Source organism: Helicoverpa zea, chromosome 15 (genome assembly GCF_022581195.2).
Source record: "Helicoverpa zea isolate HzStark_Cry1AcR chromosome 15, ilHelZeax1.1, whole genome shotgun sequence".
Lineage (NCBI taxonomy): Eukaryota > Metazoa > Arthropoda > Insecta > Lepidoptera > Noctuidae > Helicoverpa > Helicoverpa zea.
The window spans coordinates 7,240,646-7,384,824 of NC_061466.1; the positions used below are offsets into that span (position 1 = coordinate 7,240,646).

Below are 144,179 nucleotides of genomic sequence, written 5' to 3' on the forward strand. Positions count from 1 at the left end.
GATTTTTTGCTGATTTGTTATACGATTTCGTGACGCCAAGCATGGTGCCGCGCCACTAATAATATAAGAAACCTTATCAAGGCTATTTTGGAGGCTTAATTTGAGGAATAATTAGACTCAATCATTCTCCAAAAGAGTTGAAAAACGACCCGAAAAACATATTCGAATTATCTTAGTACGCACAGAAGTTGTTGTGCATTAAATATGTGCTTCTGAAGAATATCATATGGCTACGTTTATAATGAATTTTATAACTACGTATTGATTTCAGTTTTCTAAGAATATTATTGATTTTAACCGTCATTTAACAAATGGCCGTTTCGTTGCACCTCTGAAAGAGCAAAAGTTATGATTTATAATAAATCCTGCCAGAGTTTTTGATTCTGCTGTTGTTGATTTTGTTGTGACACTTCTTTTTCAGCAACATGAATTCTTATGTATTAATTTTGGCTTTTTGGACATTTGATTTATGTGGTCCAGAATTAAATAATCCTATCACAATCCGGTTATGTTTTCTATTTACAGCAGATCTTGAAAACAATTGCAATTAATAATATATTCGCGCTAATGTTCATCGATTGCCTTCGTCAAATCGTATTATTTGCAGGAACAATAATACAATTTAAACTTAACCTGACGTTGTTGAATGTGCGCTTACAATGTAGTTAGTCATCGATGCGCGTTTAACGTCTATGGAAAAGTAATGGTCGCTAATGCTGTTCAATAGTCTTACATCGGCTGTGACGCGGCCCCTGACGATGAGCGGGAACAGAGTGCCTAGTGCGAGTTTTGCAAGTTAATTTTTTCGATGCGAAGATTATTATACCATTGAATCACATAGCACTTATCTTAGAATTGTGTATTTAATAAAGACTGGCATCAGTACTTGGTCGTATTACACTTGAGCTCACTTTTGCGAGTGTAATCATTATTAACCGGTAAAATGAAAGAAGAAGTAAATCATGTGACGTAGCATACGACTCTTTATTTCAATAGACTTATAATTACGTATCGAGTTGCGAATGCTGTCAAAACTCGGAATCAGCACTCTGCTCGGCCACGCTATGTAAATGTTGTTAAACTATGTTTACATGGTACTATATTCCTTAGCGATGACCTAAAACCTCAGCCGCTGGGATTACCGGTGTGTGCTATAAGTAAAATTAGTTTAGAGCTAGACTCCCCGAGGAATGTTTGAAAGGTCAATGTTGGACACAGTTTTCTGAATATTATAGAAAACGGATAACAACATACGATTTTAAAAAGTCTAAATACATTTAAAAGATCTAATTTTAAGTGATAAATTAAGCTTGGTTCTGATATCCCGAGTTGGAGGAACCAGATAAAGTCAGATCCATGCCATTGTATTCTATTGTTTCTCCCCGCAAGGGCCATTCCTTTTTGAAGTTCTGCCAACGGAACATAACTCGAATGCCTATTATAAATCTCTTAGTTACTTTAGCTCGTTTTAATAAACCACTCATATTGTAAAGCTCTCAAGTGTCACCTGTGAAGTGTTATGAAGAGAATTTGTGGAAAAATACTTCGGGTAGTAGGCCGTTTTAAATGCCTTAATGATTTTTGTACTGGATTGTTGTTATTTTTCTGATGGTTGTTGTTTTATTACAGTGGATTTATTTATCATTATCGTCATTACCAAATAAGAGCATCTTTACTCATAACATGCAAAAGTATGTTACGTTTCCCTTTGCCTGAACTAAACTTTTGAAAGCTTCGCCACCTGCGGTAATTTCACATCTTCAGAACCCGTTGAACATTTACAAGCTCTTCTTTTTTTCGGTCTATGTTTATCTTCCAGGTGAATATTTGACATGAGTAGACCATGCCTGTCTTCTAGATTGCTTGTGTAGCAATCTCGATCGTAGATTGTTTTTACCCGACTGCTAAGAAAGGTTATGTTATTTACTTTTCAGTAAATGTCTTGAATATAACGTAGACATAATTACTTTCCTTTGTTTATCCTGAAATCGGTCTGTTTTTGTTCAGTATTGGGCTACTATTGTAACAAACGAGTAGATTTGGACGTATAGTCCCACAGCGCTACAATTTCATCTCCTTCTAAACGACTATTTAGTATTTCAGGATCAAATTCTCAATCGATTCAGGATCCGAGGATCACTTATCAATTGCTCTGGTTTTCGCATTGCGGCTTATCTCAATGTGCTATGAGATCTCATAATTATTTTATTTTCTTGGTGTTTCCAATTGTGATAAACTGGCGTAACTAAAACATACCAGGACTTTCCACAAATTAGTTAGAGATAATTTCAGTATGTTCGTAGCAATCAGTTTTATTAGGAGTAAACACTGAGAGGAGACGGCAACACCGGGGCGGCGGCATAATCAGTATCGGTGCGGGATGCGCGCGCCGAGCACTCGGCGCTAGTGTGTGCGGCACACGAGTCTCGGCCCTGCGACGGGTCAGAGCGCGCGTGCGGGCGCGTGTCGCGAGCGGCGAGTGGCGTGCGGCGTGTCGCGGGTCCGGAGCGGGCCAGCCGGCGGGGTGGCCGCGCGGAGCGGCGCCCGACATGGGGCGGCGGTAGCGGCGCGGATGTGCGCGCGCTCCGAGGCCGTGGAGCTGGAGGTGCTGGGCGCGGAGGGCGGCGAGCCGCGCGTGCCGCCGCGCCCGCTGCGCCTGTCCCTCCTCGAGCTGCTGGGCAAGCTGGTGCGCCGCGACCAGCCCGCCCCGTCGCATCGCCGCGCTAGGCACAATCATCGTTTTCGTACTTTCGTCTCTTGTGGTCGGTACCTGCCTACGAACCTATTGATTTGTTGCTGACATTAAGATCGTACTGATAGGAAATCTCTTATTGAATTTTATTTTGTTCGGATTGACGCCGGTGAAGTTCTGCGTCATCGTGTATTGTACGTGCCTGCGACGCCGATGGCGTTTGCGTAACGGCTTGCTATATTCTACACAGACGCTGGCGTAGCCGACATGTTTTCGTTTTGGCTGGCTGTGAATGGCTGAGCGGCTTCCCCCGAATTGATGATGAGTATATTTCAGAAATAGAGAAGATGTGAATAGTGGACAAGGTCGGTGTCGGTGTCGGCGCGCCCCCGTACGGTCAACGGCCGGGGCGAGACGGCGCTTCAGCGCTTCGTGTATGACCCCGCGGTCTTGTTATCGATTACTCGCTAATGTTTCACTTCACTAAATTTAATTAGGATGCAATTTTATTTGCCAATATTAGAACTTCCGTATACAAAAGAAGAAAGAAGACTAAATTCTCATGTTAATCAATACTTGGATAGCGAAACTACCTGTTTGCTCATTTAACGAGGCTTTATTTTATAACGCGTGCAACTCTAACTCTTACGCACGTAATTAGATTATCGTCCATTGTGTTGAAGAATTGTTTCGGATACTGAGTATATTATTTACTTCACAGTTGTTATTGAATAGAAAGGACTATTTCCATTATCCTTATCTTTGTTACTTGCATTAGCCGTACTTATTTTCAAATCACAATCTTTTATATTTCTTGTAACACTCCTTCGTATATTCATTTACTACACCTATCATGCAAAATATACAGGATGAAGTTAAATGCATTTCTAATGTTTTTTTTTCTGTGAATCTGTCTATGATCTGGTATCGGTAGAGTTGTCACAAATTTAATAGATTGCATTTCTTCAGTGAACCCATGAAATCGGCAATGATATCATAAACATATCTATGAATCATTGAATATACAATGTCGATTTGCATAACATTGAGCCCTAGACAAACTATGATTCGATGAAGGCCAGTTGGGTCAATGACATCACTAGATTGAGGTAGTTAAATCTGGAGGATACCAGTGCACTGTAATCACTAGGATCATGTACTCGTTGTAGGCGAAGTAACAGCTGAAAATTATCATGAGTCATTTGTTTGAAATTCTTTTTCAAGGCATTCCGTTGCCTATTGTTACACTGTCATCAAGTCAGATCCATGTTTAATGAAAATCCCTGTACATCAGTAATTTCGGTGTCTTCTCGTGTGAATTGTTTACCCATTAGGTCTTTTGCTTCTTGTAACGCAGTCTCGTGACAGATTTTTGGATCGCTTTTGAATTCAGAGATGATGTGGAATCTTCTCTCCTCTTCCTCTTTTAGTGTTTCTTCATTCCTGAAGGTTGGTCGTCAGTATTTTGTATTCCTCTCTATCCATGGCCAGCCGGAACAGCTGCTCAATGGAGGCGACGCTTGTCCACTCCCGTGTCATCTTTTCTCTTACCAAGAAAAATGTGATTCATCAAACTCGCATGAAATCACCATATACCTACATATGTAAACAAATAGTAAAACACAAGAAACAATGTTGTTTATCTTTTTCTTCTTTGCTGTAAAATTACTTATCTGTGAAACGTTCTCATGATCTATGTTTTTTCATGTAAGTGACATTTCTTCACCGAGACGAGAGTGGGTGTAAAGTAATATAATTTATTTTCACCTAGTCCTTCAACTTGGTGGTTCTGTCCTTGGTCTATTTTAATTAAAATATATATGAAAACATTCTAACATGAGAATATTTAAGGCTGAATCTAGAGAATTTCTTCAAAAATTTAATAATTGGTTGGGATATGCTAATGTAGGTTTCGTCTATTTCAGTACACGTCTGTAAATAAACGTCCATTTACGGCAATGCTTCGGTCAAATATTTTCAGGTATTCTATACTTACTTATATATTAGTAACAATCTTTTGTCTCGAAAACATATCTGATGAAATTATGGCAAGGTCTTTAGCTCGTGGTAAACTTGACACGAAACATCGCAGTCGCGGTTTTGTCTTGCTTTGTAATGTAATTCTGTAAGGGTGTGTGGAGAGGATGCCCCTGAAAATGTTATTAGTCGTAAACTGGGAGGAGATCGATCGCCGTCCCCTCGGCGCCCAACGTCGAGACGCACTCGTAACCACTACCACGACGAACAGATCAACAGCTCTATGTAGATGTTCCTACATCCGCTATAGGAACTGTCAATATACAGAAACGTTCAACTCCCATAATGAAGTTATTGCTCTGGAAGTTATTTTATAGCTCTATAGACCTTACATCCTTTGACAAATAGATTTTATATGAAACAGGAACATGATCAACTGTTAATTAGAAGTCGGTGAAGCGGGAAATTAATTCAGTCTCGTTCTTAAGAGGCCATCAAATTATTCTCGCCATTTATCGCGTTTTAGAATGTTTTGTTTTCGACAAGCAAGATTGAAACTGTGTGTGGGTGTTTCCTTTGTGCTTTTATTGGGCATTACTTGAAGTGGTTCAAAACATTTATTCCGAGTCAAGAGAACGTGATCATTTTAGTCAAACTGTCCCTTGATACAATTACAGAGAGTATTCAGTAGTTCAGCTGTAGCATTTAAAGTAGTCTTCATGAATAGGCGGGTAAGTAATTATCCTTGTGTCAGACGACGGGGCACGTTCTTTTTACAGATGCGTGGCTGCTATTTGTTCCGCCTCTCTCGTATATAATTGTTTTATTTATGAAAGGGTATCCGATGTGCATTAAACTTTATGGTTCTCTAATTCAAGTACTTATGAATATTAGGTCATCTGCTTTGTATCGCAGCAGACTGAAAAGAAAGAAGTATGTTCATGTCCGTTCAGTATTTTTAGCGGTATTTAAATCCTACTTAAAATATCTTTTCATTCATCGACGTTGGTGAAAGTGTCTGTTCGAGAGCTTGTTTTAGTCAAGTTTGATACATTTTAATTATTTTCTGCGTTTTATTTTACATGTAGCAAAAGCAGTACAAACAATTTGGACTTCTTGCATAGACTACGTATTGTAATGTATTGACATAATTTTATCCATCTTAAATGATATGACGGATTTAATTCAAATACCAACAATGCATAGGATTTCCCATGTTATCAAAACTACGTCATTATCTTTCGTCTTAACTTCAATCAAGGTATTAAGATGATTGTTATTTTCAGTTTTCCCAAAGAAAAATCAACTGTAAGATTACCAGTCAAGTAAAATTTTAGTCAATATTATTAATAGCAAGATTCAGTTGTATTCAGTGTTATATTTTCATATCCATAGGATAATAAGTATAACATTTTTGAACTGTTTGGAATTGACGATAACAACTCGTCTATTGTGGCGCTGGCTATGCCCAATAATAAAGTACTAACGATAACGTTCTCGCCCTATTAGAATTACAGAAGCTCTTATAAAAACAATATTAGATAGATGGGAGTCTTTTTGTGGTGCTCACTGAAGAATTCTACCGAAGTATATTAACTTCATCGACAGATTATGGTAAGATGGATCACGATAAAAACGATATCACGCTAAAATACACACCAATTTAGGGATGTAGGCTAAAATATCCATCCATCATATTATCGTAATAGTGCCTTTGCGAACCTCCCTGTAATTTCTCACACGCAGTCCTTTGTGACAATTCAATTTAATGAGGATATGCTTGCAGACATTGTTTGTACGCCCATTGAGGGACAAATAAGCAAGTTCGTTTACATTCGTGCAAACAAAAGAATTCCCTGATGTCCTTCAAGATAACTAATACTGGATATATTATGTATGAGAAATCCTCTACTGTGTAAACTTAGAAACATGTTACTGTGTAATCTAGGACAATGACGTATGAGTGACAAATAGAAACAATCGTTCAGTATTTAACCAGTGTTTATATAGATTATGCCAATTCAATTACATTCATAGTTTGCAAGTAGGTTTGTGAGAACTGAGTCTAAGTGGTATTGTTTATTGTTACAGAGAATGAACGGAGAATCAAAGCGAACAACAGGGAATACAACGCGCAGTTCCGTTACGCCGTAAGTTGTTGCATATTATATTATCATAAGTTGTTTACAAAGCTTTATTATCCTTTAAAGTTCAGTTTCAACCCTTCTGAATGACATTATAACCAATGAGTCTAAAGAAAAGTGATCAGCAGGTTTATTTTACGCTACGGTCTAATTATCACTAATGATTTTTAAATTCCCTTCGTTTTCAGAGTTGGGTAAAACACAACAATATAATTTATTTCATCTATCTAATTTATAAGTGTTATAAATTGCATTTTATCCTTGTACCTACGTTGAATTTTGGATTGGTAAGCTTCCGCTTGAAATTAATCATTTGCAAGATTTCACTAAATCCGTTTAGACTAATGATAGTCTTCACGTAATCCGTTGAAACCATTTGCTTTTAATAAATTAAGGAGAAAAAAGTGGAATTCAATCCGAGACTTTTATAAGCCGGTGTGACAAAGTAGAGTACGTTTCCAACCAGTAATGAGAGTACCTACATTGGAAACAGGAAATATAATTTGGATATAACCTCCACAATACGCTGTGCCTATGCGTCATACTGAGCGCATATTCCGCAAATGACGTAAACAAAGATTTCGCGGTGTCTAATGCCTGTCTAATTAAGTGTAGGCCGGGATGTGTGAATAACATGAAATCATACTCTGATAACACGTAATTGCTAATTTTATCATTTGAATGAAGAGCAATCAGTCTCTACGGTCGGTCGTCAGCTCAATTCAGGCATTATAGCTATTTCGATCTTATTTACGTTTCCCTTTTGCTACAAAGTTTATTTGTTTTATATGGAAATTAGAAGAATTGGAACGAACAGTCCTGTAGGAAAGAACTAAAATAGTTTTATTAAATCTTGGTTATTTGCAAAACCACTGATTCAGAATTTCCTTATTGGGACCAATTACCAACAAACATTTTTTTGTTTCAGAGCAATTTCATCAAAACATCGAAGTATTCGATCATAACGTTCCTGCCGCTGAATCTGTTGGAGCAGTTCCAGCGGCTAGCGAACTTCTACTTCTTGTGCCTGCTGGTGCTGCAGCTGATCCCGGCCATCTCCTCGCTGACGCCCATCACCACTGCGATACCACTCATTGGCGTACTCGCGCTCACTGCCGTCAAAGACGCATACGACGACTTTGTAAGTCCACTCTCATATCGTAGCTATTGGACATTTCAGCAAGCAATAAACGAAGAATAACACTTACCAAAACGTAGCGACCACCAATAAAGTTCTAATGGAACCGCATCGACGATCTGTACGACAATTTGGGATACATTATCACTTACCACTTATTGAATTGCCAGTAGGTCGTAGACAGTTTATAGCACCTATTAGGCGTCAAAGGATATTAAATATCAAACGCGTATCATTTTAATAGGTCATCGAAACATATAGGGATTCGCCAAATTAGGTACGATAACCTACGAAGATATTATTTGTGGACTCAATATCTGTGTCAAAGTTATTAATATTCCAGATATTCGCACTAACGTACCTGACGGTTTAATAGTCAATAGTCGTAGCAAATGACACACATAAACAACCTCGGAGCAAACATCTGGTAGGCTAGCTAGGACCCGATGCGGTACCGCGACGCTGCGTATTTGGCTCGCTCAAATTATTTCACGGATATGTACTGAATGTCATTTATCGTATTTTTTATTATTTTCATTTGTTTTAACTTTTTGTTGAACTGGGCTACTACTAAAGACCTGTTCTCTGTAATATCCATTTGTAGTTGTAGTAGGTGTATAATTGAGCTGTAAACAGACTTAATTGACATTGAAATAAGATTAGTCACTGTTTCCCACTTTCTTCCAAATTACCGTGAAGATCTGAAAATTTGCCAAAAGTTTAACAAAAACTATTATATTCCAATTTCGTTATATATTATAGCGATGAATTATCTTTCTTGAAGTCGTTTAATTAAGTAAAAGAAGCAATTAAGATAAGATCTCTATCCCTTACCAGAACTTTAATAAATGAGACGAATGGGAGCGTTTAATTAGTGTTCTAGCTATGCTTGTTAGTTTAATAACCAGGTACTTTACCTAAGAAACAATCATCAGGAAGTATGACTGTTGTAGTGTTAATGAGTGTATGTGCCGAACGTAGGAGTAATCAAACGATCAAACGGGCATTTTGCACACGTGCTGTCCTTGTCTACGAACGTTGTTGCTAATGCTCAGTGACCCATTATGTCATCTATTGTAGATCAAGGACACAGACGTAATTAGTGATCCGTGGCAAAGTTTGCATTATGTGAAGAGATCGTTTGATTTCATTTGTGATACAAGTGGTTCTTTACGATCTCTATTCATCTACACTCAAGGTAATAATTTTTGCCTTGGTAATCAATTTTTATTGATGTCACGACATTATTATAGTTCAATGACGTATCCGTATTGAAGTTATTTTCTTTTTCTTATTTTTTATGAGCGGCGTACTGAAGTGACAGCTGACCCAGAAGTAAATAAATAGGGCTGAACCTCGTTAAGGAAAAGTTGGTAACTTAAGTTACTAACTATCAAGTATACTTTTAAAATCGACTAACTCCGTGATGAAATAGTTTGCTCGGTAACTTTAGAACTATGAGTCGTCCGTATTACGCGTAACTTTGATTCTTTAATCTACTTTAAAACTCAGATTTTCTAAAAAGAGGGTTGGTTTGATTGTGAATTATTAACAAGACGTGTATACATGAAGCACGGGTGTGGCCTTCGCATATTATCATGACCTTCTCTATGAATAGGCCCCTCTATATTCTTTGTAGTTTTTCCCACCAATGCGAGCAAATAAACCTTTTAATGGACGAAGTTAAGAGCTCTGACACAGTTTATATCTCCGGTCTGTAGAAATACGCACTTCCGAGACACTTTCGCTTCTAATTAAATAAACTACGAATACGAAATTGTAGGTAATAATGTGAACAATATAATGGACTTTTCGTGTTTTGTCCTAGTCGACACAGTCTCTATTTTGGTCACTCCACTGGCCTATTTCTCCTAGTTTTAGCTATGTCTGAATTTTAATACTGTAACACGCAGTGCCTTTTTATAGCCTGAATCGTGTTCATGTTTATCGATTAAAGTCTAGGCCGAAGAAGCATTAAGCGAGCAAAATCTTAAAGCTTCTGATCGCTCATTGTATAATAGACAAGATCGCTCCAGTTTCTTTTTTTCTTGTAAAGAGTGGATTTATCGTTTGTATTGCGATTAGATCAGTCGTTTCCTGAGGCCCAAGGTACTGCAGATATATGCTGGGGGACCATATCTTGTTTCTGAATACAAACACACCTTAGTTTATGCCTTTTATGGTCTCTACTAAGTACTTTTCAAGGATCGATTTATGGAGCAGATTATCTTTTTCTTTAACGGATTTGTCTGTTCAAAATGTATTTGCTTTACTGGCCTTATGGACATAGCTGATAGAACTACTTATCGGCATTGTGTATTATTCTTTTACATCAGGGAATTACTTAATTGTAAGTCCCATTTAGCATTCCAATAAAAAGAAAAACATTTTACATAAGATTCTTTTATTTCCAGCAACGTCATCAGAACGATTCGCAAGTAAACCACCGGCGTGCTAAAACACTTCGCAATGGCAAGCTTGTGGAGGAGAAGTGGGCGTCTGTTCAGGTGGGAGACGTCATCCGGCTGGAGAACGACCAGTTCGTCGCGGCGGACATTTTGCTCCTCAGCAGCTCGGAGCCCAACGGTCTCTGTTACATAGAGACTGCCGAGTTAGATGGGTCAGTACTATTGAATGCTCCTATACGTCCTTTGCTCTTAAAACTTCGTATGTGTAGGGAACATCGAGAATAGTACTGCAGGTCTAGAATTCTGATCACACACAATGGATAGTTGATTTTTGACACTTATGCGAATACCTACTACTACTTTTGTAGGGTAGCTGTTTGTAGCTAAAATTTCAAGACGACTAACACCTTAATCTGCCTGTGACCTGGATGCTGTAAAGGATTCGAAACGTCGGGATTAAATAACATTAATATAACTGCGATACAATGGGCAGTGTCATAATTTTGGTTTTATTTTTGAACAGATTTTGACAGGTATTGATTCTTGAATTCATGGGTTCTGTTTCTTTTTTTTTTGCAGGGAGACGAATTTAAAATGTCGTCAGTGCCTTTTAGAGACGGCCGCAATGGGGCAGGACGACGCACAACTGGGCGCTTTCGACGGTGAGATCGTCTGCGAAACGCCCAACAATCTACTTAATAAGTTTGATGGTAAGTTATTGCTCATTATACATTTTAGTAGAAGGCTCTTAAAACATAACCGTTCCATCGCCAAGCCTCGGTCTCAATTAAAATCATTTTAATTTATAATCACTTCCCTAAAATATTAAATCTATTTTTAGCGTAATGACTATGTTCCATCTGTGTTATCCCTATTGTTTGACATAAATAAATAAATTTATCCTCAGCGATTTAATTAACCATCAAAACATACTAGTAAGAAGGTCGCAAGAAGGAAAGTATTGCTTCCATAAACAATTCCAATCTGCCGCTTTCAATTAGTTAGTGTTTTTGCTGATTACTGTTTCGCTATATTTGCGAAATTGTCTGCGGAATCCGCGCGCCATTGCAGCGCTGTCGCGATTAAGTAACGCTACAGAAATCGCTTGTTAATACCTAAATGTTTATGCGCTTACGGTAGCACTTTATCATGCTGATGGATGCAAGCTAAATCGAGCACTTTAACGTATGAATCACGGGCTTGGGTTGCTCTCAGCCATTAACACAGTTAACGGAAATTATCTACATAATCATCTTGTAATTTTTTCCTCTACTTATCTTCATTTGTAACAAATTATTTGTTTTGTAATACATAATTGTTTTTTTTTTCTTGCACGTAACGTAAGGCGTTAGTTACTTGGAAGTCATTTCAATCGAGAATTGTTATTCGTTTACTATTATTTTAACAAGTTTACCGTGCATGTAGACTTAAATAAAAAAGGAAAGGTCAATTTGGGAACTTTAATTAAGTAAATGGTGACCTTTTATGAGTAAGGCAATCATCTTTATTGCTTTTCGATAAATATAGCCTTTTGTAATCTAATAATAATAACGCTATGTTCACGAATCATATTGCACAGACAAATTATATAAATAAAAAAATGTCCTGTTGATTTTATAAATTATAATGGATAATCCAGGGCTTAGACTGCTTTATGTTCCAAAGAGACGAACCAGCAACACAAATGAAATAATAGATAATTGTTACGTATGTCACGATTAGAGGTTAATTTAATTAAACGATTAAGCAATCTGATTAAGGCTTTAAGGGTATCACCAAACAATCGATTAGGTTAAGCCTAATACATAATATTATAGTAATAGAAACAGGTATACTCGGTTGACTTAACAAAGCTCCGCTCGCTTGCTCCGTCGCTCACCAGTTTAATCGTGACGTCATAGACGGGGACGTTAGATGTAAAACAACATAGTTATAGAGGGTCGCACAATGCTAGCCCGTGTTTGCATTCGTCAAATAAAAATGATTTGTTTGCTGGTGAACGAGTTGACGACTGGATCAAAGCTTCTAAATATACAATCTTGTAATATGATTTATAAAATCCGCCTGACGCGTTCTGACATGGAAGTTTACCAACTATAGTAATAAAGCAATGCCTGGGTAGGTAGTTATCGTGCCTTTCAAAGAATGTTTAAGTTGCATTGACAATACCCAAAAAAAATCCATACATTATCGCAGCATCAATCGACCATATCGCCGTCAGCAATAACACATACTAAGTGGTGAAAGGCGGGCGTTTTGGAGTCTTTGTATATTTTTTTGACGTTCAAAAAGTGCTGTTTTTCAGCCTAGCAACATCAAATAACTTTGATTTTACTCTAGTTTATTCACATATGTACTTTCTTGTTCCCAGGTACGCTAAGCTGGCGCAACCAGCATTTCTCCCTGGACAACGACAAGATCCTGCTCCGAGGCTGCGTACTCCGCAATACGCAGTGGTGCTATGGCGTTGTCGTGTTCGCCGGGAAGGACACCAAGCTCATGCAGAACTCCGGCAAGACCAAATTCAAGCGCACCAGCATAGATAGGCTACTTAATTTTCTTATTATAGGGGTAAGTCTGATATATTCATAATTTTTCAAGTACGTGCCAGGGCTAGAAAATGCTGGGACTTGGGACTTTTCGAGGGCCAGTCCCAGGTTCTTCATCGAGCAGGTGATGAAGTACCTGGGACTCGTCCTTGATAGCCTGTGGAACCTCGTCGAGCATGTCCGAGGGTTGAGCCCCAAACTGGAGAATGTAGGTGCGGGCTTCAAGCGGCTCCTGCCCAACCTGGGGGTTTTTGTAAACAATATACCAACTTTTTGAAAATGGGGATACTCGAATAAATCTTGCGTTTAAATTAACTGTGATTTCCGTAGTTGTTCGATTTTTCGCTTTTATCGTAATCCCAATTTGAACCGCTGCACGAGTTCTTAATTTTTTCCCATTTAAGTAATTCGTAGTCTTCAAAAAAAATGACATCTACTTAGGTAGGTATGTCAAAAAACATATTAAAAAGTATTTTACTTAGCAATACACTCACACTTATTACTTACTGCTTGTTTGTAACTTTATTGTGTTTCCACAGATAGTATTCTTCCTGCTGTCGATGTGCGTGTTCTGCACGGTGGCGTGCGGGGTGTGGGAGTGGCTGGTGGGGCGCTACTTCCAGGCGTTCCTGCCGTGGGACACGCTGGTGCCGGCCGAGCCCACGTGGGGCGCGCTCGTCATCGCGCTGCTCGTCTTCTTCTCCTACGCCATCGTCATGAACACTGTCGTGCCTATATCGCTCTATGTCTCTGTTGAGGTACGTCCCTGCGCAAAAAAAGGTTTATCTGTGGAACTTAAAATATTATTATTTTAAAACTGTAATATTACTACTTCTTCTTTTTCACCACCGCTCCAGGCAGACTGGCAGACATAGCCTAAAGCGCTAAGTCGTACATAGTGGAAAAAGTGTAAATAAAAATATAGTAAAGTGTAAAACAAACAAAAACTAATGACCAAAGATTATCTATTTGTAATATATATTATGCTATATACCTAAATCCTATTACGTCAATTAGGTGAAAAATATATCAGACAAAATTGCGGTTTATAATTGGTAACTCCATAAAATACGTCATTATACAACGATAATTTGATTAATCACGGGAATGTGAATATTAAAAAGGTATAACCATTTATACTTCAAAAATTTCCACACTGATTACTCATTCATTAAGGAGTGATTAGTTGCAAATAATAAATACCACTTGATGCCGTGAATTGCATGATTAATCTAACTGGTATTCTTATCGGTTCTAATAACGACAAATCACGTAGATATTTACTATCCATACTATGATATTGTATAATGTACTGACAACTTCTTGTTCTAGGTAATAAGGTTTGCCCAAAGTTTCCTTATAAACTGGGATGAGAAAATGTATTACGAAAAGACTGGGACAGCGGCAAAGGCGCGGACGACCACATTGAATGAGGAACTCGGTCAGTATTTCATATTAGACCTAATTTGGCGAATAATAACTTTTCAAGTACGTAGGATAATTATATTGTGATTTATTTTCTTTCCAGGCCAGATCCAGTACATATTCTCAGACAAAACGGGTACTCTCACACAGAACATAATGACGTTCAACAAGTGCTCGATAGCAGGCGTCTGCTATGGAGACGTCGTCGATGAAACCACCGGTGAAACCATAGAGCTCGCCGAGGTACGTCATGTACGTTCAGTTCCATACCGCCACCGAACAAGTACCATTTTCCAATATATTCAACAGCACATGCCATAGACTAGACCATAAACACGATATGCATGTAGGTTGATGCAGTCTTATAAAGCACTTGAAGGGACGCTCACGTCCACAAGTTCACATCTTTGATTTTGCATGTGTTTGACTTGATTTCCTCATAAAGAAAGTATTTTGAAGTTATCACGTTTGGTACTGTAAATGATGGAATTTGTCCTCGTTCGCTCACGCTTTCGGGCCATGTGAAGTGTTTGAATTTTTTTGTCATGTCATGATATTTGTGTTCGTTTTACAGTTAGTTTGTGGATCATAATACCACCTGAGTATCATGTTTGTGTAATTAATATATTCACTACACGGATGAAGTTTTCACTCGAGCATCACTAGATACCTAGAATTTGGTTTGAGTTTTTTTTTGCATGGTCACACACCACATTAGTGGCATAAGAACATGCCTGGACAGTAAAAACACATGAATTGGGGACATGGGTCATGTTTAGTTCAATTCGTACTGAATCACTTCGATAAAATGATGGTCATTATAAGCATGATAGATAGACATGAAGCCTAGGTTTAACTGAATAAAAAAAAGTGTAACGGTTTAATCATACAATATTTACATAGATATGTACAACACAAAAAAAAAACTATCCTAGTAAAACAATAAAAAAAAAACACTATGTCTAAAAAGCGTCAAAAAATTCATCCCCATCGAAACTTTCGGCCTTCCAACGAGGCAATGCTGCCAGCCTCTTGAGTACGCTCCCAGTTGACAGTGATGGGAATGAATTTTTTGACGCTTTTTAAATATAGCGTTTTTTTATTGTTTTACTAAAAAAATGTTGAACGTCTATAGCCTGGCAAGTTGCAATGTTACGTTCCCATGGCGACCACGGACGACGCACGTGCGTTCGCTGTGCATTCACTTGACTCCAATGTCAGTCGTGTACCGGCTACCGTACAGTTGACGATAACGTCCGTCGCCACCCTACTTAGACCATTTCTATGCTATAGATGTTCAACTGTTAAAGTGGAAGAGAAAGAGAGAACTGTAGTCATGATAGGAGTTAGGCTATGTCAGTGAGGTCGGGTTCGGTAGCTGAGTGTTGCGTGTCCGACAGCCGGCGCGCGGGACGGGCGCGGCGCGGGCGCGGGGCGCGGCGCGCGCGCGGCTGCTGGAGCTGGAGCAGGACGCGGGCCGCAGCACGCCCGGCGCGCGCCGCCCGCGCGTACGCACCACCGTAACCACGCTGCCCCGCTTGCAATACCTAGCGAACATAGGCATCCGCGTCATAGTCGAACGAGTTCCGCGCGGCACACACACGCTTCAAAAAAATGTTGACGTAGTCTTAAAAAAGTACCGGATTTAGTGCAGTTAGAAGACACTGGAACAAAGTTGAAGTTCTTAACTTAGTGCTAATTCCGGTAATTTTTAAAACCATATTTAAGATGAGGTGGCCAGTGTCCAAAAATAAGACAGCACTCGGTTAACTAAAATCGTGTGAAAATTAAATAGGTTGGCGTGCGGAACAAATGATTCAACCAACGGGTTATAAAAAAGCGATCATTTCAGAAAACTCGCCCTGCTTGTTTTCAGTTACGTTAAATGTGCGCTATCAACATTATGTTCGCTTTTTATGGATATGACTTGTATTACATATCTTCGAATCGATGTTTTCTCAGTTTGGCTCGTATTGAGAGCGGGCAGCGCAACTATCTAGCGCCTGTGTTTCCGTGCATATGATCTGTATGACCTTCTCAACCTCCCCTATCGTATCTCTGGAATGTTTCGAGCTAACCCACACCAGTGATGCAGCCAGTCTCCCAGTGAGACTCGCTCCGCACTAGTCTACAACTAAGCCCTATGACCTATTTCAACTACTAAACGAAAATATTACTATTCTATTCTATATTTGTAGCTTATTTAATGACCTGACAAAATTAACCAAAATATAAAATAAAAATATTTATTTACAAAATAATTTTCGTATAAAATGATTTTTTATGAATGAAACATACACACACAACCAAATGTAACACAGTTCAACAGTAACAACAATAACGTGACCATTTCATAATTATAACAATATGTACTAAGTGGTGTCTGCCAATACGGTAACTGACAGAAATCATACATACACACACACATAGGTATTTCCTTCTCTTTTGGGATATTTCTACTGGGCCCTATCTAATGTTTCCCACACACTATCCGCTAATGTATAAATGTAACCAATGGTATCAATGTTTCATGTCTGCATGTTCGCTTTGCATCGTGTGTTTCTTGTTACAAGCTTTAACAATATTAACAGCAATAATATAGCAACAAATCTACGAAAAATCATTTTAAAAAATCATTTAATAAAATTGATTAATATGATAAATGTTTATTTTTGATAATATGGGAAAGGCAACACAGAAAATTAACTGGCAATACTTTCATAATAATTTCAGTGCTAAAAACTTGTCCCTTTGTAATTGGAACTAACATTAACGCCACAAAACTTTACTTTGCTCATTTTCCAATCGATGTTTCTTTAGCAATTAGCCTATTTAGAGTTAGCCTAAACATCTTCCTTTGTTGCGAAACATTATTCTACAAAGCCATTTCTGCCGTTGCTTCTCCCATTTGCAAACGTAGATTTGTTGCGATGATCCGAACTTTTTAGTTCTGACATAGTTGTTTATGAATACAACAGAGTTCTGAACCGTTGGACTTTTCGTTCAACCCTGAGTACGAGCCGGAGTTCAAGTTCTTCGATGGCACGCTGCTGGACGCGGTCAAGAGGGGCGATAAGAACGTGCATGATTTCTTTCGTCTGCTAGCACTGTGTCATACGGTCATGCCCGATCAGAAGAATGGTCGGCTAGAATACCAGGTGAGGTTTTCATTAACTCATTTTTGGATACTCTACACATGTTTCAATTTTCGATCCTCCTAGGGGCTTCATACTGCATTCAAATCTTGATATATTGTTTCGCGGAATGAACGCTAAATATTTTCTCAAACATTTACCGTCTTACCACAAAAACTTTTTAACGTCAGTTTAAGACTTGTCTAAAAAAATGTCAAATTATGACGTTGACATATGGTTCATTTTGGAGCCACATTTTTTTTAGACAAGTGTAAAACAGTGGTTAAAGTTTTTGTAGTAAGGCCATTAATGTTATGAATTTCCGCAAACTAACGCCTGTTTCCATTAGCTAAGCTTTTTCTCCAGGGCGTTTATGACTTTACGTAATTCAATATATTGTTGTTTTAGGCGCAATCGCCCGACGAGTCCGCGCTGGTATCCGCAGCCAGAAATTTTGGTTTCGTGTTCAGAGAACGCTCGCCTAATAGTATTACAATAGAAGTAATGGGTAAAACAGAGGTTTGTACACATTTAAAAAAGGATTATTTAATTTATTTTAATTTTAATAATTTTATTAATAGTAGTCTTTTGTTTCAGGTGTATGAATTGTTATGTATATTAGATTTTAATAATGTTAGGAAAAGAATGTCCGTGATATTGAGGAAGGATGGTGAAATTAGGTTATATACAAAAGGTGCTGATAATGTAATATATGACAGATTAAAAAGTGGTAACCAAACAGAAGTGAAGTCTAAGACGCAGGAACATTTAAATGTGAGTTTATTTTGAGCTGTTTTGTGTTAAATTTATTCAAGAAATCAGAGACATAACCTTATATAAACGAAGGAGACATCGGTATTTGACAAACCCGGCAAAAGAAGTTCTACAGGACTTTTCCAGACGACCGTCACAGCGTAAGCGGTAAAGCGAGAGCAACGCTCGTTCAGTCGCTTTGAAAACCCACTAGAAATGTCAATTACGGGAAGTCATGTCACATTTTACGTTGGGGGTTGGAGGGGGCTGGCGTTGACCTACCTACACTATAAAACTAGAACTGTTTTTGATCAAAATTATTTTTTCTCAAGTAAATTTCTTGATGTGTATTATAAACTACATTTGTTAACAGAAATTCGCCGGCGAAGGTCTCCGGACGCTGGCGCTAGCGTGGCGGCCGCTGGAGGAGCGCTACTTCTCGGAGTGGAAGCGTCGCCACCAGGCCGCCGCGCTAGCGCTGCACGACCGCGACGAACAGCTCGACGCCATCTACGAGGAGATCGAGACTGACCTGCTGCTCATGGGTACGTACACTGTGACGTCACGCAGCGCCGCCACCAGGCCGCCGCGCTAGCGCTGCACGACCGCGACGAACAGCTCGACGCCATCTACGAGGAGATCGAGACTGACCTGCTGCTCATGGGTACGTACACTGTGACGTCACGCAGCGCCGCCACCAGGCCGCCGCGCTAGCGCTGCACGACCGCGACGAACAGCTCGACGCCATCTACGAGGAGATCGAGACTGACCTGCTGCTCATGGGTACGTACACTGTGACGTCACGCAGCGCCGCCACCAGGCCGCCGCGCTAGCGCTGCACGACCGCGACGAACAGCTCGACGCCATCTACGAGGAGATCGAGACTGACCTGCTGCTCATGGGTACGTACACTGTGACGTCACGCAGCGCCGCCACCAGGCCGCCGCGCTAGCGCTGCACGACCGCGACGAACAGCTCGACGCCATCTACGAGGAGATCGAGACTGACCTGCTGCTCATGGGTACGTACACTGTGACGTCACGCAGCGCCGCCACCAGGCCGCCGCGCTAGCGCTGCACGACCGCGACGAACAGCTCGACGCCATCTACGAGGAGATCGAGACTGACCTGCTGCTCATGGGTACGTACACTGTGACGTCACGCAGCGCCGCCACCAGGCCGCCGCGCTAGCGCTGCACGACCGCGACGAACAGCTCGACGCCATCTACGAGGAGATCGAGACTGACCTGCTGCTCATGGGTACGTACACTGTCTTTACTGAACAGGTACAGTAAATGTAGTACTACAGCCTGGTGAATTCGTACAAAACACGCCCATGGTCTAAGCGGGATGACTGACTCCCGGCAGATGCCTCCCGTCCCGCGCCCACGTGTCACGTTACTCGTTGCCAGGCTATAGAAACAAAAGACAATCTTTCTAATGAGATTTACGGTATTGTATAGCTCAAAACATACAGATGTGTTGTGTTGTAAATGAATGAGCTTCATTGTATTTTTATTTTTTACAGGAGTGACAGCAATCGAAGACAAATTACAAGACGGTGTACCAGAAACTATAGCGAATCTCAGTATGGCCGGCATTAAAGTGTGGGTCTTAACGGGTGATAAACAAGGTACAATTTACCTCCACATTTTTATTAAATTTTAAAGGAAATTGTTAATTAGGTTAATGTAATTGGTATTTTTTGTTTTAGAAACAGCAATAAACATCGGCTACTCGTGCCAATTGCTAACGGATGATATGGCGGAGGTGTTCGTGATCGACGGAGTATCATACGACGACGTAGATCGACAGCTCGCCAAGTGTAGGGACAGCATAAGAGTTGTCAACACATTTTTACCTCATGGTAAGACTTATTAATCCTCTTTTCTATTGTACAATTTTTTACTCTAAATCAGATAGGCCATTCAAAGTGACACGACTTTTCTGATTTCGCATTGTGTTATTATTTTTACCTCTGAGGAATCTGTTAGTATTGACTCAACCTCTTTCGTCGCTGGAACAAGCTATATGCTCATTTTTGCCTCTAAACAGTGTATTCAAAAGTCGAGAAAGCGTCAACTCTCATATTGATATTATTATGTACAGCATTTAAAGTCTCTAGATTAACCAATGTGCATCCGTGAAAAATGTAAACAACAACTACGTACATTCAGGTCCAGCGGAGGCGAGTTCGTCGGAAGGCGGGCGGGCGGCGGGCGCGGCGAACGGCGGCGTGTCCCGCGCGTCGCCGGGCCGCGCCAACGTCAAGCTCAACGCGCCCGCCGTCTCCGTCGTCACATTTAGGTGGGAACATAACACTCACACAGCACACAGGTAGAGAGACAAAGACACACCTTGTATACATCACCGCTACCCTACCACGCAGTGTTTGTGCCTTACCGTCTGTCACCGCCACTCTGTCTACTCATTTTTTAATTATATGGGGTCGATTTTTTGTTTGACAAGTGTAAGCGTATAATTTCACAACAAAACACAATAACGGGGAAATTTTAATGAATATTCAATAAACTTTTTATGAAATGTTTAAATTGTAAATAACTTAAAAAATGATTGTTTATCATAAAATAACAAGTACATATTTATCTACTTGATGCCTTCTGTGTAATAACAGCCGGGCCGGGGTAATGAAAACATTAATGGGCTTTAATTGTATTCGTGTGAGTGCCGCGCTTTCATTAGTAAAGTGTCAATGTCGATACTCCCTATGTGTGTGGCTTAAGCTAAACAAAACATGTAATACATATCGCATTAAATGTTCATGTGTTGTCTAAATTTACTACCAGTAATGTAAAAATTCAATTTTTGTAAATTAATAAATTAACTGATTAATCTGCTTATAACAATTCTGATCGTTTAATCGATATTTTGTAATTAAATCGATATAACCAATGTGTGTCACTTCCCTACTAACATAGTTGTAGTACTGTCCACACACTTTTCCGTTTGTACACCAAGCCCGAGTGCTCTTTCTCTCTCTAACCTGTACCGATCTTTTAATCCGACACCTATAGAAGACCTGTAGATATCACATAGCTAATGTAGTTGACTTTAATCACATTTGTTGCCATTGATATTGAATTAAGTACATTCAACATAGTATATGAACAACATATACTATGTTTATAAATTCACATGACCATACATTCAATTATGCAATATTTGAAAGAAATGATATAAAATATCAATTTCGATATATTTGATAAAAAGTAGATACAAGAAGTTGATATCCTTTTCGAAAAATTGATCAGTGGCAACGAATGTTCTTTATAATAAAAGGAGTGATTCAGTATGTATGTTGTGTCTGCGATGTGGATTGTTCACGTTGTGTGTGCATTCATGTCAGCTTTGTTATTTTAAGGACCCAGAACGCAGTGATTTATCGATAGAAACAAATGTAGTATGGACTTTTTTCTCTTTAAGTTAATGAAAATATAAAACAAGATCTTGTGTACTGGATCCTTAAATTGTAAATTGTTATTTCGATGTGTCATAAATATTTTGTGTACTCGATATATTCGTACTGTTAAAGTATCTATTTTAGCTGAAAAATATTAAATTCGGTATTTTTTGTTACCGTTCCCCTAAACTTGTTATAACGCCAATAGATGTTAGCGAAGATGTTTAGGGGCTGCATCATCTAACTATGACGAAAACCCGACCAATCTCATTTATCCAATAAGAGGTAATTTCACCGCTAGTGACGGTTAGGTTATCCTTATAATTAAAAGGTGCATTTCCCCCAGATATCTTCCCTAAAAAATTGTACCAAAGATTTCTTCAAAATAACGTCTGAGTGCACAATTTGCGTCGCAATGGTGTAGCTATCTCGGTACACTGTAGTAATCAGCGTGTTACAGCAACGAGTACGTGTCGGGCGGCGCGTACGCGGACGCTCACGACCACGCGGATGACTCCAACGGCTTCGCCATCGTCATCAACGGACACTCGCTCGTACACTGCCTGCATCCTAAGCTGGAGGAGAAGTTAGTGTTTTGTTTTATTTTTGTGTATGTGTCCAGTTTTAGTGGTTACTTAGACAAGTCTTTGATATTTAGGAGTCATTCAGGAATTTATCTGACAGATCAACTATAACTTTTGGTTCTACAAATATATTGCAAGCAGCCTTTTTCTGGAATAGCTATCAGATAATTAATTGACACATTCGGTAACCAGTGAAACGGCCTTAAAATTGTGTTTAAAAAATAAAAATGTATACACTCTAGCAGTGACAATATTTAAAAATTGATTTTCATTAAAGTAAATCTTTAATGAAATCTGAAATCTGAATGAAATGAAAAATTAAATCTTTTTTGGTTTTCATTAAAGTAAATCTGTAATGAAAATCAATTTTTAATTTAAAAAACGAAGACAGATTCAGTTCATTTATAAAAATCTTTAAGGCACTTGAAGATTGTTTTTTCATAAGATGTGATTATCACCAAAGTCTTGAGAAACCAGCAAAAAATATCTAATAGAAAAGAAAACCTGCTTTGTATAACACATCTTTCCATTATGTCCAGGTTTTTAGACGTAGTGATACAGTGTCGGTCAGTAATCTGCTGCCGCGTGACACCGCTGCAGAAGGCGATGGTGGTCGAGCTCATCAAGAAGAGCCGGAAAGCCGTCACGCTCGCCATCGGAGACGGCGCCAATGATGTCTCTATGATCAAAGGTACTACACAATCATTTTTGAGCACGATATAAATGTAATAAAAATAAAAAATATCAAATGCTCTATGTAGGAGTTGCTCAATCACTTTTATCTAAATTGAATACTTATTTGACTCATTGAAAGACACCTAAAGTATGGTCAAGACTACCGTATGGAATAGTCTGAGCACCTCTGTACCAAACCTAAAGCATCAACTCATTTCTTTAAATGCGAGCAATATTTTCACACATTACATACTGCAAACATTTTCTGTGTTTAAAACAAAAGATTCTTTTTTTGATCATTTAAGCCCAGCATTATCAAAATCTTGATGACGATATTATCCCTTATCGGGAACATTGGATTCGCGGAAAAATTTTCCACTCTTTTCGATCATTCAGCAGCAAGTTTGACAGAGACCATCCGTAGGCACCCTTCTCCTCAACTGAACATTAACAACTAAATGTTTTTTTTTTTTTAATATTCCAGCGGCCCACATAGGCGTGGGTATCTCAGGCCAGGAAGGCATGCAAGCGGTGCTCGCGTCCGACTACTCGATAGCGCAGTTCCGATTCCTGCAGCGCCTGCTACTGGTGCACGGTCGCTGGTCCTACTACAGGATGTGCAAGTTCCTGCGATACTTCTTCTATAAGAACTTCGCTTTTACCGTCTGTCACTTCTGGTTCGCGTTCTTTTGTGGATTCAGTGCGCAGGTTGGTAGCATATATTTATTTTTTAATAAATTTCGGTATCGTTTATGGGGAAAAGTAGGGGTTACTGTCAGTATTCACCAAGAGTAAGCAATTCTAAAGGACAGGTTTTGGTTCATAATAAGGATTTTTTATGTACTAAAGACGGCTGGCAGGAGCTGGATGCGAGAAGCCGAAAATAGATCTCAGTGGCGTGCACTTGGAGAGGCCTATGTCCAGCAGTGGACTGCGATAGGCTGATGATGATGATGATGATGATGATGATGATGATGATGTACTAAAGACGAATCAGTATGCTGAAATAAATTCCAATATTGTACAAAAATCTTTGATAACATTATTGTTGAATATTTTTTTTAAGAAACCGCTTTCTGAGCTACCATCTTAAGTATATCATCGACACCTATGACCGATTAAAATTTGAAGGAAAACATCTCAAGAAAAACCTCGTCGTGATTAACGCTCAATATCATCCTTGTGAGAGGAAGCCTGTGCTCAGCAGTGAAACTTAAAAAAATGCTGATGGTGATGAGGGACCTTCGCAGCTCCTTATACAAATCACCAACAATAACTCACTACGTAACGTCCACAGACGGTGTTCGACGAGATGTTCATCTCCGTATACAACCTGTTCTACACATCGCTGCCGGTGCTGGCACTGGGCGTCTTCGAGCAGGACGTGGCGGACGCGACGTCGCTGCAGTTCCCCAAGCTGTACGCGCCCGGACACACCAGCCAGCTCTTCAACAAGACCGAGTTCATCAAGTCCACGCTGCACGGCTGTTTTACCTCGCTCGTGCTCTTTCTCATACCTTATGGTGAGTAAATTAACTTAATCTATTAATGTTTATATAAATTAAAAACCGGCCAATTGCGAGTCGGACTCACGCGCAAAGGTTTCCGTACCAAATCACGTTTATTCCATGAAAACCTTAAATGTGTTGGTCTTGAGAAACAGCCTTTCAATAGGGTCCCGTTTTTCCCGTTAAGTACGGAACCATTTCATTAGTTAACACCACCCTTAGTGCGTGCAAGACGTGCCTCTTGAAAGTCGTTATTGTAACTCAGCAAATTGGTTCCAAAATAAATCTTGTGAGTGAATAAGAAACAGATTCGTGTGTAATTCTTTCTGCCCAAAAAATTCTGACGTTTAGATTGTGTTCAACTTGGCACAACATACAAAAACAAAAGTAGCATTGTCTTTTTTTATTTCGTAGCTACTAGGTAGTTGTTAAAATTAAGCAAGAATTTACGATCTTTTTACTTCTTATTGCAGGTACTTACAAAGACGGCCTGGCGCCCGATGGCAAGATTTTATCAGATCACATGTTATTAGGAAGTGTAGTAGCAACAATATTAATTATAGACAATACAACACAGGTAAGTGCATATTTATATTCGAATTTTAACTCCTGACTCCATAAGAGGGGTGTTATTATTAAATCTTGTAAACTTCACCGGTAATTACATGTTTGAGCCGTTTGGGGTTAGAACCATGGCGCCCAAGTGCCCAAACTTCGAGAAACCAGCAAGCGCTTAGTGGAGTCCACTCGTGACCAAAGGGCTGGCACTTACTTCGATCAAAGAATATACCTGACCCGGCTAGCCTTTTGGGCACGATCCCCAATGACAGCGGATGAGTTTTTTACCAGAGCTACGCACTCTGTAAGGACACTGTGTGACGTCGCAAGTAAATCAGGGTTGCGGGAATGTCCTCACTGCTCCTGACGGTAGATTCGCCACATATATGATACTAGCTTCTGCCAGCGGTTTCACCCGCATCCCGTGGGAACTACTTCCCGTACCGGGATAAAAAGTAGCCTATAGCCTTCCTCGATAAATGGGCTATCTAACACTGAAAGAAATTTTTAAATCGGACCAGTAGTTCCGGATTAGCGCGTTCAAACAAACAAACAAACAAACAAACTCTTCAGCTTTATAATATTAGTAATAGATACTACAAAATGAATGAGTTGCATTAATACCATAATAATTATTTCAGATAGCCTTGGACACGACGTACTGGACGGTGTTCAACCATATAACGATATGGGGCTCTCTGGTGTCGTACTTCGTGTTGGATTACTTCTACAACTACGCGATCGGCGGGCCGTACGTGGGCTCCCTGACCGTGGCGCTGACGCAGGCCACGTTCTGGTTCACGGCCGTGCTGACCATGATCATCCTCATGGTGCCCGTGGTGTCGTGGCGCCTCGCCTGCTCCGTCACGCGGCCCACGCTGGCGGAGCGGCTCCGCGCGCGGCAGCGCTGGCGGGCGGCCGCGCCGGCCCCGCGCACACCGTCCGCGCGGAGGGCCCGCCGGTCCGTGCGGTCGGGCTACGCCTTCGCGCACCAGGAGGGCTTCGGGCGCCTCATCACGTCGGGCAAGATCATGCGGCGCATCCCGCACGCCGACGCGGCGCTGTCGGCGCTGGCGTCGCTGCCGGGCAAGTTCCACGCGCGGCCGCCGTCGCCGCCCGCGTCGCCGGCCGAGCCGCGGGCGCCGACGCAGAACTTGGCCACGGTGGACTTATGAGTGGCGCCGGCGCCTCGCGCGCCCCACATTGTGATAACGTCGGTAGAGTTAAACTTCGTATTGTCCTACTATTGCCTATATTGAATTATATTTGTTGATCGAGATTATATATTGATAGATATTTATCGCGGCCCGCGCCGCGTCGCGCGGGCGGCGCTGAGCCGTTGTTTTGTACTCGTGTCGTTTCGTTCGTTGAGTTAGTCGGTCGGAGTCCGGCCGCCCGGGCCCGGGAAATGTGCATTTAGACGAGCCGTCGATATCGCCGGCAGTGAAAACGCGACATGGATGGACTTTTATGTTTTCAAATTGTTATGTTAGTGCCAAAGGAGAATATCAAAAGTAAACAGCAATTGAACTTTCTACAAATATATAATGTCATTATGTCTTAATAATTCGAAAACAATGTACCTACTATATTAACTTTGCCATAATCTAATTGAAACCCGGCGATGTTACTGTATTGCCGCCTATTTAATTGTTATGAGAATGTCAGTTCTGATTGTTATGTACTTAGGACATCTTACATAAAGTATTAATTTAATTAAAAAGATGATATGAACCTACGTAATGTATGTAAATCATTTAAAATATTTAAAACATGTAGCGTTTTAACTGCATGTGAATATTATGATCAACATTTGCTTTGGAATCAGTTTTTTAATAAAAAAAATAATAATTCTTAATATACTCTTTTTATTTCCACCTACCCCTTACTTATTTCAAGGAAATGTGAAAATGGAGATAAGCCTTTTAATTACACTTTTTTTTTACTACCCCTGGGTCATTTCTGAAGTCTGAGAAGATTTGCTTGTGTAATGTCAGTGTGGTAAGAAATAACGAGAATCTCAATAATGGATGATCAGTAATCCACTATTACATACCATAGATTAGCTGATTAGTAGTATGGAAAGACAATGCCCTCTTCAGAGAGGTAATATAATAAAGAGGAAACACGTTTTGTTTGTTTTGATTACTTTTATCGCTTTACCATTTTTGATTAACCACAAGTCCTTGAAAGAAAACCGATTCCTGTCTAGGATGATTCGCGAGGCTATTGAGTGATATATCAGAGGACTGCATAAGAGAGTACATAAGGGGAGTACATGAGAGAGTTCATAAGAGGAGTACATAAGGGTGCGTCCACATCTGGCGAATGCGCAGCACGCACGTATAGAGCGCGCGAGTGGCGCGCGATCTGCGCGCAATCAGTTCTCGCCCTTACAGTTCCGTATATTGGCTCAGTACTGTCGAAGATGGCAGACGTTGCGCGCCGCCTGCGCGCCGCTCGCGTGCGGCGCTTAGGTCGCGCGCGAGTTGCGCGCGGGCGGCGCAGAAGCGGCGCACGAATGCACGCGCGCAGCTCGCGGACAGCTCGCGATCGGCTCGCGTGCTGCGCATTCGCCAGATGTGGACGCACCCTAAGAGAGTTCATAACTCAGACCAATCGCAAACCAATCAAATGTCGTTGGAATACGATTGGTCTTATATTAGTAGCAGAATGCCCGAAATGGTTAAAACTGCTAAAACTGCTGCTGCGCCCCTGCTTTTTATTAAAAGTAAGCAATCGATCAGGGGCCCGATTCTCCTAAGTTAATAATGTCAAAATCGAATCGCAATATGATCGCAATAGCAGTTTTAACCATATCGGGCACTCTGCTACTAATAAAGGACCAATCGTATTCCAACGACATTCGATTGGTTTGCGATTGGTCAGCTATTTTGGTGATTTTGGTCTACTCTATACGGTAGTTTGCTCTACAATAATATTGCAATCGTAAATCATTTGCAGTCAAAATGATTCATTATTGAATGCCGGAAAAGGATAAAAACGTTTATTTCAAAGAAAAAATAGCGGAACGCCACATACGTTTCAATCGTAATCGAGTCGGGATTGGATCGCAGTCGAACGTGAATCGTATGTTGCTTAAGTAAAATTAGGAGAATCGGGCCCCAGTTGTTTTAAAACATTGTCGGTTAATTTGACCCTAAGCGGTCGATCCAAACCAAACCGCCAATCAGCAAACTATAATAATCATACATTCAGTGTTAACAGGCCCAAACATGCATGAAGTATTGTTCAAATACAACGAATTGTTGATTTAGGGATGATTTATATTAGGCCGGGCCGTGTCCGGGCTTTTACGAAATTCTAAAGACGAGCGTCGTTTGTGGCCCGGACGGGCCACGGATCATGCACAGTGTAATATAAACTGCTTCATACAAAATATATGTCACGTTTCACATCCGTGCCCCGTACGAGCCACGTACACGGCATGCCCCGGACACGGCCCGGCCTAATATAAATCATCTCTAATAGTGCCGGATTAGCCATGTAGCAGGAGTAGCAAATACTGTGAAACGATGTTAAATTAGTTAGGCGAGATACCAATAAATACCTATGCAGTTAGTTACAGATCGACTTAATTAAGCGTGTGAAAAGTAGGATAGGATAATTAAATTGTTTTTTATTAAAACACAAAAAAAATGGATGAACGAGGAAGGCTCAAAATGTTTTCCCTTTCAAAAAGGGTAGTATTTAAACGCAAATCAAAAAATATCCTTTTTCTATGCAATAAGATTCCGAATTCCCATCAAAATTACTGATTGCACAGCAAAATATTCAACTCAAAATATCACTAAACACACTACAATTTATTTTCGCAGCGTACAGCGATTTTTCCTAAAGCAAAAGCTTTTTCATCAATGCACAGCTAATAATCTTAATGCACATTATACATGTTAACTCTTTTTCTTTTAAATATAGCTTCTATTTTTATATTATTTACAGCAGTTTTTCAGAATGAAACAGCATTTTATTTGTCTCAGTCATCTTATTATTTATTAATTACGGCATAATAAGACCAGCAAAAAAATATAAAATTAAATACAAAATTGTAATTTATTGAATTATTAAAGCGCGTCTTGCTTTCGCGGGGCGTACACGTTTCCTTTTTTGCCCTAATAATAATAGGCAACATTTTTAGCTTCTGCAGCTGGCGCCACGTACTTGAGTCGGATCGCAAGTCCGATGATATGCTTGCATATACATACTATAGTTCTTTAAAAAAATAGGGCTGGTGCATTGTCAGTCATTGTCAGTATTTCCTTTTGGCATACATTTCTTATAAGTAGTCATTAAAAGGCTACTACTATAATATCATATTTCAGAATGTTTATAGTCAGAATCATCTTTTGGCATAGTTTTGGAATTTTTATTTTCCTGTAAGAAGCATGCAAACAAGCCTGAAGCATGAAAGCAGGCATGCAGCATGTAACCAGGCATGCAACATGGAAGTAAGCATGCAACATGCAGCAAGCATCACTTCTGTCACGGCTCCGGCGCTTCGTGGCTCCGGCGGTCAAATGCGAGCTTATCGTCGCAGATGATTTTCACGCTCACCACCGCAGCTTCGGCTTACTGGCCGGCCGAGCCGGCCAGCCTCAACCGCGTTGGCGAGCGTTAAAATTACCTGCTCCTCAGCTCGCAGGCCGCCTCGCCCCTCCGCGCCTACGCGGTTTTGAATTGCACTCTAGGGGTAGGGCAGACAAGACTACGTGGAGTCGGTTTTGCAGCGATTTGTTTTCGTTACTAGCTTCAATTTTTAATACAATATTTTTTAATTGAACTCTATCTTACTCACTCGCGCCACTCTGCACTCCAGTGACGAAAAAGCGCGCGAAGCCGCGAACCTTTTTCAGTTAATTTGTTCTGTTTTTAGAAATAATGCAATGTGACAGGATTTTTTTGTTATAATAATCATTTAATTTGTCGAGCATGGCTTCTTGAAAATTAAGACAAATATGATGAACAGGTTTTGTTGTACTTACTGGTTAATATGCGACTGGGATAGTTATTTTGCTATGAAATATGGAAAATTTGCTGTGCAGTCAGTATTAATGCTATGTATGTAGTATTTTTGTACAAGAATAAATTTAAGTGTATTGCATTATAATAAAAAAAGCAATGTCATATTGATGTATAATTTCGAATTATCTGCAGTTTGAGTGTTGTTAAACATTTAGTTTATTTGTAGTGAACTAAGTTATTTGATGTAAAAAAGAATATAAATGATGAGTATTAATTGATAGGCGATTATTTATTTGATATGCAATTTATAATATCCCTTTCAAAAATTGTAGCTCTAGCTGACACGGAATGTCAAAAATTCATTTTTTTCTTTTACTCGTAGTTAGGTTGCTGAAAACTTTACTACGCAATTTTTTTCATTTTTAAACTGCAATAGTATCAAAGCTACCCGCTTCGGTGGTCAAAATTATGCCTAAATCAAACCTAACTTAACCTTGTGACTGTGAATCGTAGGTCCAAGTCCCTGTAGGGGTAGGGCTACCATCCGTCCGGGTTTCCCCGGATCGGTTCTAATTTGGAAGCAGTCCGGGGGCCGTCTGGGCGAGGTTTCAAGAACTGTCCTTGGAAAACCCGGACACTTTTCATGTAAGGAAGCACCTCATTGACTTTTAGTATATGGTGTTTTGTTAAAAAAAATGGGATTTACGCCAAATGTCTGGGTTTTTTTAAATGTTTGTCCGGGTTTGGCGAAATTCGAAATGGCAGCCCTATGTATGGGGCCCCTGGGGCCAATGGTCATGAAGGCCTGCACTATTCTGCGCAGCTAGCCATTCTGCGCAGACCATAGACGGCGATGTCCCACAGATTCGTCTGCGGATATCGCCCAATTTCAGGGGCGGCTTCTGCCCTGGACGGATCCTCGCCCTAAGACCTAATTGCAAAAGTCCTCGCGTCGCTATATTGGCGGCGTGAGGAAGAGGGTGCAGGGGGCTCAAGGTCACTGCAGATGCGCTGCGCCGCAAATATGCTGTCTCGCTCAGATTAATGGTATTTATGCACCACCCCCCTCCAAAATTCTAGGTATTCATTAATCTGAGCTATCTCCTGAAAGTAAAGCGCAAGCGCTAAGAGTTAAAATCAATGTCAATGTCATGTTTGTAAATATTGATTTTTCATCTGACAGTTAGTATTGACCGCGTTTCGTTGAGGTTAAAGCGCAGGAAGGTGCTTTATTTTCTGCTTTGGATGAAATCATAATTAAAAATGAGTGAATTTTATCATATTGTTCCTTGGTTCAATAGTGACGAGTGGCAGAGAGTGTACATTGGTATAACATCAGATGCTGATTCCAGCAAAGAAGAGGCTCTAAAACTTTTACTCGTGTGGAAAGCCAGATGCCCGTCTCTCCCGTCCGGCATAGAGTCAACTCTGAGTTTACTGCAAGTTCATGTTCAGGATTCAAAGAATTCTCATGATGTGGCCAATGATCAACTAATGCGTCTTGCGTATTCATCAGCAGTCATGCGATTTGTTAACCACATGCTGGACACCGAAACAGCTAAAGGGACAAGCTTATATCAAGCAGCTAAAACCTTAGGGGTTCCTGACTGGATTGTGGATTTACGACATGATACTGCTCACAGTAATATACTTCCACCTTTAACATTGTTACGAGAAGCATGTTCTATCAGTCTGAAATGGCTGCAAACTAATTATTGGGACAATCACAAGCAGTACATCCAGGACTATGTGTGTGGACAAAATAATGTCAACATTCCTGATGCATATAAAATTCAAGCACTGATTAATTTTTGCATTTCATTGGGAATATGCACAAATTCAAAAGTGAAGATCAAAAATTTATCTGAAATACCAAACTTGACTATGCGAGAATCAATTATTAATGATGCAAAAGATTTGCTAGGCGAACACCTTGATCTATCTAACCTGAAAACGGTGTCTATTGCATCGCTTATAAACATCCTAAACACGCATGGTAAAAAGCTTTTAAAGTTCAAGGATGCAAGCGAAATTGTTAATGAGGCTTTGCTTGGAGATGATGGACTATTTCTCTCAAGGGAACTTCTATATTTCTTCAGTGCAACAGACTTTAAATTTAAAAACAGATTGTACCCTGGTTACGTTCAATGTTTTGAACTCCTGCTCACATTCCTTCACACAAATGATTTGTTGTTGAACTTTATATTGGCTCTTATAAAGTTAACATATAGTCCGGAAACATCACGTTTTAAAGCAAGACTCGCTTCAATGTGGCTTTCTGAAATTTTAAGAGCCTTGAAAATATCACATAATGTGGCACAGAAGACAAAAAAGTATGTACAGCTATAGTAAATATATTTATTTCACTTAACATGATATGACATCTGATTATAATTATTATGCAATTACATATTTGATGTATTCTATTATTTTTTTGCAATAAGTCTGCATATCAGGATTGTTAACTGCAGATAGAGAAATGCTGCCTGTCTGACAACAAATACATGGCCAACAGGCTGATTGAATGTAAATGATTTTGTTGCAGTCAATGACCTAAAGATTACAGATCCAGATCATTCTAACTACTACTAAGTGTTTTGAATATTTACTTGTACATGATTCTGTCACACCTATAGTTATCGGCACGGATATTGAGCTCTCGGCGGAAGAGTTGGGATCGCTTTGCACATACATAGGATATTGGGAATGGTTGTAAGCTGCCTAGTAAAAATGTTTTTTTTTTTTTTTTCACACATTTCACATCTGCCATTGGTTATTCAGCCATAATCAGATTTTCTGACTTGATTTGTGTTTCGGGAGATATTTCAGTACATATACTCCTACAATTGTCATAATGTTCTACCCTCTAGCTAGGGTCTCCACCAACCTAACGTCCGTCTAACCAGGTCCCTGGCCAATTGGTTTGTATGCTTTTGGAGCCTCTCTTTGTATTTTGTTGAATATTTATTTACAACCTCTTTAATGGTTGGCATATTTAGGTACTCATGTATTTCCACATTTTTTGTGAACCATGGTGCATTTGATATTGCTCTTAGAACATTATTCTGGAATCTTTGTAATATTTTAAGATTTGAGTTACTAGCAGATCCCCAGAGCTGGATCCCATAAGACCATATGGGTTTTATGATGCATTTATAGACTAATAGTTTATTGAATAGAGTTAGCGGTGATCGCGGCCAATTAACCAGTACAGACGTTTGAAGTTGAGATCTGCTTCTTTCCTTTTGGCTTTTATGTGATTCGCCCATGTGAGCCTTCGATCTCAATGTAACCCAAGGTATCTTACACAGTTTTCTTTAGGTATTTGTTCGCCTCTTAGTGTTACAGTTGGGCATTCTCCTCTACGTATTTAGAGACGCTTGGTTTGATTCTCCACTTTTCAAGCCACCCGTCTATTTCATGCAGATGGGTTTGCAGCATTTCTGCTGCCACAGTAGGGTCATTGTGACTTGCTAAGCAGGCAGTGTCATCCGCATATGTTGCTGTTACTACATTCTCACTACAAGGTACGTCAGCTGTATTTATTGAGTATAGGACAGGACCAAGCACGGAGCCTTGGGGTACAGAGGCTCTGATGTCATATAGCTTAGTGATCTCATCACCTAGTTTGACTTGAAATTTTCTACCCAGCAGGTATGATTTCAGTACCATGTAGTAAGAGTTTGGTAATAGAGTTTTAAGCTTATATAGTAGTCCTTCGTGCCAGACTCTATCAAATGCTTGCTGAATATCTAGAAAAACTGCAGCACAGTATTCTTTTTGCTCGAGAGACTGCCTTATTTTGTTCACCACACGATGCACCTGCTCAACCGTGGAGTGTTGTTCCCGGAATCCAAACCGTGGTGGTTGGGGATTATAGCTTTTTCTTCTAGTATTGGCTTAAGTCTGCTAAGTAACATTTTCTCAAAGAGTTTGGATATTATTGGAAGAAGGCTAATTGGTCTGTACGAGCTGGGTTCCGTGTGTACCTTTCCAGGTCTGGGTATCATGCATATCTGGGACAGTTTCCATAATTTGGGAAAGTAATGCACTCTCATGATGGCATTAAATAACATGGTCAGAAAGACGATGTGTTTTTTGGTAGTTGTTTCAGAACCTCACTAGTGATCAAGTCGAAGCCAGGGGCTTTTTTGTTACCTAGGGATCTTATGGATTTCTGCACCTCTCTCGGTGTCATAAGTTTTATTGGTGGAGATAGTTGTTGGCCACTCTCCAGAAAGGAATTCACCTCCCGGTCAAAGTCAGGCATTCTAGATACATTTGGTTGGAATACTTGATAAAGATGTTGTGCAAAAAGTTCAGCCTTTTCCTTAGTGTCTCTAACCCATGTTCCCGACTGTGATCTTAATGGTGGAGCTGGTTGTTGTGGCCTCTTAGATTTCTTTGTGATTTTCCACAGAGTGTAGTCGTTGCACCTCCTTGCAGTGATGATAGTTTCTGTTGGAAGGTACGGTTTTCAATTTCATTTATCAATTCCTTAAGATCTCTAGCTGCCTTGTTGTACCGTCTTCTATCTTCTGGGTGTCTACTCAATTGCCAGACCCTTCTCAGCCTTCTTTTTTTGGCCAGTGTATTTCGTATTTGTAGTGGGATGTTTGGACCTTTGTTTGTTGTTGTCAGATAAGGTGTACTACGCCAAGCTGCTTCTTGTATTAAGTTGGTTATATAAAATGTTGCTTCATCTATATCAGTGTCAGTTTTCAATTTAACTTTCATTTCTGTGTTGTTCTCTAGGTACTCTGCGAAGGCTGCCCAATCGGTTTTGTGGTTATATAGGGTTGATTGTGGTTCTCTGTAAATTATGGTTTTACTAAATGTGCCTACAATTGGTGTGTGGTCTGAAGTTGTATCCAAACAGCTTTCAATGTCAAGATAATTGTCTGTAAATCCTTTAACAATGAAGAAATCTAGTAGATCAGGGAGCTTGTTTGTGTCTGTTGGCCAATAGGTTGGTTCGCCAGTAGAAAGGGCTGTTATCTTTAGTGTCCATACACTTCTTCAGTTCTCTTCCTCTTGTGGTGGTGAGTCGTGACCCCCAGTGGGTGTGTTTGCTATTCCAGTCACCTCCACAAATATATCTACTTCTAAGGTCTTCAAAGTATTTTTTAAATGTTTCCTCTTTTATCGAAAATCTGGGTGGGCAGTAGACAGCACTTACATTAACAGTTCCATCTCGGTTTTCAATTGTAATGGTGATCGCTTGGAGGTAGTCTTCCCTGACATGACTATGGGTGTTATGTTTAATGTTTTGTTTAATTAGTATGGCTGTACCACCATGACAGGTACCATCTGGATGATTAGTGTGATACACTGCGTAACCATCAAGTTTGAATGCTTTTCTGTCATTCAGATGGGTTTCAGAGATAAGCATAATGTCAATTTTATTTACCTCAAGTATAACTTTTAGTTCATTCTTAACGGGTGTTAACCCATTTGCATTCCATGCTCCAATTCTCATTGAGATCATTATTTCTTACTGATTAATGTGGTCATAAGGTTTATTAGTGTGCCCATTTGTTGGATTAATAAATCAATTTTTTGTGTTTGTTTGATGACTATTTCTAGTAGGATGTTTTCATTTTTAATATGGGTGTGGCTGTCGGGTTGAAGTGACTGTGCTGTATGGAGTAGTGAGGTCTCTTTTACTTGCTCATTTCTCCCTTTGGAATACTCTTTTGTTTCTCCTTTTAGTGCCTCCCGATAGGTTTTACTCGGAGAGGTGGTTTTTGGACCCTCTACTAGAGGCATCCATTTATCAATGTCCAATGTGGGTATGTTTGATTGTTTTTGCTCGGTTTTACTATTTTCATTCCTATATTTGCTAAGTGTTTTTCTAGCATAGATTTCACGGTAGACCTGACACCCTTTGTAGTTTGCAGGGTGGCTTCCTTGACAAAGAGCACATGTTGCCGGGAAGTTATTATCTTTTGTACAGGTTGTTGTGTTATGAGGTCCGCCACATTTTACACACCTAAAGGGTCTCATGCAATAATTCTTGGTGTGGCCATATTGCTAACAACGTGTACATTGTGCAATAGTCTTGTTTTTTTTGGGATCTTCGATTCTTACTTTTTGGTGGTATATGTATTCTATTGATTTAATGAGTGGAAGGTTTTCATTTGGTTCTATATTTAAAAGAATACATTGTATGGTTCCTTTGTGTTTTTCTTGCGGGCATTAACAATCTCACCTTTAACTCTATTACTGGTAGCTTCAATGGCTTCTACAATTGCTTTGTAACTTTTGACACCTGTCATCTTTTCTTGTAAAGGTATGTCCTATCAGTCCCTTGTTTCTAATGTGTTCTATGAGAATCTTGTAAGTTTCTACCGATTTCGAGGAAATGCTTAGTTTTTTTTTGATATTATTCTGTTTGAGTAGTCCTCTTTTCTTACTGCCTCATTGATGAAGTCAGTCAGTTTGACATCCACAATACCATATAGGATAATTGGGGGTGGCTTAGATACTTTCTTGGGTTTGGTTAGTCCTGTGGAGTTCTGATCACCTTTCTCTCCTAGGTCTTCAGTGAGTAGGGAGAAGCTATTGCTGGTTTCTAATGTTGCAGTGTCGACCTCTTGCGGCCGGTTTTTGTTAAACAATTGTTGTCTCTCTGCATTTCGTTTTTGAAGTTTGTGGGTAGTTTTGTGAAGCTCTGGGGAACAGTTTCTTTTTTTATTTGTACCTGGAACTTTTTGCCAAGGGACCTGATCAGGGATATTAGGTATTTCGCTGTCAAAACACAAGTTAATAGGCTGGTTTGTGGTAGGGGTTTCCAGGCGTGACATGCTTATTTCGTTGCAGGAGTTCGGATTTACATTGTTTATATCCTGGTTTGAAGTTGCTCTATGAATGTCTCCAGTCGAGTTGCTTCTAGTACGACTGACTGTATTGAACATTCCTTTGTGGAACACTTGTTGGACAAGTTGTTTGTTTGCATGTTCTGTTTTACACAATTCACGCATTTGTTGCACATTTGTGTCTTTGTTTGCCATTTTACCGTATTTAATATGATGAGTAAAAATGTGAATTTAAATTATAAGTGGTATTTTGATAATGCATATATAATCTAATGTCTAATCACAAGAGTGTTGTGAAACATTGTGTTATTTGTTTATTATTATTAATTCAAATATTTTTATATTTCCAGAATGGCTTTTGACAAAATACCAAAGAGGAAAGATTTGATACAGCTGTATGAACATTGGTACCCGGGCAGTCACATAAAGAATGTCCTTGTTTTGGATCTTCTAAAACCTGTTCCTGAAGAACTGCAAGATTTAAAATTCATTCAACCAATCCTATCTCAATATAATACGCATCTGTCGTTTTTCGTGGCAAATCTTCTAGATTTACTTGTGCCAAAACTTAACTTTTTTGCGGCAAAGAGAATTTGCTTGATAGCAAGATTGATAGCATCTCCAGATAAGTTCCCTTTCCCTCCATCTTCAACTATTTACACAGCTGACGATGTGCAAGGTGAATATATTGATATATGCGAACAATATGGGAGACGTGTGGTTACTGTGGTGCCTAAAATCAGAGAACCACCAGCGAAATTCGTAAATTTCATATGGAACGAAGCTTCTGATGAACATGACTGGTCTACATGCCCTATTGGAAAGGTACCTTGGCAACCAAATGATGTTGGTGTGCAAGCTAATATAAAATAAATGGAGAATGGACGAAAAGCACCTAAAGCTGTGCTTAATAGTCTCAGCTGTGTTTTTTATCTTCAACATTTGTTATATATAAGTAGTCAGAAGTCAAATAAGGCATACCTGGTACCTGGGCTGCGTTACTCTAGGTGCCAGAAAAGTTCAGAAATATAAATGCATTATTTTCGGTTTGTGAGGGTCTCCACGAGGATAGACCTTCAAAACACAAATTATAATAGGATCATGCTCCATCTGTTAACACCAAAATCATCTCTAGCCGCTATGGCCATGGTCAATATATACACTTGCCCATAGTCCTTTAAGTCGAAATATGCAGAATTAAATATTAAATCTATATCAAATTTAATACATTATTATAACTTCATGTAGATTTAAATATAAAAAGTTGTGGTGGCCTAGAAGAACTGGTACTCAGCTGAATCTGGTTAGAAAGGAAAAGGCTCGGAGGATTGATTGATCGATGTAGATTCAAATATAAAATTTATGTGAAATGTCATTATTATAACTTTACGTAGAAATAAATATACAATTTGTGTCAAAGACTCAAATGTAACACATATAACCTGTTATAACTTTATGCCGAATTACATATAAAAATTTACGTATAATGTAGGTACAATATTATCATAACTCAATGAAGAATTAAATATTAAATTCATATCAAATGTATAACATTATTATAACTTTATGTAGAAATAAATATAAAGTTTATGTCGAAAGTATAACATTGGCGTACCTTTATGTAGAAATAAAGTTCATGTCAAATGTATTACATATTGGTGTATCTTTATGTCGAAATAAAAGCATAATAAAACACATTTATCTCATTATTCTTTTTTTTATTTTCATATTTTGTATACAGTATAATGTTTTGGTTACATTTCATTTATATTGACACATTATAGGATCCCTAAAAATAGTTGAACAATATACATGTTTATATGATACAAGATTCATTATTGATTAACATGTAGGACAAAGTTCACAGTCAAATGACATCAAGTATATAAAACGACCATGTGTAAACAGCTTATTATTGGTCCTTATATATAGCAAATACAATTACAGGTTGAATAAACACATGCCAGTTATCTGTTCCATAATGAAATATCCAACTAATATCTTAAAATTCTTAACTTCAGTAGCCTTATTCGCTAACTCCACTGACAGCTCGCAGATATCATCAATTGGTAAAGTGTACATCAGTAAATTGTCAAACAGCTATTTTCTTATTCGCTAACGCCAGTTACCAAATGAGATGACGTCATCAGCATCGACACAGGCTGATATCCACCATGACTCATTTTGACAGCGGTTTCTGTATCGATAAACGTTATATTGCGATTCCGTAAGCCCAGTGGACATCAAATTGATAGCCAATGTCATTTTTTGAAATACACTACAAATAGCAGTGTTTTATGCCTCATCACTGGGATGTCTATACTATATTGTTGCATCAGACATATTAGATTTCTCTAATTTTGCGATTCCAATAGAAATACAAACCCTGAGTCGTTTCCTTTATTTTTTGATAGTGTTATTTTTATTTGTATTATTTTAATTTGTTTTATCTTTCTTTATGTGGAATAAAAATTTCGCGTGTATTTTTGCTGGCATTTGTGGAATAAGAGACAAAACGAAGTTTATCCAGAATCCAGAAACGTCGTATGCGAGATTTCAATAATTCTCTGGATTTACGGGAGAAGGAATTCATGGCAAATTTCCGTATCAACAAATCAAGGTTTCAGCGAGTTTCGGCAGAGTTACGTCCGTTTCTGCAACGTCCTCAACAAAACACTGCTGTTGCAATTGAGCTAAAAGTAAGAATTTATAACGTAAAAAGTTAAATAAATACCAATATTACATAATTTGATGTTACTAATTTGCAGCATGTCTCAACCTTCATTTAGTAAGTGAGGTAACCGATGCTCTCAATGTATGGGACGACCTACTCAAGTACGTAAAGTTACCTTCCTGTAGTGTACCAATTTTTGTTTTGCATGCAAAACATAAACATCTACGTATCAAAATATTGTTTACGTTGTAAAATTTATAACAACTACAATACTCACAATATTCTCAGTTAAAATATTGTTCAACCACACGGAATTTTAGACACCAAGTTCACACACAATAGAAAGCAAATACTGAATTTTACCGCCACAGATTGTTTATAAACATATAACACGCTGAAAATAAAGCGTTCTCTCAAACGTAGTAATGTAATGCTAATAGGGTATTTCCTACTTAGCAGTATAATAGTCGATAAAAAATAGAGTTGTCAAGTTGTCATCGTAGTTTTGGCGTCAGCAACCGTGTAACGATATCCACCGATATCCACTTCATGCGATACAGAATACCAATGTTTTGAACTTATAGGTTGACATCAAAGTTCCGATGACAACTGAGGCCAGTTGACATCTGAGAATTCGAAAGTTAGCGAATAAGCCAGCAGTTCCATATACATGGGAATTAGTAAACTTAACTGTTACAGTGGAAATTGGCAACAGAAAAATAAAATGTGATGTCACACACAATTTAGATAATAATTTCCAATGATGATCAACTTGAAACAACAAACTACCATAAACATGCAACAATCCAAATTATATAATGCACCAAATTGTTAACTGAATCGACTGATAGGCACTTTCACAAATAAACAGTGGCAAAGACTGTAGCAGTTCTTAAGATAAAATAGTACCTTACTAAAGACATAGTAACTAATAAATTATTTACATAAACCTTACACAGAACGGGCGAATATCTACATACACTTCTAAAGTGTCAATAAATCCCTAGTTGTAGCCACATTGCACATTCATTAATATTTTCTTGTAAAATAACTTACTTTAAAATTATGATTATGAGTATGTTCGCTGAAATTGGAGCTCGGAAAACAGACAAATACGAATATGCTATCGAGACCTAATCACATTTATATTTAAATTACGTCAAAACAATGTTGAATGTACGTGGCTAATATAAATGTTGACGCTAACAACGCTATACAAGAATGCTAATTCATGTCAACCATCAACAACAATAGCTAGACTTTCAGACGAATGTAGCCTAGTTAGAGACTGCTGAAAGCAAACTAGACGAAGGCACAGAAAGTACACTAGATTACTGCGACACAACCCCAATAAAAGAGAATCAAGATTTTTTTACATAAAAATATAGTATTTGTTCGGCACCTTGATGAGACATGCACGCTTAAATGGTTGTTTAATTTTAAATACTCAACAAATGCAAAAAGTCTTAAAATAGTTTTCCTTTAGCTTTCTGTTCTCTGTAAATTGCTCAAAAGGTACACCTCAGTATCAACTGTGAGATTCAAACAAATTTTGTGGCTTTAAAATGTTACTTACTGATATTTTGTAAGCTAATTAGCTTTATACATAAATAGTTAGTTTATGTTAAAACAGTCCATCATAAATATTGAGCTATTTAGTATGTCCACAGACGATAATTAAAACAAGAGGCTTACAAACAATACAAGTTGTCACAGAGTAATTCGTTGTTTGTATAGTAAATTGTTACAACTAATTAATAAAAAGCGGGTAAAATATTTGTGACTTAACAATAAATTCAGTAGCTTATTTTAAGACAGTCTTTTAGAATATGAAAGCAAATTAAGATAGAGGCAAGGTACATGGTGTTTATGATAATTTTTAGATAATGGTTTAATCGTATCAGCTTATTGTAGAAACTTAACAATCTTGCTGAGAGCCAAGTACCATACGAGAGGAAGTGTTCGTGTTATATTTAAATATTACATAAAATAAGCATTACATGTCGGACATGTAACAACAATAAGTACTCAGGCAATAATATTTAACATAGAAATATGTCAAAACATAACTTATATTTTTAAGGTCTGAATGGATCACAAAACATTCATTTTTGATTCACATACAATATATAAATTGTTAAAATAGATTTCAATTAAACTCGTCTTCAATGCGACGTAAAGAAATTAGTTAAAAATTTTGGTTTAAAAATAATTAATTGATACCTTGTATAGTTTGGAATTGAACATGATAATTACCTAGTCACAGTAGTAGATCACAAAACGTAATTCTAAACCTCATTATAATGATGTCTTTGGATTGGCGTGTCACCAATTAATTTAGAACAACAATATATTTTAGTCGATAATCGCTTGCTGTACTTTATCGACTTCTTGCTATTCAGTGTTTTTGTCAGTTCTGATCCCGACACTGAACAGAACAACAACAATAAATGATTCTTCTGTGTCAACAAGTGGATAACCGCGACATGCCTGCCTATTATAAGCATTAAATTAAATGGAATGAATACACTCAACAATCGAGAGCCAACAAGATTTAAACTACTTACTAAATGAAAATTTTGAAAAATACAGTCACATGTCATTTATTTATCCAACTATTGACAGAAGAGCGACATTGCTATAGATTTTAAAATCACCTTTAGACAAGATTTACATATTTACACAGGGAAAATATATCATAAAATATTTTAGTGCAAAGACGGGTGTAAATATTTTCATGTACGAAAAAATATCATTTTCATCATACATCACTTGTTTGGGCAGTCACTGATGTTGCGGCGACTTATGACTTACAGAAATAAGCTCATCACTACGTCTAAGTACAGAGTACAGCGGCTACGACAATATCTACAGTAGCCGTGTGTCACTACTGCTAGCACATGTATACTCGTCTAAACAGAGCTCAGTTACACAGCACAGATGTAGTACACGATAAACCATGAACAATCTGCTCACATCGATGGCTATAAGTAGTTACTTGGTCACTAACATTTAGAAAGGGGGACAGCTCGTAAATATAAAATAAATACTTCACGGTCCGTTTCATAAAACTTAACAGTAATGTAACATTCATTTGCATCCTTACAATTTAAAAATGTGAAGGAACAAGCACAGGAACATTGTATCTAATTTATTTATACGTTGTCAGGAATGTGAGTTGTGATTTGGGAATGCGAAACTTATGTTTTGGCGCATTGTTTGACAACAGTTTTTTAAATGGCAAAACGTGGACATTTTTGCCGATTGTTTGTGACTACGAATCGGTCATTATCCATATGATGATGTATGGTCCTGGCGTGGTGGCTGGTGTGGCGGCTACACCATGATGGGGTCGTCGGAGGAGAGCTGTCGGTGCAGCAGGCGCTGCGAGCGGATGGAGCTGGCGCCGGTGCTCAGGTCGTCCGTGCTGCCCAGCTCGCCGTCGTGGTCTGTCGTCGACAGCAGGTCGTCGTCTGACGTTGCTCTGCAATGGAACAATTTCAAATGAGTGTTCAGTAAGCATAGAGACTTCAAGTCACCGCTTTGGTAGCCATATGGGTCAGCACTGCTAGAAAAGGGAGTTACCACCTATCTGCAGAAATGTGTAGAGTGATTTGAATGTCTTTCAATTGAAATACCAAATCGAAGCTTGCCAACTTGAACAATGATTTATTACATCCATATTGATTAGCAGAAATAAAACAAAACATGTCAAGGTTTGTCTGTTTACTGACATTTGTCGTTATATAAGTGAAATGTGAAATGGAAAGGTGTAGTTTTCATGTGATATAGTATTAGTATAGCTACTTACAGATAGGTTAGTGCCTGGAGCGCTTCACGAAGGTGTCATACCTGATAAGTGTGGGCAGGTTGGAGGTGAGGATGGCCTTCTCCTTCTGTATCTCGTGGATGTGTCCGACGAGGATCTGCTCCTCGGGCCGCGGCGCGAGCGAGTGCGAGCGCAGCGTGGACAGGCGCGACGTGGCCGTGTGGCACGCCGTGTCCAGCGTCGCGATGTCCTGCAGCATGCCGCGGACCTGGACACACGATAACAAACAATTAAGTACAACACTTTTATTAATGATTTTTTAATATCCTATCAAAGTGAAAGTGAAGTGTCAAAATCGCAGTTATTGTTTAGCTAATTTTGAATGCCTTATTATGAAACTACTATTTTCATTTAATGTTCAGTTAGTTTAGAAGTACTATGTAATGCTGTTGAAAGGTTTTTGAAATCCAGATGTTTTAATCGACTTTTAGTGTTAACTGCACTTTTTTCTGAAAAAAATGTGATATAAGAATCCTTATCGATAGTCTAGTGATACAAAGTTACAAAAACGTTTCATTAAAAACGTTTTTTGTGGTATGTATGTCCAGTTAGCGTCAAGAATGTAATTGGCCACAGAGCATCTAGGTCAGATGATGGTCAGATTGTAGCAGTGCTTGTCTATGCGGTTATTAGTACCGCAAGCACTTTCTTTTGAGGCTGAATAAGCCAATGATCATATCATATCATATCATTTATTGCATTCCATAATGTACATTTGGTGGAAAATATAAATAATAGAGGTAGTCACAATTATGGACCCTGATGGGCACAGCAAAGAGTTAGAAGAGAGGAAGGCGTTTAATGTAATAAATTAGGTAGTATGTAGTATATTATTCAAGTATTTATTTATATTATAATATTGCGTATATTTTTGTGTAGCACAACTACATTTTATGGTTATTTTTCTTTATATGTTGCTTTTATTTAATTTTCAGTTATTTCTTTATCGGTAATATACTCGTTGATTGTATAGTATGCTTTTTTTATTAAAATTTGTTTTAGGATGTTAAGGAATTTTGTGTCACTTGTTTCGTCCTTGATTTTGTTGGGCAATTTATTGTATATTTTGATGCACATCACGTAGGGGCTGTTGGAGTGTAGTGTTATGTTGGAGGTAGGTAGCATCAGCATATTTTTGTGTCTCAGTGATCTATTGGTGTGTTTGTCTCCGCGTTTGGTAAAGAACTTTGAGTATCTCCTAACGAATTTACATATTTCTAATATGTAGATGCATGGTAATGTGAGTATTTTGTGTTTTTGGAAATAGGGTTTGCAGCTGTCTGTTTGTTCTATGTTTGTTAGTATGCGGATTAGTTTCTTTTGTAGAGTGAAGAGTGATGGTGCGTCGGTGCTGTTTCCCCACATGATGATGCCGTAGCTGAACCAGGAGTGCGCATATGCGTAGTAAGTACTTAGAGCAGTTGGTAGGTCCGTGGTTACCTTTACTTCGCGAAAAGCGTAAATAAATTTGGAGATCTTGGATTTAATATTTTGTATGTGCGTCTTCCAGTTTATATGAGTGTCTATGGTAAGTCCGAGTAGTGTGAAGTTGTCGACAACATCTATTTTTGTATTGTTAGTTGAGAAGTTAATTGTTATTGGGGATTTTTGATAGGGGTAAAAGGTCATTATTTTAGTTTTTTTATAATTTATTTCTAGATTATGTTGGTCCATCCATTCTGTAGTTTTATTAAGTATGGTGTGAAGCTTTGCGTTTATTTCTGTTTCGTTATTGCATGAGGTGAGGAGGGAAACGTCGTCCGCGAATAGTACACTAGGCTCATCCATGATTTTCGGAAGGTCGTTTATGTAGATAAGAAATAGCAAACATCCAATTACGCTGCCTTGTGGAATTGAGGAGTTTAAAATTTGTTTTTCGGATCTTACATTTAATATTTCATTAGTATCCTGGTTAAAGTAGTCAATTTCTACATATTGTTCTCTGTCCTTAAGATAAGACTCGAACCATTGGTGGGTAACACCGCGAATTCCTATTTTGTATAGTTTGTCCAACAATATACTAAATTGAACTCTATCGTATGCCTTAGTCATATCAAGTAATATACCTACTGCGTATTTTTTATTATTTAAAATGTTAATCACTTCTTGAATGTATTTATAAACTGCAAGTGTGGTTGACCTATGTTTGCGAAATCCGTTTTGTCCCTCATCAAAAATGTTGAATCTCTCGCAGAAGTTATATACCCGATTGCACATAGCTTTTTCAAATAATTTTGAAGCCGTTGGCAAGAGTGCTATAGGGCGGTAGTTGTTAGATAACAATATGATAACAATATGATAGTTAGTAGATAACAATATCTGTGTATACTGACGGTGCGCATCTTGTCGACGAGGATGGCCTCGAGGCAGGCGGTCTGCCGCGCGATGTCGTGCAGCGAGGCCTGCGCCGGCTGCACCTTGTGCGTGCGCAGGATGCACGGCGCGAACACTATCGCCAGCGCGTTCGGACCCATCCTGGACAATTACAAAAAACATTAAATATAATCAGTTTAACTATATAATTGGACTATGAGAGTGAAGGAATAGTGAATGCACCTGTGTCTGCTCAAATGCTTGTCATTGTCCACTATAATATGTCCTGCGCAGTTGGCTGACCTCCATATATGAGAACAGCCGCTTATTGTATCAACTTTCAATGTTCGTTCGTTTTCTCTAGCAAAATATTTTGGGAGCCATTACAAAATGGGTTAGCTATCATTTCATGAACAAATCGCTTTTAAATCTTGCTAAGTAAATAAATATTATTGCATGTGACTGTACAGGTCTTGATAAATAGCATTCCTTTTAAAGTTGGCTACTAGTAACTGCACAATCAAAATGTACGAACGAAACACTCTACGCATGCACGAAGAACGTAATGCATGATTTCAGAGGGGAGCTGTAGGATGGTGTGACATTAATGTTAAAATTATGATGTTTACCTGTTGTGTTCCTCTCCAAGAGCCACTCTCGCTAAGTGGAATATTAACCTCTCAACAAGATCGAAGTTTGGTTTCGGTAGCTTTCTCAATATCGTGAATATTGTCGACACTCGTTCCTATAAAACAAACAATATTAGGTTAGGCGACGTCTCAACTACGTCAAATCTGGCCCGAGGGCCTGTACCTTTTGGTCTGACGGTGGGGCTACTACTGGAAGTCAAGTGGCCAACTACTAGAGTAAATTCGGGGGTTATGGTTTCATAGCTCAATATCCTTAGGAGGAAAAACAATTTAGATATTTTCACAACTCCGAAGCTACTAATTTTTACTAATATTATAAAGCTGAAGAGTTTGTTTGTTTGTTTGTTTGAACGCGCTAATCTCGGGATGTACAGATCCGATTTGAAAAAATCTTTCAGTGATAGCCCATTTATCGAGGAAGGCTATAAGCTTTTTATCCGGGTTCGTGCAGGGGTTCCCACGGGATGTGGGCGAAACCGCTGGCAGAAGCTAGTTACACAATAATGTGACGTTTTTACCTGTGGGTCAGAGATCTGCGCGGCCCGGATGAAGTCATCATACAGATCGAAGGTGAGCAGCGGCTCGGGCAGCTCGCGGAAGAAGGTCTTGAGCACGGAGGCGCGCACGTGCACGGCGTACGCGTCCAGCCGGTCCGCGCCCGCCTCCGGCGACTCGTCCAGCAAGCGACGCAGCTCGCGTACCTGGGTACCACATACTTGCATTTAGTTAGGGCCCCTTCTAACTCCACCAAAGCGGATCGGAAAAATTTTTAACCGACCAAACAAATAAATAGACGTATAAAAGCTCTTAAAACCTCAAGCTAGTTGTACGGTTAAAAGGAGTGAGTCTCATGGAGAAGAACCTTCAATAACTCCATATACCAATAGAAATACTCCACTTAGAAATACTTTACTGACCAGGCGACGAAGAGATGAGAGTAGTGAGAGTGAAGCCTGGCCATAAAGCTTCTACATATGGATTACCTGACATTTTGGATTTTGCTTATCCGGTCATAAAATTCCTTGTAATATCAAATAGGCAAAATAATATTGAATTATTACCACTTCAGATTGCACAAAAATCAAACAGAAAAATAAACTTACTGCATATCTAAATGTCACACTTAGACTTATGAAAAACATTTAAACTAGTTTGACTAGGCAAATGAAAGCTTACCTTAGAACTAAGTCCACTCTTTCTGTACAAGCCTTCAGTGTAAAGGCCAGTCATTTCTATCGTGGTGATCAGTCTGTCCACTACTATGGGAATATTGCTTTCTCCGGTCGGTAGGTCCGCTAAAGGTATTCCAAACACCTACAAAACAATACATATTGATAAGATTTAAAACATATGAGACAAAATCTGCAGTAGTTGGAATACCCAAGAACCCTGTTCAAACTTAAACATAAAAGCTAGTCCTCTAAAAAAAATGGTTTACTATGAATTTTTACATTATTAAAAAACAAACAGGACAGTTATGCTGTTACGCTGTGTTGAGGAGGTCAGATAGGCAGTCTCTTCTTGTAAAGCACTGGTACTCAGCTGAATCCGGTTAGACTGGAAGCCGACCTCAACTTAGTTGGGAAAAAGGCTCGGAGGATGATGATGAGGACAGTTATGCTGTCGGTAAACATGGACCTAAATAAATAACAGGCTTTTTTTAAACTACTATTTAGTTCCCTATATATTTTGTTCTTACCTTTCCTCTCGTAACAACGCCCATTTGTTCTCGTCCGCCCGCGTCCACAGCACCTACTATCGCGGCCGATGGCGTCTGGTTTTCTTTACGACATAACGTCGATACCTGGACCACAAAAACCATTATTATTTCAAACAAAATTACCTTAAAAAGCCAATTAAATAGATATATTTGGTAGAAGAATCACAGATTATATAATAGTTACTACGTAACAGATAAATCACTCCATACAAAAAGGTCCATACCTACTGTTATAAGCACCTACAAGTTCCCCAACTACCTACAAATTCCTAGCTGCGTTATAAAATGAACCTTAAAAGCTCGAACGCTTGATTGTTATTCCAATGCGATAGCGCACAGTTCAGTGACCGCAACCGTGCCGTGGCCGTGCTTAGGGTTGCTTCTTACAATTAATTAATATTTAAGTAGGAAAACAAAGTTACGCTTATTTTAAGATAGCCTTTTTTAAAACTGAGTTTTTAAATAAAAAGTAATATCAATAATATTTTTCTTTAGTTAACTATTGTATTGCCAACTAAAATGGAGTGTAGGTACATATTACTAAATATTAACTAATACGTAAGCATAGGTAAGTACTTAAGTAAAGCTTTCGTCAAAATCAAAGGCAGTTTCCAACTATTTTTTGAGCACAAGCGCCATACCCCATATGGTACAATTCCGTCGAGTGTTGATACATACCTAAAATTGGTTTCTGCGTAGCGACACGCGTAATGTTCCGAGTCGTCATTAAGTTGGACCAGAACTATACCTACTTACACTCGAGATGTGTTTTGAGCTACAAAACTCACAATACAGTTCATATAACTAAGTAGGTATCTAAAGTAAAATAAGTACCTAATGATCTCTGTTGTTAAAATCATAAAGTAGATAAGTATTAATTTATTAAAAAAAAATAGAATTACTAGATAAGTTCATAAATAGAAAATGTTTCTAAATCTTACAATAGTCGCATATAAACCAACACAACTCAAAATAATCCATCAGTTTGTTAGGTAGCTTAAAAAACCTAATAAAAACCAACAGCATAACATGCCACGAAATAAAAATAATAATATTGGAACGCGCGCGGCGCGTGTGACTATTGAAAGCCCTGAGCCGCGTGGGGCTACCGGTAACCCAGCGAGCGGTAGGCATTTATCGCTCGCAAGTACGTCGAGTGACAGAGGCCTGGAAGAATGCAGATTTCTTTGGATTTAACCAGATTTATATTAATAATTGTAACGGATTGACAAGAGAGAGCGACATATAACAAAAACAAATTACAACTTAACCGAGCACAGATATTATGTTGAATGTTTACAGATTCAACAAAAATCTGTACCTTTTTATATTATCTGGGATTACTTTACCTTAGTATAACATTTCTTATGTGAGGCAAGTTTACACGTCTGGCATATGAGTGACCGCTCTATGGGCCACATGAAGAAGGTTTTACAGATCTCGCATTCCGTCGGTATATTGATCATAGACAATATGAACGTATGACCTTTGTATTGTATGGGGTCGTCCACCTAAAAGTTTAAAGGGTGAAGATTAAAATTTTGCTTTACAATCAGATTTGTTTCCACCAAAAATGTAGAACTTACCTTTCTCTTTTTATCCTTTTTTCTTTTCGTTCTCGCTTTATCCGTTTCGTGTTGACTCATAAATTCGTCCATGAACCCCCTAAAGGCGTTGACCCCCATCGTTATAGACAACGTGGAACCCTCCCTGGCACATACAGTTTCCATAACGTGTAAGAAGTTCCCTATGAGATCTTTGTACTTGAGCGCAGACCCCCGAGTCTCTACGATACTGTATGTCGCTACTAAGTTGTCTTTGAATTCTAATAGCGCGTGTTTGAATACCCTGTCAACCTGAAAATGCAAGAAATATTTAGACCAAAATTCTTTGTATTGCCATGTAAAATTTGAAGTTATAGAGTGCAATTTACCTCTGACTGTTTCTTCTTCTCATTCGGTTCCATTTCGTAAATCTTCTCTGTAATAAAGTTCTGCATTGCTTGTAGCTCAGTCGCGTCTGATATAATCTTATCTGTTCTATCCATAAACTCCGAAGTTCCCGTCAGATTGAAGTTGGAACTGACCGAACCTTTGGAGTTATCTAATAAATTATAATTGGAGTTGGAAATGATTCTCTTTCTGTTCTTGTGGCGACCTCTGTTGGCGACTGTGACGGGGCTGGAGCACGGCATGGTGATGACACCCTTGTTTTGTATACATTTTGTATGGTACAGCTGTTTGCAGTCGATACATCGTTGCCCTTGTGTAATGAAGGCGTCGATAGCTTGATGGCAGTACACACATTTGTCTCCTTTCGCGAATCGCGTGCCTTTGCGAAACCTAGGATGAAAGTTACAACTATTTTAGTCAATGTTAGCATGGGGCTAACCGACCGTCTGTGAAAGATGTCCCGACATTATATTAATGTATCAAGTAGCCGCTTAAGAAAAGAATGTATTGCTTAATGCTTAGTTTGTATTTGTACAACGATGTAATTGCTGATATAACTTAACAAACAATATTAACGCATGCAACAAGTTGTAAACTAAGTGTTACTTAGTAATTTACTATGTTCCAACAAGAAATCATTACGATTTTGTAATGTTGGTTTGTCGCAATATTTCTACTAGTAGAGGGGATGTCCAACAATGGTTTATATAAATCCTAAAGCAATTTTCGTGTGTTGTAGTTAGGCATGTCAGTAACTTTACGCATGTTGTTTACAAAAGATTTATTGAATTTATCGAGAAATAATGAACAACGATATTTCACCGTCAGTTTCAAAGCCAAGGACTATCCAATTCAAGTATAATTTCTGTGCTAGTCAGCAGCTGCCTCTCATCTACTGATGAGACAAAAATCAAAAGTCAAGAATGTTGACAGAAACCAATTCTATGGTATCAGCGGGTAACGGGAGAGGCGCGTCGAGAAATCCACTAATGTGTTCATGAATAAAAACGCGGACATGTGCTCGGAATTTAGTTTTCGAATGACATCGACTTTTAGGAGAAGTTACCTACTTCTCCTACCTTCCAGTTTTAGGAGATGTCTTCGAGTTTTAGGAAAAGTATACCCTCAAGTTTTTGGAGAAGTATACCTTCCAGTTTTTGGAGAAGTATACCTTCGAGTTTTAGGAGAAGTATACCCTCAAGTTTAAGGAGAAATACAAATTCGAGTTTTAGGTGAAGTTTACCTGTGTCCAGCAATCCGGAAGAGTCCATTCCCTGTCTGGCCAATAAAGTCAGTGGAGCGCGGGTCGAGCGGCCTCACGTCACCAGGCGCCGGGTCGGAGTTGCGGCGCCGCAGGGCCGCCGCCGACACAGTCGCGCTCGGCACCGCGCCCGCTACTAGACCGCTTATTTGTTCTGATGCCGCTCTGTGTATGAATAAATATAATATAAAGGTAATTCGAGTATTGAATGCATTGTTGCTTTCTGGGAGTATAATAACATCGTCTATGTAGTTGGTATTTTCAAAACTGTGGACCGGTTGAAATTCAAAAATCATCTATTCAAACTTGACTACAAAACAGCACTTTTTGAATTTCATAATTTGCCAACGAGCTCTAATCACATATTACTCCGGCTCTTACAACTTTTACTCTATAATCCTTAGCTCAAATTCACTCAATCATCCCGATCACCCGATGATGATTGTAATGTAATAATGTGTTACGCTTAATTACAATTTACACTACAATAGTAAATTAATTTATGTAAGATGTTCCACTCGAGTTTCGATTTGAATTCTATAAACACTTTACTTAGTACTGTGCTAATTATTAACTAATAAAATATTTAAGTTCATAGTTACCGTTTAATGTCATGGTCGTGCAGAGAGAGCGAGGCGTCGACAATGATATCTGGCGGCGGGCCGCGAGAAGAACGCCGCGGCGAGCGCCGGGCGGTACGCGCGGGCGGCGCCGGGGCTACGCCCTCTGCGTTACTCACTGATTCCGCGCTGCCTGCTGGAGAGAACAAAGGTATTGGAGAAACCACTATAAACTTATGTAACTATAATTACACAACATGAATGATTATGTCGGTGTCCTCCTAGCCGATTATGGGCGCCCACATAAAACTGCGATGTGAATTCGACCCATCAGCCACGGCGGCTGTTCTCATATAAGAAGTTTCCAACAGCGTAAAACTGCGGGAAATATTACAGTGCACAAGCATTTGCGCAGACACAAGTGCACTCACTATTTCTTCAGTCTTATAGTCCGATGGGACGGTAATACGACACGACCGGAGAGAGATCAGGCGCAGGACCGACATTTACGTACTCTCCGAAGCACCAGTGTATCAATGACCAACTTACAGGCTCCGGGCTGCTTTTGTGAGGTTTCTAAAACTCACAAAGCTTTACGGACCGACCACGAGACCTCGTGCTCAGCAGCCGCTTTTGACAGCTAGACCAACGAGGCAGTTATAACAGGAATAATGGAGTGTGCAAGTAAGCTACCTACCTAACATGATACTCATTTAAGGTAGTTTGACAATGAAATTTTCATGTTTCAGATCTTTAATGTTGACTCTGTTGTAGGATCCGCGTACGAATTCGCAGGCAAAGCCACCCAAATTAAAGTACATATAAATAAAAGTCAGCTTACAAGACTCAGAAACGAATAGGTTTAGTAGCTCCACAAAGTATCCCATCACAAAGAATACCATTAACAATCTCACTTTATAAATATAACACCACACCACTCTCTTCTTTTCTAACACAACCACTGTTACCGACATCTTGACGGTTAAGAGATACAGACACAACTGCAAAATGAGTTCTAAAACGAATTGAAACATCCTTAGGGGTATATTTGTTTATTTACAAAAGATACTTAATGAAAGGCTTAAAATAAGATAAGACATTAAAGTTGACCTAATCACTATGTACTTAAAATCAGCTTAATGAGGGTGGAAAAAATACCACAATTTAGTGCATTATTTTGATCTATTACATAAACAAAAGATATATTTAATGTTTTAAATTTTTAAACGCTGCGAGATTGTTCGAAACAGTAACCGCGGCCCTGGTACATAAAAGGCCTACGACGGAACACGACGGTTTTTAGTCAGTAAGACTCTGACACTCCCTCACCGCTGCTCATCCACAGCGGGAGGGATTTGATGAGTTTTGACGTCGTTAAAAAAAAGGCTTTTCATATTACATGGTTTATAGGCGCCGTCGACATGCATTTATAGCACATGTGCACGCATCTGTACACCTGTAAAAATGTACCCTTGGCCTCCAGCGTCGCGCTCGACACGCTGCGCTGTATATACCTGTGTCAGTCCTGGGCGCGGCGGGTAGCGTGGCGGAGAGCGTGGCGGTGAGCAGCTGCGGCGGCTGCGCGGCGCGCGGGTCGCGGCGCACGGGCGGCAGCGAGTGCAGCGCCGACACGCTGCGCTGTATATACCTGTGTCAGTCCTGGGCGCGGCGGGTAGCGTGGCGGAGAGCGTGGCGGTGAGCGGCTGCGGCGGCTGCGCGGCGCGCGGGTCGCGGCGCACGGGCGGCAGCGAGTGCAGCGCCGACACGCTGCGCTGTATATACCTGTGTCAGTCCTGGGCGCGGCGGGTAGCGTGGCGGAGAGCGTGGCGGTGAGCGGCTGCGGCGGCTGCGCGGCGCGCGGGTCGCGGCGCACGGGCGGCAGCGAGTGCAGCGCCGACACGCTGCGCTGTATATACCTGTGTCAGTCCTGGGCGCGGCGGGTAGCGTGGCGGAGAGCGTGGCGGTGAGCGGCTGCGGCGGCTGCGCGGCGCGCGGGTCGCGGCGCACGGGCGGCAGCGAGTGCAGCGCCGACACGCTGCGCTGTATATACCTGTGTCAGTCCTGGGCGCGGCGGGTAGCGTGGCGGAGAGCGTGGCGGTGAGCGGCTGCGGCGGCTGCGCGGCGCGCGGGTCGCGGCGCACGGGCGGCAGCGAGTGCAGCGCCGACACGCTGCGCTGTATATACCTGTGTCAGTCCTGGGCGCGGCGGGTAGCGTGGCGGAGAGCGTGGCGGTGAGCGGCTGCGGCGGCTGCGCGGCGCGCGGGTCGCGGCGCACGGGCGGCAGCGAGTGCAGCGCCGACACGCTGCGCTGTATATACCTGTGTCAGTCCTGGGCGCGGCGGGTAGCGTGGCGGAGAGCGTGGCGGTGAGCGGCTGCGGCGGCTGCGCGGCGCGCGGGTCGCGGCGCACGGGCGGCAGCGAGTGCAGCGCCGACACGCTGCGCTGTATATACCTGTGTCAGTCCTGGGCGCGGCGGGTAGCGTGGCGGAGAGCGTGGCGGTGAGCGGCTGCGGCGGCTGCGCGGCGCGCGGGTCGCGGCGCACGGGCGGCAGCGAGTGCAGCGCCGACACGCTGCGCTGTATATACCTGTGTCAGTCCTGGGCGCGGCGGGTAGCGTGGCGGAGAGCGTGGCGGTGAGCGGCTGCGGCGGCTGCGCGGCGCGCGGGTCGCGGCGCACGGGCGGCAGCGAGTGCAGCGCCGACACGCTGCGCTGTATATACCTGTGTCAGTCCTGGGCGCGGCGGGTAGCGTGGCGGAGAGCGTGGCGGTGAGCGGCTGCGGCGGCTGCGCGGCGCGCGGGTCGCGGCGCACGGGCGGCAGCGAGTGCAGCGCCGACACGCTGCGCTGTATATACCTGTGTCAGTCCTGGGCGCGGCGGGTAGCGTGGCGGAGAGCGTGGCGGTGAGCGGCTGCGGCGGCTGCGCGGCGCGCGGGTCGCGGCGCACGGGCGGCAGCGAGTGCAGCGCCGACACGCTGCGCTGTATATACCTGTGTCAGTCCTGGGCGCGGCGGGTAGCGTGGCGGAGAGCGTGGCGGTGAGCGGCTGCGGCGGCTGCGCGGCGCGCGGGTCGCGGCGCACGGGCGGCAGCGAGTGCAGCGCGCGGCCCTCCAGCGTCGCGCTCGACACGCTGCGCTGATACACAGCCGCTGAACCGCGTCTGCGCAATATAAACATTTTATAACAAAACTCAGTAAAGTCTAATTCGGATCCCAAGGTCTGCCACGCGACCGACGGCAACGATGTGATATACGCGCCACCGACGGCAACGTTGCGATCGATGCGCGACCGACGGCGACAATGCAAACGATACACAACCAACGTGCAACCGTCGCAAGCCTCTCAAACGGCGTCATTCCTATACACGTTGGCCGCGAGCGATTCTCAAGCTGCCGTCAGCCGTCGGCCGTGCGCGGTTGGCGCCTAGCGCCAAAGTTGGAATGTTACCATCGCTTCTCAAATGATGACGTTTTCTTTTTACTGAATGTGAAATTATTAGACTATTTTACAGTAAAAAAAAAAATTGATGTTATAGACTTTCAGCAGACAACAACTTTGTAGAATCCCAAAAAAATACGCTCAAAATTTCGCAATTTCGGCAACGTATGTCGAAAACAGTTTTTTTTTTCATTTTCCATTTTATATTTTTTATTCATAAATTGGCTATACAAACTACAATAAGAAACTCACCTCGCAGCAGTTTTACTGGTTTCTGTATTGTCAGAAGGATTCCAGTTTCCAATTTGTCTAAGGTACTCTTCACTGCTACTCGTTATTGTCTCCAAAAGTTCCGCCAACTCTTTCTCCCGTTTTTCTCTTTTCTACAAAATCAAATAAAAACAAATGTTAACAAAGACCGCTTGACTGATTTTAATATGGGGTTATTTAGAGGTAGTACTACATTGTATAAATGGGTGACGAATTTTGGTATTTTCAACTATCCGGCATGGCTATCCACCTTTCCTACTACCTACATTATTTTCGATAATCCAACTATGTTAACAGCGCTACATTCTTTAATTCATAAATACCTTAGTAATAGCATCTTTTTCAGTCATGAGATAGTTCTGATCGAGCCTCAACCACAGCAGTTCATCGGCCAAGTCTTCGGGCGTAATCTTATTGGGCAGAGTGACCGCGGCCTGTGGGTACCTGTTAGCGGTCACGTTCCAGCGTTCATCCTCCGTGGAACATTCGCTTGTTTCTTTGGGTATAAGGCTGAAAATTTAAAATATTTTGAATGTTTTTGTGTATTGAAGTGTGGTTGAAAATAGCAGTGATACAGTTCTCGTAAAACTCGATGTTTGAAACTTTAAACTTAAGACGGTACCCTGAGCAAATGACCTTGAGCCTAATCTGCGCCATACAAACATGGCGCAAGAAATACGTAGCGAGAACGCTCATATTTTGGATTCAAATGTTTATAAAATAAAATGTTCGTGTTTTGCAATAAATTAAAAATTACCATAATGTTCGTTTTTTAATTACCTATCTATTAGTTTAGGCAGCAAATAAAAATAACAGTTACTTTACGAAGAGATGCATCTTATTAGTGCTTATTTCACATTTCTGTGGTTTTGTTGTGACCCTATAATTAGACATTATATGTCTTCGAAAACACAGCAATGATGTGAAGAAGCAGTCCTATGATTCTGTGAAAATATCGAGAATATCAGTCATATCTGTATACAAATCGAGAATATCCTCCCAATTTCTGTCACCACAGGGCTATCTGTCATACTTTACCGCCAAATTTTCAACCGGCGCCATTGCATTCTTGTGATTCATTCGAAACGCGTGAAAAACTTTTTTCAAGTGCAAAAAAATTTGTTCCTAGTGTATTTAGCCTAGGAAAAGTGAGTTTAGAAAACACGGCAGTGTAAATAATAAAATGGACTCGGTGAGTAATACGTGCGAGAACCGCGAGCGAGACGCGGCCGCTCCGGATGGAGGGCAATCGTCGTCGACAAGCTCGAAGGCGTTGGAAAGTAGTTCCTCCTCATCCTCGGAGTTTGAGGAGGGCACGGCTTCGCCCTTGCCTAATAAGCGTTCTCGTGCGTCGGCGAGGAACCGTAAGTACAAGTCTAAACATGTCCGTACCGATCCTCGTGTTGATACTTTGATGTCGCAAATGGCGTATTTGTCTAATTACTTAAGTTTATATCAGTCAGGTTACTGCTATAATGGTAGGGCAGCGCCAAATAGTACAATAACGAGCTCGCAGCCTTCTGCTGCTAAGGACAGTTGTGCGGAACAATTTATTACTTTGCCGGCACAGCCCGAGTCGCTCTCTCTAAATTTGGGTGCCTTAAACACCGAAATAGACAGTAAGAAAAATATTCCACCTAGTGATAAGGATAGGCTTAATGAGTTAAATAAGCTGCAACAATTTGACTCGCAGGCTTGGAAGGGCATTAGATACAAACAAGCTTTGCAAGGTTGCCTTGCAACCCCAGGATTTACAGGCCTTATGGTCAATGATGAGTTGTGTCATTTTAATAAGAATAAGGATTATTTAGCTGCTACTGAAATGTTTTTAGCTGGTATATCTAACAAAGTCTTAGAGCAAAGACAATTGTTGAAATCGGGTTTACAGAATATTGTAGATTGGGCTAGCGCGGATCCAACTAATTTGAACCCCAAGTCATTGGTGGACAAAATGTCAGAGATTTTTGGACCTGGGTCTTCGAGTTATAAAAATTCAGAGACCACAATGCAAATTATTTGTGGAAAACGATCTGAATCTATTGAGGTTAGGCGGGACAGGATTTTGAAAGAAATTTCAAATACGAACCTTAGGAACACATTGAGGAATGTTCCTCCTAGTGCTGAACATTTATTTAGCAGAGAGGCACTACAGCCTATTATACAGTCCCTCGGAGGGTCTCAGGTCTGGCTGAATACTCCAACCTACCTCAAGGAAAGGAAAGTTACAGAGCGGGGTGAGCCCTTTCAAAATAGAAAAAATAATTTTAAAAATAAATCTAAAAAGTTTGATAAGAAATTTAAGCATACTTCTAATAAAAACCGGCCCTTTCGTCAACGTTCCACTAACACAGCCAATAACGATAAGTCCACCAGATCTAAAGAAGAATGACTCTCACCGGGTATTCAGAGGAGGTTGCCTAAAATTCTCCACCGAGAGATGGACTCAGTTGGGAGCAAACCAGTTCATTTTAAACACTATAGCCAATTACCGCTTGCCATTCAGAAGCAAACCTCCCCTGACATATCCCGGTCAGAACTTTTTAAAGTGTATAGCCACCAAAGTTTCCCTGGAAATGACAAGAGTGATTCAGGATTTAAAGATGCAGGGCATCCTGGAGAAGCCAACAGTAGTGGACCCCGGTTTCTACTCCAAAATGTTTTTAATAAAGAAGGCGGATGGGGGATTGAGACCCATCTTCGACCTCAAGGCTTTGAACAGGTACATAGCCACAAAGCATTTTTACCTAATTTCGCAATTAGACATAGTTACCTTTCTTCAAGCAAACGACTGGCTAGTGAAGATAGATCTTCACCAAGCCTATTTCCATTTGTGTGTCGCGGAGACTCACAGACGGTTTTTGAGGGTTGTTTACAATGGAGAAATTCTCCAGTTAACTGCTCTGCCATTTGGCCTATCATCGGCGCCCCGTGTATTTGCGGCAGTCTCAAACTGGGTGGCAGAGATCCTCAGGAATCGAGGCATTCGTCTTTTGGTCTATTTGGACGACTTCCTCCTAGCTTGTCAGGACAGATCCAAGTTAATGGCACAAGTTGCGGAAACGTTGGCCGTCTTGGAGTCTTTGGGTTGGCACGTGAATTACCAGAAGTCGGTGACGGAACCAACACACAGGTTGGAATACTTGGGCCTGGTCTGGGATACTCAGTACCTGACAATCGCCTTGCCCATCAGAAAAGTAGAAGGAATAAAAGCCTCCCTGATAAAGCTATTAAAGCGGGACAACTGCTCGTTAAGAGAGTTGCAAAGCGTGTTGGGAAAACTAAACTTCGCCAACTATACGATTCCCCAGGGCCGTCTTCACTGTCGAAAGGCCCAACTCTTCCTGAGAAAGTTCTCCCGGAGAAACCAGAAGAGAAAATTGAGTTCCGGAGTGCGAGAGGACTTCCGGTGGTGGTTGGAAGCAGTAGAGGGCTGTCCAAACCCGTTACTCAAGAAAGAGGTAACGCATTTCTTGACCACAGACGCAGCGGATGCGGGCTGGGGAGCAAGTCTAAACAGCAAGTATCTCTCAGGCAAATGGGCCATGAACCAAAAAGCCTGGCACTCGAACCTAAAAGAGATGTATGCCGTTTATGCGGTAATAAGGTCACAGGGGGCATTGTTACAGAATGCCCACATTTTGGTTCAGACCGACAATCGGACTCTAGTAGCGTACATAAGGAATCAGGGCGGGACTCGGTCCTTGAAGCTGTTAGACCTAACAACCCAGTTGTTAGAGTTGACTTGTCGGCTGAACATAACGATGACAGCGTACCACCTGCCAGGAAACCTAAACGGCATTGCAGATTGCCTGTCAAGGGGAAAGTCAGTACCCGAGTGGCACCTGCTGCCACCAGCCACGGAGGCAGTGTTCAGACAATGGGGGGTTCCAGAAATAGATCTCTTTGCTACAAGAGACACGGCAGTCGTTTCAAGGTATGTCAGTCTAGACTCAAGGGATGGCTCCGCAGAGTTCTGCGACGCCTTCAGCCAAACTTGGGACTTTCAGACAGCTTGGGTATTTCCACCTCCAAGCATGATGCCCAGGGTTCTGGCACATCTGAACAAGGCAAGAGGGACATACATTGTGATAGCGCCACAGTGGACCCAGTGCTTTTGGTTTCCCGACCTGAAGACACGCGCGCGAGTACCCCCGCTTCCCATAGAGAACCTGAGGGAGGTGCTGCTGGACAGGACGACGGGACTACCTCCACCGTCAGTGGACAAGCTAGTACTTCAGGCTTGGAAAATTGGGGGTGGGGAGATCAAGTAAAGGACTGGAGCAGAGACGAACAAAGATTGTTGAGAAGTAGCTGGCGCCCCTCCACTATTAATACGTATAGTGCACCTTTAAAAAGATGGATACTTTGGTGTGAATCCCATGGAGTGGATAATAAGTGCCCAGAGGGCAAGGACCTAGCCAGATTTTTAGCTAATTTACATTTAGAGAAAGGTTTTGCATACAGCACGGTAATGTTGCACAAGTCTGCTGTCTCAACTTACTGTGCACCTAGGGTTGAGAACTTGGCCAAAAATTTTTTCGTTCAGCAGGTTTTAAAGGCAGTGAGTCTAGCTAAACCACGCCCAGCAAAGCTACCAGTATGGGATGTTAAAATATTGTATGAGTGGTTAAAGTCTTCAGAATTTCCAGACACTCTTTTTTATCAAAGCAGACACACTGCATTGATTCTTTTACTTGCATCTGGCCGAAGGTTGCATGATCTTACACTTTTGGAGCTTGGTGATCAAGGATATGCTGAAACTGAGGACACAGTAACATTCTGGCCAAAATTTGGCTCAAAAACAGACACAAGTTCTCATAGACAATCAGGCTGGCTTCTCATGAAGCACCAAGATTCTAAGCTTTGCCCAGTCACTAACGTTAAGAAGTTAGTCAAGATTTCAGAGACTAGACGCAATCAAACTACAAATGTTAATTCCCTTTTTATATCAATCACCGGTGATACAAAGCCTGCCTCTAAGACCATGATCTCAGGATGGGTGAGGTCAGCCTTCAAATTGGCACAGATAGATGGCTACTCTCCAGGCAGCATAAGGTCAGCAGTGGCCTCCAGGGGATGGCTAGACAATAGACCTATACAGGAGATATTAGAAAGAGGAAACTGGAAGTGTGTGGAAACCTTTTCTAAATATTATTGTAGAAATATAAATAAGCCTGTCAGTGAGGATGTCCCTGGTCTACTTTATAATAATTTTAAAACAATGTGATTAATAGTGATTATATTTGATTATTTATGATAATGTGATTTTGATCTCAATTATTAAGGCTGAACAGCTGAAGTGTTTATGTTTGAAGATTATTTGTTAATTTGTGGCAGTTAAACTGCATTTTTATTTATCAATCCTAAGAAGGAAGTTATGTTTTTTGTTTTCATATTGAATTGTTTAATTTGAGTTTCTTGGTAAGAAAAATATAAATATTTTAAACTAATAGTGTGGTTGGATTTTGTTCTTAACATTTTCCCAGCAAATATTGAAAGTTAAAGATGGTTCAAAGAGAGTGATAAGAAAATTTGTTATAAGGAAGTACCTAGTAAATTATATTACTCTCACATTGCATTCTTGTGTTTTATAATTTCTGATCACCAGCAGATATCAAACAGGTCTTCACATCATTGCTGTGTTTTCGAAGACATATAATATGACTGTTTTGCATTAAGACAAAACAGGTATTATATGTAGAAGAAAACACAGCAATGAGCCAAGGTTCTTGCTGATGATGAAGACTGCAATGGCGCCGGTTGAAAATTTGGCGGTAAAGTATGACAGATAGCCCTGTGGTGACAGAAATTGGGAGGATATTCTCGATTTGTATACAGATATGACTGATATTCTCGATATTTTCACAGAATCATAGGACTGCTTCTTCACATCATTGCTGTGTTTTCTTCTACATATAATACCTGTTTTGTCTTAATGCAAAACAGTCATATTATTCTGCTTAAAACTAAAAAAAAACTACCATTCAAGAGTCAAGAATATCTACAAATTTTATGTATTTTTTATTAGTTGGTATTGGTTTTAGACAAAGAGAAGTTGACTTCAAAAAACGGCTTCCGCTGAGTTTTGCTCGGGGACGCACCTTAACTAAATCCGCAGCGAATATGAGCAATATTCAAAGATGACAAAAAGTTGCGAAAACTACTTATACACTTTTTTTGTGTTAAAGTAGGTATATAATTTATCTTTTGTGTTAAAGAAAAGTATGTAATTTGAGCTTGGAAATCAAGGAACATGTGACAAAAAACTCGTGTATATTTCGAGAAGAAGCAGCTTCGTGTAATACCTTGTGCTGGTTTGTTTTAGCGGATCTGTCTTGGACACCCTCTTTTTCACTTTTTGAATATTTGTATTTTCTATAGTATCTATGAGAATATCCCGTTTCTTCTCCACCCTACAACAACATAATAATATTTTAATGTCTTCTAGCATGTAATTTATGCGTTTGATATAGGTTCGTATAAAATGGTTTACATACCTTGGTATCGGCAATGATTGTGTAGCTCTCAGTTGTCTTGAGTTTTCTTGATCCGTACGTAAGATATACCTAAAATATTTGACAAATAAGTAACCGGACGCAAGTTTACACAAAAAAATATTCAATATATTTACATTTTATATGCTTCTTGTCTATTTTTGGCAGTTATATCTACTAAATTTGCATTTTTGATTCAATAATTAAGCAAGTGTCTGAATTAAAACATGAGATTTGACCACAGTTTTTAAAATAGCAGGCTGGATCAGGGACAGACACCGAATATTTTTTGTATATATAGATGTGCCAGTTCTACACATTTATAAGTTTAATCTGTAAAGTTTTCCCAATCAACATTGAACCTCATACTTTAGAGATGAAGTTAAGTTCTCGAGTTGCGACCACGACATGGAAGACGCAGTATTAGCACGCCCCCCAACAGATGGACGGACGATCTGGCCAAGGTCGCTGAGATCTGGATGTGGGTTGCTGAAGATCGAGCAAAGTGGCGAACCTTGGGAGAGACTTTTGTCTAGTAGTAGACGTCTTACGCTGACACGACGTCATAAATGTCATTGGTCGATAGTAGATAAAGTAGTGTATTACTCACAGCGGGTCCTTGTTGGCGAGCCTGAGCGTGACGCTGTCGGGCGGCGCGCGGCCGTCATGCTGTCAACACAAACACCAACCACAACGTTGTACGTGTGTCCGACACGCTTGCACGTTAGTCACACTTATCGGTTAGTTTCAGGGTATGTTTCACTACATCTTTATGTATTTATATCAAGTAAGGCACTGTCTTGCTGACTGATTCATTGACAAATTGGACAACACGGCTGAAACCACTGATTCGATTCACTGAAAGATGCTGTCTAGTATCATGAACTTATCGTATAAACTTTGAGGTAACGCAAACGTGAGATAGGTAGATATTTATGTGGATATCTGTGGTAGTGAAACATACCCTTAACAGTTAAATAACATCGATTTGGATATAAGGTGCAAACTTGAGTTCAATCAATGAATTTATTGAATTTGTTGTCCAGGTGAGGGTTGCGAATTGATATGCTCCATTTTTAGTTACATCAAAAAGTGCTGTACATTGCTCTGTGATTCGAAATGAACAATCATGCATTTTCAATCAATCAATAAAACATTTGGAATAGCAAAACAAATTATTAATTGGATTTCATTCAACAGCAAGAAATATCGATATTTTTTCGACAACCCTATTTTATCAATAAAGTTTTTTCCTCACCCGGATGAAACGATTGAAATAAAACAAGGGTATATTAGTTCATGCGGGTGTATTCTGACAGTCCTTACCTCAGAGTCCCCGATGGCTCTTCTGGCACAAATAGCTCTGCGTAACAAGTGCCCTCTGGCGGCGGCTTGGAAGGCGATGAGGCCGCGGTGTAGTTTCCGCGCCCAGCAACGCACGCGAGCGCCGCGGTACCACGCTTGAAGGCGCAAGGCTGCCTCGTGACGAGCTGATAGCCATTGTCTGTACAAAAGTAGCGTAATGTAATGTAACCACCCTTGCAAAGGATATGTAAATTCAGGGATACCATTTTAATTGAAAAATGTTTAAGAGCTAGCTGAACTAAATAAGCCTAACAAAAGTTCCGGAGATATCCCTTCCAACTTTCAAACTATGTCGATAAATGAATTTTGACTGTCATCACATCACTATTCATTCGACCGATATAGATTTTGGAACTTTCCTGTTTTTAAAGTACCTAAATTTTAAAAATAGTAAACTTATATACACTTATTTAAAATTATATTAATATTTATAAAATTGCATAAAAAAACTCCTCCTCATTGCTGCCCACCGGGAACGTGACCCAAGAGATTTTGAAACTGCTTATTATTTTTAGCCACACTTTAACTGGCCTTATATTACTCACCTGCAAAAATACTGTATAACGACGGAAGCCCGGCGCAGCGCGAGGAAGCGCCTGCGCTCGAGCACGGCGCGGAACCAGCGCTGGATGGTGATGATGGACGCCATGATCTGCTGGTGCAGCCGGTACTCCAACTTCGTCTGCTCGCTTTCGCGCATGAAGATCTTTGTTGCACCTATGTGGGATGATAAATAAATTAGATTTTTAAGTAATGTTTAGAACGCCATTCGTGGTGGGATCGTTAGGAAAAGTATTGACTAATTCCCCAGGTGATGAGAAATTTTTCATCGAAAGATTTAAGCAACATTATCATCCCTCCATGTTATTGATGATCTAGATAAAATGATGTTTGGTAGCCACTTCATTCGACTTGGATACCGTCAAGTTAACTATAATGAAGTTCAATCCAGATTATGCTAACGTATCCCATAACCCTTGAATGACTTTAATATCTTTCAGTCACATACAAAAAACATAAAAAAATACTAAATATTTTCTAAAAGTAAGTTCTTACCTAATTGATAGTTATCCCTATCGAGATTGAGCGTGGCTAGGAAGTGTCGGACATCAGTCTGTGAGCTCAGCAGTCCTTTCGGCAGTAGTATCCTGTACAACTGTATGAACTCCTCGTAAGTCAGTCGCACGTTGTACCCGGCTTGCCGGATCCGGACCGTTTCTAACATGCCCGTGTACCGTAATTGTCGCTGGACGGTTTCATCGTCGAAAACGTGCGGGACTTTCTCGCCGTTTGATTTTATACATCTGTAGGAAGTTGGAGAATTAAATAGAAACTAACATCGATGTTTACAAATCACTTCGTATTGAAACCACCATACACTTATTGCCGATAGAGACTTGATATCTCTCATACCTTTACCTAACAATTTATTCATGTTGTTTATCCATGTTCCATAATCGACATAGATAGAGGTGGAAATATAAAAAGTTGTCACAATAATGGACCTTAATGGGCACAGCAAGCTAGTATTTAGAAGACTTTTTAGAAAATAAATATTTTTCTAAAACGCTCCATTTATCTGTTAGCTATTGCCTTACCTAATAAAGAACGGATTGGCCTGGTTCAAGGTGTCCATGAGCGCGGATAGCGAGTGTTGGAACTGCGCGGCGACAGTTTGCGGCTGTTTCCGCTTGCCCGCCGGCGCCGCCGTCCGACCCGCTAACGTTTTCACGCTCTGAAGATTCTTTAAACCCTTTTTCGCCCGCTCTCTCGGCCTAAATGACTTGTTTTTCCTGTTCAACCAAACCAAATTAGTTTAAGTATACATAAATATGGAGAAAACATCTCTAAGAGATCGCAATATGGATTTTTTGATAGAATTAATTTGTAGAAAAAATATCCACAGCGTCATGAGATCTCTTAAAGTGGCAACACCAACCACCTAAGTATAGATTGCTTGGTGAAAATGTGCGAATTATTTACATACATGCTATGCCGGTAAAAGTGTTCTTCTACCCAAATTGTTTTGAGCAATTGCAATTCAGTACAAGCCGATAAGAAATCATCTTGTGTATCTAAGATTTAGAAAAAGCCAATATGAAAGAAAAATGTTTTATTTTTGATGTTTTGCATTGATATACAGCTCGTAGTTTTGAATAAAAGTCTGCAGAAATCTGTTATCTACACTTAACCCACACAGAAAAGCGACAAACGACAATTACAGCATCTATGTATATTTTCTTTTACAGTTCACGTGTATATAATAGAAGATGTAATTGTATACCTTGGCTGGCCACCCAGCAGCTATATATTACAATACTACTACATAATACATATATGCTATATAAACGTCACAAAAGGAAGGCGACAGAGAAATGCACGACAACTGAAGACCCATAGCCACCACCGTGAAAAAGAGAAAGGTGAAAAATAGACCCCAACCGAAACACGCAAATTCTTCAAACAAAATATCCAATAATGATCCAAATGAGTACAAATAAAACAAAACTCGAACAAAATACCTATAGAGGGATAACTAGGTGTGTAAGAATGAAAGTGTCGGGTAGTATTTGCACTCATGGGTTTGTTTGAGGAGCGCGTGGCGCACGTACATGACGATCTGGCTGGCGCGCTGCATGACGTCGCTGTCGTCGAAGCGCTCGTCGCGCTCCGCCCGCCGCGTGCGCGTCTCGGCGATTCTGTAATGTTTTGCCCCTTTGCCGCGGTCCCGAGCTCCGGCCGCGTCGGCGCGGGGCTTACTATCGCCGGGGCGGCTCGCCTCGCGCGGCTTACTGGCGGCTCTGTGGCCCGCTCTGTGCCCGACGATGGAGGGTGAGAAAGGAATCGACGATTACAAAATTAATGTAAAAAATAAGTAAACCAAATTAAAATGTTCTGGGGTGCATGCATGCCTACTCGGTGTGACCGCGAAGTGAGTATGAGTAAAATCCTATTAGAAAACTAACAGATGAAAACTACATAATTGCTTTGGACTAATAGCGAGTCAACAAACATGAAGTCGTGGCAGTATAACGCAACAAGGGTGTGTTACAGGTAGACTAAGAACATGGATGTCCATGCGTTAGGTGCACATAGAACATATAACAAGCATGCCGTAAATTCGGTGACTTACGCAATGCGGTTGATTGCAAGATTGATTGACGATACTGTCACCAGTTGGCTGAGCAACAAGACACATTTCATTACGTCACATAACGTTGCTTGCAAAAGCTATATTGTAATACATATTTTATACATAATAATATAGAGTAAATCATCAGGGTCGTGTTTAAAACCGCAAGTGCTTATTTACAGTAATTCAAAATGCAAGCTTATTTGAACGAATTCAAATTCAACGTGAATAGAATTGGCGAGAAATCTGCAAATATTTCTGGGTGAGCATTTGCGGTGTAAGCACAACCTACAGTAAAAATTTCAGTGATATTTTCAAGTTGCCAATTTGTTGGATATAATAATAAGTCTTCATGCCTTTCAAGTTAATAGGTATGGTATTGCAAATCTGCAGTTAGTGGATAATAGTTTGTTGTGAAGTAAGCTGTGGCAGTGGGTGTGGTGGTGGCTGACCTGATGATGGTGTCGTTGGGCGCGTGGATGGAGGCGCGGGGCAGGCGCGAGGCGCCGTCCACGCGCTGCACGCGGTGACGTCTGCCTGCCTCCAGGAACGCGAAGTAACCTCTGTGTACAAACATTACACCATATTGAAGATCTCATGGCCTAGTCAGAGCTGCATGGATATTTTGACCGAAGGTTCAATGTCAATCCCCAGACATTAGTGCCGAGAAAGGAACGTGTTGCATCAGTGGCCAAATAAAATATGGGTCCATCAATGGTCTTTGAACACGATCACATAATGTCCGTGCTGACAAGCATCCCCAACCATTACACGGCACTGATGTGTGAACCTCAAGCAACCCTTGGCCCATAGGACCCGTCAACAATATTACAAACAAAGTACCAAGATAATTTCAACTTATTTTCTAGTTAAGCTTACCTAAAGAAAGCTCGCACTATAGCCCAGCGGAACACGGCTACAGGATCGACACCAACCAACTCTCGGACGAAAGCCAGCGAGGAGTTCTTCAGTACGCTGACGATGTCTTGCCGCATTAGATCTAGATTCTTCTCACGCATTGCTGTTACCTGGTTACCAAGTTAAACAGAATAAGTTGAAATAATTATTTTAGATCTCTTTACTGTTAAAACCAAGTCCTTATCGACCCTCAGACCTCAGGCATATAGTTTCTTTAGTTTACAATATTTAAAAATTATTTTAGTTTATTTAGAATCTAGAACACAATTCTTCAGAAATATTATAGGTATCTTAAAATTATTGAACCTAACACCAAGAAAAATACATTTTATTTGATAGTAGGCATACTGTTCTCGGTGGCGGTCCTCAGTAAACAATACACTGGCTTTATATTTATGGTATGTATTTATTTACCTGAGTAGTAGTCGTGGTGGCCTAGTGGGTAAAGGACCAACCTCTCAATTATGAGGGCGCGGGTTCGATCCCAGGTCAGGCAAGTACCAATGCAACTTTTCTAAGTTTGTATGTACTTTCTAAGTATATATTAGACACCATTGACTGTGTTTCGGATGGCACGTTAAACTGTAGGTCGCGGCTGTCATTGAACATCCTTGGCAGTCGTTACGGATAGTCAGAAGCCAGTAAGTCTGACACCAGTCTAACCAAGGGGTATCAGGTTGCCCGGGTAACTGGGTTGAGTAGGTCAGATAGGCAGTCGCTTCTTGTAAAGCACTGGTACTCAGCTGAATCCGGTTAGACTGGAAGCCAACCCCAACATGATTGGGAAAAGGCTCGGAGGAGGATTTATTTACCTGATACTTGACTCTACCGGCGTAATGTCTGACAACGAATGCCGGTTCTCTTCTCTGTGGCTTCTCATAGAACGGGTTGTTCTCATGCACAGAGTTGAACTTCTGTAGTAGCGTCTCATTGGTCGCCCATGGGAAACTGAAAACAAAATTGAAAACTGTAATATGTGCTCTAATGATACCTCGATTTTTTTTTCTTCATAACTTTAATACACTGCATTGTACTTTTGGATATAATAATAATCTTTAATTGTATATTTATTTTCAAGCTAAAGAATTCCATTCGTATGGACATTATGGTGGATAGATAAGTAAGCGCTTTTAATGTGACATGTACATTTATACACTTCTCCACTACCCCACTGCAATACTAACATTATCAATGTTTTTTCTGCTTAGATACTAACTTACATAAACAAAGAAAAACATGTACTCACTTGCACTGATCATCCAACAGACACAGCAATCCGTTAACCTTTCCCTCGATGAGCTGCAAACACCCTGTATTATCAGAGAACCCTATATCCGTCCAGGGTATGCCTTCCCTCTTATACTCCTCTTGTTCATACTTAAACACGTGCTGGTTGAAATAATGCTGTAGATGCTCGTTCGCGTAGTTAATGCACAGTTGCTCGAAGCTGTTGCTCAGACCGAAGTCCTCGAAACCGAATATATCCAGAACGCCTGCAACAAAAATGATAGATACGATAGGAAAAGGGGCTATTATTCTTTGTTTAAGTTTGACTATCTGGCGTCGGAATATAGAGGCGTTTGATCATTAAAACCGACTAACTTTACACAATATTTCTCGTATGTAATCTAAGTAAATTTCAAAGACAAAGTGAAAAGCTGAACTTTTAGGACCAGTGGGAAGGATCTGCATCCAGCGCCAACTTTGGTAGGTGCTATCAGTAATGGTCCTTAGTGAATTCAATAAGTTAATTATGGTAACTGAAACGCTCAATAAGTAATCTATAATAACTGACTTACCTATACTATGTCCCTGATGTTCCCTAAGCGTGTCCTTTTTAGAGAGCAAAGCGTGGTTGACCTGCATCACGATCCAGTCGAAAAGAGCACCGTACAAGCACTTGGCCATAGCGTCTCGTGTCGCTATAGCTTCTGGCAACCTTGAACAAACCAGAAAGACAATAATAAATATTTGGTAATAGACTTTGCATTTATTTAACTACTGTAAGAAGTTTTTGTTGAAGTCAAAGTGTGTGCAGGATTCGAGAAAACTCGGACATTATGGCTCATCAGGTGAAATTAAACCTTCAGCTCCCTCGATGTGAAGAAAAAATGTGCAGCGTGTCCAAAACTTATAAAAAGTTCTTTTGCAGACAGAATGAGTTCAGTTCATAACTAGAGATTAGAGAATGCACATAATTCCTTGTTTGCCTTTTATGAACACTCAAAAAAAGATTTAGTTTTTTACGTTCCTTATATGTAATAGTCCTATGATGCTTCACTGTTCAGGAATGTGTTGATATTTTTTTTTTTATTCAAAATAAGACGATAATCTCTCCTAGATAAGACTGAAACCACGAATGTAAACAAATGTTCTAGCGCAGAAAGGCTAGGATTATTAAGTCGAAAATTTATGTTTACTCATTTACATGATTATATTGTTTATCTAATCACAAATCAGCGATTACAATAACAGATATTGAGCCTTTAGACTTTGAATATATTATAAAAGCAGTTGATCCTAATTACGAACAAGATTCCACTACACTATTATGTCTGCCTTGGCCTCTTTTGGAAGAAATTGTTTGTTTTGTTGCTGTTTGTAAGCAAGTAACAAGCTTTGTGTCACAAATGCTGGCTGTATTTGTACGTACACACTAACTAATTACGTACTAATTGTACTTGGTGTTCTAATAAACTGTATAACAAATATTTGCATACTGTATGTAATGGTAGAATGTAAATGGGCCACTTTAGATTTAAGAACATACTCTGTACACCTACATTCTGGCAAATAAAAGACTTTGACTACACTGTTAATAATCCTATCCATCCTAAAGATTGAAATCTTTAAATCAGTGGTTCTTAACCGGTGGTCCGCGGACCACTGGTGGTCCCTGGAGGCATTCCAAGTGGTCCGCGAAGCTTAGCTTCGCGACGTTGCTATAAGTTATCTAACTTAATTTTTATCGACTTATAATTGCGAGCGGGGGTTTTCGCATGGACGTATATCGGGTGTGTCGTACCTAGTCCCCCCATTCATGAAAATGTATGTTTGGGCTACATTTCACGTAATTTTGGTTTTGAGTTTTAAAAAACAATTAAAATTTCGCGCTCGCTTCGCTCGCGTATTCAGACACTGTATGCCCTTTTTTTGGCATTTGTCAAAAAACAAAAAGTTAAGTAAGTTTGGGCTAAATTTTACGTAATATTTGGTTGAAGTCCGATAAAAATTTCGCACTCGCTTCGCTTGCGTATTCAGAAACTATATTATGGCCCTTATTTTTGCATTTGTCAACAAACAAAAAGTTAAGTACGTTTGGGCTAAATTTTACGTAATATTTGGTTTAAGGCCGATAAAATTTCGCGCTCGCTTCGCTCGCGTATTCAGAAACTATATTATGGCCCTTATTTTTGCATTTGTCAACAAACAAAAAGTTAAGTACGTTTGGGCTAAATTTTACGTAATATTTGGTTTAAGTCTGATAAAATTTCGCGCTCGCGTCGCTCGCGTATTCAGAAACTACATATTATGCCCTTATTTTTGCATTTGTCAACAGACCAAAAATATTCGGTTTAGGTCCGATAAAAATTTCGCGCTCGCTTCGCTCGCGCATTTGGAAGCTACATAGGCAAGTTTTTCTTTATTTGCATTTGCTTACCTACACAACTGCCGACATGCGTTTAGCTTTGAGTATAACTGACCCAAAAATTCAGTTTTTTTTGATAAATAATAAAGAAGTGAGTGCTAATTTAGGTAAACCGATGAGGTGGTCCCCGGCAAGCCAACTTTAGCTAAAGTGGTCCCTCATGTCAAAAAGGTTAAGAACCACTGCTTTAAATGAATAATCAACATAATATGATAATATTGACTGCATAAAATTGAAATGAGATTTGGCACATATACAAAAGTATAAAGATACAATTCGGATGCGAACAACCAGTCCACCGCCTTTTTCGGAAGATTGGCTTTCGTTAAGAATATTCATTATTTTTTATGTGAAAGGTTAGACAGATGCTAAGCAGATTTAAAATCTGTTTTATTTTTTTTAAGATTGTACCTGTAATTAATGACGAGTGTTTCCCCCGAAGCCCTGGCTCGCTTGGACGTGAGGGCAGCTAACAGCGTCTCTTGTTTGACCCGCAGCAGTGAAGATATGAGTGACACCACTTCAGGGTTCCGTACGCCCACAGCCTCGTCGTGGTGGTAGGATTTCCTTTGCGGTTGGAACTCCACATTGCCTGCAAATGTGGGAATGTGTGTGATTTGTCCTTCAACTAATGTGTGTAGTGTAGTAAAAAAAATGTACGCTATTCTTATGAGTTTTTTTTTTTCAGTTTTCAGTCATAAGCTCAGGTATTATAGTTATTTTTCAATGATTAAAACATAGAGCCCATTTAGGCCCAAGTTCACTGAAGACATAAAATATCTTTTTCTGAAAACAACTGTTGACTTTGCAACAGTTGTTTTAAGAAAACTGACGATTATGTATGTGTACTTGGGCTTTAGAATATGGGAAAGCATACATGTTTTTCGAGATGCGTCTTCTAAATATAATGGTAAGATATAAGTGCCATGACGTTTAGTGAGGTAATATTGATTCAATATAAAGATTTAGAGCAGCAAGTGGCTTTTTCCTAACTGCAAGGAAAAATGCCAAAATAAACATCCACGGCATCCAAACCACATGCTGAACGCAATTGGTCCGTAAAAACAATAAAGCATATTTATTATTTTAGAAATCAGTCTTTTCCAATAATGGGCGATTGATCTGTATTTGCGTTTTACTTTATAAACATACTTCTATTCCATGAACAAATAGCCCAAAAGGCTTATCCCATTTTGTCGTGTTTTCTACAATTAAGCAAAAAATGCACACACACAAGACTTCAGACAATTTATGACAATAATAAATTAATCCTCAGTGGAAAAGTGTGTTTAGTGTTTCATACGTTTAGTATTTCTTTTTCCCATTGTAATAAACATTATAATGAAAATAGACCAAGTAACTCTTGAACTGAATAATATGCTTTCATCATTAGAGGCATCTATTAGTATGATAATATAATCAATCTTAAACAAAAATACAGGAAAGATAAAGCATGGCATGGTAAAATATTACAATAGACACAACAGGGAAAATTATTAATGTTAAATGGATGCAAGAATGTAGGGCCAACATATTTGTCGAGTGTAGAAGGAAAATGAATTATTTCCTTTATTAACACAACTTAAAGTCAATGAATTATGCATATTTAAATTTTACATACATTTCTTGTTGTGTATGTAATCCTTCAATTGTATGACTGATACCAGAAGTTATCTAGATAATTACTACTCTGTATCAGCTGATAAGATTTGGTAATAGAAAACTCATGAGTTAGTTATGTTTATAAAAACTAATAAATAAGAAAAACTTACCTAGAAGCAGCACTGCTGACAGGACAGCAAATAATCGCCGCTGCTTGTCCATCGTGAAGCCCACCATCTCCATAGATTGTTTTAACCGCGAAAACTCATACTGTTCGTCAATACCGGGCACCTCACTACAACCAGTTCTCGATAAATAATTATATTTGTCCACACTGAGTAAATGCAACTGTTCCTTCTCCTGCTCCGACGCACCAGCCAATAAATAATAAAACACATGATAATTCCTCTCGTTCCGACCTTGACTGCATATTCTTGACTTTTCCAGCAAATATTTTTGTACAACGGCTCCATGCACCATGCCATTCTCTTTGTAATTAACTTGGATGAACTTTCCAAATCGACTGGAATTATTATTATGGGCAGTTTTTGCGTTACCGAAGGCTTCTAATACTGGACCAGCACTCAGTATTGTTTGTTCCACACCACTACCATGAGACCCCTTTTGACTCAACGCTGTCAGATGATGTAGAAGAAAATTCGTACTCTCAGTCTTTCCTGATCCACTCTCTCCACTGATTACTATGCATTGATTAGTTCGCTCTCGGAGCATACAATGATATGCGGCGTCGGCAACTGCAAATATGTGAGGAGGAAGACTGGACCCTCCTATCCGTTTGTTCTGATATAGCTTCACATATTTCGGATTGTAGATCGGGTAAAACTTGAATGGGTTGAGTGCTATTAATATGGAACCAACATATGTGTAGATGTAGCCGGCCGAGAACCTCGCCCTCAAGTTATCGAGCAGCGTCTGTTCGTTGAGCTCTGGCAGCTGACAGAGGTCGGGATACTCGCGATCTTTCGGCTGATACAGGAATCGCTGGAAGTAATCCTTTATCAGCTGCGGGTCCACCGAGAAGTTCTCCATCCATGGTTCGTCAGGAATCTTCTCGCGAAGATAAAATCTGGAACAGAAATAAAACCCTTGAGCCGAGATGCCGACGGTAATGACTGGGAAACTGTCTAAAAATAAGTTTTATACTTTTGAGTCATAATGACGAAATCTAAATATTTGTGAGTTGTGGTACAGTTTTAGAGGCCATGTTTGATCGAGCGGTAAAGTTTCAGTTTGATTGGCAGGATGGAGACGCCGTTATCACGCCGCAGTCGCAGGAAGAGTGAGTCACGCGCCGCACTGGAATATTATCCCCAATCACTGCTACAGCCCTTCATTTAACAACTAAGTAATAGTTTAAACAACACTTATTTCATTCCGACGCGTAAATATGTATAATAGACACATTCATAACGGGGCTTCGATAACGTTTTAGTTACGTCTGTATTTATGCGTACGTTAAATGCTTAATAATAGAAAATCGATGTAGAACTGTTGTAATTTAATGTTTGTCGTTTACTTTGCATAAATAAACACACAGAAGTTAAAATTACGGTAATCACATCGCCTAGAATAAATTGAGATGAATCATCTCACAATGCAATATAGTAAAAATAGTATTGCGGTGACAGGACACTTAATGGACACGGCTATATGTAAAGGTACAGATACAAGACACGCAGGTGTTTAAGACAAGGTTAGACGTATCTCTCGTAACACATAATTGCAGGAATAAGATAATTATATAGAAAAACCTGATTTGACATTGTTGAACTTGCCACAACACTGGCTACTGTCTGCATCAAGGAAAAACTATATTCAAATATAGTTGGGTAGGTATGCAGAATGATTTTTTAATTAAATCAATCATAACTTGAATGTTACAGTGTTAATTACAGCAGGAAAATTAACATGTAACCAAAGTGTTAAAAGTCGACATACATAGTTATTTGTTGTTAATTAAAGCTGTTATATAATGTATAAATATGATTGGTACCGAGTAACATGCAACACATAAAAGGTTTGTGAGTACCGACCTGTAGTACTGTCCCGAGCTGGTATTGTGGGGCCACAGCAGCATGACAGCGACGGGCGACTCATTGGGCCCGAGTCGGCGCTCCTTGCACTCGCCGCTGAGCATGTCCCCCACCACCTAAATAAATGATTTTATAACATAAATAAAGTTGTATTCATTATTCAGTTTTCCTTCTCTGATTTGGGATACTTCATTAGCTATGGATCAACACACCACAGACCATTTCAAACCCTTTTTAACTTGATCATTAAGTAACTAGTACAGAATTTATAATGTATAATTTGTGCAGGAAATTCCATAGTCACCATCTGTCTTCCTTTAGATGCTAATTTGACCAGCTAATATGTTTATTTTATTCAAAAACTTCATAAATAAGCGATATTACATGCAAAATGATTACATAGATAAAAACTTTACAAAGTTTTTATTTTATCTACTTATTACCAATATTAGCAACCAATAAATATTAATCATATCTGTTAGTTCCTTAAAACTCTTTATCTCACCTATGAGCTGGTAGACACAATATAGAATGTCTCACTGATGACCGAGCAAAGGAAGCAATCATCTTGGCCACTAAGCTGACTCATTCACTTACAATGAGCAAAAAATTCTTCATGTTTATATTGTTAATCAATTTTTTTGTATCAAGTGGTGAGCTGTTTTAAACTGATACAGAGTGAACATTTTTCAGTTACTTTGTTCATAGACTGAATGGGGAACTTAGTAGTAGCGGAATTTAGTTCATAGTAGATAAGTAAAATAGGTTACATACAAACATTTTTGTAGTAAATACTTTCTGCATACATCAACTGCCTAAATTAGTCATATATTGAGGGCTTATCAACTACATGGATAATATGAATGTTGTAAACGACGTTTTAACAATAAACCTACCTCGGCCAATTCATAGGGTCCACCGGATCCATTGGTCAAGCCAAGTTTGTCAGTGATACAGCAGACGATTTCTTCAGAGCTGGTCTGCTTCGAAGCTTCCACCGACAAGGCCTCGTAGTGAGGGGACAGTGCTCCCACATACACCTGTGTTGAACACACACATATTGAAACAACAATACATAATTTAATATAGAGAGAAACATGTCATTACATTACACCGACCCCAACATAGTTGGGAAAAAGCTCGAGAGATGATGAGTCTTTACAAAACCAGGAATTGCTAAAGAACCTGTCTAATATATAAAATATAACAATCAACTTATAAACTAATTATAAAATGTTCCAAGGTTATATCTACTCTCACTCTGTTTTATCAGCATATTTGCTTTAATCTGCTGCGAGACAAAGCCAAAGTCAATCTTACCTAACACAGATGATTGTTTGAATTCAGAATACTTTAAACGAAACTGAGACATAAATAATCCCAATATAAGTTGACATTTAAGTGGCATAACTTTATCATAATTTCAAGGATTTTTCAGAATAATTAGCAGGTGTTCTCCTTCACACACAAGATCCTTATATCATAGTGCACTGCAAATGTTTAAACATGCATTTGTTTAATCTCTAGGATTGCACCATGTAAACAAGATTGGCATTGAACTTTGTACAAATTAGACATTCTTCAAGAGTCATTGCCTTTTAATTTATTTATTTTTCCTTTCATTTATAAGGAAGTGTTAAGCAAAAGTACTATAACTGAATGGGCATACTGGAGAAAAATATTGTTGTTGGTCAACAGGGGTACTAAAACATTACCCTTCTTCAGCAGTCTGGTATTTCTATCTTGTTAATTATGACTATTCTCAACAAAAATCTACATGCGTGTGTACACATACAAGTTAAAATATGGACAAGCAACTATAGATACAATAATTTTGAGCTATATTGATCAGTGCTTTGTTGGAACCACACTAACAATGGATTATAAACTGTCACAACATTCTGGATCAACTTGTTACTTTATTATGTATTACTGTAGTATTATTATGAAGAAAAATATTACTGACCTGCACAATATATCTGTGATTTTCAGAATGAGCCATTTTGCAACATTGTCCTACTCTTTGTGGCTCAATACTGGATATTTACAGCTGATCTTCATTTTAGCACAATGCTTTTCACTTGTTTCATACTCTTGTATGTGTTTACATACATCTCAGATAAACACAGATCTATGTTATCTCTGTATCCACAGCAATCTTATTTGTGTATTTTTATTCAGTGTTGATAAGTATCTTCGAGTAAGACTAAACTTCAGTGGATGTTTTTAAAACTGGGGATATTCAGCGTAGTGCACCTGACCCCCACTGAGCTGTACAGGTAGTCAACCGTGACAAGTTCATAAAATATCATGTCCTTGCCGAGGATCGCCGCTCCGACCGCCACCCGGTATACTTCTTCTCGATATATTTAATTTTTCACTGTATTAACATCAACCCAGCAATAGAACACAAAGAAGAGAAATCTCAGATTTGGGTCACATGCTGATTGAATAGAACAGTTGCCCAGTTTACTTCCAAGTCTTTGGTTAACTTTCTTCCCACTAAACTGAACTAATCATGGTTAAAATATTCACTTTCTTAATGAATTGAATATCGGTACAGCATACAAACTTATTGCAGTTAAAAAACAACACATTGGATACAAAACTGTAGCGAAATCGGTGTCTCCGACAACCTGTTATTTGTCAAACACAACTCTTTCCAACGCACCACGTAATCGCACCAGATTTATAGTAACAATGACATAAAATATAAAAAAGTTTGCTATTTCTTGTACAGTTTTATATAGGTTCGCGTGTTATTTCAATAAACAGTTTGATCAGAGAAATCTAATCTATTGAACCACCATTTTTATTTGTGTCCGACTTGAATCGTGTATCAATGTAAAAATAGACGATTTAAAATATATTCAAGACTTGGAAAATTTGTACCACGGCAGCGGCCTTCCGTATTTATCCGTTTTATACCATAGACAATCCCTGTCAAGTATAGACAAGGAAATTGAAATATTTTTTTTAATTTTGCCGTGACCGGCAAAGACACTATTGTTGTACTGTTGGTTGACAATAAAATAGTAACTTACCGAAAGTTAACGGGGTAAAACCAAGGGGTAAAACATAAAAAACACTTAATTTTGAAATTCTCGCTACCTGTCGAAACATTCACCTGACCAAGAATTCAAAGCCCTGAACAACAGAAAATAATATCATTTACCCTGTAAATGATGCTCGTATACCGGGGAGTGTTGTCATGTACATCACAAGAATAGCACCTTATTTTATATACATCATATGTATATGTTACCGTAAGATTACAAACATCGTTAGATTACAATCTATCTCGAGAGATTGCAAACTGTCGAATTATTGTGAACCGTAACATCTGATTGCAATTTAACGCATTATTTTTCGCTATATTATAATCTATCGATGAGAAATTGTCAAATTGTCAACTGTCCGAAAGCTCTCTCTGATTGGTCAGTCTTTTTGTAAGATCGACCAATCACGACCAGCCGTTCTGTTCCCATGGAGTTCCCGTAGAGTTAGGAATGAAATAGAGGTGTCAGTTAAATAAAAAAATGCTCTTCAAAAATTCTTCAAGTATTAAATTTATATAAAAATAACTCTTATAAAAATACAGTTAGGTATTTTGTCTTCAAATACAAACTAATATTTAAAAATAAAATAAAAGGGGTGCTAATTAAACAGGCTTCTTTTTAATATCATTATTCGCCCCCAAAAATGTATGTTGCCTTCTAAATTACTAAGTCAGCCACAATTAATAAAGCGTCGAGCATCTAAATAATACTATCTTAGCCACGAGTTATCTTCCACTCTAAATACAACTCAGCATGGGATATTTTTTTGCATCTAAATTTGTAGCATGCATTCTAACAGTAAACTTCTTAAATACTATTAAATGACATCATAAAAATATTTATTTACCTTCTAATTTTTTTACTCGTACCTACTGAGTTTTTTGTTTAAAATATAACACATCCCATATTAATTGACCCAGCATGGAAGTAAGCATGCAACATGCAGCAAGCATAACTTCTGTCACGGCTCCGGCGCTGCGGGGCTCCGGCGCACAGTAGATCGACGCCATACAAGCGCTGGGACATAGGATATTTAAATATCCAAATGTCAATTTTTGAAAAACGAGTTATGCCATCGTATTTGTCTTCTAATAGCTGTTAAAAATGTTACTAGCATTTTCTGATTGGACTCTTACATCGAGAGCTATAGCGCAAAATGTGATTTAAATGTATGGGAAGTGACTTAAAAACTGATGTATCTCGAGATTCCCGTCGCCTTTCGACTTGATTTTTTTATATGGTAATAAGACATATATTTGGCACATTTTCTTCAAACAAACATGGTGCGATAAATGTGCCCGTTTTAAGATACAAGTATAGACCGATTTTTGCAATATCATCTACATATTTATTTATAAGTTTCACATATTTTATCTCTGAATCTCACTTCAGTGGTGACTAACTGATATGGTCAGGCCATAACTCATTGGTGCACCGATAATATAATCTCTGGAAATAATTATATACTACTAATGAGGTAATTTGTTAATTTTTGGTAATTTGTTATTACCTAAATTTTAATGAGGTGATTAGCTATTTTTTTGGAAAATTAGCTAATTACTTATAAAAGACCTTTTTATTGTTTACAATAAGAACTCGAATCGATTTTTAACATACCTACCCTCATAAGTGCCAATTTTGGAAACCATATAAATAGGCGCATGGTTGACTGAAATTAAATTAAATAAAAGCAGTCGTTTTTTATGAAAAACAAAAAAATATTTTATTGTCACGCTTAGTTACTAAAAAAATAATAAATTACAAATAATAAAATATGTAAAAACATCAAAATATACCTACAATTCTATTACTAAGATATTTATTGAAGTACTTAACTACAATTTACTAATAACTAATTTCATAATGATAAAGTAAGGACAAAATTTTAAATTGGTTGACACTAATATTTAGACATGATAAAAACAGTAAAAACAAATATTCAATATAACAAACAAAACGAAGAACAGCATCATAAAGCATCATAAAAATCAATAGTCTAAAAGAAAGTGTTAGTCACAGAAAATATCATCATCAGATTCTATTTCAGATTCTTCAGAATCGCTATCAGATATTAAATTCATAACGTCACAAAATTCTACTTGATTTTCTTCTGTGACTATCATTTCATAAACTTCTTTAAACATATTTCTCTTTACGTTACGATCCAATTTTGGTCGTATGGTTGTCAAAAAAGGATCTGAAGTGAGAAGCAGGTTATGAAGTACATCTTCATTACAATTAATACTACTACTTTTTCTCGAGTGAGACTCTCTAAATTTACGAAAATCTTTGTTTCTCGCTTCAGATGCTTCTTCTGACAAAAAACCGATTGGCACTATAGACAAATGCTCAATTATATGAGCTCCATGAATAAGCAACTTATGAATACTCACAGGCATATAATACCATGGATAAAGATTGGTAAACATTTTTGCAGTATCTATACAGAATTCATTAAATTTGTTTACAATAATTTTTTCACCAGAAGAAATACATTGTAGGATCACACCAAGTCTTTGCACTAAAGCAACGTCTAGTCCAGTTATATCAGCAGTTTTGGCTGGATCTTGAAAGAACCTTCTAGCTGAGTTTCCGTTGTTTGTCGTCCCACTGCCTTGTTTTACAACGTCTAATAATAAACCAGTTTCTTTTCTGAATCTGTCTTGAATGTTCTTTTTTCTTTCATCTACAGATTTTTTGGCATCGTCTCCTCTTGATTGCCAAGATTTAATGTCTAATCTATATGCTATATGAAGCAAACATTCCATGGCACGGATCCATGCATGAAGACTGCTTAATCCATATTTATACATATCTTCGTCCACTGTTTTTTTCTGAACCAATTCTATATTGTTCATTTCCTTCGGACGCGCCTTACACAAATCGCAAACTGCTGTAGAAGTGCCAGAGATATAGGATGCCACTTTTCCATCTATCATTGTCAAGAGCAATTTATGCTTGATAGTTGCATTTTCACATTTCGTTGGATTTAAACTTTCTATTTCTGTTTCTATATTAGTCATTTCGTTTTTAACATTAAACTCCGTTTCTTTCATGAACTTCCACATAATGGGTCGGCAGAAAGACGTTGATGAAGGCCGTTGGTTTTGCCAAATAATACATCCATCTTGAGTTGTGAGCTTCAATGGCACAAGACTCGCCATGAACACGCTTTGTAGTTCTTGATTTGAACAATCCGACTTTTGTTGATGTACACTTTGATTTGAGGCTCCATCAAACCCCCATTTGCTTATTAGCAGGAGTTCATCTTTGTCAAGACTTATGTCCAAACACTGAATAAGTCTATTTACAGTTAAATCTAACAGAGCTTGAAGTTTAATCTTAACAGAAGTTTCTGTTATTGTTACAGCACTGTTGTCAGGGTAGCACTTTTTCTTCTCTTCTTGAAGTTTATAATAACTAGGGTATTTACAAATTCCTTCCTTTTCACTGAAATCTCTTAGTGTTATGTATCGAAACTTTGATAGTCTTAAAGTGACATATAATGCCAAAGCTTTTTGGGATGATATTTCTTTCATTTCTCCAAATTGAATAAACTGCTTTACTTTAGAGACTTGCTCTGGATTTTCTAAAAGGTACTGCAGGATTTCAGCCACATCTTTTTTTCCAGATGATTTGAGGCTCGTTTGAGCAGAGAAGACGATTTCTTCCGTGCTATAGGAGCTGCAACTCGATTCTGTGCGTCTTCTTTTTTGTTTGTTCGATAATTCTTCAAAAGGTTTGCGGCTTTCTATCGAAGTAGATGTAGATGCGTCGGAAACCCGACATTCCGGATTCATCACAACATTTGTGAAAGAATCGGATGTTGTCGCTGTTGGTTCTTCAGATGCCTCGTCTATTTCTTCTTCGGGTATAATAACATTCTCTTTCCAATTTTCTGGCCATTTGATATCTGCTTGCAACCAGGAGGAATACTTCCGCATAAATGCTTCTTGATTTCTTGAAGATTTCATCCATTTAGCATAGATCCGATAACAAAATCTACGACACCATTCTTTAAGTTCTTTTTCAACTGCGTCTCTTAACTGAAAATCACTATTGGTTTTCAGAGACGTAAATAATTGATTATAGTCCCGAATATCACCACCTTCACGTAGAGAAATGTAAAGGTCGAGGTAAGTACCGAAACCGTGAAAAGACATAATGACAACACTCGGATGAGGATGAAATTACAACTAATGCTCTTCAAGTAATGTACCTATTTATATGGTTTCCAAAATTGGCACTAATGAGGGTAGGTATGTTAAAAATCGATTCGAGTTCTTATTGTAAACAATAAAAAGGTCTTTTATAAGTAATTAGCTAATTTTTCAAAAAAATAGCTAATCACCTCATTAAAATTTAGGTAATAACAAATTACCAAAAATTAACAAATTATCTCATTAGTAGTATACAAGCTGTTGATTTGCATCCGTGCCATATTCAAGGAGGTAATTATGCTAATGATTCTCGACCCAAATCAATAAAAAAATTGGTACGTAATTTTTTTTCTTTAATTTTTTTTCTGAATTCCGTAAATGTCATCTAGCCTTATTTAAACTTGGCGCGTATGTTACTGGCGTTAAAACCGTGCTGCACCCTCACACAAACGCAAACACAAAGCATACGCAACGATCACTCATAAGTTTCATTCATAAAATTGGATTACTTCGGAAATACCACGACATTACAATGACAAAAAAAGCAGTGCATATTACTTATTTCCCATCTACTGTAATTCCAATCGATTATTTACGTATTGTATGTCCTCCTCCTGAGCTATGGCACAAATGCAAATCAACACCTTGTATAATTATTTCCAGAGATTATATTATCGGTGCACCAATGAGTTATGGCCTGACCATATCAGTGAGTCACCACTGAAGTGAGATTCAGAGATAAAATATGTGAAACTTATAAATAAATATGTAGATGATATTGCAAAAATCGGTCTATACTTGTATCTTAAAACGGGCACATTTATCGCACCATGTTTGTTTGAAGAAAATGTGCCAAATATATGTCTTATTACCATATAAAAAAATCAAGTCGAAAGGCGAAGGGAATCTCGAGATACATCAGTTTTTAAGTCACTTCCCATACATTTAAATCACATTTTGCGCTATAGCTCTCGATGTAAGAGTCCAATCAGAAAATGCTAGTAACATTTTTAACAGCTAATAAGAAGACAAATACGATGGCATAACTCGTTTTTCAAAAATTGACATTTGGATATTTAAATATCCTATGTCCCAACGCTTGTATGGCGTCGATCTACTGTGCGGCGGTCCCATGCGAGCTTATCGTCGCAGATGGTTTTCACGCTCACCACCGCAGCTTCGGCTTGCTGGCCGGCAGAGCCGGCCAGCCTCAGCCGCGGCGGCGAGCGCTGAAACTACCTGCGCCTCAGCTCGCAGCCGCCTCGCCCCTCCGCGCCTACGCGGTTTTGAATTGCACTCTAGGGGTAGGGCAGACAAGACTACGTGGAGTCGGTTTTGCAGCGATTCGTTTTCGTCACTAACTTCAATTTTTAATACAATTTTTAATTGTGTGTAATTTGAGTCTTAAAAATTAAGTACAATTTTTGATTTTATAAAAAATTAAACCGTCACTTATTTTTGCACGTCAAAGAGCTGTGACACCGGGAGTAGCAAAGAACATTGTATTTTTTGACGTTCTACCAATCAGCGCGCAAGATGCATTCCGTTCTACGCCAGTTGACAATTTGACCGCTCTACATCGCTCTCGATCTTACAAAAAGACTGACCAATCAGGGAGAGCTTTCGGACAGTTGACAATTTGACAATTTCTCATCGATAGATTATAATATAGCGAAAAATAATGCACAGTTTATAATCTCTCGAGATAGATTGTAATCTAACGATGTTTGTAATCTTACGGTGACATATACATCTATAAAAACTATATTGCTTGCTAAATAATCATAGTATCCTCTTCATTTTTATGGTTACTACATGTCTTACACAGGGAATTTTCCAAGTTTAAAATTATAGCCGGATTATTTTTAAATTTTCATTTTTTTTCGACAAAAATATTTTTGTCGAGAAGAAGTATACCGGGTGGCGGTCGGAGCGGCGATCCTCGGCAAGGACATGATATTTTATGAACTTGTCACGGTTGACTACCTGTATAGCTCAGTGGGGGTCAGGTGCACTACGCTGAATATCCCCAGTTTTAAAAACATCCACTGGAGTTTAGTCTTACTCGAAGATACTTATCAACACTGAATAAAAATACACAAATAAGATTGCTGTGGATACAGAGATAACATAGATCTGTGTTTATCTGAGATGTATGTAAACAGTGTTTACTAAACACATACAAGAGTATGTCAAAGTCAAAGTCAAAGTCAAAGTCAAAATCGTTTATTGAAAATAGGCTAGATTCTAGCACTTTTTCACGTCAAAAAATACAAAATGACAGCACCCCCAAAACGCCACTTCCTAGTGTTATGGCTGGGAAGAAGAAGTGGTGAAGAACAAACTTCCCAGCAACACAGCTGTCTATTACAATTTAATTATAATTAAATTACAATGATACAATTCAATATTAGTCACAAAATATATATATATATATAAAACACTTGTTGTCCACTTCAGAGCTGCCATCTGCGTGTATCTGTGAAATAATCATTAATGTTATAATAAGCCTTTTTAATCAGAATATCCTTAATTTTGATTTTAAAAGAACTGTCCGTTAGTTCTAGTAAATGAACTGGGATTGGATTATAAATGCGTATACAAAGGCCCACAAACGAACCGTGCACTTTATGCAATCGATAGTTAGATGCGGTTAATTTATGTTTATTTCTAGTGTTGAAATTGTGCACGTCACTCTTTTTACTAAATAACTCTATGTTTTGCCTTACATATATTATATTGGCATAAATATATTGAGACGCCACAGTCAGAACACCAATATCTTTAAACCTCCCCCTTAGGGAGACTCTAGTACCTAGTCGGTATATAGCACGGATAGCACGCTTCTGTAACACGAAGACATTTTCTATGTCGGCAGCATTGCCCCACATAAGAATTCCGTAAGACATAACACTGTGGAAATAACTGAAGTACACTAAACGCGCCGTGGCTACATCGGTGAGAGCTCTTACCTTTCTGACAGCGTACGCAGCAGAGCTTAGTCTATTCGTGAGGCCAGTTATATGCTCACCCCATTGAATTTTGGAGTCTACAGTTATTCCTAGAAAAGTGGTAGCTTGGACAGTTTCAATTTCCTCATTATTTAAAACTACACTGGGGCCGAGATTTTTCACGTTTGGCAAAGCAAATTTAATACATTTGGTTTTCTTCGCATTCAAAACCAAATTATTGGCTGTGAACCAGTGCGTTACTAATGACAGACACGAATTCACGTCATCAAAATCTACTCTATTCCTATCATCTTTAAAAATTAGAGACGTGTCATCAGCAAACAATACTACATCACACAATGATTTTAAATAATATGGCAAGTCATTAATGTACACAAGAAATAAAAATGGCCCTAGAATCGAGCCTTGCGGTACGCCCAAACAAACGGGTAGATTGGAAGATTTGACACCATTAACGTCAACACATTGCATTCTGCCGCTTAAATATGAGCTAATAACACTAAGTGTGCTATCTCTAATGCCATAGTACTTAAGCTTCTGGGTAAGCGTTTCATGTTGGACGCAGTCAAACGCCTTAGAAAGATCACAAAACACCCCAATTGCATTCTGTGACTTCTCCCACGCGGTATAAATGTGCTTCAGTAGAGCAACTCCGGCATCCGTTGTTGAGCGACCCTTAGTGAAACCATATTGTTCCGCATGTAAAATATTATGTAAATTGAAATGGCGCAGTAGCTGATTTAAAATGATTTTTTCATAAATTTTGCTTAACGCGGGTAAAATTGAAATCGGCCTAAAGTTGCCTAGGTCATTCTTGCTCCCTGATTTAAAGAGTGGTATAACCTTACTGTATTTCATAAGTTCGGGAAAGGTACCTGAGTCAATACACTCATTAAATATACTAGCCAAATAGGGTGCAATATCGACAATAATACAGTCTATAACTTTTACAGAGATACCCCACAAGTCACCTGTCTTTTTTGAATTTAATGACTTGAAGGTTCTAACTATATCATGAGGTGTAATATAACTAAAAGTAAATGTGGCTTCACATTGGCTAACACTACTTCGTAAAAATTTTTCGGCGTTGGTGGTAGAGGAGTCTAAGTCGCTAGTGGTCTTTATTGCAATATTAGAAAAGAAGGTATTAAATTCTCTAGCTACATCCGAATCTTTCTCATAAACTTGATTCTCATTAACGATTTTGTATCGAGTATCACGCTGTTTATTTTTTCCAGTCTCACTATTAATAATATTCCACGTAGCTTTAATTACACTATTACTGTTCTTGATTTTATTACTAAAATACATTGATTTTGCCGCATGACAGACTTTCTTAAACAATTTGGAATAATTTCTAACAAATGTAATAAAATTTTCATCAAATTTATAATTTTTCATTTCATACAGCTCATACAACTTAGCTCTACCCTTGTAAATGCCGGGGGTAGCCCACTCATTGAAATTAGCCGTATATATGAAACACTATATACCATACGTGTACTATATTGTGGGTAAATGTCATGGTTGTTCCATAACATTTCATGTATAACAGTGATAAATTGGTATGATCGTGATTTGGTTTGTCAATGAGAGGTTTTCTATTTGAGAATTTTAAAAAATATAGTTCCCAAGAAATCTATAGATGGCGTTGAACCTATTTCGTTACTGACTTTTCCAAAATGTCAAAAAACATTTCGCCGGGCCCTTTATAATCTGTGGCATGGTTTAATAAAGTCCATAGACATAATATAGTAAACAGGATTGCGCACTTTTAACCAAAAAACGAGCCGAGTGAGACAGTTAGTACGGAGGCCGTCTGTCCCTTTCTAATAGGGTGACTATGAGATTAAGCTATGTGAGACCAATCCGAGTTTGCTAAGATTATTAAACACAGATTGGTATTGAAGTTTTAACTTACGCAGTTTGTGACCTTAAAATACTAATATAGGCTTTTAATAAATAGCGGGAATTACCAGTAATAAAAACAGGAAGATTCGAAGTGCAGACTGATTTTTTTGTATTTTTGCTTCACATATAGACTGCTGAGCCATTTATATCGCCTTTCTACATTTTTTTGAGAAGCTATAACAATAATACAACAGTTTTAAAATCCATCACCCATATTTTGACTCATTACAAGAATTCATGGGCACCCTAGTTGTTTGATTTAGGAAAATGTTATTATTAGCTTACCTGTGGAACAATATATTGCAACCACCATAGGATTCACTTTCACAAGTATAAAAGCAACACTTTTTCACCATTTTAATAGTTTAAATTGATTTAATACAAAAAAATATAAACAAAATTTTAAATGCTGATTACGCGCCAAGAATGTTCAGGGTTACCGCTAGAAAATAAAAAAAAGCAAAATGAAAATTTATGTTGTATATGTTTTAAGAATAAATACGAATAAATTAATACGATTGTTATTAATTTGTTGACTTACAATTGTTAAAATAAGATAAAAATATAAGTGATTCAACTGTTTTTTGGGCAAAAAAACTGTTGATCACAACATTTTTTTTATGCTGGCAAGGTGTTAGAAAGAGACAAACGGCCTCCGTTCTAACTATCCCTCTCGGCTCGGATTTGCCTCTGTGTATTATGCAACCAATTTAGTACCTTATTCCATTGGAATAGAGTTCATTTTCGTAAATACATATTTTGAGAGTGCGCAATCTTGTTTATAGTATATTACATCTATGATAAAGTCACAGATTTCTGCAGAAATTGCTATATCACACACAATGTCTCGGGACATTCAGGTAAGAATCTCATCGGTTTCTTTTCTCCTTCTATTCCCTATTTTATTTTTTTTAAATTGCTGATGACGGTGACAAGTACGTTTCGTTATTCGACCTCAAAATGATCGATGAAGCTTCTTTCTCTACAGCCATCAAGATCAGCGCCATCTAGGCATCAGCTAGGTACGAAAATAATTAAAAGAAAAGAAATCCCTCATAAAAATTATGAATTTCTATAAATTAGTTCATAAAAAAAGCAATAATCTACCTACCGATAAACTTCATCAATAACACACAATAAATGGGCAATAAATTATTGCCCTAGAATGGGTTATGCAAAGTTACGAAGTAACTTAGGCCAACTTACAAAACTGAAAGGAAAACTCTGAAAGTTCATAACGAGGACCCGTTGATCGTTTCCTGTTTGAAATTTTGTTTAAAATACATACATACATTTCTGGTCTGTTGTCTAAATCCCGCAATACTGCATGTTTAGAAGAACTTTTATTGCAAGAGAATTGTAATAATTATATTATTGTTGATAACTCGAGCACGTTTGACACAACATTGTAGAGGCGATAATCGTATCCTCTGTGTGTTGGATAAAGTAAATACTAAAGAACAAAAATATAAATATTACAGTCGTATTAAAGTTCAGTGCACTTGTTCAGTGCAACTATACGACTAGTAGACTCAGTTACGATTCTCATTGAATAACTTTGTAGGTACCTATGTCTTGTCGGGGGTGTGGAAGAATGCTTCGGTGATACCCGACTTAACCCGAAGAGGGAACCCTCGACCATAAGCACATGAAGGCACACCAGGGGCCCGATTCTCCTAAGTTAATATTGTCAAAATCGAATAGAAATTGAATCGCAATATGATCGCAATAGCAGTTTTAACCATATCTGGCATTCTGCTAATAATATAAGACCAATCGTAGGTATTCCAATGACATTCGATTGGTTTGCGATTGGTCTGTTATTTTGGTGATTTTGGTCTCTATACGGTAGTTTGCTGTACAATCATTTTGCAATCGTAAATCATTTGCAGACAAAATGATTCATTATTGAATGACAAAAAAGGATAAAAACGTTTATTTCAAAGAAAAAATAGCGGAATGCCACATACGCTTCAATCGTAATCGAGTCGGGATTGGATCTCAGTCGAACCGAATCGAACGTGAATCGTATGTCGCTTAAGTAAAATTAGGAGAATCGGGCCCCTGTATCGTGTCGGTGTAGTAGTTCGATCTAAAGATTGTGAAGAATTTTCTGCCTCACCGTGGTTCGGTTTACTGAAACTTAGTCAATTTTATCCGTACCTATCCTTCGGGAAGAACTTGAATATAACTCATATATTTTAGAGATTAGGTAGGTAAGCCAGCTCGAACCCATACGAAGTTCGATATGACATAAAATTACCTATATATTTACTTTCGCAGTTTTTAAGTGCACATAGGTTGTATCTACCGGCGTGTGTAGCTAGGTTGATAAGAAACGTAACACTGAACTTGAACGTTTATACGATATTCCTGAAGTTCAAGCCTTCACCACTAAAGACTACATTATACCAAACTGATGGATTAAAACTACATATTTTTTGTTGCTAACCAATAAATAAATAAATTGTAAGCAAGTGCACAACGCCAATTAAGTAATTTAGAAAGATAGATGCATCCTACTTGAACTTAAGGGTCAAGTTTTCGAGGTGTTGTGTATATGATGGATACAAATTAAATCTAGAAATTCACCTTGGCCATACCATGTTGTAAAAACTAGCTTTTAATTACGATATCCTACATATGTAATGTAGGATATCGTAATTAAAAGCTAGTTTTTTGCAAACGTTAATTATTATGAAGACAAAAATAACGCGAGCTAAAACCTAAAGAATAACTTCAATAAATACCATATTTATATTTTTTAAATTATAATTTCACATAGGTAAGGATTTGCATTAAAACTATATTTACAGTATTAGCTTATTAAATAGTAAACTTACTTTATCATCTTATTTAATTTAATTGATATTTTAGGTAGGTAAGTATTCACAAAGCCCTCTCGTCACAGCACAGTTGATATGCAACAATACACATAAAACACTTATGCCAAGTAATAAAATTCACCTAAAACCATTTGTCTAAAAACTAATTAAGTAAGTCTAGATGCTAATGTTCCATTAAACATTTGTACACCTATAAGTTATTTGTCTATTAGGTATTCAAACAATGGGTAATTTTATCAATGAGAAGTTAATAGTAGCCTAATAAAGTTGATGATTGACCAACAAATGATCGTTTATAATTAAAAATAATAATTGTTGTAGAAAATTCAGTCTTTAAGGGACTTTGAACAAATCTTAATAAATCAATGTTCCCTTTCAGTTTTACTACATTGTGTGTGTTTTATGTCATTCGGTACCGTACGGTAAACGGTATTAGGATTTGGTTTGTCTTAAGAAACTTATCACGTATATATCTCTCAGTCTATACAATAACTATTTGTAATCATAAAAGTAGCAGTCCTCTCGTAGACCTCCGGTGCGCGTGCGGTGCTGCTGCGGCTCTGCGGGCGGCGGCGGCTGCGGCGGCGGCGCGGCGGGCGTGCACGCGCCCGTGCTTGGCCAGGTGGTCGGAGCGCGCGAACTGCTTGCCGCACTCGGCGCAACGGTAGGGCTTGTCGCCCGAGTGGCTGCGCCGGTGCCGCGCCAGCTCGTCCGACCGCGCGAACCTCCACGAGCACTCTCCCCACGTACACCGGTACGGCTTCTCCCCACTATGCCGACGTAAGTGCGCCCGCACATGCGACGCCTTCGCGTATAATTTACCGCAATCCTCCACTGGACAACGAAAAGCACCCAGTTCTGGGAAAAACTTTGGCTCTCCAAATGAACGAACTTTCACCTCGGTTTTCTCGTAAGGACGCGGTTTACTTGACCAGGAATTGTCTACCGTGACATAATCATGGGTCTCCAATGCACATAAGGACTCGGTGCTGAAGGATGAGTCAGTATTTGACTGGGGAGACTGCGCCGAGTCATTGGAAAGATCACTGCTCAGTGCTTCCAAGAGATACTCATCAATTATACTTTTGTCCAAATCAGCAAAATCGAAAACTGATCCATCAAGGATGTTTGAGGCTTCCTTGTTTATATCACTCACACTGTTTATAAAACTATCACAATTCAGATCTAAATCACTAAGCTGCCAATCGCCATCAGAATCCAGGGATGGCAATTCAAAGTTTATAAGACTTTCCGCAGGAGAGTAGTCGAAGAGGGGCTGGTCGTTGAGAAGAGCCTCTTCGAAGAGTGATCCAGAGCCTTCACAAAACATTGTTGACCTGGAATTTGTTAAAGTCATTTATTAAAATTATGAAGGAAAATGTAGCTAATCATGAATGAAAAAGGTACAATATTATGCTACTTACAATTGCTTAAACTCTGCTGCGTTAGTGTCGCCAGTTTAATTTATGGTTCTCAACTCAAGAACTTATTTAGGAAAAGTACTGATCAGGATGAGGTGCAGACAGGCGTCTGCGCTGCGTCCCGGGGTTGGAATGAGCGTGGTCGAGATGGAGCGGCGCCGGACAGCGCGACGGACGCGATAACGACGATCGCCGATTATCGGCGGATCCGCGCTCGCATGTGTCCCGCACCATGCAACATCACTGGAAACATTACAAATACATATTCGTATCTACACGATTAACAAACTCTTCGGCCAATTAATAACAAACATATTAGCCGGCCATTCTGTAAGTTGTGCGACTATGTGTTAATCACGCACCTAAGTACAATATACGAACATTGTTTTTGTCTACATTTTAATAAAGTTTGCAGTTAAAATGATAAAGCCAGTAGAAAATATCAATTAACAAAGCCGTTTATTGAACGTAATTGAGAGTCGGCTCATTCATTTTCTGTTGTTATCGGTTGTTTGCCCGACCTGTCCGACAGTTCTTTTACCTAAGCTTTAACTTCACAACAATATTAAATTACAAGTTTGATTTATGACAAGTAATTCTTCCGTGCCGAGTTTGTACTATGTAACTCTTTGCAACTTATTTTTTTCTGAAACGAGTTTATCATTATTATTTGTTGGAGCTTTAGTTTCGGTCACTAATTATGAACAATCTGTCGGTATTTTTCATACTTACATCCACGTCTATTCACATACTTCTAGATACGTATTCTTAAAAGTTAGGAATAGTTTTCCGAAACCTGTGTTTGTTGAAAATGCTTCTAGATAAAGCGTAGCACAACTTAAGTATGCTTAAGTTGTATATTTAGATCTTATAATTTATCGAATACCAATAATACAAAAAAATATGGAATTCAAAAAAATATATGCAACTGTCAGTCATTCAATTATTTCTGCCTCTGATTCATACATAGCGTCGCGCGTCGTTCAAAGGTTCCTGCTAGTTTTTATTTAATTATGTCCATTGGACTTTTATGAAAGTTTCCTTTGAAGACTATACTTATTTCTGCAGTAAGATGCTAATCTGTTTTACAATATGCCTTAATTCTGACTGTTTATGACGCACAGACAGGATGCAAAATGCATTCATTCATAAATTGCCTTCAAATCCATTCAAGGATTCTTATCAGTATTTTTTCCGTTACGATACCCATTGTGATGTCAATATAATACGTAGGTGTAGGTTAGGTACTGTTTATATATCTACATATTGAGTCAATTGGTACCTAATGTCGCCAATATAAACGATACTTAACTTTTTTTACCTAGATAGGTACATATTTCAATTGTCTGTTAGTTAGATTCAAGCGACAAAACAGAAAATAGTCGAAATGCCTTGCTATGATGCACTATGTAGCACTGGCTAGAACTTCTAACGAAACAAGTGTAAAACTATTTTGCATTTTAGCAAAAAAGTTTTACTCATCCCTTAATAACATAAGATAGTAAAGTTTTTTTATGGTTCTGCACATTGAGGAATATAAAATAGATCTCAGTGGCGTGCACTTGGAGAGGCCTATGTCCAGCAGTGGACTGCGATAGGCTGATGATGAAGTAAAGTTTTTTTATTAACGTTCAGTCTTTCACTGTGGAAGAGGAGGCTTACCTATCCCCAGCAGTAGGACGATAATAAAGCTGAGGTTAATGAATAAGAATTTCAAAAATTACAGGATGAATCATGCTATTCTTTTAAAGTTGTATTCATAACTTAGTTGAAGACCCCAAGCAATCATTCCAAAGTGATTAAACGCAATCAATAAACGCAGTGGAAAATAAAAAAGTCAACAGCGTAATATTAACAGTACATACGCAGAATGCGTAATTGAATCACATCGAGTACAATGTGCGGGGGAAATTATCAAGGTTTTACGCAGATGATTTTTTTTTGCGTTGCGTCACGATTGTACGTCTAGCCAACGCTATCGGCTGCGGCGGTGGCTGGCACGGCCAGCATCTGCTTACTCGACCAACCTGCTCACGTTACACTGACATCCGATTTAACTGCGGACCGATAGCCAATACGTTTCAAATCAACGCAAATTCTGAATCGATTCATAGGTACCTGTTGATTGATTTCGCTTAGGATTTGGATATTTACTCAGACTTCTAATTCTCAATTATACGCTTTTCAAGATTTAAGAACTAATTTGTGATAAAAACTCCTCTCAAGTTACATTTATCTAAGTATTAGATATGTTTACGTAGCATCGATAAATACCTAAATGTTTCGCTAACAGATGAATGCAGACAAGTGATGGCATGCAATCCCTTGCTTACAAATAAAACAATCATATCGTATTTTGAAAACCTTTAGTCATTCGGGAATTACTAACCGGAACTTCCTATTCCGGATTACGGAGCAACTGTAGATAGTAACTTGTTTTTGTGGACGTAGCCGATGAATATTATACTATTGGAATTATAAATAGCATATTTTGTTATCCTGTTGGACTTTAGAATTATAATTATACTTTCTTAATATTTAAATAGGGTCACTAGTTTTGGCGTGGAAACCGGACTGACATGGAGCTATTTTCGCATTTACACGATTCGTTAGGAATATCGTAGAAACGTTTATATAAGCCATCTTTCGAAGAAGTTAGTCTGTAATTTCAGCAATACCCAAATTTTTACTTAGACAAAGTCGCTAGCAAAATTGATGAGCAGGTACAGTTAACAAAATAATGATCAGAAGCGGCACTGAATATGTATGTCACCACTAAAATAGAAAACTAGATAATTGGAATACAATCTGATGTGATGTTTTATCAGCATAGTGAATATGGTCGCGATATATTTACATGTGTTAATGTGCCCAGCAGGACGATAAGTCGGTGGCTGGCGGTGCCACCATCTGTTTCAAACGCTGCATACTTCGAACCTATACTTATTCAACTCTAGATTATCCATACATTTATATGTAAACATTCCGCTATTTATGTTTACTTTTGTATGGCCAATTTAATTTGTTATACTTAAGATAAGTGGCCCATCAAATTGAGCGCTAACTTATGTCAAGTTGTTTTATTTTAGATATTTTGATGTACGAAATACATATGACCTGAATTTGAATTGTAAGAAGAAAACCTACATATTAGCGTCAGCGATCATTTCCTAGTGTGTGGGCTAGTATCGTGTGTATAGATAAACCATCCCATTATCTGAAACCGGCGTGGTTTGTTTATTTTGACTAACAATTTGCAAAAAATTACGTTAATTGGTTTTAGTGATATCGATTTCAATGGTTTATTAGATAAAAAGGTCATTAATGGCCCATATGGTTTCGTCCTGAATATAAATGGGAAATACATTGACATCATTTTGGAATCAAGTTACAAACAAAATCACGATGTGGATGAGTGACACTGAACCAAACATTGAGCGTTTTGTTTTCAACTGCAGTGTAAACAGAAATTACCAGAGTTCATGGAAATTCTCATAAATATTATGTCAGATAATATTTAAAAATATTTTGCTCACTATCTATGTTTAGATTTTCCGCTAAATAGGTGTGAGTCAATACAAAAATAATGTTGTTATGATGAAAGGGGATGTTACTGTTTATAGCATTTCAGTGGGAGGTCGTGGCCCTATTAAGAATTTTTTTTTGTTTATCTACTGAAGTTATACCCAAATCAATCGATCTTTTTATTTTTTATGTCTTTAAGTCTTGCAATATAGAAATGTCTCCAAGATAACTTCTAAAAAAATAGGTACTTACATAGTTGGAAAAGCAATAGATCTTGAGGCATGTGTGCTCCACTTTCAGTGTCTTTTTGGAATAATGATAACTTTTTTAAAGCCTTCAAAATTTTGAAACTGAAAGTGAAGACGACCAAATATTCGTCTTCAGCCAAGCAATGCTATACCTACCTAAGTGAAAAAGGTGAGTATGTACATATCATATTAACTTATAGCTCCCATACAACAGTCAGTGGTTTCTTGGCCGTTTTATAGATAGATAATACTCGTAGTTTGTCACCTTACCACAGATTACTATAATAGATACTACGTAACTTAGGTACCTTTCTTCGTTCTTTTTGCATTTTTTCCATTGGTGTCCTGAAATCTGTATTACCCAACAAAAACTAAACCGTTACTTTGTCCATGAAATTCTTTGTTAACTTAGCTTACAGTTCAATAGAACAAATTTTCACCAGAAAGAACCTAGTTCTTCAGTGCACAGCGGAAACAACGTCTGGATGTGTGTCGGCGCATTATCTAAGAGTAATGAGGTCGTCGAGATACACACGTGCTTCTAATACGCAATACATTTCATACGTAGTGCACTCACTACCAGGGAATTGCGTGATGTGATGCTAACTATAGTCATTGTCATTGTCTGGAGTAGCACTAGGACAAATAAAATCCTATGGGGCCTTTTCGAGCTCCTAGGATCCATAAAAAGGCATTTTTAATTAATACTCAATAATTAAGTACTTTCAGAATCCGGGGTTTCAAAAATACATAGCGTTCCAGATTTCTTCTTGTCTTCAAGAAATGTGCTTATGAAACACGATCACGATGCAGTTACATTCTGTTACCTACCAATTATTTCCTTTGTTAACTCTGTTTTTCTTGCTATGTATCCCACATAGTGTTGGGGTGAGCTTTCCTGTTTTTTCTTGAGCACTTCGTTCTGTCTTCGACGTCGCTTTCGGATACATGTCACTCGTTCATATTCTTCACCACTACAGCTCACCACTCACCACCTCTTGTTTTGGGGCGGTGTCTTAGTTCTTAGCTAGATCTTCGGAAAAATGGAAAGGGAGGTGTGGAAACTAAAGCCGGTATGAATAAAACATACAGAAGCCTACCATACAACAAACATAGTTCTTTGTTCTTTTTTTTCATACGCTCTTATGCGCGTGTCTGTTGCAAAGCTGAATCCTCTTATTGAATCGAAATGCACGAGAAACATTATTTTTTTATCTAAAATAAACCATTACGATATAATCTTAATGAATTGTTTCATTCTTATGGGCCACATTCGGAAACTTCCAAGATATTTTGTGATTAGCAATGTAATGATTATGCATACTTCTTATTCTCATCTTCACAATACTTGCTTCTGAACTGAAATGAAGTGTAGAGTTGAGGTAACTTTCTTACCGAATTGCTTAACTAATGACATATTCCGGTATGGTTACACATCGGATAGATACATAAAAGTAGAGATATTTGAAAGAATTAAGTAGTTAAGTAAATACTAAATACGTTAATGTTAAGAGAAACCTATTACAAATTCCAAGATTGCCTTGCGAATATTTTAGACTTATCCGTTTGGCGTTCGGCCGTAAAAGTCCCGTTCCCATCAATCGACGTTTTTGCATAAATGGTGTTCGTTAGAAAGTCGGTTTGAATGTTATTTAGAATCGCTCATTAAGCAAATGTTGTATATGGAGCTAGGGAGATAGTGCTTCCCATTATATGCCACACTGGGGAAAACACGACCATTATGGAAAGTATGGAAACTGCAAAAAGCTTAACAACATGTTCAATGAAAGTATGGTTTTTGTTTCAGTTTGCAAATTCTGTTTTAATGGATTTGCGTCGATTTCGTGTGGACAGTGTAAGCATTATTTAGCAATTATGTACAATACAAAGTTTTACGATAATGTTTATTACGTTTTCAAGTAATTTTACAGAATGATTAATGATTTATGTAATTTAGTTTAACCATTATTAGTTCATCTAACGCAAGTAATCGTGTTACAGGTTTTTTGGGTGATTTTGTGTGTAGGGTTGGTATGAATAAAAGCAAGTTTTATACGGGTTGCGCATATCTTTTCTTTAATACGAGCATTTTACAACAATATTGAAACGAAATCATCATTTTGAGATCTGCTGCCAACATACACTACGGCGCTCAACAAATAAACATAAATCGCGCACACTAATCTATATAAACAAGTCGCATAAGTACATACAGGCTTCCCGATATATTCTATACATACACTAAAGCTATATCACCACTTGCCACTCTACGTTCCCGGAACGTTCCACACTCACTAAGGTACACAGTCACTTGTTGATCTATTTTGTTCGCTTGTTCAACTGTCTGTTTGTCTGTCGCACTAGTAGATCACCTCATACACTGTGGCCTTCTTGTCGCCGGACCCGGTCACTATGTACTTGTCGTCTGATGAGATGTCACAGCTGAGCACCGATGACGATTCCTTTGACTGTAAACAAATATCAATTTATTAGTTTATTGAACTTAGCAACAAGATTGCGTAAATAGGAACTCTGAAAATAACTAGAATGGTAATAGAGTATTAATTAAATACAGGTGAATAACATGTGTAAGTGTAAACATGTTGAAATAATTAGTTTGCTCACACTTTGTTTGTTAATTGTAATCATGACACTGAAGGGTGTTTGTGTTCTCTTGATATGAGTATTCACTGTGTTTAAGACCTGACTCAGCAAACTTGAAACAAATACCTAACCACTAAACGAAGCCACTTGACGTAACTTTGATAACCTAAATGAATACTTATTATGTGCTTTCTGATAACTCAGCAAGGTATGAGAAAGCCATAAGAATAAATTATGCTTTAACTTTCTACATGTGCACACGAGGATGTTGAATTTGTGCTATGGTTGAGGTGAAACCTGAATGGAATTAGGACAACAGACGTCATATGACGTTCTTGGCTAGCCTTTTAAAATGTTTACCAAATAACTTCTTTTACATCAGAGTACCTAGTGCGAGTTTTGCAAGTTAACTTTCTCGATGCGTAAATTATCATACAACTTAATTACGTAGTATTCATTTTTGACATGTTTATTTCATAAAGGCTGTCATCGGTACTTGGTCGTACTATAAACGCGCTCACTTGCGAAATAGTAAACGTCATTATCTGGAAAAATGAATGAACGTGCTATATTCTAATCTGGTGATATAGCATACGACTCTTTACTTCAGCCAAGTTATAATTACGTATCGAGCGCGTAAACTTACAAAGCTCGGAATCAGCACTCTGTATTCAGAGAATATAGATAATATCTTCTTTTAAGATTAAGGCAATGCGAAGTAAGGAGTTAGCTTCTATCCGCGATAGGATGCAATCAAAAGTAATCCCATCGAGCTGGGTATAGAGGCATAGAGACATAGATGGCATAGAGGACGCTTATATCTAACAAGGACATCTTTCTAAGCTGATAATGATGAAGCTAAATTCTCCATAATAATGAAATGATAATACCTGGAATATACTAGCTCCATAAGGCGTACGCCACGCATTGAGCAGGTTATCCTTCCCAGTGGACACGAACCACTTGCCGCAGGAAGCGAACCGCAGCGACAGCACGCACGACTCGTGTAGGTGAAGCTGGTACTTGTCCGGCTTGACCGCGTGGAGCACTTCCACGTTACTGTTCTCCATGCCTACTGCTAGCCATTCGCCTGGAAATTTACAATTTAATATTATAATTGGGTAAATAAAGCCTTCGTAAACGATATTAGTTTTTGTTACAGTCTGGATACTAAAGAATAATATTTTTTGCAGACTATGCTTTTGATGAATCTAATTTCATATAAGACTGCCTTCGTAATATAAGCCTGGTCCCAAAAAGGTGACTTTGTAGCATGTATCGTAGCTTCTTTATATATGATGGCATCGGAAAATTGAAGTCTGATGAAGGGTCTCTTCATAATTGGAAATCTGATGGAAAATCTTAAGTAAAATTCGTAGTGCTTACCTGTCGGACAGTATCCTAATGAGAATATTTGAGAACTGAAGTCGTGCTGTTGTAATTGTCTGCCTTCTCTCAAATCCCAAGACCTGGAAATATATAAAACAACTCATTAACATTTTTATTTCACTAAATAAGTCTAATTTTATTTACTATTTAAATTAATAACAAAAACGGTCAGTGGCCAGTTACATTTGTTCTAAGAGAAAAAAAATAAAGAAACAACTTCCTTGTTGGTATTATTGGTGCATGACAGAATTTTTAAGTCTCGAAATTGTTACTTGGATATATTATAAAACCTTTCAGCTTATAACTTGTCTTTGGATTATAAAATGAAGAATTTGTCGTCGTTACTTTGCACTCGAACATCTTCTAAACTTTAGAAGATGTTCTTTAGAATCTAAAGCATCAGAGACGCTATTAACTAGAGAATCTACTTTCTAACTTACATAAGTTCTAAAGACTATGGTAACCAATTCTAGTATAAGGCTGATTTATCTCGACTTACCTGACAGTATTGTCAAGACCTCCGGTCCATAGTTTAGTGCCGTCCGCAGATATATCGATGCAGGACGCGCCATCTGTGTGACCCTGGAACTGCCGTACCAGGGTCTGATTGTGCAGGTCCCACACCGCTATGTTGCCGTCTGAACAACAGCTGAAGCACACCTGGAAGATTATAAGAGATATGTTAACAACATTCGAAACATTTACCTTTATATTTTTTCATTAAACGCGAATAAATCATAGTGCTTTTACATAAGACTTTAATTAAAGCATAACGCTTTCACTGAACCAAAGACAGGTCAAGCGTAACGCTTGGTTTACCTACGCGCGCCAAAAATCTGTCGCACGTTTATGGGCGTATTCAGGCGTCATCGCTTGAACTAAAACCCGAGCGGATAATCCGCTAGTTTAAAAGCCCTCTTTTACTTTCCTCTTAGATATTAAAACTTAAACCGCCGATAAAGGCGCTCAGAAACCGGTCTTATATCTTGTAAAGTCCTCACCTTGGAGTCGGGACTAATGGCAAGTGCATAGCAAGCTGGTGCTGACGAGGTGAGTTCCGCTTTAATCCTAGGAGTGGGAGACGCGAGGTCCCAGATGGACAGGTTCGATGCCTCCCCGCCCACGATCAGCGTGCGACCATCGGGCAGGAGTTTCACAGACCTTATGTAGTTGTCCCTTTGCTAAAAACAAGCAACATCAAATATTCAATACAATGTTTTATCAAGCTATTGCCCTAATAGTATTCCTTGTACTTGATATAAAAGAAAAATTAAATTAAGATTTAATATTTACGGATATTATCACCATTTCTTTTGAATTTTGTATTTTCTACTGTAAACCTCAAGATCAAAATAAAAATACCAAAATATCATGAATCGACGACAGTTACCCACTCACCAAACAATCCAGTTGACTGACTGGCGCTTTGCTAGGCTGGCTGATGTCCCACACTTTGACGCAGCCTTTCCCTCCAGTATAGACGTATTTAGTGGGCGATGACACTGTGACCGCGCACACCACCTCGCCGTGCGCGAGTGCCGAGACCTGACGCGCGTGACGGGGTATGCCCGGGCCCATCAGCGCGTCAGGCGGAAAGGGCACCGGTTGCATTTGCCCCTCCGCAGAAACGTGGAATGAATATGCCCTGCAATAAAGTTATTTACTAATTAGTCCCATGCCATAACTGATCAGCCGCAGTTCACTGCTAAATTGGAGGACAAATGGGGAGTTATGCCAATGTCGTCACGCTGGGCAAGCGGGATGTGGACTGATATTTACATGTTTAAATAGTGTGACGAATATTTTACGGTAATTTAAACGAGTTTTCTAATAATTTTGAACATCTAATAGGTATATGAGATCACTTACGGCTTGCCACCCGGTATCGGCGTTAGCGAGGCCGGTCCGATGGGAGGCCGCAGCGGCTCATATGCCAACGCGGCCCGCGCCGAGTACCCCGCGAGCCCATAAGCTTCGTGCGCCCCATTGCCCAGGTAGGGGTACTGCAGCGCCGGGGGCTTCACTGCGGCCTTCAGCGGAGCCCCCGCAGACCCCGCCCCGCTCGCCCCCGAAGTCGGAGTGACAGGCTTCGAGATCGGCGTGCTAGGCTTCTCGTCAAGCTTTTTGGCAGAAGGCGTCGACGCGTTGCTAGACGTGCCCGATCTGATGATTGTTAAAATTGAGTTATCAAAAGCCCCGCTAATTGTATTGATCAAATGATCAATCTAACCACAAAAAACTTATAAAAGATTTCTAAAAGAATCTTAAGCAGTCGTGTAAAAAACGGACGCTTTGAACATTGAATATAAAGAGGCGTAGTTACACAAGTACGTATTTATGTAGTACAACAAAATAAATGTCCAAAAGTTTTTGTAAAATGAACGCGATCCATCAAAGCGTCTAATCTTATTGGTGTTAATGGGAGTACCAGTGAACCTCGGCCGTGTATACGTAATTGATTCAGTGCGGAGGCGGATTAACTTTCGACTTGGACAACTTGTCTCGGCGTACAATGACCTTACGGGTACAAGTAGTTTTCTCACTAGGGCTTCTGTTAAACGGATAGAGCGATTATCACGAGTTAACGCAGCCGGCGAGCATTACGATAGAACGCCGCGGGGCGTGCGGCTTAGCGTGTTCACTAATGTACTACTTGTTATATTTAATTACAGGTGAAATGGGCCGCCACGCTTGTACTTAATATTATCAAGCCCAAGTTATGTAAGTTTTACGCACTTTTGTGAGTAAAACATAGTTCTTCTTGATGTTATTTATTTATGGTGCGGGTTTGTTGTAATACACACCTGGGACTGTGTGGCGGGTGTTCTTTCTTCGGTTGGAGTTTGTCCAGGCCGTTTTCCCGCGGCGAGGGCGCGCCGTTGTGTGGTGACGTGGGCTCCTCGCTCGCATCATCTACTACCAACTCCTGAAATATCAATAAGACATTGTTAATATTATTATGTAAACTCAGTAATTCTGCTAAAGTAACTGAAGCTACGAAAAAAAGGGCAATAAATTATGATTTCATAAAGTGTACTTACGTGACCCATGTCTTTCTCTTCTTTCTTTAGTTTCTTGTGATCAGGTTCTGCCGGACTCCGTGTCCTGTACTTTTCCCTTTCACCGGGTGATATAGAATTTCTCTGAAACAAAAATAGAAAGCGATATAAACAAACCGCAAGACCATTAATATTGGCAGTATTGGTCTGTTAGTTTAACAAATACGAGTAGGTAAACATAATCAAAACGTTTACGGCGAGCTTACGTACCTACAGCAATCAATCGATCATTGTTCGCAAATAAATCGGCGCGCAGCGAGGCGAACGCTACAGTCAATATCAATATCAAAACACGCTGAGGCAGAACAAACTGACCGCATGATTAGCTCCGGGAGTGGTCATCGCCCCCTCGGGGAGGCGGGAGGACGCGCGCGGTGTGCGAGGCAGGGGGGGGGGAGGACAGGCGACCGCAACATTTGGATGAGCGCGCAAATACGGACTAATGAAATAATCATATACGTGACGAACGACCGCCCCGCGCTTCACTGATTCCGTTCGTGTTGACACTGCGTACTTTCGCGTACATCCGCACGCTATGTATGGCCTACCCGCTAGCGCTGCCAGCTGCCAATGGTAAATTGCAACGTTGGAGTAAACGCGGCACACGTGTGATTGTGAATAATCTGGTGCACAGCATGCACTCCGCACAACAATGCGAAATGTTTCATTCATACAATCAAGTATTTTACATCTTTTATTAACATAAAAAGAAAGGGGATTATATTTTCGGAGAAAATAAAATATTTTGAAGAATTTCTTCGCTAGGCAGTGACTGGAATTAAAACGTGAAATATGTACCTATTTAAAAAATAATCCTTTGCTGTAGTAAATACCATATTCTCGGTCTATTGCCCGCAGCCAGTTATGTCTAGGCACATACTGATGCTATTTCAAATGTTCCAGCAGCGAACGCAGTTACTCGAGCGAAAAGCTATTCCGTACGAGTACTCTGGGTATATTGCGATTTTGTATTTTCACTTCACACATAATCGGTACTGGATTGAATACAAGTTAAAGTATTTTAGCTATCCGGACATGGATGTTAAGTTACGTGCTATAATAACGTTTGGCACGCATTGAGATCTACACGCTCGTAGCACGGAACGACTTCGCTACGCGCGTAGCTTATCGTGCGTAGCATGTTGCTACGCGTATTTGAAAGAACATTTGTTTTTCTTTTACGGTTCTTTGTGTATTTTCTTTCATAAAGTCCACTTTCTAACTTACTCGTAGACCGTAAATTCGAACAGTATACATCATAAGTGTTGTAGAACATTTAAGCGTTCGGGCTTACCGTCGCCCCCGGGGAGTTCTGCAGGCTATTCGGCGGGCAGGCCTGAAGGGATCTAAGGGGCCTAATTTTATGAGGCACTAAGTTAGAAGCAAGCGGCTGTTAATTTGCTCGGCGGGGCGAGACGGCGACCTGTCGCCACCCGCGGTGACTTACGGCCTCCCGCAGCCCCGCTTCAGCGTACTCTATCATACTTTACGCTAAGATTTGCAACTATTTATCGCCTCATCGTGAAGTGATAAAGAGCATAAATATAGTGGACTATCAGACGGAATTAGCACGAAAACTATTACCTATAATATACTGCTTGGCAGTGCTTGGCTCTTACACTAGAGAATTAAATTGTTATAACATCTGTTTATCTTTCAATAATCTCAATGATATTAAAGTTTTTATGTACAGATCCCGATTTTTATTAGCACAACAAAATTAGATAATAACATCGAGACAAGCCATCAACGTGTTAGATAAACAAGTAACACAGCTTATTGCGACCGTCGTTATTAGATATTTGATAGGCAAGATGTAACCAATAAAGTTTTATTATAGGTAACAGTCGCGCGGAGCCACATATAAAAGTGGAGTCGGCTATACTCTGTACATACGAGCAATATGTAATGAATATAGGCAGTGACTACATATGTAATACACTTGAACATGTCTAGAGAGGTGAGCGAGGCGCACGTTAGCAGGGGTCGAGCATGTACTCGAGGCCTAATTTTACGATTACCGATCCCCACAGAACTCGACATCGAATTTCAAGTGAAGCTATATCGCATGGAGTAGCCACCGTGCCCGTCGCCCTAATGTGACGTGTCGGATTCGATTGGATGGATTTTATGTTACCCATACGAGTCGTTCGCTCGAGGGTACATCGTTTGTGGTTAATCGTTAATTTAATAGATTGAATTTGTGGTCGGCTGACGAATAGTTTGATGTGGGTACATACGTTATTTTGAAATGAAAATGATCAGAGGTTATTTCTTATGTGCGTGCGTGTTAAAGTTATCTTGTGATCTAGTCTAATGATTATGTGGGAGCCTTAATTTGGTTTGTGTTTGTCACTATGAATAACATTGTGATTTGGAGCACACGAATAGATACGTCAACCTACCTACTGACTGCATCCTGTATTATGTTTGTAATATAGTTACCAAGACAAGTCAATAAAATTATTAGGGTACGTGATATTCATTCGTTTATCTTCTTATATCTTTGTTCAAACAAAACACTCAATAACGAGTATCGTCGCAACCTTTTCTATTTTCAACAGAAAAGCGAACAGAGCTAATCTTTACTTTATCCCATTACGCGCGTCGACCTCAAGAAAAAGGCAATTGAGTGCGGTACGAAGGGTCGGGCGGGGTGACAGGCGACTGCGACGCTAAACAAGTACTAGAGGAGCAACCTCCGACAACACGACTTGCCGTGTGTCGAGGTCGCGTGCCGCGTCGCGCGGTCGCACGCTCGCGCCGCGCAAGTCGCCGGTGTGCGGCTCTGACGTAACATATAAAGTGGCAACACACAGGCGCGCTGTTAACGCCGGCCGGGCTTATTGTCTGCGGTCACGCGACGAGCCGTTTAGCCGCGCGCCTCGCCGCCGCCGCCGCCCGGTTAACCGGAAGGGGGGCGGTTAACCGGACGCTCTGGGGCGGAAGCGGGGGAAATAGATAAATAGACCGCCCGCCGCTCGGAAATGTACGGATTGAGTTCGGACTATATTTCAGGCATAATAGTTTTGAAAGTTACGTGATTTACACGCGACGTTTTCAGCTTTTATCGAGGATACCAATTTTATACGACTTCGTTTTATGATACTGTCGTCGAAAAGTTTTATTGCGTACATTATATTTTTAAGTTATACATATTACTGCGGCAATTTATAACATAAGATATAGAAGCTCTTCATAATACGATGAAAGGCCAACCGTCCCATATGGTTAAGCTCATTCATAAAGATTAACGCGTTATTAAACATGTCTTACTACTGAGACCCCCGTTTAAATGTAAACATTAATCGGTCCGAAACGAGAATCCGCGCTCGTCGGAAACCTGGCCCACAAAAAAGTAACAAAAAATTAATCGTCAGCGAGCGCATAAACCGCGGGGTGCTGTGCGACTTTAAAATTAACTTTACCGGTTCATTCGTATACATAAATAATGGAGGAATTTCTGAATACACATTAAACTCCTATAAAGAATACATTAGCATAAATTTATGGAAGCGAGTCGGCGTTTCGAGCGCGTTTTTACTCGACTCGTAAAGTTTATAGTCGCGAGTGGAGGATTGCGTTTACTGCGCTCGCTATCGCTTTATGGCCGACCCCAAATAACCAAATTGCCTGGTGCTCGTTGTCGAGCTGACGTGCGGCCGGCCGAGCCGCTCCGCAATCTGCGAGCGAGCCCATTATGCCGCCACTCCGCGTTACGAGCGCTCCTCGCGGAAACTCCGCCGCACTTACAAATACACTTGGAAACTTGCCCGATACAATTGATGTTCATTACCGCACTGTTTGTTAACCTGCAGTAAACCGAGCGTGAGCGCGGCCGCCTGTCGACAGCTCTCTACTAAACGGCTCCACTTCGTCTAATGTAAAACGGCAATTCAAAACAGAATTCCGATACATGTGTGGAGCAGGCAAAGCAAACTCAAGTGGATTACAAATTATATCAAATTAACAGGCGTCCGCGTCGGGCAGCCATATCACACAAAGTAAATTCCGGGGAAGCCATCGATAAGCAATCTCACCCCGCCCCTTGCTCTATTACAGGAGTAATTAGCACAATTAACAGGAGCAGGCGCGAGGGGGCTGTGTGAGCGGGCGGGCGCGGGGGGAGCGATCGCTTTCACGCACGCAAACAAATGTCACGTGGCACGGCGCCTTAATTAAAACGATAATTGAGTTGACTTGCGAAATTCATCCGCCATTTCGACATTCCGAGAGAAATTTCACGGAAACTCCCCTCGAAACTACGAAGCCCTTAAGTGTCGACGACTTTAATTTTGTGTTTGCGTCTACTTTGCGGTCTCGAGGCAAATTTTAATACGGAGTACGCGGCTTCGCTTTGTAAAATTACTTAAATAAATTACCTGAAATCGAGTTTCAACGCCACGCTGAAAGACTAATTCGTTTGGAAAATTGGTAGAACTAAACACAGTATCCTTCATATAAGGTACTAAAGTCTCGTATTTTAAAGTTTTTTTTTCTGTAATTGAGATTATCCAGGATAGTAAAAAAATTGACTATTACAATAACCCCAAACACTTTACGCATAGGGAAATATTCATAATATTTTGCAGTCGGGGTTTAGTACATAGAGGTGTTTAAATGTATCATTTTTAAATGTATGATTGTAGAATGGGAATTGACACAAATCTGTGAAGTGTCCAAAAGACAACGGCCTGTTTGATGTGATCAACACGAGTTGAGTCGGCGAGCAGGGCGCGTCGCGCGTGCAAAAGGGGCTGTAGCCGCGCCGTTATTTAAATGAGAGCTCCCTAGTCACCCGTCAATAAAACATTAAACACGTAACAAGTTTATGCGCAGCGACAACCCTAGCGGATTCCGCCACTTCGTTAATCCGGGGCGGGGGCAGCCCTAAATTAGGGTTGAGACAAGCCGTAATCCCCCGCTCCGCGCGACGGGGGATTTATATTGTTATTGCTCCGCGTCCGGAATTATACGAGGGTTGAGGGACTAATGAAAGGGGAAATTTAATTCCTAATGATTCTCGTCTTAGTCCGTAACGAGGAAACTCGAAAAAGGGCTGCGACCCGCGCACTTTTTATGATTAATCGTTTGAAGCGAACCGAAGATTATTCGATCGGATTGCCGTTGTTTGTTTACTGGTGTTTAGTGTGTTTGTTTTTATTGTAAACGAGGCGATGGCGACGTGTTTGTGGTGGAGTCAGAAGTTAACGACAAATTGGATTACAAATTTATTCATGAAACGTTTTCGATGCTGGTACACGGCGTCGGCAGAGAGCTCGCGAAGCATATGTAAATGTGTGATAAGCACGAAGGGGGCTCGGCAGGCTGGCCGCGCTCGTGGCAGCTGCCGCCGGCCGCAACTCCGCCGCGCCAGCTACACGCCACCGCAAAAGCCGCATTGTACAACGTGCCGCCAGACACCTACACACTACCTACACATTATAATTTATCTAAGCCCATGCTGTAATGCCTACCTTTCTGCAACCTAATATCCTATATGCAGTAATGATGTAAAGCTATTGGAGCAAGTGTAAATATCTCAAGTGTGAATAGCTCTCATCGTAATGAAATAATTAAAATCATGCCGAATGGCATCATTTCTAAGCAGCGAACTGTAGCACGGTGATAAACAATGAGTTAAATAAAAATGAGCCGTCAGCCATTAGCAGAATGCGCTGTTACGCTAACTGCAACAGTAGCGTCCGCCCTTCCGCTCATTACGCCGGCGACTAATTGAGATAAATTATGAAGACGTGCAGCGAGCCGCGAGCTATCGCACCCACCTTACCTGCTAATTACATGCAGCGATTTCAATTACCCGAGCGCACTACCAAGGTTTTTTTTTTCTCAACAACAAACATGCTTGGTTTGTTTTTATTAAGTTTATCCGCTATTGAACATCGTCTGAGGCGATTAAATCACAATTAACACACGTAATAGCGTGTTGTAAAGTTGTTATAGCATTATGGATGTAATTAGATTTTAGTGCTTATAGGGTGTCGTAAAACCGAAAAGAAACGTATGCAATAAATATATTTAGTGGTGATGTGTGTCGAGTGCAGCGAGGTATGCGGGCCACACGCGTGGCGAGGCGACAAAGAGCGCGGCGGGTGATAGCGGCGCGACCGCAGCAGAGAGGCGCTGCCGACCGCAGCAGCGACCTGCCTCGTCAGTCTGCGGTCGCGCGCACTCACCCACTGTTTACGACCTGTGTGCTGTGCCTTATGGCTGATTTACATTGAGTCAGTAACTGACGTCAGTCCACTGACAAGTCAGTGCTGACCCGGCACTGCCATCGTGTAAATTGATTTGAAGTCAGTACAGTACTGACACGTCAGTACTGACTTCAATATACGAGTTCGCTCCCCCTCCACCCGCGCCAGTGCTACTGACCGCGTGTAAATACGCCCAAGTCAGTGAAGTCAGTCGCTGCCGCTCTATTGAATAAGGACCACGCTTCCTCATTTCGAAAGGACATTCCAGAAGCTAAAAATGTTAGCGTAATTTCGAGTTTCACTTTGGCTGGCAAGGCGTCTCTCATAAATGTGTCTTGACGCTGAACAGAGCCTGATAATAACATAAGCAAATCGTCAAAGTTTTTTGGCGTCATTCTTAAAGCCAGTTTGTATTCTTTAGGATCTTCAGTTCTCAACTGGGTTAACAACAGAGAACCCCCAGTTATGTCTCTGTCCTCTATCCATTTTCTAATCCAAATTCGTTTCTCTTTAGATATCTCTTCTTCACACATATCACTTAGTTCTTGCATCATTACTGAGGTACATTTTCTTAACAAATTATTAACTTTTATTTTTTGCTGTTTTCGAGAATTCATTTTTCCGCACTGACTTTACGAACGTGTGTACACCAAAAGAAATATCCTCGACTACTGACGAAACACTGACTTCGTGTAAATAGCACGCGTCAGTTTTCGGCGCCTACACTGACGTCAGTTACTGACTCAATGTAAATCAGCCTTTACTCCCGAACCTGGGTGCTACTTATAATACAACTACTTACTCAATTATTACACTTATCAAGTTAAATAGACCAAACATTTCATATATGCAATATATTTTATACGCGGTAATTGCTACAGAGTCAGACTGTTTGAATTCTAGCGCACTTAGTATAGAGGTAACAAAGCGCCTTTGAATCGAGTCGTCGAATGCAATATCTATTGAATATTTCATTTGAAATATTGAACGTGTGGGAGCGCGAAGCATCGTTATTAGTTATACGGTTGGTTACATCAACGCGATCTATTTATTCGTACAGCTAACAATGAATCAAATAACAATACTGTTTTAACTTACAATAATGTTAAAGCTGATCTTGACAAGGAAAGTAACTTATCTGTATTTTAGGTGCTATCAAGATAAAGTGGATCGTAGCCTGGAATACTGCCAGCCCTAAAGTTGACATCAGGTTAATATTGCCACTTTGAGAGAAATAAAAACTTATTTCAGCATCAGATTCCAAAATCGTGTATAAAGAATGAATATTAAATAGTGGTAACACAATGCAGCGACACAAGCATGTATTGTTATGAAGCAAGAGGGAGGGCAGACGGGGGCAGGCGCGATTCGATCAAGCTTGCATAAATCGATGCGATACGGCAGGATCGTGAACAAAGCCGCAAGCCCGCTCCGAGACGAGCAATCCCCTACCTACCCGCTACCCACGACACACGCCATCCGCCATCCGCACACCGAACGTCACACAAACGTTATTATGAAAAGAATTCCGATATACTTTTTGCTCTTACTGCCAGTAGGTGGATTATTACCTTCTCAGACCAAGGTTCACAACAGGTAGCTACGTAAGTATTGTTATTTTAGGAATTCAATAAACGAACCAAAGTTCTTAGCTCTTTGTATGAAGGTTTTTTTGTGAGTAAATATCGATGCATTCGTGTTTCCTTTGAAAACAGCGCGTTTTCACTGAACTAGCATACTACATAGAAGTAGCTATTACATGAAATGTCCACGGGTGTTTTACCCGAGTAAGTCTTGATTAATTCTGCAGGCAGATTATAAATTCAAGTTAGAGACAGAGGCCCTGACTGCACGACACGACGGATAATCCGCGTGGAATAATGTGGATGCACCGACATAATCTATGTGTTATTCCCTATCAAGAGACGCACAGTGTAAGGGGATTAAGTACAGTGCCTCGGCTCCGAGACATTAGCCGGGATTCAAGCAGCAACCGGCTGAACAGAAGCCATGTACGGGATTACCCAAGGATCCGCTACCTTGCCAAATATTATAACAATGCTCTCACAATCGAATTGGATAACACCTACATGTGCAGATACGTGTCGCCTTGTACTTAGATTTTCACGCTGAGGTTTAAGTCATGTTTGTTGCTGTGTATTTAGCACCACCCAAATTGAAAAGAATATAAATAATCTGTCTATCAGAATAATTGCATGTAGCATCAGAATGGCCATTTCAAATCGAAACCTGTTTCGTAGAAGCTGCACAATTTCATCGAAACGTCATGAATAACAAGGCACAATGTTCCGCAGGCAATCTACCATTTGCCTCCAGTATGCGCCCCTGGTATGGGGCACAATCTTCAGATCGATATCCCCCGCGACTACCTAGTAACTGCTCTTTAACCTGTTCCTTATCTGATCGTTCCTTCACAAAGTAGCAGACTCCGAGATATCAAACCTATAAGTAAATGTTACTCTACGTAATTTGAGGATAGCTGCTCAAGAATAATTCAACGTTTATTTACGACGTGGTTCCATAAGTTCCGTATCCATCTACACTATCTACAACGAGGGTAATTTGTATAATTGCGAGAAACATCTCTAGTATAAACACGGGAAGATCACGCAGCCGTATACTTAAATGACTACAAAGTAGAAAGCAGCATAAATAAATTACATTAAACATTCGCTTTAGTAGCGCTAAGTTGTTTCGTTTTTCAATAAACAAGCCACCGTTACTTCAGATAGCCGGCGGTTTATAAAATGTAAAAAAGTAAAATAAGAGGACGACTACCGCGCAATCTGTTTCACTTTAGGGCGTCTTAATAATTACAAGTGGCCATTCTTTCCAATTAAGAAAAGTCTCGAGCTATAAATTGTGAGGGCTGTCGCGGGCGCCAAGCGAGCGAGCGCTGTTACAACGCGCGTAAACATGCCGCTAGGGCTACCACCCACCGATTTAAAAGGAAAATATCCCATTTTGGTTTTAACAGTTTAATAAAGTAGTCGGCCCTCGCCTGTATTTATGTAAGACATTTATACTAGCCGTTTCTACCTTAATTAAAGGAGCGCACCTTTAAAACGCAACGACCCCAGCATATCGAAGAACAAACGCAAATTTATTCTGACCGGAGTTTTTTTTTTTCGGTATCTATTAAATAAAGAAGTCGAGGAGAATGCTAAACAAGGTTGAGCGGCCCTCGCCCTGCGAGTTTTCCACTTAAAGTGGTGTGCGGGCGCGGCGCCGGGGAGGGGCCGGGTGGCACAGGGTGTGTTATTCAGAGTGGCTTAGATAAGGTAAGGAGGATGAAGAGGCGAGATGCGCGGCGTAATGAACCGGCTCCGAGCAGTTTTTGTGTGGTTCGGCCGCCCAAATTGAATATTAGGCGCGATTTGAGAGCGAATGAGCGGGCGGCAAAAATAAATCCGCGGTTATTATGTTACTCAAATGATATTGTGGAAGGGCTCGCTCTGTTAGGCTTACAGCGGCTGCTCAATTTCGCGTCGGTGTAAATTGCTAGTCGTAAAGTTTGTTATTCTGTGGTTTAAGCACCTTCCTAAAATATAGAAGTAATTTATTTATAAATGACTAATTATACGGTTCGACCGCTAGGTGTTAATTGCCGGTAAAGAAGGGTGACTGGAACAGCTATTAAAACTTTGTTATGGCAGCAAAAACCAGATAGATTAATTCAATATCCACCTATTATTTTTATTTCATTTCAAGCGGCCTAGCTATCTCAAAAATAAAATAGAGCTTCAAAACAGAGCGTCATCGAAATGAAAAGTTTCCCTACACTGTAATGTAAACATGGGCCCGATGTATCGGAAAATCAAATATACGGCGCGCGATGTTTGCAAATAAACAACGTGCCTGCAACTGTGTAGCACCTTCGTGATTCGCAATAAAAACATAGTGTGGACAAAACGGGTGCGGCTCGGTCGACGAGTGTAACCTGACGCCCCCGCGCGGCCGCGGAGCCGCAGCCAAGACGCGCTCGGTTTATGTAAACTTTATTACGGAGTGCACTTCTCCCTGCCCCCCCCGACTCCCTCGTTTCAAATTGTAAGGCGCGTCCGTGCATTACTCAGCTCGCCGCGTGTTTGCACAGATCGACGGTTCCGTGAGCGGACTGCCAACACAGCCGCGCCGTATCGGGGTCACACTGCAAGATAAACTCTTCACGTGCTGTCGTCGAGTTATAAACTCGCTCACCTCACCCAAGTTTTCCAACAAACTTGTTAAAGTATGCGGTGCGAGCTGATATGCGGTAATGTGATCGCTACGTGACTGATTATGTTTTCCTAGTCAAATGGAATTAATGTCTGGGGTGAAACAGCTACTGCTCGCGTTTGGGAAATTTATAAGGGGTTACTAATCACCTAAAACATTACTGGTTATTTGATTTCGTTAAATGCACAAAACTAAGGAAGAAATACTTTGTTCATTGGAACAAGGCCTCCATGAGAATCATCTGACAATGGACGAAACTAACGACCAGGCGATGTCAAAGGCAGAAGTGGATAATTGTTGTCATTGTCATGAAATAGGTTAGTGCAACAAAGACAGTGTTACAAGTAGGTGCGGCGTATCGATTCGCATGCATTTCTGGGCGCTCGTCGGCACATCTGTGCGGTGCGCCACTGTTCACCCCCTCCCCCCTCGGTGGCGCGATAGCCGACATTCGCAACACCTCGGGAACGACGCACTCGCGACCGAGCTCACTTCACTATAGGGTTGACATAAATACCACTGACATTATTTTCAGTTTTTAACATTTTCAGTAATTTCTTCCGTGTCCAGGAAAATTAATGGGAGAAGTTCGAATGACATGCTCAGATGATCATATTACCCATTAATTTAAAGTTAAGATCACAAATTAAATTTATTACTGCCAAGTACCAAGAGAGAAATAATAATATCAGTTCCACGTACGTAATATACTGTCTCGGATAGCCAACCAGAGGGGATGTCCGGTTTACGTTGACAGTGCCAGGCCCCAAGCCCCTAAGGCATTGGGGGTGAACCCCAATTCCGTATGCCTTAGCTGCCTAAGTCGATAACGGATGCAAGGATCAGGAACGTGAAGCGTTTTTGGAACTATACTTTTTGTAGATAGAGAACTTTTACCACGTCTTCTTGCATTAAAAGTAATTACATATTTACAGAGGCCAGGAAGGTGTGTGGTAGAATCCGAAGGAGCGGTATGTAAATGCGTGGCATCCCTGAGCGGGGTGCGCCACTTGCACCACCCACTTGTTTCAGTCAGGGCCGTGTTATGAAATCAACGTGTTCGAGCGCAACACTACTCTCCGCGTTCACATTCCCAAATGGAAAAGGCACTACGTACGTAGCTACATGCTACCTATGGATGTACGTAGGTACGCTTGTTGGGGAATTTTTCAAAGCAAAATTGTGCCGTCGGAATTTTAACAACCCGGGCGAAATTGGAAAAAGTTATTCTATACTCACATGTCGCTCCTCTGCTGAACTGATACCTGCAACCAAGTGGGATAAGTTAGCTGGATTATATTACACGTTGAACACAGGAATGTGGGTTAACCGCAACTATAAAAGACGATAATTTATGATGAATGAAAATAATTATTGGTTATGCCCGGTTCGCAAGTTCTTGTCTAAGTGATCACTTATTAATTGTGTGAAGTAGATTGGTAGTGGCATTAGCACGACTACTTCGAGGAGTCAACTTCAATTCGGCTGAAGCTTAATTATTGTTGCGTACGTAAGTAAATGGTTCAGGCTGTCGAGTCGAGTAAGAGTTAATTGAACATATTGGTGCTACGGTTGCTCAAAAATAAAACTAACCAGATTTACTGTTTTAGCACTACATTTCCTCTTGAGCATAAATATGTTCAAAATAAGATATGCAACATCTGGAAATAGCAGAAATGTGGCACGTAGCACGTAGCATTCGTGTTTGTTTTATACAAGCAATCTGAGTGGGAAGGGTACGTGCGAGTGTAATTGAGGTGGATCCGATGAGGAGCCGGGTAAAGTGGTCGATGAATATTGCAGGGCCTGTCGCCGCCTCGTCACGGCACCCCCGCGCCGCCTCCTGACACCTTAATGCTATTACACACTATATCAGTTACGCCTCTGTCTACTGTTTACTTATTAAACTGCTCACTAATGTAAGCTACGCCGAACTGTTCGATTATATGCCAGAAAAGTAATCCGATGAAAATTATTTATGTGAAGAAACCTGATGATATTGACACTTTTTGTGTGCCAAAATCGTGGACTTGTTATTAACGGATCCGATATCATCTGGTTTAAGACTTTCTCTTTTGTATTCATACGTCGAACTTAACTTATCTAAATCCTATACACAATACTTTATTGTACATATATAAAAATCAATCAACGTTTACCCCATCAATTAAGTGGGCTAACGCCATTGACAATGGTCTGTCATATGTTGCTCACTCTGAGATAATTGGAAACAATATTACTGGCGAAATTAGCTTCGCCTGTCAATCCCACAGAATACGTTATATGTAGTTGGCGTGTTTATACATTATGTACCTATATGCTTTGTGCGGTATACATTAGGTCGCTAGTGTGCATGCAAATTGAATACTAATAAATTATCGGTAATCAGAATAGCACAATGCAATAGCTAGAATAGTTGGAATAGTAAATCGCCTGCAGCCGTAGTTATACTGAGTAATAAACCTTTCATACAATCATTGGAATTTTAATACAAGGAAGTAGTGACTCCAAATGTTACCTACTACTAAACAAAATAAGCTTATAACATTACAAAGACGATCCCCAGTTATGTAAAGCCGGTGGTGAGGCACTAAACAGTAGGCTGTCATTCCCCATAGGTGGGATTAGCCCCGTCACGTCGGCACGTATCAATCGTGAGTATTCACGGAGCGATAGCGCCAGAGTTAACGACGCCTTCATTGTTCCCGAAATAGACGTGTTCACGGCTACGGGAGAACTTTCAGCCTATGTTTACTTATCTTACACGCTTACAAAACAACATTGCTTGTCCACAACTTAGCGAATGCATTCCAATTTTAGTTACCTATTTGAAATAATTTAAAAGATGTGTCAAACAAAGATGAAGATCGAAAATTATGACAATTTAATTTCCATTTAACTATAAATTGCAATTGCGTAACTTAGTTAATTTTGTGCACGTGTGTATTTTGTCTAGTACCATCAGAATATGTTGCCACAGTTTAATCAAAACAGCAAATCCGTTGTAGATTACCTATGTACAATACATACCGTAGTTACTGAGTATTGCATACATCAAAGGCATTATCTCCGCCGCCTGATTCGTCTCAAGTTTGTGAGCAATTGCAGCCAATCCTATTACTATTCACGTGCGCTACATATGTACGTACATATTGCCAGACGCCATATTAGCACTGCATGTATTGCCACAATTAATTTAAACGCAATAGCCTCAATTATTGGCCGGCTATTCCCCTACATTGGCCGGCTGCGCATGAACGCTTCGTGCACATCGATTCAAAACAATGCAATCACGTCATAACAGACAAATTAGAGGTTCCATTCGTGTTTTGAGCTGCTTAATATACATAGAGTTGTACAAAATTATCGCTTTGACACATCGCAAACGACTACTTACGCTAATGCAACGCGTGGATATAATTTGGTTAGAACGCGAGTTACGTGTAAGTCCACGACCGCACACACTCAAGTCAGCCGCAAAATTACGTTACTAATTGACTAAAACACGCGACGCTCACACCAGCAAGGAATAATTAATTGAGCTCTGGCAAGGTGCGGGGCTCGTGGGGGCGGGGGGGCCATCTGCGCGGTAACTCTTACATCAGTACACCGATAATGGCACAAATTAGCCGGGGAAGTGGCAGGCGGCGCCAGGGGGTGGCAGGGGGCGCTAAGCCGGAACATCCCGGAGCGCAGATTACCGCTTGCTTTTGTAATTAACCGGAGCGACGGGCGGCTTCCAAATCCATTTCTGTGTTACATTTTCATTTGTGGCGCGCTCGTCCCCGCCGCGTCGGGATTACTCGCTCTACCGTGAAAACTGGAAACACTCCCCGTTGTTTGATATGAATAATACTCAGCTTGCCCTCGAATTATAAAGCGCCTATTTGTTTGATGGATATAGCCGACTAACAGGAAATATGTTTTCCACCAATCTGTTCTACATCTCTGTTTACATACTTATTCTGTCCAAACAGGCGCGTAGATATATTTCATTTTTATTTATTTATTTGACTTATTCATACTCTCAAAGTAATATCGGGCGAGCCGTAGCCGTCAGCGATCCGAAAACACGCAAACAGTGAGTTCAAAAAGCCACTCGAAGATTGTAAATATTGAAACAGAAGTGGGATCGGAGACGTCTGCCGCGGAGGGCGGCGGGGGCGAGGCCCGGGGGGAGGGAGGCACTAATAGTCTCCAGAGGCACACAGCAAACAAAGCGAATACACAAATACGCGACAACCTCTTAAAATATTCATCTTTGTATTGAACTGTTAGTTATACAGTGCGACAGATACAGGAATCCTTTTTCTTTGCGTCTTTTGAGTGTCTTCGATAGGTGGATTAGCAGAACTGATCAAACTTTGTTTTGTTAAGAAAAGCAAAATGTAACTTACCATTGCCTTTATCGTCTGGTCGATGTAGGTCAGGTGGTTTGGCTAGTACTGAGAGAGGATGGTGTGGCACGCCTAGCCCTAGCAGGCCGGCGGGAGGCAGGGCTCCCTGGCCCAGGAGCGGCAGAGGAGGCGCTCCGTGTGCGGGCAAGTGCGCCGCATGCATCTGCTGTAGCAGTCGCGGCAGGTCTGGCCTTTGTTGCTAAAACAATTAAAACACAACACGTTAAATATTGCACATAGGTAATTTTTAACTGTCTCTAATCAGCAGCAAAACACTCACTCCAGATATTAATAGACGACGAAGTATAGGTAAGTCCTAAAACTAAATGGCCCATTCTAACCGAAGGACGAAAACCGAAACTACGGTAAGACACTAATTAAAACCCACCACGCTTAAACAGAATAAACCCACGGCTTTGTGTCTAAACAAAACGAAATCACAGATAACACAATCAAATTAAAGTGTATTGTTTTTTAAAACGAGTAATGCATTTTAGTTCAGCGTCAACATTCTAAGTGGATTGATGTGTCACCGCAGAGCTTCGTGCATTTTTAAACCGAAGCCAAGCCAAATTAAAAAGTCCTCCACGGGACCCCTCCGTTCCGCGATATTTTAAATTTTAAATGAGAGCTTCGCCGGCGGCGGCGACTGAGCGAAATTGATTACTCCTTCTCCATTATTCCCCTTTTTCCACTTTTCCTGTTTTCCCGCACTTTCCGTTCCTATCTCGTCTCGTTTAACCTTATTATTTCTATACCCCATGGACCCGCTCACTTCAACTAAGCGAATCGGTATGTTCTAACAATTTATCGATGCTCATTCGTTTCCATGCGTACATTGTATCAGTGTGCTCATCAACAACATATTTGGAATCGCTAGCCGCTCCTGCCCAGCTGCCCGCTGCTCGCTTGTACCTCGTGCAGTACGCCCAAGCTTTTTCCGCTCGGCTGGGCAGGTTCTTTTTTTAACCGCCGAAAATTAATTGGATTTTCGCCGAGGGTGGAACATATTTTTTATTGGCCGCTCACGGCTGTGATTTATTGTGTGTCAAAAGGTGGCGAGCGCCACTTAGTTGGGAGTGCTTTTTACAAAAGGGGATTTTTGAAATTCAAATTATTTCCATTTGGCCATTTACACGTCTTATGGTCGAATGATTAAAATAAATAGGTTTAGTCTAGCTGGTTTTTAAATAAGTTTTACCTATTAATGAAAAACAAGGATCATGTGAGTAGGTAATAAAAAAGATGATATACCTAATGCTAGTGACAAATCTTGATCTTCTGAAACAATCCGCACGGAAAAAAATGTTAGGTATTTCCTTATCACTTATGCATGTCACAAACAATTCTAAAATACAGGTGACCTAAAAACGGTATGTCCCTCCTCCCCAGGCATTCGTGGTGAACCCTCATCCGACGCGTGACAAACGACGCTACCTATCGTCGCTCTCTGACTAATACAAACTTTTACACTCTCATCATTATGGTCTGTTGCGCGACCTTTCTCTTTGATGACTTCATCAATTAACTTTATGACAAACAAATGTACTGTATACCTGGGACTTATTTATTTTCTTTCAAAAATATTCACTATCGATTAATTTATCAATACTAAAATAAAAGCAATCCGAGAGACTTTTTTTTTTTAACGACGTCAAAAGTCATCAAATGACCCCTCCCGCTGTGGGTTAGCAGCGGTGAGGGAGTGTCAGACTCTTACTGACTAAAAACCGTCGTGTTCCGTCATAGGCCTTTTATGTACCAGGGCCGCTCTATCTCTTTCGAACAACCCGCAGCCCCGGCAGGCCTTGGCCCTGCTGGGCCCCGCTGGGGTTGCTGACATCTCTTTGAGGAGCGCGTGGAACAACGCGCTCCTCAAAGAGATGTCAGCAAGACATAGACAGAGGGAAGATGAGTCACCCGAACTCACCGCCCACAGACCCACGCCTACGGTGGCCGGGAGTCATCTCGCGACACCCGGCGCCCATGGTGTCTACCTGGTCCAGCGCGGCGGCCAGGATGAGAGGTGCGAACTCTCTGGCGTTCCGCCTCCTCCTTCTCGAGCATGACCGCTTCGCAGAAGGAGGCGACGGCATCCCATTCCCTCTCGCCCCGGACCATGGCCTGAACCAGGGCCGGACGCGAGAGGTCGCCGCCGCCCAAAGCCTCGACGAGGACCCGGCGGTGCCCTTCCCACGCAGGGCACTCCTGGACTGTGTGATCCACCGTGTCCTCGGGGCTGTCCGCACAATGGTGACACCCGGGCGCCTCCTCACGACCGATTCGGTGCAGGTACCTCCCGAAACAACCGTGTCCGGTGAGGACCTGCGTCATGCGGTACGTGAGGGCGCCGTGACTCCTCCCGAGCCACTCCTCAAAGAGGGGACTTACCGCCAAGATGGTGGCGTGCCCTATCCGAGAGACTTTGAAATAAATAAAGTTTTGAGTCATGCAGTTTGTAGTTGATTTTTACGTAGCGCGAGTTTTAATTACGTATTCGTCCCTCGCTAGTCGGAGACATACCTGTACAAACATTTCGCTCGAGCTAACTGTTCCCTCGTTACCGCGCGGTGGCGGCGTGATCCCGCAGCTATCGCTATCGAGAGCTCACCCCCGTCCTGCGCCCGCCCCACCCCCGCAACCCTCACCCACCCGCCTGTTATGAATGACAATAACGTGGCGTGATACCTCACCAACATTTTTTTCCATATTTAGACGTGATTAAATAGCGTCGATACGCTCTCCCCGGGATTAAAACTCGTTCCCCTAACGACTTTTCCATTCGTTTACTTATCTCTGAACGAAGTTTGGTGTTTATATTATCGACCGAATTTAAGTTTGATTAAGTTCCCCCTCCTACAAAGGGAAGACGACTGATATTTTTAATGAATTTTGCGGCTCAAATAGCAAAGTAATCCGAGCGACGCGACGACAGGGAGATAAGTGATGTGAATAATTCCCACATCGGTGAAACAAGGCACGCGACTAATGATTCAGTAATAAATAGGTACCTACAAAAACCAGTAACCTCAAATTTTCTTGTTGATAAAGTGGTAAATGACTATTGTTCTGTATTTTCCCATAAATGTGATGAGAACGAATTTTATGCTTTGCTCAAACAGCCACATTAAAGCCTTAATATAAATATTTGTGTCACTCGGGTTGAAGAAATAATCTCGTAGATTGAGATAAAAAACCCACAAGAGGTTATATTGTGTGGCACATAGGAGTGTACCTAAGCGTGTTCGTACGTAGTGTATGTAATTTGGGGTGTGTCGGTACGTGTGTAGCAAGTAGCAACAGACGTGAGCTGTCTCCAAAGCTTTTGTCATGAGAAAAATGCTCCGGCGCGTTCGGGTTTTCACGGCACATTTACCACCGTCTATACGCCGGGGATTATTCTTCATTTATAAATGGATAGCGCACGCCAACCGCACAGATTTCCACGCATAAATATTTCGCCAAGTTAAACAAGTAACTTTTTTGCTGGTTTTTTTCTCTCTTCGAATTTAATAGTGCTTTGGAAGATTTTGCACCAGCTACCAGGTTCACTTACAGATCAATAGAATTCTAGTACGTGACAATCTTCAGTCACGATTTCAATCATCGGAGCTAATTTTTCTGATATTTTTTCCGCTCGAAAGCTGTAGTTAAAGCCTGGTTCGATATTTAAATTTTCAGGCTTTGAAATGTGGTTTAAGTTTCTTTGAAAGCAATTCATCATCCAAATAGGCTTGTGAAAAGAGATTGAAGATTTTTATCAAGAATAAATAAAGTAGATCCCAAATAAAACCTGCTAGATAAAAGACCAATCTTACATGTTTAGGATACTTATGACGCACCATGTCGCACTAGCATTAAGAAATGAGATCAACCACATATTATAAACACATTAGTTTAATATGGTGAGCAATTAATAAGTAGCAAGAACATTTAAAAATAATTACTGTTTACACAATTAGGGACTGAACTAGCAATCAACACGTAAGTGGAAGTTAACATACAATTAGTATGTTTTCAAAAGGTCTCGTCTTATGAGAAGTTTCCACTCCAGGATCAACTATAACGACAAACAAAATTGAAAGGATTGGTTTTTAATGCATTTTCAGCACGATGTAAAAGACAACAATATCGTCGACATAAACAAGACTCAAAATAACTGCTTAAACATTAAACCTCAAGAGAAGAAACATATTCCATAATGCCTGCATTAACTAAATGTTTTGTTAAAGAAGATTTGATAATTACAGTTACTGCTATCGTAATAAAAACCAACCTCACCAGTAACATCGTTAAATAATTAAGAGTCAGTAAGCCCGTAGTGAGCCGAACGCTGTTACAGTCTATGACTTGACTGTCGCCACTGACAAGAACCGAGTTAAATTGTAATGATCTTGCATAATTGAATTAACTCTTGAGACAAGACATTATTATTTATAAAAATGTGGTTAAAATTAGGATATAACAACTTTAGGATACTGTTTTATGACGTTAATATAGGTTTAACATATTTATTTGGTAAGCAAACCACTGACCATAATTAATTCACCAGTTTCGGTAGTGTGCGATCAAATCCCGCTATTACTAAAATTAGCTTTAATGTATTCATATTACTAGCTGCAATGTTTAAAACATTAAACCAGGAAGTGCTAAGCATGGCAATGACACGCGTGACTGCTACACCAGGTAGGTAATGTTAAGGCTTCATGTGGCGAACACTTCGGCACTAATTTTACGGCCAATAAAACAATACAAATTCAAAGCTGTAACCACATTCTAATCTTCCAATGGTGGCCATTAAATGCCATTCTAATGGACGTGTCGAGAAAAATAAGAAGGGTATGTGACAACTATGTATTGGCTTGGCAGTACAACGACGTAACAAAATTTACGTTACTTCACACATTCGTACATTAAAAGGTCGTAAAATTTGCGACATAGCAATGTTTCTCATGCTAAGTGCCTGTGTAAGGACAAGAGCGTGACATCAACACGGCATACAAAATAAACTTGATTGGGTTCTTACATGTAACTGTTCGTAATGGTATGCAGGTGTTGTGTCATATGTGTAGGTGCACGTCAGCAGCCACGGCACGGTATAAAGGGGTAGTTTATCGCGACTGGTGCGGGAGGGGCGGCGAGGGGCTCACGCACCATTAGGCAGGAAGCCTCGAGGCGGGTCGACACGCGACGCCGACACATGTTACACTTTCAACATAATTGCTTCTAATTACATATATTATACCTAAATACATGATATGTTGTAACATTAAGGATATACACCAGCCAAAAACGGAATACACAAACAGTTGTTCAAAATTGTTGTGTAGGTACTCTTGTTTATGTATCTATGTAAGGACTTATTATGAGGCAGACTGGTATTAGTAACGTGTAACTTGGAATAACCTCCGAGTTCTCAAAGAAAATAATACCAAATAAAAATAAGAAAAACTCGTGTCACTCGCGGGCCGGATGAGTCGTAAAACTGATTACATAATTTCATTGGAAGCGTCGACAGAACGGGCCCTAACTCACTTTTCCGCGTTGAAAAACAAGGAGCTTCGTCTAAACGACAGGGGAAAAGTTAATGCGACTCGCCGGGAGGACGCGTCGCGCGACTCACAAGAAACGTCGAGGGCCTGCAATGCAATATTTATCACCCGCCCGCGAACGTGCCTGTGAAAAAATGACAAATTCATGTTTCCCCGACGCCGCCCGACCCCGGCGCGCTTCTCGCCCCGATTTATTCTCTTCGTAATTTTTATCAGAGGGCGCGAGACCCAACGTAAACTAGATAGAAATGTTTTCACGACTCGCTTGTTTATAAAGCCATCGACGGGGAAACAGATACGCTCTATTTGCACGGCTCCGGCGCTCGTGTTTGCACATCTATCTCTCGAGATAATGTTGCATAAATGTTGTACGCATAATACACTTGTTTATTTCGCATACTTGCGTCGACTTTTCAATCACGGCCTCGGCAGAGTCGATCGTAAATATAAGAATGAGATTTAGTAACGGATTCGTAACGCGTATCTATGACATGAGGTCGCACGTTGCTATCGATCTGCACAAGTTACGTGAATATTGTTTCAATGTGAACATTCATGTCATGTTAGGTGATCTTGAGAGGGAGTTTTCGTATCTGTAAGCTATTACCTGCGGAGGTCGGGCGCCACCCCTCGGGCGCTGGCGTGGAATAAAATCAGAACGAGAAATGATTTACCCGCCGATAACGCACCGACGACGCTCCACCGCTGTCGCCGTCTCCCTGCTTATTGACGAGTTCACGCACATTGCTCAAACACAATGCTGAATCGTTTCGCCACCTTATCTCTTATATTCCTATTCATTTATAAACTTTTCGTATTTCCGGCGAAAGTAGTACCTACTTACATTTGTCGATTGGTATGTAATTTAAGGAAGTCCACGAAATCTTCAGTTCCTGTCATATTTTAAAGGAATTTAATAACACCCATAACGTAGATTGAAGTTAAGTGATTTTAATATGGCAAGCAAACAACCCCCTGTTGGAGATGTAGGGAATACTTCACGTTCACAAATCGGCGCTCTCGCGTACTCTCGCAAATCAGACGGAGGCAGGGCGGCCAGTCTCTGGGGAGAGCCCCTTTGATCCCTAGCTGACCCGAAAATAAAAAAGGTACGTAATAAAAAAGGCCCGACATACGGAAGGTGGCGCCGCTTTTTTATTTAAATTAGAGTGTTTTATGAGGGGAGGGCGATATTGCGTTTTGCCAGTGTCTCGAAGGCTGTTCAGTAAGCTATACTCGTACATGTAGGTAAATCCTCACGGCTGGGGGGCGACGAACCTTCCGCAAATACTTGGACCGCTTAAGGTATTTTCTTCTATCAGATGGCTGTTTTCCGACCGTAGACACTGAGCTGAGGGTCGTACGGGGCGGAGAAGGCAATGATTCACATACGTGATAAGCGCGTGAAGCGGAACGCGATGACACAGAAACTTGATACGTATGGCAATAACATAAGCCAACAAAACATATCATATGTCACACGTTAATATGCGACTAATTCATTAATTGGAGCAGTTACGCGCGTCACGATAGATTATTTGTAAACAAAATATTTGGTGGTTAGCCAAACGTTATAATCTCAGGTATTAATGTAGATAATTTTTTGGCGTCTCTCAGTTTACGTGAGCGTCGGTCGGCGGCCACAGTGGGCACGTCGTGTGATCGAGTTGGCTGCGGGCCAGCGCGTTCCATCCGCAACTCTCTATCGGCCGCAGACAGACGAGCGACGAGTGACTTCCACCACTTTATTTTCGCCCTCATTATCTTTAAAGTGATTTATTTTAGTCGCGGTCCATCTATTCACAGTTTTCGAACGCCAAACGTTAACACATACGGAGAATAGGTCACACTAACGACTTGGCACCTGACTACGAATAAGCCTATTGAAATAATAGACGGCAATGAAGTCCTCACGACACTTACTATAACAAAAAAATACAATTAGAGTGTGTGAAATTAGTTAGAACGCTTTTTGAGGACAGACACCAATTCACAGCTCGGGAGCCGTTGTTAACACCGCGTATGCAAATTGAAGTAAAAGCTAATAATATGTAGTTGTCATTACTCTTGGACACTGTCGGTAGCAATATTCTACGTGTCTCGCCCACGCCGATGACAAATGGCCGCTTGAAATTATATAAACATGCTAATTCGCTGTGAACGTGGCGGCCGTCAGTTTAATAAAATAATTTTATACATTATGGTAGCAGTTTGTAGCAATTTCATCAATACCTCGTAGTTGGATGGCGGCCAACTCGTCTTGCGCGGCTTAGATCGTTTAATTAACGACCGTCGAACTTTCGACCTGTTGAAAGCCGTGCTTTTGGAGAATAAACTTTACTTTACACGTAAGTACCGCTTGTTCCGAACGGGAATTTTAGTTGAGCTTCTGAACAATAACATTTTGGCCATGCCTGCGAGTTAGTCGAGAATGATAATTGGAATATTAACGTTTGTTGTTTCAATAAAGCATGTCTTACACAGGAGGATAGCTTCTGTGAAAACCGATTATGTTTGGAGATGAGTCAACGGATGAGAAGCGCGTAAAATATGATATTTTAACTGAAAGGTGTGATTTATGCACGGCTATTATAATAACATCGACCTTCCCAGCATTTAGTGTGCGTGCAACAAGCGAATAACTAAGCAATGACAGGTCGGAGTCGCGAATGTTTGGACAGATGCCACACTCACACTCGCCGCTGGCACATTGGGAGCCGGCAGCTAAACATTCCACGCCACATTTACAACGGCCCACTGCTGTACAAACAAGACACGTGTTGGTCAAATCGGTCTCGCCTGAAATATTACCTACGCTCAGGAAATTAATTTCGTTACTCGGAATTTTATACATGGTGCGGTAAATACTGAAGTAAATAGCTGGTAGTTCTCATGAATCATAAATATGTTAAACATTAAAATTCTTATTTAGTATGGCATGCCAAAATCCTAAAAAACTGTTATAATATTTATTATTAAGCTTTAATCTGTTGAAACACGTTAAGTGGTCCTATTACAACAAAAATTCAGCACACAACGTCTTACAAATTGTACATGCCCCGGCGATGTGATGCGATGAACCCAAGCTCATTTGTTACGAACGAAGTTATGAACGAAGATGATGAGCGCCACATGTTGTTAGTAGTGTTAACAAAATGCGAGCAGGCAATGAGTACTCACCCCAATAATGGCATTAAGTTCTGTCATAGTGACCTGTTTCGCGCGCTCCACGGCCGACGCCACCTGCTGCTGATGCTCCTGCGACAGGAACGGCAGGATCTGCGCTATTATCGCGTTCAATCTTTTCGCTATCTCCGTCTGCAACATAACACATCCACTTAGTTATCGAGGCAATTCATGTTTAACAATAATCTGTAAACACAACGTAAGGTCATCGTGACGAAATTAAAATATCATCACGATCGAACACCGATATCACACACGTTAATATGAATAATAATTAATGTTCACCAATCTACTTTTCTGAATAAAATCAACATTAAAGTTAACATAAAGTTGGCTATAAACGAAACAACGGTCGGCTAGCTGGTGATTGCTTACATACAAATACACGACCAAAAATATTTCCACATTCCGAAGCAGATTATATTCAATAATAACATTTATAATTAGTTGATAAGCCGAGCGGGAAGCAACAAATAAAATTAACACGATAAACAAGCAGACACGACGCGGCGCGGCGCGGCGATGCGCGGTATGAAATGATAAATCGCCGCGTTACCGAGCCCGCAGTATTTATTGGCTTTGTTCGTATTTTCCGTTTAAATGCACATTAATTTTATTCGCAGATTCACAGTGAATCGACGACGAATTAACATAATTAAGTGTATTATTATATCGGCCCTTGTCGGCTCGTGTAAACAATGAAGTTGTTTCGGCGGTTTATTTTTATTCTGACATTATCAGTCAACTGTAAAGTTGTTAAGTGAATTAAACATGTTGAATATTTAGATCAGGGTGGTTTTAAAAAGTTCTGCATGTACGCTGCATTGTTAATAAGTAAGAAGATCCGCAACGTAATAAAATGTAGATGTAATCATTGACATTTACGCGGCCATGTCTGACGGAGTTTTAAATTACGATATTGTCTGAGCACGACGGATGCTCCATTACCGCCGCAGAGCTGCCCACTCGTCTAAACACAATGCTCATACCATAATTGCATGGCTACACACATTTTTAGGACACATGCCAAGTTTCTAAATTCTAAACAACAAAGACATATTTATTTACCGTAGTTTTTTTCTCGTTGAAGACAATAACTAGACTATTACTCAGCATTTGTGTAGACAGATTTTTTATTTTAACAAGTTGTTCAGTCTCAATGAAACTACAATTACTAGAATTGCTTGTAATTAGAGATCGGGCGGAGCGATTAATCCTAGCGATTAACATAGGTAATAAAAACTTCAATGTAACATTAGTAATTCAGGATTATCACAAGAAGGCGTGTTCCCGCTGCTTACCGCAATAAGTCATGCGATGTTTTTGTTCTGTACCTAGTTCCTGGAAGTAAGTCGTTGTGGAAAAACGCACGTAACGCGAATTATCTATAGTTATCTTATTGATATCATAATGACACACATCTTTTCATTGAACTACAGGAAGTAATGATTAAGTTGGTACAATGAATATTTCACAAATAAACATACAGTTGACTCTCGTTAATTCGAAACTCGAGGGACTCTAAAATATTACGAATTATCAAGTTTTTGAAATATTAAATGGTTCGAAATTTGTGAGAGAAAATAAATAAAACTTCGAATTATTAAGTGTTGATCAATTATTATTTGTTAACTGCTATTTTATAACAATGTCAAAAGTTTAAAGACACATTTGTGTGCATACATGTATTCATAATATTAATTAATTAATCTTTCGAGACAGCTCCGTCACACTGCTTCAAAACAGATTGCTGCTACTCAGACTGCTCTCTGACTCTGACTTACAATCTTTCCGCCTCTTTCTCTCTGCAACTTTGAATTCTCGAGTGTTGGACGACTAAGAATTCGAATTAACGCGTCGTTTTGTTATATAGCAATGCTTTTTTCGTTCGAATTACCAAGTGCATAAAAATGTATTGATTTAGTTCGAAATACAAAGAGATTTTGTAGGGAACTCGTGATAACTTTGAATTAACGAGAGGTTCGAAATATCGCAGGTTTGAATTAACAAGAGTCGACTGTATAATCGTAGATATTCTGTCTTTCTCGGTTACGGTATCAGCATGGGACACATGTATTTGACACTAAATACTTAATGTAGTTTCCTCATCAAACATCTTTATGATATCACTTACTTAAATAACAAGTTAGTATTTCGTGAACTTATTGAAATATTGTTCGTGATTCGGTGCGGTAAGATTTTACTCGCACTTAAGTATTGTATTTCTAAGTAACTTAAATGTAACATTTAGTAACCAATGATACATTTTAAATTATCGTTCGTCGCACGTGTGCTATTGATTGGTTATCGATCACTTAAATGCACTACCTTGAATGTTTGAATAAATAAATACCCTGTTTGTAAGGTGTATCTTTCCTTACGTTTGTAAAATGGTGACATAACTTTGATAAAATAATCAAACTTAAGCTTTTTTAATCGTTATCTTTACTTGTCTCATTGTCTCTATAAGTTTCCCCTATTAATTTTATAAGTAAATTTTTGTTTTCTCCCTTATAGATAACTTTTTAATTGAATATTTACGGCAGTAGGCCAAACATAGACTTGTAATTTTGGTTATTTGTTCAGCGTCTCATGCATGGATGACAGAATGTGCAAGCATTATCAAACTGTTGATACAGCACATTTGAGTAGTTGCTGTGTTACAGTAAGCCGTATTATTTAATCGTATGGTAATGTTGTGCAGCGTGCGCGAGGCAGTGAGGCAGCGAGGCAGCGAGGCAGCGAGGGCGCGCAGCGACCGCAGCGTTCACCGCAAATTGTACTTTCATTCCGCCTCGCTAAATGGACTGTTTGTCGCGTCCGAGCTCGGCGCGAATTTACGCCACACACCACACATAGGTATTTGTTTTTTGTGCTCACTATTTATGTGTTAACCAATACCTTTTTGTTGTAACGCCAAAATATACCTCCTACACTCTCTTCCGACTCGGCGGTTCAGCAAACAAAATTAATCATGCACTATTTTTGTTTTAATTAAGAACGCTGATTTCCTTCAACAAGTCCATTATTTTAAATGCAAACTGAAAACGAATTACTTTAATAAATATTTGTATACCATTTTTATGGGATGTTAAATAAATAAACATTTTAAATCAACAAGGCCCGCGATATATTTAGAAGTAAGAAAACTACAAGGTTCCTCCATTTACTAGATAAACATGAAACTTCGTGAGTCGTGCAACTATTTGAATATAGTGCGTAATGCAAATTTTACTTTAGTGATGTGCTAATCACTGAGTGATTTCCCTATTACCTTCAATTCATGTACCTATGTATTGTAGGTATCTACTGTATACATAACATGCGGTATAAACCACAAAATTTCCTTGAATTTGTATCAAACAGAGATTTGTTTATCGTTACTTTTTAATAAGCGTTCCCGGTTCAAGAAAGTTTACAATAAATTATAGTCATTGTTAGATACGAATAATGTCAGCCTCGATAACCTTTTACAGTCACGGAACTGAGTTTCAAGTAATGCTGCGGTAACTAATAAAAAAAATTGTCATCGATATGTATGATGTTGACATTGGCGACCGCCGCGCGGTGTCGCGTCGCGCCGCAGCCGCGCCGCACTCGCCCGCGGCATCACCGCGCCACCGACCAACGCGCCGAATACCGCCGAAAACCGCAAATTACATTTTCATTCGCCGCCTGTACCACCAGGTTATTGTGAAAATTTACTACTAAACTGAAAATACTGCCTCTAAATTTAATGCTTTTTATGCTAAACGACTTTGTACTCCCACAGCGTCGATTTTTTTTAATAACGTACCGTGAATTGCAGAGAATTGTAGTGAGAGTCAGTAACATGTTTGTTTCTCGGCAACTCGAACATTCCTCAGCCGTATGATTCAGATGACTGTGACTTCGCAAACGACTGCAGACAGTGAGAACTCTATGAATTCATAATTACCCGAGTAATTAATTGTAATTCCAGACGTGTGAAGATATTTCACTAGAATGAGTTACCTAATTGTTAATTTGATCATAAAAGTGAAAGTGTTACATAAATATTAGAACTCGGAGCAGTTAAATAAGTTACAAGAAAATAACGGAAGCAAGCAAAATCTGACCATTTACCTACATTTATTTACGTAAAGGAACATAATTTTCTTAGTGTAATTTGAAGATGTGTGGTTGGACTCACTTTAAATCTAAACACAAAGCAATCACTATGCAATTTAGAATTTCGTGCACTCGTCAAATACTTATGCGAGATTGCTTGTCTAGCATATTGTTCTCATAGTTGAACGGGGGCGTAGCGTGAGTTCAACGCATTCCTACGTATCGCTATGTCGAAATTCAATCAGAGAATAGCACCATTGAGCGCAAAATATCGACAAAGGGTTTCAGATTAAAGCAGTTTTTCTTATTGTCGTTACGAGGCGAACAATCCCGTCCCATCTGCACCTCGTATAACTCTACAACAGTAGCTACGAGTACGAACGGAGGAATAAAAAGCGGGCGTACAAAAGGGCCACAAAATACGTACTTTTGCGAGCTCTCCACAAAAGATATAGTACGGTTTGTCATTAAGGAGTTCATCCCCGCGCGAGAAATAAAAGAGGAACGTTGGGTTTCGGGGTGAGCGGGAGGAGGGTGGGCGGCGGAGGAGGTGCACTAATGGCTCCGACACTCATCCGCTAATGCCGCGGGTGACTCCTCTTTTTGCGCGATTTTCACGTGGTTTAGTCGGTGAAGCTTTTAATCTGCGGCCGCATCTTGCCAATGGTGCTCCATTTGTTTCACTATTATTTATAGCACCCCGCAAACAACGCTTCAATTTATTTCAATCACGTTTTAAAACAGTATAAAAGCGTGTCAATTCATTAAAGCGTTTTATAGATGGCTATCAAATATATTCACACACAAACTTGTCGATTTTCGAAATTCGCGATATTTAAGTCTCATAAAAGCGTTAGGCAATAAGAATTCAGAGATTTAAATTAATAAACACATTTAAATGTTAAATCGATTCGTTAATTTCGTCACGAATTGATTTGGAAACTAAAATAAATTACCTTATAAATACCAGCGACGAAAAATATCTCCGAAATGAATGAATCATTATTCATTAGATGGCGAATTAAAATTCAGATGAGAATGGTATTTTAATGACTGCATGACATGCATGAAGAATGAAATACAGTTCTGAGGAGTTTTTATGTTTATAATTTTGGTTAGAAGCCGGTCGCCAGTGAGTGATTAGAATTCAGGTGTGGTAGGAACATCAGGATTCCTTGGGACACAATACAACGGAATATGGCACATGAGTGCACGGTGCATGAGCGGCTGTGACCTGAATGCGGGTCGCGGTTCCACGCCGCAATTTATTGTCTCCCTTGAATGCTCGTACGCTCACGCTCACGCTGCGTACGTCGTGACCGGCCTGGCGACCACGTGAATACTAACCGATGTCATCTACATAATGTCTCAAGAACTGTGTCCTACGCTATACGTTGCATACGGTTCGACATAAGGCAACGTCATAAAACTATCATTATCAAGAGCTAAACTAAGTATTAAGTACGTTATAATAAATATGAATAATTAATGACGTAAACTTTTCGAATTGATTTTATCAGGAGGGTATGTACCTATAGACTAGTAGGCAAATGCTTTACGGAAAAACGTATGATGGATTTTCCTTAAATGCCTGCGGGAGCATGTCGACGATGAACTTTTGCTGCGATTGTGTTCTACGGAATAAACTGAACAGAGGCGGCACTTCCACTGAGGTTTCGGCCTTCATTAATGCCTCCCGACTCTTTTATGAATTATGTATGCACGCTGCGTTCTGCTTATCTTGCTTGCGGCGCTCTCGCCAAGTTTCCACTTTATTAAACAAAACAGTTGCCAATCGAAAAGGCAGGCTATTGTATTGAAAGCGACATCGCTCTTATGGCCCCGCAATAAATAATTCCCCCGGCGAAATGGCAGTCAAGTCGATAAATGGGCTATTATTGCAGCAGACAGAGGCCAACATTATCATCGATTCGTATCGCATTCGCGGAGCAATAATTGTTTAAACATAGCCTGCCGTGGAACATTAGTGGCTGGCACATCGATAATGCACACTGCCAACCGCTGTCGCCGCTTCTCGTTAGCTTTCTAATTACCTACTCAGTGCTGTTATTGTGCTCTGTAAATTGTAAACTTTTACGCGACATTGTACTACAACAAACGGGGGATTTAGGGGTTCGATATATTGCACCTAAAATATTAAATACGGTTCAATTATTTACGCAGTTGACTGAAGTGCTCGGGAACGACAAAATAATTGCCTTTACTTAAAATAATTGCTACTCGAGCGTCGATACTTATAATAAACAGAATCGTCGGCCGGGAAGGCGCGTCATTAATATTCATTATAAACAAATGGATATAATTACTTGGCAAGAACAAGTTGATTGGAGAGCCGTCGAGTGGGTGTGTAGTGCGGGACACGTCGTTATCTCGGTATCGAGCCGCTCCGGCTCCGGTGTCACCTCGTAATCAGATTGTAATTGCGCGATCAAGAGCCGGCTACGCACCACTACACACCACCTGTCAATTTAAACCTCCTTGCTCCGGTCATAAATAAATACTACAATATTCTTGTCGGCGTTCGTTATGTGTTCGTATTATGCTCGACACTTAAATATATTATATCTATTACTTATCTGATATACCTAGCATTTTACATGACTAGTTTATTAAATATAGATTAACATCTTTTTGTTTAATAAATATGGTATCCAGTAGTGGATAATAGTCCTTATCAAAGTCTACTATTAATTATCATCAGCTAAAAACACAGCGGAGTTGCTGATGTGTAATCAAACGTAATATTTAGAGAGGCGGACGAAGTGGCCTTAAGTCATCACGGTCAAATTCATTCAGTCGCAGTTATAAATGAGTAGAATGCAATGGTGGCGCGTCCGAGCGACTCTGATTGACAGATTAGCGTGGACATATCACAAGAGCCGCGACACTGTTTCATAACAGGCGGGCAGGCAAGCGTGAGCGCTCTGTTGACTCGTATGTTTCTCGCCAAACAAAGAGCCAGCTTCCTAGCTACCCTTGTTTGTTTAGGTCCACGCCAAACGTTTATTGCCCTTTGTGTATCTTACCTCTCGGCAAAGCGTCAAGCCTTTTTGACTCGGCACTTTTTATAAGAGCGCTTATAAACGTGTACGTTACTTGACATTTTAAAAACAAGGCATTCAGATATTTATTTAAGTGAAAGAAGCATTGTTGTGTAAATGCAATCGCGAGGCAAAAGCTTTAAGCAAACAATCGTCGAGAAGGCACTACATCATAGTTGATTCGCAGCGAGCGAGGTGAAACCGCACAAGCGCTTACGTGATAATAAAGAAACACAAACAAGTTTCTCGACGCACATGAATTGACCAATTTGTAGACGCTAGATAGTTTCACAAGCGGTTTGTATAGATAGATAGACGAATCAATCATCGCGCTGCACACTGAGCTTTTTTGTGGGCATAACGAGCGGCGGCGCAGTAATGAGTCCGCACTTCCGGCGCCTTATGTGTTCCGCACCTTGTAGTGAACACAATGGCGCTCGCTGCTACGCAAATACTAGTGTATTCGGTAGCGCTACAGCACTGTAATTAGCGCTGTTAATACACTCCTAATTTATGCAATGTGCAACGGAGCCTCCGCGCCGCGCTCCATGTCGTGTACACGCGCCGCTAACACCGATTGTCTGAATAATTTCGTGTTGCCATCAAATTATTTTCGGTTCGACGCGCGCCTATTATTATTATTTTTAGTTTCGCAACGTTGATTGCTGGCGCGCTATCGCGGATTATTAGAACGCTTCATATCAGCTGCTTGTTCTGAATAACAACATTAATACATAACGTCGATAACATCATCCTAAAAACTCGATGGTTATCATTAAAGCTTTATCTAGTCGGTATTATCTCGTATGATTTTTATACTGAGCTGTCTTGCTTTTGTTCAGACATGATAACGAGTTATCACGGATTTTGTACTAAAATTGATTGGACTGATTACGGACGGTCCACGATAAACTGTGTGTAGGTAACGTATCTGTATTATTTTTGTGTGATCAGAAAAGTAAGCGATAAAAGTTTTAGATAAGGACTGTGTTAAATTGTGATAAACACTCGATATCGGAAGAGATATGCAGGTATCAGTCAGTCTCTGCGAACTAATCGCCTTCGTAAAAACTTGAAAAGTCATAATTCAAGGGTCGAAATAATCGGGTGACATCAACAGACTTGGCGTGTAAATCCGGCGTTATAATGCACGTAAACAACAGAGTTACAGATAGAATATGTCGCACAGTTAGTTGGTTATATTGTACATGGACAACGTTTATTGTAGGTCGTATATGGTTATGTGGAGTGTAGTTCGCCGGGCGTCCAGTTGCGATGGAAGCTTGCTTATTTACGGAGAACGTTTGCACTGTACTGTTTGCTGTCTCGTTGTGCCGACTGGCGAGTCGCTGACTCACTGGCAATTCTTGCTATTGCCATGCGACACGACACGGCCACGGCACACAACTCAGCAATATTCGTGATCAAAGAACGTAGAACAAAGATTCCATGAACAATAAGTACTCGAAAGATTTACTGAATGCTTTCAAGTAAGTACTGTGTTCTGTTATCTAGACATGGCATCGGAACTAAAAGAAGCAAGAAAAGCGGTCGAGAGTTCAGCAATGTGGTGGTACCTACATGCAGAGTATACGTAATGTTAAATATTTAATATAGTTGGCAAGTATTTGTGCGTAGTCGCAGGCCGCGGCGGACTCGGCGCGGGGGATGGAGTTTGCCAGTTTACACAGGCGGTGTTTACCCGGCATGTTTGCGAGCCCGATGCTTATTGTGAGCGTGGAGCGTCTGTCGGGCCGCGGTCTACGAATACTGTTTAATTTGTTGGATGCGTTAAGTGGCGACTTACCAAGCCCGCTTGCCAAGTTCACGTTTCTTGGGAACTTACAACCTACTCGGCATTCCTTCACTTGAAGTTTGGAATGTCTTTGTAAAAGTTTTAAACATTGTTCCATATTATTATTGTCATAGGTAAAGGCTTCATAATTTAGTGACACGAACTCGATTAGCACATGCTCGCAGAAGTCCAATTATTGTAAATGTAGGTACCTACTATGACTACAATGTGCACTGTAGGTACCTGTTGTAGCTCATTTTAATTCCAACATTTGAATAAACAAACTTATTTAATGATTACTTGGAAATAACGGCTACAATAAAATATTTATGATACGATCCTTAAATATTTTATGGTTTCCTGTTGTACGGACCGTTTCGAAGAGGTCGCGCGAGCAAATCGTTGTTGGACCAGAATACAGGGTAAATAACATCAGTAGGTACCTAGGTACAGATTACTTCTAAATTAGTCAGAGAGTTCAAGAGAACAAGCTACAAGACACAGTGAAATGGAAGGCCATGTAGTCAAATCGTTCATTTAAAAGAAAAATATAAAACAAAACATGATAGTATATTTGAGTGGATGCGGCTGAAGGGAGCGAGTGCGGGCTGCGTGCGGCCCGACCGCACGCCGCAGCGGTGCGGCTAACCGCAGCCGCACCCGGCCCGCGCGCCTCACACCCCCGCGCCCCTGCCGAGCAAGACCTGGCTCGACGCTTGATCTCCGCGCCCTACTAAATGCTTCATGGTTTTACTTCATTACAATATTTAGTGGACACATTGACACAACGTCACCATACTTGAAAAATATTTAAGCCGGTTGGTACACGATTTCGAAAGTAATATAATAGGATGTACTACCCCTGCTAGTAAATTCAGTGATCATAATCAAAACATTGAATTCAACAAACACAGGTGTATATTTAAATTAAATGTTGTTGAAATAGTACCTAGTATTTTTATTCAATAAACTACATTTATTACAGTTCCAACAAACAAGGTGAAACATAAATTCGACAATATATTTCAATATTTTCATTTCATAAACTGTTACACCAATTTAACTTAAATCGAACAGAAATGTTGGGTGAAAAATGTGTCGAATGTTTTCAATATCCATTGCGAACGGTTTCTACCGAAATTAGGTACCTACGTAGGTATCTATAGTAAAATTCCTTGGTATTGTGCTACATGAATGTAGACACGGTCTGCACAAACATGTGCGAGCTCGGAATAATTTGGAGCCGTGTTCTACCAAGCCTAACGCCATGTAAACGGCCGATCATTTGCTAATTAGTAAATAACCGTTTGAGCTCGTTTAGAACACAGTTAACTATGAATGCTGAGGTCAAGTGTTTGCTTCGGGCTTGAGACTATTTATATAGATTGATAATAATTGTGTGTTTAGACATGGTAATCGATTGCATAACTCATTTCCTCAGTTATGTATCTTTTTCAGAGCCTGTACCTATGTAAGTTAGCAAGTACTGCATAGACAAGTAAAAATATTTTATACACACAACTTATAACTTCAAAAACAGCAGTGCGTTTCTAGTTTCATTGACGTTGGTATTCATCAAAGCGTCTGGTCGTCTCCCTTCTGATAATGATCTCTCCACTCGACTGGAGAATATTTCTCACCGTACAAAACCATCGAGTGCTTACTGCTTGCCTACTGCTGAGCACATTAATACTGTCTGTATTTTATTTACTACTGAAGGAGTCACGATTCCTAAATGTCATCGAAAAACAACTGTGTTTATAGTGCCGTAGATTTTAGATTAGATTGGTTTGGAATGACAATCAGCTTTCGTTAAAATCTACGTGAAGTGGATAAGCGGACCATCAAAGCTTTTGTTTGGACTATGCGAAGCCACATACATGATCGTAGGAAGCACGTGAAACTTAAAAAATAACCAAAGTTTAATAAAAATATTGGGGCTGTAAACGCTAAAATAATTGAACTAACAGACTTATTCCCCACTGCATTAAATAAGCAGTTTATAAATAGTGTTTTGACAGTCTTCAATAAATATATCTGCTGATCATGATTTCATAATTTATACCGGTACGTAAATACATTGGAAATATTTACCTGTCACAATAATTATAAATATTCATTTGAATTGGACATGAATTTCCAGTTAAGTTATGCATTAACTACAGTTAAGGTGAGAGGTTAATAAGTCATTTTGCGCACATTAATTCGAATCGCATTTATACTTAAACCTTTAATTATTCAGTAGCTATTATGCTGTATAATGCATGTTACAACATGCGTATATTGTGAATGTTAAATACGTTATTAAAGGGCTTCTGCTCCATCGGACAGTGGAGTGAGTAATGTTCAACTATTAGACGGATTCTTATTTATAATTCAACAAGTTGCCTGTGCAATTACTCCATATATCCTGTTGTTAAATATTCATAAAAAGCCTTAAATAAAGGGGATCATTAGAAGCGTCGTTTGACCACGAGTTGTTAATAACAGTGCTCGAGTTCCTTTGATAGCGTCGTAAATTTCAATAGCGGGCCCTTCAAAATGTTTTATTTTATCTAGCCAGCGTCACTCGCAATAACTGTTATGATATGGCTGTGTAAGGGCGCTTCATCCGGTCGTCATTCATAAGTGTAGTATGTTATGACAGGGTAGTATAACTATTTATAAATTGCTACTTAAACGCTACGCTAAAAACTTACGCCTGGTGTTTATTAATCTCCGGCTGTTAAGGAATAAGTCTCGCATTAATTGTGTAGATTTATTTCAATCCAAGCTTTATTATCCTCAGTCTTTTTATCGTCGCAATGCTGGGCCCGGACCCCCTGTATCACAGAAAAGAATTGAGCATTTTGATAATGTATCACTTACTGATATTAAATTAAAATCACTACGATATCAACAACTTCTTACATGTCCCTTTGAGGCTGACTTTAATTTATAAAAAAAACCTGATCAATATGGAGTATAATATAATTTGATAAGGGCATCAGTCAGCAACACTAATAAAGTGCACTTAAACACAAATCCAGCAAGTGTATTGTGGGGAGCTGTCAGATTGCGAGGGCTCCAGTCGTCAATAGCCGCGAGGGTCGCCACCCCCGTGTTTGTTACCCCTTCGCCTTGTTTGCATTGTTTCACTGTATTTGAATAGAGTACGCGCACCCGCCGCCCTACAACTGTTACCGTTTTCATGATAATGTAAGCGAGATTTAATGATACAATCTATGTGAATAACGCAACGACTGCCCCACCGCATTACTTATGCACGCACATACCTAACCTATGTAAATTCTCAAACATTTTATTTAGTATGCTAAGTAAAAAGATCGCCACTTAAAATTCTTACAACGCTAGGGATGCAGTTTTACGGGTTATTACATTGAATGGGAAATGAGTGAGTCATAGGCGTGTAGTTTACGAGTCGAATAGAAATCGTCTGTTTTAAATGAAACTCAAGGAGCGAACAAGGCGTCCATTATTCATGAGGGCCGTTTCACGCCCGACCACCACCGAGCGAGCCCGAGCACAGCCGAGTGTCAGATTCCCGTGCAAGAGTCGGCACCTTGGCACCTCGGCCGGCGTCCACGCAAACTGTTTCCAAATCAATATCCGTGTCTCAATCAGTGCAATTAAGGTGGTCCGTAGTGCACGGCTCGTATTCGGAGTAATTAGTTTGACGCCGGCGCTTCGCCGAGAGCCGATAAATAAACGAGTAGAAATACTTAGCTGCCAACTGGAATTACGTTAAATGTGTACCTGCTGGAAGCTCACCGGCTTCTAGCTAAATCTACTACAGTGCTTTACCTGCTCTATGTTTACTGCCTTGACTGCTTTACACACAATTAAATTAAATATTTAATGTGTTTAACTCAATTGCTTAGTAATGATGACAATTTTCATTAAGGAAAAGGGTGAAAAAAAACCACACACACACATGTCATGTGATTCAAGAAGATAACGCAGCCAGCGTTGACTAATTGTGAACACTTACATATTATTACGTTGTTTTATGGCGTGGTTTAGACGGACCATAAAACTATGTTTATTAGTCACGAGCGTTCATGGGCTTATAACATGGAATAACTCAATATGCTCACGAATACAAGTTTTACTAAATTAGCCAATTTTGGATAAATGGAACGTTATTATAACGGAACACGCTGTACTGTATGGTAGAAGCAAATTCAATAATGCACCAAGGGTGAGTACGCCCTATTTTTTCACATGGTTCGGAATATCACGTCCCTCGGTATTATAGGGGTCGAATTTGAAAACACAATTAGACTTAATACAGAGGTGATTGTTGGCGGGCGAGGGTCGCAGGCGAGGGGTTACAGCAAATCCTTTAATTTGGCTCCCCGATCAAATAATAAAGCGGACGGAGGGGCAGCGGCGATATCGCGTTTAGTGGTTTTATTGCAAGCGCCATCTGCCGCGCGACGCACCCTGTAGATGGAGAGATAATTTCGCTTTTAAAGCGAGGGGGCGACCGACGCGGCGCGAGCGCGCCCAAGCGTTCATTGTGAGTTGTTGCGTTCGTTTAGACAATTCACAGCGCTGTATCCGCCTGTAGATGTACGAGATAGCGCTCCCATTATGCGGGGACCCTTAACGACTACCTGCATGTTGATGTGAACACTCAACGGCTATAATTTGATAAGGCACGCCGCGCGCCTCGAGCTGCTTCGCTCCTTACTATTGTTTATACTTTACGTTTAATTATGTTACGCCTCTCGTGAATTCACTAACAGGATGTTGAGTAATATTAATAGGTGTTATATTTCATCATACCTAATATGTTAACTTTATGTTTTCGCTTTATGTCATCATTAATTTTATTTTATTTGAATAAAGTTCACATTCGAAAACATCAGGTGCTCAAACTACCCCGAAATGATCAGATAAATAATTGATATCCTAAAATACCAAAAACAAATCCTCTTTTACAACTTAAAAAATGCAACAATACCCTAAGTATCTGGATAACAAGGAGGGATAAAGAGCCGCTATCCTAGATATCCCACCCCTGGTTATTATAATAAACAGTAGGTAAGCTGATGGGGCACGTGCAGTGTTTTTATCAATGAGAGTGATTGCGCGGGTGTGCGGGCGCCCTAATGCAAGAGCAAACAATCCTTGGGGCCGCGCATGAATAAATTTGAGCGGTGTGAGCGGTGCGAGCGCTTGGAGCGCATCGTCCTCCCCCAGCGCCATGGAATGGATGGAATCGCAATAACCCGGAGATTATTAAATTATACGGACACGTACAGCTTTCGAAACTATTCAAATGGATTTTTCGCTAGAATGCTTTGGTGATAAAACGAGTTTTAACTGATTCGACAGATAAATTGTTTTGATGTGTGCAATTTTACACACATGAAATATGTTGTGCATTTGTGTACAATTTTAATTGAGTTTTCCCACAGTTTTCTCTGAGATGACTAGTTCAATTTAATAAGTATTTCCCCTGGGGTTTAGCGATGTTAGATTGGGTAAGGTAGATTCTTATTTTATAATCGAGATTTTATTACAGAGTAATTTTTGGCAAAGTAAATATCAAAACGCGATGAAAGTGAAAGCAACAATATTTACGTAAAACGGTAACGCCAAAATAAAATAAAAATCGACTAACAACATATCGAAAATCTGTGCATGATGTAAAGGCTCATTGTTGCAAAGCAACGAGTTCTCGCCATTGATATATCAAAACAAGCGAGCACGGAGCGTGTGTCGGAGGGTGGCAACTCGACGAGCAGCCCGCAGGGGTGTCGACTGTCGACGCTCGTAAACCTGGACAAAGTATTTTATCGACATCCCGCCGCGCCGCGCACACCGACCCTATTCACTATTGTCTCTCTCCACATTCGTGACACTTCATGAAATCACTCCACCGTATGAATTCGCTCTTCAACTACCCGTTGTCTACATTACGACACATACCTACTTATCTAGAATTATGAGTACAGTTTGGATGGTGAAGGATCTACGTCGCTAGTCGATCCTGAGTTAGGAAACCGTTGCCATAATCGGCAGCGTGAAAGTCAGTCCGGGCGTGAATAATAGCTCGAAGCACAGAACAATAAGTCTCCGTGTCGATACTGCCACACAAAGACGAAACAATCAATTCACGGCGTAAGTAGGTGTGATTCGGCACGGTCTCACTACGGTCCGGCCCCGCGACTAACAAAAGAAAATCTAAGCAATTAGTCGTCGTCAGAAAGAGCGGAAAACGCGCGTTAGTCGCGGTCACGCCGGCGAGTGCGACTCGGTCACGACGCGCGGGAAACGCTGTTCCGATGCGACAAAACAGACCTTATTGACGCACGATATCATTAACTTACACTCACAATAAGAATTAAACTTGTATCGATATTAACTACAGCGTTTTGGCTGTCGACGTATTGTGTCGAAGTTAATTAAAGGAAAAGCTCAAACCGCGAACAAGTTTCAGCGATTAGAGTTAATTTATACCTACTTTTATTAAGTGTTTACCCGAGGCGACAGTCGCTCGGAGTAAAGAAAAAAAACAAGCACGATAGCAAATAAAACAGTAAAAACATTAGTTGTTATTCTATTACGCTCGCATGCAACACATAAAAGCTTAACAAAGTCGGCGGGGTGCATTTCTAGTTGTCGGTTGGCTGAGCGTGTTTAAGTGCTAATGTAATAATCCATTACAATGAAGCGCGGCACTGCACGCTAAATAGCGCATTCAAGCATTGAACTAGTGGATGGAGGCCGCCATCTGTCCGCCGCGCCGGCAAACAATACGACCCTTCGTAATCACCCCTCGTTTGCTAGTTTGCCAGAACCTAAACAAATATCACTCACCGCCGACGGCTTAACATTTCGAGGTTCAGGGTTCGGACCCATTGTCCGAGAGTTTATCAAACAAATCATAAACCTTGTCAACCTTAATATCTTTGATATGAATACCACTATCTAATACATATTTCTCTTGACCATATCATAGCATACCATAGATATTTAATAACAAGGTGCAGTAAGTTCCTGCATCATAAATTAATAATCAACAAAAACCTTCTTTCGATAATTGTTTAGTCCTCAAAATGAAAATTAATAAAGAACTGTAGCGTGTACGAGCGTACACCTGTCTTATTCATTTAAAAATCCACGTGTGAATATTAATTGTGTGAAACGAATGAGTGTTTCTTATTAGCCACGTAGCTTTCCGTGTAGTAAATTGATTGTGATTCCTTTTACAGTACGTGTTAAAATACAGGGTGATATTAATAAAAGCGGGGTTCGAGACAAGCTGGCGAGCGTAAAATCAACAGATTACCATGAAGCCCCCACGGCACCCTCGCCGAGGCACCCCAGATATACGAACCTATTTGTTACGATAGCTATTGTTCCGCGCACCCACTGGTCAGGGTTGTCATACCAACTCACATTCAAATATTTACACGCTTATATTTTATACATGTTGTATGGTTAATTGTTTTTCTTTTGAATCAACAGCAGCGTAAAAATTAATAAGCTTTTATTATCCAATCAATTCAAACACCATGTATTTTAGTCGCAGTAATTTTTCAATTAATCACCGAGCTCTTTGAACACATTTCAAGTAATTAAACGTTATGTTAGGTACTCAAATTGCAATCGGAAATCGATGACAATTACTGCTATCAACCAAATACTTACTTTCAAATAACAAGAAGGTAGGTATTAAGTCTAGCTTTAATATTAAAAAAATATATAGGTAAGTGTGTTTGCCAACCCTATTGGAGCCCCTTTTTGTGAATTCTACTAAGCGTCTAATTCATAGATATAGTTTCTGCGCTTTAGTCACGCGCTTTAGTCACGCGCATTAGGGGAAGCCTGCACAACTTTTGCTCCCTTCTCCATAATATTTCGATAATAATGTGTCGTATTGAATTCAAACGCCGCAATATTAAACAAGATAATATTCGATTTGCATAAGATTATTCTTCGACAAGGGAATAATAAAAATAATTTAGCAATTAAAACAACGCTAGGTGCAAATTAAAAACCGAAATGTCAACAAAGTGGCTTGACCAGGCGGAGCGCCCCACCCCCCGGGGGGGGGGGGGGCCGCGGGCTCGCTGTCAAACAACGTTTATCCAACAAACAGGCGCAGCGCAATAACACGTTTTTTTTGCTTTTACAACATTTCCCCGTGCGCCAATTCGCCCGACCACTGTTGTTAAAATATAGCCATATTTTCCCCCTTCAACTTTCTTTTGTACTGTTTTATTTTTAACCATATTTAACATCTGCTTTCAGAAAGTGGAAACATTATTTTTTAAACAAATTTACACGCTGACTTACGTTAAACGTAATACATAATTTAAAGAACATGAGAGTACATACCTGTTTATGCATTTCCACATTGAGGCCGTATGACATTTCATAGTACTGAAACATAAATAACACGCTTTAGTTTAATCGATTACAATTTATGCGAGTAAACGTAACGGCCGAGCAGTGACACGGTACGGTTTTGGCACAGATTAGCTTCCTCAAATTATAGGAGTCGAGTGACTAAACATCCGCACTGGCACAGTTTGGACGTCGGCCAGAAGTGTTTCCGACACATAAAAATTCTCGCGAAAATTTCCTCTCGAGCGTATTAAAATAAATTGCGAGCGATTTGGCAACACTTAATCGTGATTCATATCTGGATGGAGCGAACATGCGGGGATTAAGGCATGCCAAAATATATCTGTTCGTTTGAAATATATTGTCTGCTCTTGAACTGGCCACTAATACGTTTGCCTACGCACGCTTCTGACAGCTCGGTTGGCGCTGTGATTGATACGACGATGTTACAATATCTTTACTATCATATTCTCTTACACTTACTAAACATTTGAAATATTCACTCTTTAATATGTACATACAAACAAACAGTCCAGTCATTGTTTAATAGTTCTTTATAGGGACAATTATCTTAATAGGAGGGTGCATTGGAGCCAATCAAATAGAAAACATGTCAGTGTGACATGCGGGCGGCGAACAAAGGAACACATTTATTGATTTCACACGCCATAACAAATGTTACATGTGATAATTGTGATAAACATCTCTATTTAGCTGTTAAATTAGATGTCCCTTTAAATTAAACTATGTAGCAGTATTAATATGACATGTGTTTGAAGCCCGTGGCGTTAGTTTTTATACTATATAATGTCATGGTGTATTGTTGGCTTCGTTTTGACTATATTTTTTGTAGATATTATTATCATCATCTGACGTCGATGAAAGAAATAAAAAATATTTAATTTTAACTTACCATAACATAATGCCTTTGTATTTCAATTTTTTCACTAGCCAGCTTCTCGCATTCTAATTTTAAACTGAAACAAAAGAGTCCGTGTTATGGAGGGTTCAAGGCATTGACATGTAATTTCGTGTATTTACTACACGTCATTCGGATTGATGATAAGGTGTTATAGTTCCGAAATGTGTTACTCATGAGCTTTCTGGCGTATTAATCATCAAGTAACTATCAGTTTGGTACATCCTGACGAACAGCGATAACCGCCACGAAATAGGTCAAAGCCATGAGACTCGAATGGGACGTCATAAATTGAAGACTTGTAAACTTATTAACGCAAATACTGGAGTGTAGTCAGTACCTAATCTAACACTCGACGTTCTATTTAAGGAGCGCTTGTAACATTATTAAGATAAGAAATATAAGCGAACAGCTTGTTTTATAGCTGTTATCGCATGCATAGTGGGTCAGACCTGTTATGGTTATAGTTTTTATCGTCGCTTAACTACACTGTTCAATTTCAATTCTAGATTATTACC

General features: G+C 39.8%; 5 protein-coding genes across 8 annotated transcripts in view; 2 read left to right on the top strand and 3 right to left on the bottom strand.

The window, feature by feature from the left end:
- The first annotated feature begins 2,557 nt into the window (after window positions 1-2,557).
- On the top strand, window positions 2,558-26,823 carry LOC124636807 (probable phospholipid-transporting ATPase IM). The gene is made up of 22 exons (XM_047172969.1): window positions 2,558-2,762; window positions 6,761-6,819; window positions 7,742-7,954; window positions 10,366-10,571; window positions 10,939-11,069; window positions 12,731-12,930; window positions 13,448-13,666; window positions 14,241-14,349; window positions 14,437-14,576; window positions 17,312-17,491; window positions 17,876-17,986; window positions 18,065-18,241; window positions 18,594-18,765; window positions 19,748-19,852; window positions 19,934-20,086; window positions 20,397-20,556; window positions 22,101-22,226; window positions 22,764-22,915; window positions 23,384-23,607; window positions 24,197-24,422; window positions 24,881-24,984; window positions 25,607-26,823. Exons 1-22 carry the CDS (start codon window positions 2,573-2,575, stop codon window positions 26,138-26,140), a joined length of 3,891 nt encoding a protein of 1,296 aa, XP_047028925.1. The 5' UTR covers window positions 2,558-2,572; the 3' UTR covers window positions 26,141-26,823.
- A 4,285-nt stretch (window positions 26,824-31,108) lies between these two features.
- LOC124636967 lies at window positions 31,109-38,475 on the top strand. 2 transcript variants are annotated; one of them, XR_006985169.1, is made up of 3 exons: window positions 31,109-32,281; window positions 37,117-37,967; window positions 38,292-38,475. XR_006985169.1 is itself a non-coding variant. In XM_047173266.1 (2 exons), exons 1-2 carry the CDS (start codon window positions 31,212-31,214, stop codon window positions 37,637-37,639), a joined length of 1,593 nt encoding a protein of 530 aa, XP_047029222.1. In that variant the 5' UTR covers window positions 31,109-31,211; the 3' UTR covers window positions 37,640-38,475. The 2 variants fall into 2 exon arrangements, 1 of the variants encoding a protein (XP_047029222.1); XM_047173266.1 differs by having other exon boundaries at window positions 37,117-38,475.
- A 1,779-nt stretch (window positions 38,476-40,254) lies between these two features.
- LOC124637215 (unconventional myosin-IXa-like) lies at window positions 40,255-77,498 on the bottom strand. The gene is made up of 34 exons (XM_047173576.1): window positions 76,613-77,498; window positions 75,543-75,686; window positions 74,647-74,762; window positions 72,763-73,679; window positions 71,402-71,582; window positions 69,141-69,280; window positions 68,588-68,834; window positions 68,154-68,289; window positions 67,303-67,451; window positions 66,876-66,986; window positions 65,903-66,103; window positions 64,889-65,083; window positions 64,347-64,594; window positions 63,836-64,007; window positions 63,252-63,429; window positions 62,536-62,594; window positions 61,929-61,997; window positions 61,737-61,844; window positions 55,755-55,941; window positions 55,414-55,544; window positions 54,463-54,883; window positions 53,240-53,363; window positions 51,768-51,921; window positions 51,148-51,330; window positions 49,886-50,294; window positions 49,539-49,808; window positions 49,302-49,463; window positions 47,932-48,036; window positions 47,409-47,546; window positions 46,751-46,933; window positions 46,212-46,327; window positions 45,603-45,744; window positions 43,293-43,477; window positions 40,255-42,924 (listed from the first exon to the last, which is right to left on the bottom strand). The coding sequence occupies exons 1-34, from the start codon at window positions 76,646-76,648 to the stop codon at window positions 42,777-42,779; spliced, it is 6,465 nt and encodes a 2,154-aa protein (XP_047029532.1). The 5' UTR covers window positions 76,649-77,498; the 3' UTR covers window positions 40,255-42,776.
- Window positions 77,499-89,486: 11,988 nt separating this feature from the next.
- On the bottom strand, window positions 89,487-90,924 carry LOC124637122 (Krueppel-like factor 9). Its single transcript, XM_047173465.1, has one exon. It carries the CDS (start codon window positions 90,922-90,924, stop codon window positions 90,097-90,099), a length of 828 nt encoding a protein of 275 aa, XP_047029421.1. The 3' UTR covers window positions 89,487-90,096.
- A 5,912-nt stretch (window positions 90,925-96,836) lies between these two features.
- LOC124636900 (transducin-like enhancer protein 4) overlaps window positions 96,837-144,179 on the bottom strand; it is a 54,391-nt gene continuing 7,048 nt past the window's right edge. Inside the window, exons 3-16 of one of the 3 annotated variants that reach the window (XM_047173169.1) lie at window positions 143,656-143,719; window positions 142,734-142,778; window positions 125,460-125,564; window positions 116,695-116,893; window positions 113,537-113,562; window positions 101,823-101,924; window positions 101,586-101,707; window positions 100,651-100,944; window positions 100,180-100,426; window positions 99,783-99,962; window positions 99,281-99,441; window positions 98,779-98,861; window positions 98,283-98,482; window positions 96,837-97,256 (exon numbers count right to left, since the gene is read on the bottom strand). In XM_047173169.1, coding sequence (XP_047029125.1) covers window positions 97,149-97,256; window positions 98,283-98,482; window positions 98,779-98,861; window positions 99,281-99,441; window positions 99,783-99,962; window positions 100,180-100,426; window positions 100,651-100,944; window positions 101,586-101,707; window positions 101,823-101,924; window positions 113,537-113,562; window positions 116,695-116,893; window positions 125,460-125,564; window positions 142,734-142,778; window positions 143,656-143,719 — 1,936 coding nt within the window. In that variant the 3' untranslated portion in view covers window positions 96,837-97,148. Of the gene's footprint in view, window positions 97,257-98,282; window positions 98,483-98,778; window positions 98,862-99,280; window positions 99,442-99,782; window positions 99,963-100,179; window positions 100,427-100,650; window positions 100,945-101,585; window positions 101,708-101,822; window positions 101,925-113,536; window positions 113,563-116,694; window positions 116,894-125,426; window positions 125,565-142,733; window positions 142,779-143,655; window positions 143,720-144,179 lie in introns of all 3 variants that reach the window. The other 2 variants (XM_047173168.1, XM_047173170.1) reach the window with 2 other exon arrangements.

Bases quoted from the DNA above. Each gene is read 5' to 3' on its own strand.
- LOC124637122 (XM_047173465.1), bottom strand. From the start codon at position 90,924: ATGTTTTGTGAAGGCTCTGGATCACTCTTCGAAGAGGCTCTTCTCAAC.
- LOC124636967 (XM_047173266.1), top strand. From the start codon at position 31,212: ATGAGTGAATTTTATCATATTGTTCCTTGGTTCAATAGTGACGAGTGG. The intron at 32,282-37,116 runs GTATGTACAGCT...TTATATTTCCAG, and splicing joins GTGGCACAGAAGACAAAAAA to AATGGCTTTTGACAAAATAC.
- LOC124636807 (XM_047172969.1), top strand. From the start codon at position 2,573: ATGTGCGCGCGCTCCGAGGCCGTGGAGCTGGAGGTGCTGGGCGCGGAG. The intron at 6,820-7,741 runs GTAAGTTGTTGC...TTTTTGTTTCAG, and splicing joins ACGCGCAGTTCCGTTACGCC to AGCAATTTCATCAAAACATC. The intron at 22,916-23,383 runs GTACTACACAAT...TTAATATTCCAG, and splicing joins TGATGTCTCTATGATCAAAG to CGGCCCACATAGGCGTGGGT.
- LOC124637215 (XM_047173576.1), bottom strand. From the start codon at position 76,648: ATGGCTCATTCTGAAAATCACAGATATATTGTGCAG. The intron at 74,763-75,542 runs GTAGGTTTATTG...TCATTTATTTAG, and splicing joins GACCCTATGAATTGGCCGAG to GTGGTGGGGGACATGCTCAG. The intron at 65,084-65,902 runs GTACGTGCGCCA...TTGGTTGAACAG, and splicing joins CGCGCCAGCCAGATCGTCAT to GAAAAACAAGTCATTTAGGC.